This window comes from Pseudoliparis swirei, chromosome 5 (assembly GCF_029220125.1).
Source record: "Pseudoliparis swirei isolate HS2019 ecotype Mariana Trench chromosome 5, NWPU_hadal_v1, whole genome shotgun sequence".
Taxonomy (NCBI): Eukaryota; Metazoa; Chordata; class Actinopteri; order Perciformes; family Liparidae; genus Pseudoliparis; species Pseudoliparis swirei.
Window position 1 is genome coordinate 7,631,535 of NC_079392.1, and position 128,054 is coordinate 7,759,588.

Here is a 128,054-nt window from a genome sequence, read left to right on the forward strand (position 1 = left end):
ATTAAATGTAAGCATTTGTTGGTGCACAAGATCAGTCAACAGGAGATAGAATATCGCAGATATAAGGCAGAGTTTAGAGGCTCAGTCACAACAGTATTTACAGAAAATGTGCAGAAAATAAATGATATTAATTGGCGGAGATCAGTGGACGGCGATGCTAAATTGTGTCGTCGACCAATTCCGAAAAGCTTTGACGGTGCTGACAAACTGGAGCATGTTGGTCAGCTCACTACACCTGCAGACTCTGTTGTGCACATTTCTGGTGAGAATGGTTTGTAACTCACAAATATTGAGTGTTGGAAATTGTCTTGCTTATGGGTTAAGATAAGATAAGAGAATCCTTTATTAGTCCCACAGTTGGGACATTTCAGGATCACAGCAGCGGGTGCACATTAGAGCATTAATACAAATAAAAGATCAAAATAAAACACAAAACACAAAACACAATACTAAATACTAAATAGTAATATTAAAAATATATATATATACAGAGAAAAAAATCCATATTCAAAACATTAAAAAGGTTATAAATTCCTGCTTTATTTAATAGTAATTTACTAATTCAGATAGTGAAACATCTAATTTCTTATATATAAATATGTATATATATATGTATATATACATATATAAATATATATATAAATATATAAATAAATGTGTGTGTATATATATATATATATATATATATATATATATACACACACACACAAGGCAGTGACCAAAGTGAATTTCCAGCAGGTTCAGATCTGCCCTGGCTGTCAGATCCTAAAGAATATATTCACGGCTGGGATCATTTCACGGGTTTCTTATCTGTCTTCATGGTTGGTTTTGGTCTTTTCATGGGATCTGTTGACAAGAAGAAAGATATCAAATCCTCCCACTATAGAGACAAGCATTCTGTATCTGTGACGGATCGTTGACTGGGGATTTAACCGTGAGCCCCATGAACACACGTGTACGTTCTGATGAAGAGCTGGTTTTGACTGATAAGAAAGCATCCTGAAAAATTCCCCACATCGTTTCTCGTTTTTTTCAATTCAATTCAACTTTGTCCTCCAAAGAGTGGTTTGGCAGATTTCCTCGTGAGAATTTATGTGAAAATTCGACATTGAGATGTTTCAGTGCAAAAAAGAAAATGCAAAAGAAAGTATTCAAAACATGATGAATTATTGATAAGTGAGCCATCTGGAGATGCAAATAACCTCCTACTAATTCACCAAGGACATCACCTGAGCGCACAACAGCACTGCATTGCAGAGGAAAATATGCCCACGCATATTATACGTTGACGACATATCTACCGTAAATACAATGTGAGGAGACTTTGTGTTTCTTGTTTCATAAGGCAAACCAACACCTTTGGACAAATTGGATATATAACTCCTTTTTGTAACCCCATCCACCTTTTAATAAATATTTTTGTTTTTAACTTTGAAGCTTAAATATGATATATTATTTCCAAGAAGATGTTGAAATTACCAGAGGAAATCAGAATGAAATATAACACATTTAGTTAAGTAGGCATTTTCAAAAAATATAAACTGAAAAGCCTTTTGGCTGCACATGGGAGTATTTTTAAGAAGAGCAACACATATCCACATTGTAGGAACGGTTTGTGGTCATGGAACATATATTTACACGTTAGACACGGGTACAAAATACATTTTAAAAAGCATCATCTTTAAAGTCCAAACCAAACCGCCCCATGACCCTGTGTTGTGCAACGCGTACGTCAGGGCAGATTTAGTTGCGCGGTGTTGGTGGAGTGCTTCTGTTTTTCAAGAGAAAGAGGTAATTCTAGTCCCCTAAGTAGTTGCTCTGCAATGACACAGACTGACAGAGACGGGGTAAGGGAACAGGAAAGGAAAGGAAAGGAAAGGTAGGATCCCAGACTAGTGAGAATGAAACCACTGAACTATCCGTGATCAGATGGAGATGTTGAATGCTGGAGGTGTTTTTTTTTTTTATCTCTGCAGAGGGAAACGCTTCATTTGCTTCAAATCACCCGTGTGAGACTGGATAAGCTCTACACCTCCTACCATGAGAGTCAATTAAGGTCATAAATGACTTAAAGCCCTTTTGACTTCTCTTGACCGCGACAGATCGGAGGCTTTGGAACGCGACAGTTGTAAACAGCGAACGATGTTTAACCAGAGGCGTCGCGGGGAGGCTTTCTATCTCCTCGCCTCCTCTTCCCTCTTTGTCACCCTCCTCCTGGCTCTGTGCCCTCCTCCTGTTGAATATTTCAGGTTATTCCTAATGAAGGAAGTTATCTGTCTCTCACTGTGGCAGCAGCTTTTTATAGAACTGGAACATCAGTTCACTGCCTGCGATCCCGAAGGTGTGTGTGTGTGTGTGTGTGTGTGTGTGTGTGTGTGTGTGTGTGTGTGTGTGTGTGTGTGTGTGTGTGTGTGTGTGTGTGTGTGTGTGTGTGTGTGTGTGTGTGTATTTGTGTGTGTGTGACACAACATTACCAACTGGCCTGGTGTGATTGTAAAACAAAGAGAAATTAATGACATTATTGAGCATCTGTAACACATTTATGTTTTATTTAATCTGCCCTGCAGTCTGATGATAACAACTATATGATCACAACAACAACAAAGGTCAGTGAAGCTCTGCAGCATTTAAATGGCTCCTGATAAATAAAGCACATATTCAGATCATCAGGGTTCAGATTAAATCCCCACAGATGAATATGTTTTTGATTTGTATCTCCCGGCTCTGTTGCACCCCTGTGCTGCCGTACGGATAATTAAACATATTGTTTGTGGCAAAACACTCATGTGAGGATCAGGTGGAGGACTGTTGAATATTTGATGTCGTAAAAAAAATATGATGTCAATGGCATTATGTTGAGTCAGTGTGCTCTAACACTGATTTGATGAACTTGATGAAGGTTGATTTATGACATATTTGAGAACAGAATGAATCAACGCAGCACTGCTTATAACTGAGGGAGGTTTTTTAAAGTGCATTCTTTTTCCCCCCTGTCAACTCCAGAGGACAACAACGCTCGTGTCGAAAAAAAGGTTTAAAAAAACAACCAAACTTGAAGAAAAAGGTGAAATATATATAATAGATGCATTCCACTCTGAGAGAATTGAAGCCTGTGTGTAAGCTCCCTCAGCTGTGATGGTAAACAAAGCTGTCTCTGTCCTCTCCTCAGAGATCTGTCCCCGGGTTTCATGCTGTGTCGCCGATTGAACGTTATCGAGAAGTGTTGCGATGCAAAAACCTGAAGGCGGGGAAAGCTCTGAATTGTTTTAGGAGGAAGGACATCCATTGCCAAGGTTACACACCTCGCGTGAGAAACACCGACTGCGAACATCACTCCGTAGTCCTTTGTTGTTGTTGTTGTTTTATTGACACTTTGATCACATTCTGCACCACGTTCTCCACCTGAGGCGCACAAATTGATTGTCAAAAACTGAAGACGTGATCAGAAATGGACCTGAGGATGATTGGACCTGATCCAAAGTGGAACATCTGGTGTGTCAGCCAATGAACGAGTGAAATAGTGAACCCCGCAGAAGTGTGCGCTGATTTTAAAATCAAACCGTATACCCTGTTTCTCAGTCCACCACCCCTCCCCCCTCCCCCTCCTAACACTCAGCTACTCTATGTTTCTCTCTCCCTCAAGAGAGAGGGGGAGCGAGTGGGGGGGGGGGGGGGTGAGAGTCTTCAGAAGTGCTCAGTGTCCAACAGAGAGACGAGTTGAAGAGACAGGCAGATGCGCAGATGATTGCCGGCCTACAGAGATAAAGGCATAAAAGATGGCGAGTCATCAACGCACAGATTTCCAAAAGGAAAAGAAAAAGAAATAGAGAGATGGTTAAAAGAGAAGTCTGGCTCAAGTTCAAGTTAAGACGTCCAAGCAAAGTTCAGCGGCGCTGGGTGAGCTGAGATGCCTTCATATCCCCCCCCCCCTTCATACTGCGTCACAACCTCTTCACGACTGCCCCATTTAGAACGCCACTGTCAGTCCAGGTTTCAGACCAGTTGGTGGATGAACTTCGATGTATAATGTATTAATAAGGGCCATCAGAAGGATTAAGTCAAAAACTGCCAAATGTGACGATATTATGATGCACAATCTATTCTCAAGCAGCGTTTTCATGTGCATGTGCATGTGTGTGTGTGTGTGTGTGTGTGTGTGTGTGTGTGTGCGTGTGTGTGTTTTGGGGTGTGGGCTGTGAGCACCCTTGGCTACAGTCCTATTTATATCCGACTTTGGCAGAGTCGCATAAGGACACAGCAGCACACTAGACTGAGGGAGACAGGAAGATAGATGCAGGAGGAGGAGGACGTGGGCAGCGGCCAGTGAACCGTGAATGCCCCGATTCTACTTCAGCTCTGTGTTGTAAAAGGGAAATGTCCAGGACTGATTTCATCCACGACGATCGGGTTTTAATTCAGTGACAAGTTTGTCGCCCCCTAAAAGCTCGACGCTTCCAATATCCGCGTCGAAGCTGACAGCCGAGCAGCGTCTGCTGCAACGGTTCATCGCTGTTATGCAACATGCTGGATATTGAAATGTGTATGGCGGTTGCTGTTAAAGCTCCAACAAATCAATATTTATCACATTAACCATGAATCAAATCAAACAAGCAATGTGACAAGAGGATGCTGCTCCAACCAGTCGGCCTCTTCAGTAGTTTAGAGAAGGTTATCATGTTTTGATTCGTCAATACACAGCACAGTTAGTCTACTGTGTGTCAGAAGGATCAGGAAGGAGTCGGATGGTATCCTCCCTCCCTTCCTCCTCAAAGCGACCTTCCTGGTTCTGACAATCCAGCAGAGAATAAACAGCAAACACTGCAGCTCTGCAAAGCCCCATCAGCTGCTCGCCGCTGGCTCAGTCGTCGCCATGGTGAGAGTCTTTTAGATAGCAATGCTCCCAGTCTCCTATTTAGCACCTTTAACCACAATAAATGTCAAACATTGTGGAAAGGAGTGAACATGGGATTTGATTTCATCAAGTGGACAGTGTCACGGACATTTTTACTACCCTTCTGTTATCAAAATGTGAATAATGCCGCTTTATATTTCCATTGCTTTGCAGAGTAATTGCAGATTATCAGACAGGTTTTGTGGATGATATGAGTTGATGAAGAGGTGCATGATATTGACTCCTTCAAACACTTTTTAAAGAAAAAACAAGGGACTTAAATACATAAATCACTTCTCTGCCTGAACAGTCGCCCCCATTATTCAATGTCACCAAGCAAATGAGGCTATTAGCAGCAGTAGCTTGTATTGTTTCACTCCGACCTGCAATACAAATCAATCCTGAGAGTATCAAAACAGAACAGCTACTTAAAGGAGGTAAGTGGCAAAAATTGATGGATGTGGACGAGTCTTGCAGAGCAGTTGGTGAGGTCTAAAAGGGTCAATAGATTTAAAAATGACATGCATGATGAAGTACAGGAAAATGACACAACAATTACAATCCATTCTTGGTATGAAAAGTAGCTGACCTTAGTCTAACCCAAAGAAGGCGTAAGGTTAATATGGATCCGTCTTCACTCGGTCCCATGAAGGCTTGGCTGTTGTACAAATCAGCACAAACAAGGGACAATAGTGGAAAGCTAATGTGAGGTAATAACCATCCGTCTGGTCTCTGTTGGCATGAAATGAAGTGAGCTGCATCGGGTATTGTTCCATCAACACCTGTCTCTAATGAAGGCCCCGATGGGAGCACACATGAAGGGAGTCAAGTGAGATATCTGCTCTGCATTCAGACAACCACAAGATCATTTGCAGTCAGGAGTCTGGCTGCCGGCGTTGTGGTCGGAGAGGTGTCGGTGCTGCGAGACACAGAACACGCAGACGGGAAATGTTCAATAGAAACGAGTTGATCCCGTCATGTTCGACATCCAGGCCGAAACGTACACTGTATGTAAGAAGAGAAAGTAGTCGTTGCGACTTCACCCATTGGTCAGCCGTTTTAAGTTTTAAGTTCGGTATTTTATCCGTCACCATCTTGGTTTATTGCATACAGTGAAGAAACCATATTTGGACTGCAGAAGACATCGTATACGGCTCTTGTCCATCACAAGGTGGCCACATCCGAAAGAATACTTCGCTTTATGGTATATTTTTACTCTAAATGGACCATAATTTACGAAATAAACATCATGCTCGATTGAAGAAAACTAAATGATTGAAACCCGAAACTCAAGTTTACAATGTTTATGTTGGAGTCAGAGGTCATTTTCTCATTTACTTGAAAACAATAAGACTTATTTCTGCCAGTCGCAAAGTCGCCTCCTGGGAATGGGAGTCGGAGGTACTTCCGGAGCGGCTTCACTTGTCAGAACTTGAGGTCGCCGCCTGGGCAGGACAAAAAATGTATTTCATTCCCTGAAAGAGAAACTTACAAAGCACACTGGCACGACAACGTGAGCGAAGGATCAGACGTTGAAGGTTCAATCGAAGCTCCGTAAAACTCGACTTGTTTTGAGAGTTGAAGAGTTTGGTTGTGACACTCGTGTGTCCAGTATCCAATATTTTTGCTGTGTCTCTTTTTTCTATGGAATATTCAATTCAATTCAATTCAGTTTATTTGTATAGCCCAATTTCACAAATTACAAATTTGTCTCGGAGTGCTTTACAATCTGTACACATAGACATCCCTGTCCCAAAACCTCACATCGGATCAGGAAAAACTCCCAAATAACCCTTCAGGGGAAAAAAAAAAAGGGAAGAAACCTTCAGGAGAGCAACAGAGGAGGATCCCTCTCCAGGACGGACAGATGCAATAGATGTAATGTGTACAGAAGGACAGATTTAGAGTTAAAATACATTCAATGAATATGACAGAGTGTATGAATAGTTCATAGTAGGCATATTCCACGATGGAGGATCCATCAGGCAGATGGCGGTGGGGAGGAGGAGTGGGCGGAGTCTCAACAGTGGGCGGAGTCTCAACAGTGGATGGAGTCTCAACAGGACAGTGGCGTCGTCGGTGCAGAAAATTCCCACCCAGACCTCGATGATCCATCAGCAGATAGGATCTATGCCGTCATAGGGTCCGATGACCCCATGAGACGAAAGGAGTCAAAAAGACGGGAGAAAGCAGAGTTAGTAACGTGAAAATTCATCCCTAAGGAGAGAAAAAAGAGGAGATAGGTGCTCAGTGCATCCTAAAACGTCCCCCGGCAGCTATAAGCCTATAGCAGCATATCAAGGGGCTGGACCAGGTGAACCTGATTCAGCCCTAACTATAAGCTCTGTCAAATTGAGATCGATCTGATAAATAGGATTTAAACCAAATTAGTGCCGTGCCTGAAATGCCAATCGACTGCTCCAGTCTCTGTAATAGGATGTCATGGTCATGCAGCACTAAGGTCTAACAAGACCAGGACAGAGAGGAGTCCTTTATCTGCTGCCATTAAGAGGTCATTAAGAGGTCATTAAGAGGTGGTGTTTTCTAAATCCTGATTGAAACTCCTCAAATAAACTATTATGATGTAGAAAGTCGCACAACTGATTTGCGACCACTTTCTCAAGGATCTTGGAGAGGAAGGGGAGGTTAGAGATCGGTCTGTAGTTAGCCAACACCTCTGGATCCAGAGTGGGCTTCTTCAGGAGAGGTTTAATAACAGCTACTTTGAAGGCTGTTAGCAGAGACACATTGATAATATCTAATAGAGAGCCGCCAATTAAAGGCAAAACGTCTTTAAGCAGCCTTGTCGGGATGGGGTCCAAGAGACAGGTAGACGGGTTAGAAGTAGAAACCGTTGAAGATAATTAGTCACGGTTGATGGGAGAAAAGCCCTCCAAATATACACCAGGGCATACATACTGTATACAATTCAGTGCTAGTGTATTGTTGTTATTCCACTTCTGCAGTGTGGATTTAATCCCCATTTCTCACCAAAGATTGTTTGTAGTTAAAAGTATGTTTAACTTCTAGGGTACCTATTTTTAATTGTTAGACGTTTATGTTGCATGAGAATGAATGTTTTACCACTTGTATTTTACAGTGAAGTTGAAATTAAGAATTGAAATGCCTGTTTTATATTAATTCACAACACTGTTACCGTGTAATGCTGCATTCCTTCTCTGCACAACTTGGAATTTTTGTATTATCTCAGTAAAACATTTAAACGGTTATAATGCAATGTTTTGACCAAATAAATCCCATTGGTCCATTCAAATTCATTGTTGATTGTCTTTCCTTTTCTACAATTTTCTTGAAACAACGCATTCAATCTTAAAATCAAATAGTGTAAACCATTTCATTTCAAGTAAATACATTACTTAAATAAAGTAATGATCTTAAGTAGCAATTAATATTGGTATATTCGTAATTTGTTTATATACGCCCACCCCTCTCTACCTCCTTCTGTTTCGTGGATTGTGGAGGTCTGGATCGTGGTCCATGCCTACTATGAATTATTCATACACTGTCATATTCATTGAATGTGTTTATGTATTTCGTTGATGTAAAAACGCAACCAAGTACTATTCAATATTCCCTCATGGCATTTTTCTCTTCTCTGCACGGACCTAGGTTGGGCTTGGTCTAAACCGTGATGTAGATGCACACCGTGATGTAAGACGAGCTGTCGGAGGTGCAGGGCTGCAGGGGGGAGCTGGACACACACATCCACAGCCTGGAAGAGTTCAGGGAGGGCTTCAGGAGCCTGATGCCGCTCCTGTCCAGCAAGAACCCTTCCATCCGCCACCTGCTCAGGGAGAGGGAGGTGAAGACGGAGGCCGCTGGTGCGAGCGTAGGTAGAAAGAAAGAGGCGGAGGAAATAAAGGGCGTCTCAAGTTCTCCTGGGGGAGTTATCTGACTTTAATGCAACTGCAGTCAGGATGTTGGGACATTACTCTGACAGGCGGTTCACAGATATCTTGATAACATGATGAAGGCTGTACTGAAGTATATACATTCCATTAAATAAAATAGATAGCACCAATTCATGTCATAATTCCCTTCTTATGAAGGCTTTTTAAATATTTTACAATGTAAAGATATCGGTAGTAAAATCACCATCTAACTGTGTCCAATGACTTGTTGAAGGACAATTTGATTTGCGTTTTTTCTTGGTCTTATATGTTAGTAACTTTAATGTTTGGGCTATTAAAATAAAGATAAAACATGTCATGGTCATTTATTGCGGTGTTTTATTGACGAGCTGTCACAGCCCTAATCAATACATTTACTCAATAAACCTGGACAGTTTAGAAGAACTGGTTTCACTTCCATGGTAGTGAGTAGCTTTACCTGAATAAAAAACAAAACTGCACTTTCCTCTTATAATTTAATGAACATTGAATACATTGAAGAATGGTTTGGTGTTGTATTAAAATGTAATCTGACAGAATGTTGTACTTTCTAATAAAAAATCTAAAAATGTCTGCTTTTTACCTTCGCATTGAAAATGCCGGAAGGTTATGTTTTGATCGCCGTGTATTTATTTATTTATTTATTTATTTATTCATTTATTTATTTATTTATTTATTTATTTGTATGCATGTTATTCGCAAATCTCAAAAAGTATTGAACCGAATCGCATGAAATTTGGTGGGATGATTGTTTATTATCCGGGGACCAGTTGATTAGATTTTGGGATCGATCGGGTCAAAGGTCAAAGGTCATGAACAGGTCAAAATCTTTCGCAGAACTCAAAAAGTATTGAACCGAATCGCATGAAATTTGGTGGGATGATTGTTTATTATCCGGGGACCAGTTGATTAGATTTTGGGATCGATCGGGTCAAAGGTCAAAGGTCATGAACAGGTCAAAATCTTTCGCAGAACTCAAAAAGTATTGAACCGAATCGCATGAAATTTGGTGGGATGATTGATTATTATCCGGGGACCAGTTGATTAGATTTTGGGATCGATCGGGTCAAAGGTCAAGGTCAAAGGTCATGAACAGGTCAAAATGTTCTTGAATCGCATGAAATTTGGTGGGATGATTGGTTATTATCCGGGGACCATTTGATTAGATTTTGGGATCAATCCGGTCAAAGGTCAAGGTCATGGAAAGGTCAAACTCTTTTTTTTACCATAGCACGATACATTTTTGTCCAATTGGCATGCAACTAATGCCAAAATGTTCATAATTCAATGCCCAATCTTGTGATATGCGAAGGTATGCGCTCTACCGAGTGCCCATTCTAGTTTATTACATGTTTCTGTAACACCCTGTTCTGTTTCTCCTGTGTTCCGTGTCTCCTATGTCTCCTCTGTGTCTTCTCTGTCTTAATTGTTTAATTCCCTGCACCTGCCCTCAGCCACTCTTGTCTCATTACTGTCTGATGTCGTACACCTGTGTTTCCCCCCCTATATATTGTGTCAGTCTTTCCCTCGTCTCCTGTCGGATTGTCGTCTATAGTTCCGTGTTCCTGGTTATGCCTGTTGACCCTGCCTGCCCTGAACCTGGATTCTCTGCCTGCCCCTTTTGGACCTTGTTTTTGTAAACTGTTTTGCCTCATTAAAGAGTGCCTTTTTTTGTTATTCATATTGCGTCCAGCCTGTCTCTCTGCGCCTGAGCCTCACCCCGTCACTAGAACCTGACAGTTTCAGACAGTAAAGAAATCCCTTCGTACAGGAAACTAATGACAAACAAACCAAAATGAACATAAACACTGGATATTCATCTGCTGTCCAGTTTGTCTTCGGGTTTGAAATCAGACCAGACTGTTGAGACTGCCGCCATCTTGGGAGGAAGAAGGCATGGCTGTGACCCGGACTACCCGTCTCTCTGCTTCAGCACCGGGAAGAAGGAACGATGACAGAGAGAAAAACTATATAGCATATACATATATCTACTGAGAGTAAGAAATCCTAGTTTATAGTACTACAAATGACTAAAAAGACATATTATATAATATGTCAAAAAGTCATGAAACAGTTAAATGTGGAAAAAGATTATTTTAAAAAAGCCATAATGTATTATGTGATTGAAATTTTGATGGAGTCACAAAAACGTACGTGTACATTAAGACAGAGATGCCTCGCTTTATACTCAGCAGCATATTGATGATGAAAAGTCAGACCTTGCAGCAGATACATGTTTATCTGTGTCTCCTTCAGCGGGTCGGAGGTGTTGAATGAAGATTTGATGAGAAAGCTTTATTAATCCCCGGTGGGGAAACTCGTTGTCAGGCTGTCACCTGCTGTGACTCTCTCACTCCTCAAACTCTTCCTCATCAAGAGTGCAGTGAACTTGTCTCAGGTGGTTTCAGCGCCCTCATCACAGGCTCTGCGACCTGGACGCCGTAGCAGGTTGTTGAAGATGAAACCACCACCTTTCACAATCCTAAGGAAAAATAATAATTTGATAGTATCGTACCGTATGTACGGTGTGTGAGTGTTGTTACCTTCGCATTGAAAATGCGGAAGGTTATGTTTTGATCGCCGTGTATTTATTTATTTATTTATTTGTATATGTGTTCCTCGCATAAAAATAAAAGTTTTAAACCGAATCGCATGAAATTTGGTGGGATGATTGGTTTTTATCCGGGACCATTCGATTCGATTTTGGGATCAATTGGGTCAAATGTCAATCAAGGTCATGGAAAGGTCAAAATCTTCTTTTTACCATAGCACGGTCAATTTTTATCCAATTGGCATGCAACTAATGCCAACATGTTCATAATTCAATGCCCAATCTTGTGATATGCGAAGGTATGCGCTCTACCGAGTGCCCATTCTAGTTTTTTGTGCAGTGCAAGCACATGTGCACACCTTTCATCCTGTGTTATACGCCGTGTGTGCAGCTCCACTGTTAATCCCAAAAGCAATAACTGGAGCCACTCTTTCATGATCGCTTCACAGTGGCCTCGATCTGTCACGCGGCATTGTGTCACACACGCACATTTTCTTTATTTTTAGGCTTTTTTTTTTATATCACAGGACATTTTATTTACTATCTGTTTAATTCAGTTCTTGTTTACAGGAGGACTGACCAAGGTCTTGGTCGGCCTCACACCAAGCTTCACTATCGTGCTGTTTTCCTGTGAAGACCACATCTACTATATCTTCCTGTGCTGCAACATCTTTAAAGGCACCTTGACCCAAAGAGAGACGGTTACTCATTCACTTTCTGTGCACACACCTTCTCTGGCAGGCGGATCATTTGCGCTGGCACCGTTGCAGCTTGACAGTTCTCCAGTGCTTACATAAAAAGTATTTTTATATTCTGGTCACATGGCAGAGTAGAGAGAGAAAAGCCACCTGGCAGGCACCCGCACTTTCATTACTTGGCTGACAACAATGCAAAAGAAATAATAAAAGAAACTCCACACATAAAGATTGAGGAACATTAGTGAGGACATTATAACGACTCCAAACAAACCAGCAATTGTTTTGTCATTATAAAACAATTAAAGCGATAGTTCAACAATGTGGGAAGTCGTTCAGTCCTGCCTTGTTAGGCTGCTCTGTAACTCTCCTGTACTCACTACACGATACAGTCACGTGAAGTCTCCACATCGGTGACGTCAGGTCAAACTTTATTTATTTAGCGCATTGCAAACATAAAAACACTCAACACAATGTGCTTCAAGTGTTCAGCGAGGAGGCCTCTCTCAGGTCCTCGGGCAGGACGTTCAATATTTGGGGCGTAAATACAGAAAACAGCCTCTCCTGCTTTAGAGTACGAGGTCTAGCTAGAACGCTGTGGACCAGAGGCTTCCTGCTGGTATGTATCCAACTTGCATGTTTTTATATACTGAGGTGACGGACATTTTTTGGGCAGAATCATAAAAAGCAATTATCGTCTGTTAATATGCTCGTACGCTGTTTAGTTCTGGTGAGAACAGGAGCAGCTGCATTTTAAATGACTGAAGTCGCTCTACTGTTGATTATGTGAGTCTGGTGAAAAGAGCATCATGATAGTCTAGTCTGCGTGTTATAATGGGTTCTCCTTTCAGTCGGACTTAGATAGAGTGCCTCTTAGTTTTTACAATACTATACTGAAAATCAAGACTATTACACCAAGGCTGCGTCCGCTGATTTGGTTAGAGGTCTGTGTGGTTTCCGATGTTTAAGAAACTGTAGAGGTTTTCATCATTGACTAAATGTTATTCAGTCTAATTCAGGCCATGTCCACATTATAAAGTTTCTATTTTAAAACGCATATCCTTTTCTACGATTGCACTCAACGTCCACTCCAGGCCGGAGTTTTAAAGCACGGAAAATATACGTTTAAAAACGCTCCTACGTTTGAATACTCCAGGGGAGTGCGGGGGGCTACTCGATGGGGTCTTCGTAGTCACGGCGTGTCCTTCCCTGATTGGCCAAGTCCTTTTCACTTGACCCTTTTTCTCGAAGAAAACAAACAACGGTTCCGTTTTTCCTGTTTCTCCTCTGTGTCTCCTCTCTGTCTCCTCTGTTTATCCTGTGTCTAATCTGTCTTGATTGGTTAATTCCCTTCACCTGCCCTCGGCCACTCCTCTGTCTCTTTGATTGGTTAATTTCCTTCACCTGCCCTCGGCCACTCCTCTGTCACCTTTGAGCGCAATGGAAACAAAATTACTTTACTTTTCTTATAAATGCTTATTTTATTCTGCACAACTATTGTGAAGTCCACAAAGAAACTGTAAAGGAACAAAAGCATAAATGCTCTCAAGTACAACAATGGCTACGAGTGTGAAAGCAATGACCACATTTGATCTAGTAAACATTCTGTGTGTGTGTGTGTGTGTGTGTGTGTGTGTGTGTGTGTGTGTGTAAGCAAGACCTGCAAACTTGTAACTAAGTTTGAAAAATAAATCCACAAAATGTGTCCGTTTGAGTTCATAGATTTTTAGAGGAAGATCTCAAGTATCAAGCACAACATTTAATTATTAAAGATGACTAAAATACTATGTTGTATTTTCTGTAACTAAACAACCAATCCACTTCTTGTTTACACCGGCAGCCGCATATCCAGTGTGCATGAATAGTCATGTGATATTCGTTTTGAAAGTGTGGATCGAAATATTTTTGGGGAAAACGATGCTAAAAAAAGAAAAAGCCTTCGTGGAAGTAACCTCAGAGGCCTGATGTCACCTGAGCTGCCAAACAGCTGCAGCAGCACTTCTCTTTTTCACCCCCCTCCCTCCCCGCCTCCAGCTTCCTCTCTCAGCGGCTGTTTCTGCATGATGAATTGTTGTCAGAGGGAAATTTTTTACAAAAGAGCTCTGGCTGTAAATTGGTTGTGGCGCTTTTTTGGTCAACAAAAGCCAACAGCTCGCGTGAGCCCCGAGCCTCGTTCGATGCCCTGACATAATACGAGGACACTGCCAGAGCACGACATGAATTTGATTTGATGACAGTTTACGTTAGCTCACATGTTGGCATCAACCTGAGAATAAAGCTTTTCCACCACGAGAAATACTCACTAATCTCCCAGTTCCTGTCCTCCACCCAACCCAGTGTAGTAGAGACACAGACACTGTTGGCACTGAGCCCATCTCAACCTCCTTCACGAGCACAATCTGCTCCACACCAGCTATTTCTGGTTCTCTCTGCTTCTCTCCTTCCTCCATGTGCGTATCTCTTTGTATGTGTGTGTGTGTATGTGTGTGTGTGTTTCACACTCTCTCTCTCTCTCTGGCCGCCTTCCTGTGCAGATTCATCATTAATTCATCCAATTTCTTAATGTTCCTCCTCTTCCTCGCCTTCACATGGCCTCAGTGTCCCCATAGCTCCTCAACCACCCACTGGCTTCTCTCCATCTGCACGACTTTTAGATTGAAGAGCTTCTCGCTACTTTATTGCCTTCCGTGTCATTGAGTTCCTCCATGAAGACGGATGACAGAGCCTCTTGTCCCTTTTGGGGAAATGAGGAAATGATGTCGGGATTTTATTCTTTCTGCACCACATGCCTCGCTGGAACAGTTCCTGAACTGTATATTATGCAACGAGTGGGCAGCTATTCGTCTGCAAATTATGCAGAAGAGAAGTCAAACATTATTCGCACATCACATGTTGATATGTGTATGATACTGACACAATATTTACATGGGATAGGTTTTTTGACGGATATTTATTCTCCCATCAGGGACACCGTCATCTTCTGTTCCGTTTCATCACTCACTGACTGGAAAAAAGCGTGTTCATATTTTTACATTTTCACCTTTCAAACATTGTCAGCCAGCTCACAATCCGGCATAAAAGAGGAACTAACATAAATCCCAGCTTTTACTTTGCTGTCAAATGACCCACTGAGGTAATAGTTCTATGAAAACTATGAATGCAAAGACAGTGAGTTTGCTGTGGGAACTAAGGACAACTCCATTGTCTTGAAGTGATTATAAAATGTGATGGGGAAATCTTATTAAACTGTTTTTAAAAAATTACAAAAAATGATAATGTTGTTTGTTATAGTTCATATGTTAAAATATTTATTATAAATATAATAAAATATAATTCAATCTTGATCAATTTGGTTGACATACTTGTATGTATATGTATATATATATATAATTATATATATATACATATACATATATAGGTGTACATCAGTTGCATATCATTATTTGTATCACTACAAACTAAATTGATTCAGAACACTTTTTTTTTTAAAGCCAAGAGTTTCACTAAATACAGGAATTATTATTCATTTATATAACTTCAGTGCACTTGTACACCTTTTTTTCCGAACGCTTAAATATCTTTATCGGTTTCAGCCTTCAAAGTGCTTCATAAAGGAGACACGCATGCTGAGGACTCAGTCATAAACATTTTAAATTCAAGTGTATGATCCCACCAAAACAGAAAGAAGGTCCGATACCTGAGTTTTGCAACATGTTGCAGATGCTATTAAAAGCGCTGGAGTTGTATTCTTGCTGCTCCGAGTATTTATTTAGTTATAACATTGTTGGAACGAAAGCATGTGCAGAGATCTCACAACAAGGTGTCAGTAATATTATCTTCCCGACTGTTTTTGAGGAGAAAGGATCAGAGCATTAGTTTGATATAATTGATCATGGAATTCTTTTCCTGCGATGTAGCCAAGTGTTACTCATTGTTGTAGTTGTTTCCAATATGTTTGTTTGTTTTGTTGCTTTGTTTTTACATTTTTTGTTTTGTTTCATTTGTCACTGTCTCTTGTCCCCATGTTGAGCGTCTTTGTGTATTTAGAAAAGCGCTATAAAAGTTTGAATTATTATAATTATTATAAAATGAGCTATATTTGTCGGTGTCACTGTTAAATATGTAATCAGTCTAATAATACTAACTAGCACCAGCTAAAAGCCCTGGAGTATTTATTTGTGAGTCAGAGCGTTCAGATTGGATGGAGGGTGAGAATGTAACGTGAGACTTTGTTTTCACACCGCTCAACTGACCTTGACACTGATGATTGAATCTGCTAAGAAACAATGAGAAGAGGATGCAACACAGGAGAGGAAATATGGATCATTGTCTCCCCTAATACAGTATCCCACCCTGTTTATTGAAGTATCGTGTTCTGCCTATAAAAGTAAGCCTATGGAAGATTATTCAAGGCTCACTTGTAAATATGCCCACTGAGAAATCCACCAATGTGTCAAATATTTACAGCTTGGCCAGCGTCCCTTCAATCTATAACGCTGAATAACGTGTCAATATGAGCTCATTACTGTAAATGCATAGTGTCTTTTCAAAACAAACAAGGAGTTAGGTTGAGGCAGCAACATCTCTGAAGAACTGAATACCGTGACGACCTTGTGACTAACAATCACCAATTTTGAGTGTTTTATTTTTTGCCAGGAAGTCTTTGCAAGTCTTGCAGTGCACAGTAATCCTCATGTAATTATATGCACTTACAAGCCTGATTATAGGTGCTGAAGATGTTTATTTTTTATTTTTTATAAATGTAACTATTTCAGTGTCAAATGAATACCCCCAATTCAATCTGGGTTAAAAAGGAGGTCCCTGGTGGCCTTGGGGTTGAGAGTGATGGCCTTAAACTGCAAAGTCGCCAGTCCGCATATGGCCAGCGGGTCTTTGTGACATGCCACTCCACATCCATCTCTCTACGCCCTCACTTCTTGGCAGGTCCCTAGTACTATTGTCTATCAAAATAAAGGCAATAAATGTTTAAAAAAAAAAAAAAACGTTGTCACATAATAACCCTGGCAACATCACGCTGCTTCCAAGAGCAGTGTGACCTGTGAATGTCATTCCTGATACAAACAGCATTACAAAAATAATGGTAGAAATGGGGATCGGTGAACAATCTGGGACTCCTCAAAACCAACGTTACATTCTGATTTACACCCAAAAAAGTGACGCGAGGAGCCGATCCTTCACCTCCCCAAATAATGACTGCACACATCGGGCCTGATTGTCAGATTGTCGGTTGGCACTTGAAGAACGCTGAAGCCTAAAAACTTATTTTCTCCACTGCATGTGGAGATAAAATCTGTACGAGCATGAGAACGAGACAGAAACAACTGAAAAAAATATATATTTTGTGTTTGACTCTCAGACTGCATTCAAAGACGCCCCTCTCTCGATTGAAGCATGTAGCGTGAGGCTCCATTAAAGCTGATAATAGCGCAGGTCTGCGGTAATGCTGGACTTGTCTTCCTTTGCCTGTTTTCACAGATCTATAAATAACAGTGCTGAATATGCAGCACAGCCTGCCATCACCCTGCATGTTCATTGCAGCTCACACCTACACACTTCTCACAACATTTCTTCCCCTTTTCTCTCTTCTCCACAATTTCACACTCATTGATCCGACTCATTTCCCTCATTAAGCCATCCATCTCTCTCTCTCTCTCTCTCTCACTAGCCCTGTGATACTTTCCATCCATCTCTCCACATGTTCCCTTCTCTTTCTCATAAAGCTGTTAACCCAGCCCGTCGCCTCTTTCATCTTCACACGCAGAGTTGGATGCATGATGGGAAACAGGAAGTAGCAGCACTGACTGATTTGATGACAGTGACTGTACTGCAGAGTAAAACCTCCACAGCCTGATTTGTAACGTCTAACGAAACTTTCGAGCGTGATGTGTACAGGTACTATAGGGGCCAATCATTCATGGGTCCCGGAGCTTGCGGGCCCCTGCAGGGAGAGGATGAAATAAAGCTAAATAGAGGTGGTAAGCAGCTCTGCGAGGCTGTAATAGGCACAGTGTTGCTTTCATGCCCTGGCAACAAAACCCACCGGAGCAGAAAACAATCTGTGGGACGGACTGCTAACAAAATGCCTGTAGCTACAACTAAGAGATTAGAATTCAGCATATAATGGCATTTTAGAAGTGGTTGGCAATGGGATTTTTCACCCGAACAAAACGTTAACATCTCTTAAGCTTGTGTTGACCACAGAGCTTATTTCAAAATACCAATTCAAAGAACCCATTGTCTCATTCCTGCAGCAAACAATTCCACTCTGAACACAAGTTAAAACTAGAATGGGCACTCGGTAGAGCGCATACCTTCGCATATCACAAGATTGGGCATTGAATTATGAACATTTTTGCATTAGTTGCATGCCAATTGGTTAGAAATTGACCGTGCTATGGTGAAAAAATGATTTTGACCTATCCATGACCTTGACCTTTGACCCGATTGATCCCAAAATCTAATTAAATGGTTCCCGGATAATAACCAATCATCCCACCAAATTTCATGCGATTCAAGAATATGTTGACCTTTTCATGGCCTTGACCTTGACCTTTGACCCGATCAATCCCAAAATCTAATCAAATGGTCCCCGGATAATAACCAATCATCCCACCAAATTTCATGCGATTCGGTTTAAAACTTTTTTTGTTATGCGAATAACACGCATACAAATAAATAAATAAATACATGGCGATCAAAACGTAACCAGGTCTCATTGCACTTTGTGAAATAGTCACAAAATGTAGTGATTTTTTGTGATTTATGGACACAAAAGTTTTTCCTGATGCGATGTGAGGTCAAAGGTCAGGGATGTCGTAGGTGTACAGATTGTAAAGCCCTCTGAGGCAAACTTGTAATTTGTGATATCGGGCGATACAAAATAAACTGAATTTAAAAAAAAAAGTAATTACACTTTTTTCCTGTTTTTTTAAAAACCATAAATGATGTACCTATATTAAGCCCAACATTGATGTTTTTTGGAATACTTTATGAGCATTTGAGTATTTAGACTCTACATTTCAGAGCATCCTGGACCAAAAATGGTGGACAGACAAAGGACAGATTGTCACTGATGGATTATTTCAAAAGGCTTGCTCTTTCCAAAGTGCCTTGTCCTAGAGTAATACAATTACCTGCTAAGTGTTTTTCTTGATATTAGATTCTGCAGCAATACTGAAAGTCATGTTTGACACACTTGGCCAAGATGCTTCCCAGCAGAGTTCTAATGTGAGCTGCTTCATACTTGACCTTGAGTCATAATATGTGGAGTGTTCTCACGTCGGACTGCTAGACAGTACAGCTTCTTTTTACGCTTTCAATCCATTACGTTCATTGATCTGTCTGGAAACTGTTCTGCTGGTCTCCCTGGCCTCAACACTACACCCGGCAGTTGACAGCTGTTTCCGGGTTTCTGATTGTAAATCAAACTACTTTTAATTTTGTGCACATTCAGATGTCGATTTTTCATATTGATTCATTATGAAACCCCGCCCTGTAAATTGCTCAATCCGGGCAAAGATGTAGTTTGTTACCACTCACTGTACCAGTATCTCAAAATAAATGTACACATATTTTTCATGATGGAAAAAAAACAAGTTACAAGCAACCAAGTCTCCTCAATGTCACCGTTTCTTTTCAGCCAGACAAAGCTGTAACAGTTGTCTTAGCTCATGTGATCTGAATGATGAGTGCACTCCAGATGAATACCAGTCATGTCTTGTTGGAAGTAGTCTCTGGTCCAGGGGGACGTTATCCATTAACCCTGACCCAGCACTCAGCTGTCTGCCTTCCATCCCTCTGCTCACATCGTCCCATCCCCCCATAAGTGCTGGCAAAAAAAATGAACCAACATGTTTTTTTTCCTTCATGTTTGGCATGTACTCGGTCTTCACTGATCTGTACTGCTTCCAGGAAATAGCCACAGCCTGGACCCCTGAGTCCAACATTGACCAAAGCTCTTATCTAGCCCCGTCCACTAACTGCTCAGGATGGGAATGGGAGCATTTAACCTTTGAGCAGTGACTCAGTCAGTCCTGTGCGACAGTGTTTTGCTGTCTCTAAGCGGGTAGTGAGTGACTGACACATCGTCCCCTCAGGCTTTACTGTAGCTGTTTGCGCTCGCTACTGAGGCTGCTCAATTCATCAGGACCCAAACATACCCGCTTCCCTCGAGACTTCCTGTAAATACACAACGTCTGCCAAAGAATACCTGAGATACCGCCTGAAAACGTTGAGGCTTGCGAAATTCGTGCATGTAACAGTGAAGAGATAGTCGACTCTGTGCTCATCGGCCTGCGGGTTCTATTCCTGGAAACCTGTCGAGTTTTGCGAGACTCACCGCTGGAGTTTGGATAATAGTTTGAGTAATTGGAGTGCTTGTATGTTTCACCTGTCGATTTCTATGCTTTTTTAAAGGGGAATTACACACATTTTTGCTGTTCCTCTGCTGAAGGCCAGAGGCTCCAGACTACATCATCCGATACGAGTAAAACATATAGAGCCTGGCTGGCTGCAGCAAAGCCGCACTGACTGTTATCCTGCAGGCTTCGTTATTATTATTCCGCCATTCTTTTGTCTTGCTTCCATATGCGTAAAAATACATTCAAAGCTCTGCCCAGCCGTTTATCGGAAGAATTCATAAAATTCTATTCAAAAATTAAAATAATACTTTGGACCACTAGGGGTCCCACAGCATACCTCGCAAATGCGTCAACATACATCAGAGCCTCGTTGCACTGTTGGTCATTTACAGGCCATGTAGATGATTTCATGAATAATCGGCTTCTGCTGCATCTTTTTGATACTCGTTGTGGTGCCCCCTTGTTTATATTTGCGTATTTGCTATAAACTCTTTCATATGACCTTTTCCTACCCTGGCATACTTATCTTATAGTGATGTACGTGCTCTAGCATATAGGTCCAGTCAGAAAGACTATACCTCGGCCTGTTGTTTATATCTCATACATCTGACATTCACTCCTCTCCCACATGCTCGCTCATAATTCCCTTGCTGTCATTGATCCGGGCCGTCAATCGGACTGACATTTTATTTTATTATTGTTGAATTTAAAATCAAGCAACGGGAAGTACTTCATACCAAATAGGCCGGCTCATTCCTGACGTACACAGAAGTTATTCACCACCAGCTCATCGAGTCTGTCTGCAGGATCACGACGGCCTCATTCGAGTGCTCTGCTTAATTATTTCTGACCTCATCACAAACCACAATGACCATGTTGGCATAACGGACTGGAAACCGTGACGATGAGTCCATCCTTGGGCTTTTGAAGGATATCCGGTGAGTGGCTCTCAGACTGCAGCCTCCCTCCACTCTGGATTCGATATCATCTGCATCGTGTGAGATGTCTGACCACTGAAGCTCTCTCTCTCTCTCGCTCTCTCTCTCTCCACTCCAGTCATCGTCACAACCTTTCACGCTCGCTCTGTGCCTGACTCAGATTCTATTTGCACATGACTGGTGATGGAGTTTCTGCATCACAGCTACGTCCCAGCTCACTGACCACTATTTATCATATTTTAGTAAAGTATTCATGACTGGCCTCCTTAGTGCCCTTTTGCATCATACTCTGGTAAGTGGGTCAATGCATCCAACGCGACCACATACACTGCATCCTGGTCTCATGTCTCCTCTGAAAATGCGGAAGGTAATGTTTTGATCGCCGTGTATTTATTTATTTATTTGTATGCGTGTTATTCGCATAAGTAAAAAAGTTTTAAACCGAATCGCATGAAATTTGGTGGGATGATTGGTTATTATCCGGGGACCATTTGATTAGATTTTGGGATCGATCGGGTCAAAGGTCAAGGTCATGAAAAGGTCAACATCTTCTTTTTACCATAGCGCGGTCAATTTATATCCAATTGGCATGCAACTAATGCCAACATGTTCATAATTCAATGCCCAATCTTGTGATATGCGAAGGTATGCGCTCTACCGAGTGCCCGTTCTAGTTGTCCCTGTGACCTCATGTGCTGGTAACTTTATTCTGTCATGTGGTTTCAATTCATTGCAGCAGCAGCATCGGGGGCTCTGTTAATCATCTTAATTGCTCCGTAATCTTCTCTGCCGACGTTGTGGATATATGCATGTAACTGGTGGTGGTGTTTTGGCTCAATGGCTATTTTGCTGCTCACTGTTTCCCTTTTTTATCGGGTATTTTCATCACTTCTGATTATTATATAATTCAGCTATTTACTGATTTTCATGCATTCAGCTAATTCTTCACATCCAGGTGTTACTATTACTTTATTAATTTTGCCAATTTCTTAAATCTATTCATGTTGCTCATAACTACTTATGTGTTTTGTGCAATTTTTCCATTTTCATCATATTCTACTAATTGCCCTTATTCATTGTTTTTCCAATGTGTGGTCTCATATTGATTATATTAAGCGGTGTTATATCATTGCATCGTTGAGTAGCGTCCTGTGTCCTGTCCATGTTATTTTTACAAGGGGTTCATATTCTTGTATTCTTATAAATGTTGTCATATACCGTCAAATTTTATTTACAATCATCGTTCAGATCCATCGCATTGTTAACTCTAAGGTCACCGCTGACCTCTTTTGATTAAATCAATTCTCTGCGGAATTTCGGGTCCTCAATGTCTCGTGAGTGATGAATGATTCATTAAAAGTGGCAGGTAACGGACACTAAATGTTTATGCCATGTCATTCTAGGAGACTATCCACGTTATTATTAGCTCGAACTGTTCCTATGCAGGTGAATGTTGTCCTTATTGCTGGTTCATTTGTTTCTGCCGGCGCATTCATGGTCAATCCCTGATCCTAATCTCTTAACCTCAAATTAACTTCATGCTTTTTATGCCACATCTCTGAGCAGTTTATGCCATCCTCATCGATCAAATATTAGGAAATATTAAGCTGTGGTGTCTTTATTCCTTTGGGGTGGGGTATATCTTGCGGACCCTCAGTTGCAAATCTCTCAAAGAGTCAAGACTTTATCTTCACGTGTCATCTGCCAATAAACAATGATATTGTCTTCATCCGACTTTATCTCCTCTAAAACTTTGTTCTTTTAAAGCGGATCCTGTTGACCCTGCAGCTGCCATTTCATCATGTCAATGATGGACTTACTCATGTATTCAGAAGCAGCAATTCAATGAAATAATGATGAGTGTTTAGATAATCACTTCTATTACATCTCCCCATGATCATCACTTGCTTTTTATTCACAGCCTTTTTCTTTATTTTTTCTATATCTGCTAAAACCAGCTCTCCCCCAATGGGAACCATTACACATTCATCCAGTCTGATCCAATCCATCGAGTGTCGCTCTCTGACACCCCTCCCCTTCTTCTGTTGCTGTCTTCCATCCTCTTCTTCTTGTCTGCATCCATCCCCTCCACCTTCCATCATTCTTCTGGGATTTGTTGGCCTGTCTTCCCCCTCCCCACCGCGCTGTTCCAGCTCTCCTTATTATTCTTCCCTTCCTCTCTCACACACACCTCCTGTTTTATTAGGCCATGCACTTAAGGGAATCACTTTCTCAGATCATTTATTCCTTCTCACCATTCCCTGAACACTATACCACCACCCTGCCCACCCCCATCTCACACAAACACATACAGATGCTTTTTTAGAAAAAGGCTGCGACAGCACAACAGTATGAGGACATCTGGTTTAAGTTGGTTCATGTGTAAATCCTGGATTTAAATGTAGACGTGATAGTAATAGTTTCAAAGGCCGCTGTCAGCGGAATTTCTACTTTTACTGACATCAAAAGTCCATGTTAGTTTTCTTTATAGACGTTGCAAATAAAGTACATTTAGCTGCATGGAGCCATTCAAAATCGACAATAACTTACCGTCACATTTTTAATTGGGCAATTAATTTGTACATGCTTTTGCAAGTCTAGCATTTCTAACACTCTATTTTAACAAATGTGTCTTTAACGAGCGTTTATTCAATTTTGCTGGCCGGCTACTGACTTTTAGTTTAAGGCTAAATGCAAGCAATGTCCCATTGTTGTGTAATGCTGGCAATAAATAATGTTCCATATATTTTTTAAACCCGGTAAGCTTAAGTTAATATAAGTTACAAAATAATGGAATATTATTAAATATATTATTGTATTTCAATTTCTGGTAGTTGGCAGCTAGCACCAGGCCTTCTGGCAGCTGGCAGTACGCTGCAGGCGAGCAAGATCACCGTGAAGGTGACGGCGTGCAGGAAGAGAAACGTGCAGGCATCCAATGACGAGAAGGGGATGTGGGTTGCGTGATGTTATTCCTTTTTTGTGAACGATTTTGTATGAAGTCACAATATAAGGCACATTTATTATGAATCTTGTCCAGAGCAGTGACGAAAAAACTCTTTCTGTCACTGCTCTTCCATGTCATGGGACTTTATGTTAATGTACAAAACAAATCAGATCTTCGACTGGCATCACGCTAACCACATAGTTTACATCCATTTTTGTCAATTACATTTTTATTATAGTAGACATGTGTGTGAGATTGTCAAAATTAGCATGATAATTCATGAGACATGGTAAAAAAAAAAGGTGAAAATATGAATTTTTCAATTTGAGAGTAAGAGTAATTAACATGTATTTTTATTTAGCAGTCAACTTATTAATATATAAATTATAGAATATATTAAAAGGTTGCACCAGTTGTAGCGTGCTAGTAGGCTGGTTAGTTAAGCTCAATGGACCATTTGTGTAAACATTGTTCAATTGAGGTCTGTGGATGCACTTCAAACTTTTAATTTACTGCGACATCACCCAAATATGCAGCAAATTGCGGAATCAGATCAAACCAGAGTGGACAGCGAGACCTCCCCGCTGCAGGGTCAGACCGGGCCAATAACTAATGTTACCGCGCTCATCACTCCGAATATGCAAGCGTACTCGGACGTAGAAAAAACAGAATTAAAGCATATGGTCAAAAATGTTGTTCCGTAGCGGTATGTACTAGTGGTCATAAATGTCACAGGGCACCTGTGAGCAAGGCATTGGGCAGCTACAAAGTTTAATGAAATGTGGAACCGAAAAGTTTCCTTCAGCATTCCCTCAATAAAGATGTCTCGATATTTCAGTTTCTGTGAGTTGCTATTTGTTTAGTATTGCCGTTTTCATCGACCTAATCCTGCGAGGCAGGATGGCCTAACGTGACCTCAGCCTTCCTCGTCTGCCTCCTTCCCCCGTCTCCAGTCAGCAATTACTTATCTGACCTCACCAAGCACAAAGCCCTGATTCACTTTTCTCCTTCCTGTTAAACCCCCACCCCCTCTTTCATCTCCACACCTGCCTGTCTGTAATTGTTGATCGTTCTTTCTAGTTTATGTCTGCAGCAAACTCACATAGGCACCACACACACACACACACACACACACACTGAATCTTTATCTTTTTATAGCTCTGTCTGGCAGGTAGTGAAAGCAGATTTCTCCCCAGTGAACAGTATAAGCCTCTCTCCTGCAGCCAAACTCCTCTGTGTTCTATAACAAGGGACTTAAAAGTATGCTCGGAAAAAACGTACGTCTTATTATTTATGTTCTCGAAGGAGGAACATGAATGTTAATGCTATGGTTGTTTGTGCTGTTTGTGAAAGATGAAACCACCAAGAGGAAGCTGTGGTGTTTGTCCGCCAGTGTTTATTTATAGCATCTCAAGCCTGAAAGTACATGGCGTATTCTCATCTGCTGGACAGAAATGAATAAGCACATGAGTCCTCCAGACTGAGCAGCAGAGTCCAGTCAGCAAAAGCCAAGAGTGTGGTGGAAATGCTGGAAAGAATTCAGAGCTCTGCATCCTCACTGCTACACTGCTGCCTGCTTTTAGAAATGTTACCCTGTCTTGCATTTAGCTGTTCATACATTTTGAAGTGTTTTCATTTTTTTTTTATGCTCAGAAAATGTTGTGTCCCTCAGTCTCAGCCGGGAGGAATCGTGACCTCAGTGACAGTCAAGCTTGTTTGTCAAGCTTGCTTAGTTTTGGTCTCAGAGCTATTGCTGTCAGCTGACTCATATTGTGTACATGGGTTTTAAAAATGGAGTCAGTCCGTCAGGGAGCAATGGATTTTCTGGATTGTTGATGAACCAGCACAACAGGCTAGAGAAAAATGAAGGTATTCAGGCCAAAGTGAAATGATTTAATGTTTTAACCTGTCCATAAAGATGCCTTAGACTCTGTATTTAGTGCACAGACATAAATAATTATTAGACTATTGTGCTTTTTGGTCTTATAGATGTAAAATGATGTCATCAGCGTGTAGATGTACTTTGTGTTCATTTACAGCAACATTTAAAGCATATACGTTATTATGACGGATGGTTGCACGAATGGTTTCACGTCAAAATCAAGAAGAAGTGCGGAGAGTGGACGTCTTTGGATCCACCTAATCTCTTTTTGTGGCAAATACTAACTCCTCTGAACTGTTGGTGAGTAATGTGACATACAGTGTTGTGTTTGAAACATATTGAGGGTGCAGGTGGACAATATATATATAATTTTTTTTAACCAGCTTTTTTAACCAGCTAAATACCAAACTTCCATATTACATTTCAAATCCTTTTTGGCAAGCGTGGGTTTGAGAATGAGCACATGAATCCAGCTGCTGTTCTTTTTACAAGCCCCATTTTTCAAGGCCCCAAATGTGGTACTTTAAAAAGATGCCATCTTGAGAGTTCAGCAGAAACCGCTGCCTTTACTCGGAAAGTTAATCAAGTGACTTCCGTATCTTTCTCTCACTGCCCTCCCCTCCTCTTCCCACATCGATCCGCCTCTCTACACCACACCCTTGGGAAAGATGGCGGGGGAGTGTAGATTATAGCTTATCCGTGCTCTGCTCGACTCTGCACTGCCTCGCTCTGACAGCAGAGCCCTTTCACCTACATTCACTGAGAGCCTGTCTGCCTGCCGAGTCACACACACTCACACAGGCACTCACACACACACACACACACACACACACACACACAGTCTGCCTGCCTGCCTGATCTTGTCATGCAGTGCAGCAGTGCTCTGCAGTCTGACATGGCTCACTACAGGAGGGAAGTATTTACCATCTGTCTACATTTGCATTCTCTCTCTCTTTCTCTCTCTCTCTCTCGTTCACCCGTTGTGTTCTTTTCTCTCCTTCAGCTCTCCCTCTCTCAATGGATATAGAGGCATGAGGAGTAATAGAAATCAGAGAAGCAGAGAGAGGCGGAGGAAATGCTGTAGGAGAGCGCATGATGAAATAAAAGGAGAGGAGTTGTGTGCATAAGCAAAATGGTGATTATTAACCTAAATGTTTCGGTCCAACATCGTTGAGGGTTATATTTATGTACGGGGCCAGTATTTGCTTTGCCAAAAAGAATCTTTTAAGGAACATTTAATTATATATACAGGACTGTCTCAGAAAATTAGAATATTGTGATAAAGTTCTTTATTTTCTGTAATGCAATTAAAAAAACAAAAATGTCATGCATTCTGGATTCATTACAAATCAACTGAAATATTGCAAGCCTTTTATTCTTTTAATATTGCTGATTATGGCTTACAGCTTAAGAAAACTCAAATATCCTATTTCTAAATATTAGAATATCATGAACAAGTATACTAGTAGGGTATTAAACAAATCACTTGAATCGTCTAATTAACTCGAAACACCTGGAAACACATTTTCAAATGTTTGATTTTGTTTTGCTGTTATAAATCTTTTTTTTTACTTGGTCTGAGGAAATATTCAAATTTTATGAGATAGGATTTTAGAGTTTTCTTAAGCTGTAAGCCATAATCAGCAATATTAAAAGAATAAAAGGCTTGCAATATTTCAGTTGATTTGTAATGAATCCAGAATGCATGACATTTTTGTTTTTTTAATTGCATTACAGAAAATAAAGAACTTTATCACAATATTCTAATTTTCTGAGACAGTCCTGTATATATAACATTTGAATCAATTTGATAACAATGAATTGGGAAAATGTAAAGTCTCAATATATATACACGCAGTTAACTCCACACAAAGAAGAAGGAAATGAGCAGTAGGATGCGCCATCTCTCGAAGATTAATACGCATCATTTATTTGGCAATATTGGACTTTTCAGAAAGAAAATCTGCTCATAATTTCAGAGGTTGAATCGTCTCCGAACAATGTATTTGCAAGGAGAGCTGAATGTGTACGACATCTTTTGTTTCAGTAAAGGTTGAAGCCAACTCAGCTGATGAACTTACTCTGTACTATATTTATAGCATTAATATAGCAGCAAACAACCATCTGCAATGTGAAGTTATCGTGGAGTGACCTGAGCAGAGAATGAAATGCTCTCCCTCTGTGTGTTGTAATCCGAGCCTTGACACTCATTGATCTGTTGTAGCCCTGAGCATTCAAATTAATACCAAACTTCTGCATTTCATAGTTACTATCATCACATGTAAGAATACAAAATAAACCGACCTTAATGAACAACAATACCGTGTCTTTGTAACATCTTGCTTTTGAGTGATAATTTTCAACCCGCGTGAACACGAAGCACTCATTTTTTTTTTCTGGAGGATATGAAAGCTTCTCCGCAGTGCCTCTGCTAATTAGATACTGTGCTCTTCTTTCTTATTTAAGAATGATAAAAGTCAATGTGTAATTTATATCCCAGGGAGCATCGTCTCTGGTATGGACAGGCCTCTGAATTTGATCTGTATTTCTCAGTATTTGGAGTGTTGGAGCTGCAGTAAAGTAGATCCATTGACCCATATAGCGCTGGTTCTCCCCAGGGGCCTGTCACACACACACATATTGCACCAGTTGATTGTATTGATTTAAACTATGTTGACAGAACTGCCTTCAAATTCTAAAAATAAAGAAAGAGAATTCAACAACTAGAACTGGAACTAACAATTTTGCTTTTCATGAAGCGTTCCAGCAGAAGAAAAACACAAAGTTCACCCCTGCTCCAACATAAATAAAAACTTCTTGGCATGGTACCTTTTTAGATTATAGTTTATTTTATGTATAATGTTGACATTTTGAACTCAGACTGGTTCTGAGAAAGGGTTCATCTTCTTTGAAGCATGAATATGGTCAATGGATTTAAAGTCAACCTGCCTTAAAGACATTGTTATGTCATATTTAAGTGGAGCATATCTAGCTCATGAACAACATTGAGATGGCGGTTAACATCAGAATCATTACACATCCTTCGGGAAACAGCAAAGTACTCTGGACAGTTTCCCTGGTTCAAAACTTATTTTGAATCACTGACAAACCCTCTTTCTGATGGCGTGGCTGGGGCTTTACGCAACACCTTTAGTTACGTTCTGGAGAATGAAATCCGACAATCAAATTAGCCATCGTGATTAAAATCCCCAACCTGCTTTCTCTGGATCACAAGTCTGCAATATGTATGTGTACAGGTTGACCAATATGAGTGAATGTCTAAGTGCTGGGAGTTGCTACTTGTTGTACTGTGTCAGGTGTCAGGCCTTTGCACAAGTGTGATGGTGCAATTTGTAAAAATACTCCCCCCCCCCCCCCTCCATGCTCCCCACGCCCAGTGAGACAGCTGATTGTTAGCTCTGTCTTCATGAGGGGGCCTCAGGTTCAGTTGAGACTGAAATTAGACCAAGCTGTTATGGCCATCCTCCACATCTCGCTGGCTCACACACACACACACACACACACACACACACACACACACACACACACACACACACATACTTATTTCATCCTGCTAAAGCTCCCTGTCAGCAACTCAGAATATAGTGTGACTACTTATAGTCGCTTCCAACTCGTGTCTTTTGTCACGCTCATTCACTCTCAAACTTGCGATCGCAAATGTGCAAACTGGCATCTTATCAATATACTAATGACAGCACATTGCATAAATTGAAGACTATAGACGGAAGGATCGCGTTGCGAAGCTCTTCATGCATGCAAATTACATTTTGTAAAAGTTGGTTGCTGAAAAAAATCGATTTGGAAGCAGTTGTCATATAGATACATAAAATAAATTCAAGTCTGGAATAAAGTCTCCTGCAACCATTTCACTTTAAAATGTACACAATGTAACTCCCCTAGAGTGTTTTGTTCTCTGTATGATAATCATCGCATCACTATCGCAGCAAACAATTATTATTGCTCTGTATTATTATTGCCTCGAGGGGCACTGATCAGCTGGACAGCAGAACGCATACAACTTTTCGTGAGTTCATACAAACCTTTGTCTGAGGATAGGTTGCTCTGAGTATTGCTTATAAATGTGATGCTTATTACATGTCAACATAAAATTAAAATGAATTAAAAAAGGAGAGGATGAAGACAGATGTGTAGCGCTGTGGTAAGCCTCTTATTGGCTGACAGCTGTATTCTCCCTCCTTCCTGTCTCCCTTCCGAGTAACAACAGCAAAAGGAGGTTGAACTAAGACCAACATCTAAAGAAGAGGAAGAAAGAAAACTGTTAATTGCGAAATAATGAGTGCTAAATGTGCCTAAATTAAATATTCAAGGTTGGTTTTAGAAATGCAAACCATCTTGAAACATCTGAATGCAAACTGTCACAGCGACCAGAGGTCCACTGACATGACAGATGATTTCATACACGTGTCGTGGCTTCGACGGTAGTGTCATGAACCACGTGTCAGCGCTGTTCATGCAATTATTTTTGGAATTACCCTGGAGCAGAAGAAACTACTGTCCACATGTCTTTCATCCTTTTGATTCTTCTACAAATAGCAGCCTCATTCACACCAAAGGTTGCTCTAGTGTTGCCAAGGAGACTCGGGATGTGTCTGTTATTGGCTCAGCTGTATCCAGGCAGCCTACATTACCAGAGACACACACTTATAAAGAAACATAATAGTGCCCTCCCTCTTGCACAAACACTGGGCATACGCTCTGGGGATGCAGCGAAATCGACAGAAGTCCATTCAATTTGTTCTGCTCGAATCACATATTGAATACATTTTACGTGTTACTTCTTTTTGACAATGGACACAAACCTTTTCTTTCCATTTTCAATCAACAGTTCTTGCCAAAGTATAATGTTTAGGATTTTAAAATGTCTTTTGGTGCTTTTGCCTGATTCTGATGAACAAAAGCAGTAGTTTAGAGCTGAAATCAAATTAAATGTGTATGACAAAGACAGTTACCCACCTCCTCATATTTGGACCTCAGCAAGAGGTGAATACGTCTCTATTGTGTATTGAAAGGAGAGTCATCATAAGAGTCTAATATACCCAAACATGTGCTCTGTGGTGGTGCTTAAATAAAAGAGCACTGGCCGTTTATTGTGTACCCTGCTGTTAGACTCACATCTGTAGCGCTTAAGATTGAGTGTCTTCTATGACATTTAATCCATTTAAATATGGGCTACATCAGACCGACAGTCGTCTACCGCTCGGTGAGTTATTATCAAAACTCCGATAACTGGAGGACACTTTAAAGGTATGAACAGTGAGGATTTGCTTTACCCGCAGAGCTGTAAGGCAGAAGTGCGGCCTTGAAAATCCACTGGTTGATCTCAAGAGAGAGATGGTGTGACATTTGTCTTTCTGTCTCAAGCAAAGGCCAAACAAACTGAGTAAAAGCTGATGAAAGAAAGAGACAATAGTTCCTGCCTTTCCATAGGTTATCTGCTTCTCTTTCCTCAACGCCTCGCATATATTAACGAGAAACATGATAGTATAATTTTTGTGGCCTTTCCTCTGAATTTCCCATCATTTTAAATCCATCCTTGATCCGTGTTTCCTTTTCAGAACTAATCAGAGAAACTATTTTTTATTTCTTTTGATCACAACTTCACTGTGTGTAGTTTTTCCCAGCATGTTGCTGAAAAGCATCTTCAAGCCTGCTCTATAGTTATAGGAATCCTCCACTGTCCATCCCGGATTTGGATCATTGCAGTCGCATTACAGTAATGTTGGGACGCTGCAGAGGGAACGGGGGGCTGGTGAGAGCGACCGCGAGGAAGACGAAGATGAAATGAAAGAGGGCAGGGTGAAAGTGGATGTTAATTTTGTCGAAGCTTAATTCATGCAGAGAGGGAATGTGGGGCATCTTTGTCAGTCACACCTATTCCACCTACACACACACACACACACACACACACAGTACTACAAAGCTGTCAGTGCATACACAAAGGGATTCTCTTGTCAAAGAGAAGGCGTTGTTGAAACACCCGAGGCGATTTCTCCTAATCTGCCCTTACACATTTTCGTGTGTGTGTGTTGGCGTGTATGTATTTGTGTGTGTCTGTATTTGTGTGTGTGTTTTGTGTGTGTATTGACGAAGAGGCGGCAGAAAGTGCCATGGGAAAGACTTTGTCGCTGCCAGTTTGACACTGATATTTCACATCACTCGGTCTATGTGTTTGTGTGTGAGGATGTTTTTTTCCTGTATTTGTGCTTATTCAAAGAGAGAGTGTGTGTGTGTGTGTGTGTGTGTGTGTAAATACTTTGATCTACAGAGCTCCCTGGAGTTAAGCTCTTCTCCGCTTGAAAACAGCCTCTTAACATAGAGCTGAGAAAGAGAGGGGGAGAGAGAGGAACGGGTGGTGTAAGAGAGATTCCCTTCAGAGGGAGGGGGTTGGGGTGGAATTGGATGTCTTCTGTCAAAATCAATTGGACACGTTAAAAAAATTAAAAAAAACCAACAGGGAGGTCACAGGACAGGGTCACACTCATAACTCCCGAGGCTGGTGGCAATTCAGTGTTTTGGACCTCGCCAGAGACCTCTGGTCCACATTCACCGCTGCGGCTGCCGGCAACTGCATTTCCGTAAATAAGTCATGTATACACAACGCGTTGAGTTTTCCGTTTAAACTAAACCAATTGAGAGTAAGTTGCAGACTCACCGAGGATATGTAGTCACGACTAAAACGAGCAGGGGAGAAGGAACGTTAAAAATCCAGAGTAAATGAGTCAAATTGAACATTTTAATGCTTCAAACTTACTTGTATACAAAGAATGCCAAAAGCGACAGCATTGACTTGTCTTATATTAAAATGCTATTGCATTAAGTTATGTAAATCTGGGTTCATAGAGATAATCATAACAAATACATTGACATGTTTTAATGTAACATATGACCCGGATCTAATCACCCACATAATCTGTTGTGCAGTGATACACACATCCACTGCATGCTTTTTTCCCCTTTTTCTCTCTCTTATATTTGAGGATATAAATTCTTTTTTCATGGACAATAGTCATCCAGCTTACACAATGAAAACAAGAAAATAGACTGCTCTTTGTCAGACACGCCTTGGCATTCTGAGTCTCACATTCTTCTCCGGGACTGATTTCGAGACCGAGCCTTTTGACTGAGGGTGTGTTCACACCGAGCATGTTGGAGCAGATCATATGACTGGTGGGAAGTCGGGTGGCACCAAGGACTGCGAGACTGAGAACGAGACGTCTCTGTTCACTTCCGAGTCAGTGTGGTTTGATGAACGTGTGAATTAAACAGACGTACAAGGGTTTAAGGGTAAAAGGAGACAGATGTTGATATCTGATAGTCAGGGGTTTGTCATGCTTGGAAAAGTCTGGAGTTGCGAAACCCACCGAGGGCAGACCGCAGTCTGGACTGGTGCTAATTATCAGCTATTTCTTCATATCTCTCTACTTGATTGGGGAAATCACCTTCTAATTTATGTTTATCAGGGTGTTTGGTTTAAATATAATTGGGAAGTGTGAAACTAACTTAACAGATCAACTCTGCTTTTGGCCTTGGTCTCCGCTCCCGTTGTCTAGGCAGGCAAGTTAAAAAGAGAACAATCCATGCGCAGCAGCCCACAAGAACCACACATCATCATGCCTGAGAAGAATCAGCTGACGTTTGTTTCCCTCAAATGAGCCATTTCTTTTTAAAGCCAGGGTTTTCTTATAATTCCATCCAATCCGGATTCAGAACAAGGTGCTCGCTAAGGAGAACCATCTGCGACGAAAGAATGTGTGGCTTGGATAACAGACCGAGTTTTTTTCTTCCTTTTTCCTTGAGAGGGTTTTATGGTGGTTCGTGTTCTGCCAAACATTCCTGCCTGCGTGATTTCGAGCAAAAACATTTCCCTCGACTCGATGGCATCTAAAGACGGCTCTGTTTCGACCAGTTTCCAACCGGTTTAGCTTTTTTTTCCATTAAAATATGGCAGACATTGCATAACAAACCTGTGGAATAAGTCATCGGCGAGAGACCCACAGCACCTATACTTTCTCCCGAGTATTTAGGCCAACGAGGTCAAGCTTCACTGGTGAACCATGAATAAGGAAAACAAAGAAGTTGAACTGAAATGTTCACGGTGTTTCTTTGTGTGCAACTATGAGGAGGGCATACGCCTATCTGTTTACTTCATTTCATTGTGTACAAACATGTTTGACCTTTTGAGAAATCAGTTAGCAACAACAAGCTAATTTAGTCCGCTAGCATGTGAACTGCCGGCGAGCTGTGTGAGCCGTTATGGGAGTCATCTCGTAGACCACACTGGCAGTGGGTTTGAAGTCTGCACTGGGATTGGGATTGGGATCCCACAGGACCCAACGGAAATCCCACAGGAGCGGGCGGGCTTTAACTTTGCTGCAAACCACATAATAAACAAAATGTGGAACTCCGAGTCCAACTTCTACTGCTTTCCAGAGCTTTCAACCGCACCTCACTCTTTTCATGAAGTGGGGGAGGGCTGGTCAAACAGCGAAGGGGGTCGGGGGATTGGGAACTGAGGCAGAGTTCATCATCGGTCTGGCCGGGACGCAGCGAGACAAGCTGGCTTGGATCCGTTTCTGGAAAGGGACATATGGCTGTCACAAAGCAAAGGGCCAATTTAAAATATTAATCAGAGCAGCTTTGGAAAAATCACATTATCTTGAAATGAACGTAAATGAGGAACATCACCTTTAAGAAGAGGGTGACAAAAATACTTCATCCTTCAGTAAGTACAGCACTCAGCAGGCTGATGATGTTTTGCGGTGCGTCACTCAAACTCACATTTTCTTTTCACAATAAAAATCGATGCTAAATAGGCCACTGAAATAAAGCTTGACCATTTGATAATACGCTCAGAAATGCAGTGTAACTGCTCCCCTATCCCTCCGTCCTCCAGGAAATACACACTTGCACACACTTCCTGTGTGTTACTCAGTTCTTCCAGTGGGCCTTTCTGGGTCTATGTAGGTCACTACTCTAAGCAGGCCATCTGGGCTATCGCTTGCCTGGCTGAGGTATCCGTTACTTGGCACTCTGTAGATGTGAGTGTGTACGTGTGTCTGCAAGATGCGATGCTTGTAAGTAGGTGTAGGCCTACTTCTGTGACAGTGTACATGACTTGATGCTGTTGTGTCTGGAGGTCTCCAGCTATTCTTGAGTTTCTTAAAGGCCATTTTTAGACTGCATGACAACCACCCAAAACAATACGAGGTTGTCCAATTTAAGTTCCTTTTGCTGCAACCAGGCGTCAACGTCCGGTTCCGCCGAGTGAAGCAAATGCGCGTCTTATGCATACTCCCTACTGGCCAGCAGGGGGCGACTCCTCCGATTGAAAAAGTTAGTCTGATTGTAATGAAGTCTATGAGAAAATAAAGAATGAAATGGCTTTTAAACTGGGTGCTTCTGTATGTTTCATGCACACATCTAGAATTTGGAAATGAAATGAATGAACATCTGCAGAGACATTGGTACCCGCAGGCAATCAGGCGACACTCATAAGCACAGGTGAATATTTCGGTTTCGTCACGTTTAATCGGTCTCTCATAAAATAAAACCGTGAAACCGTGAATCAAAATGTATTGAAAAAAGAACAGATGCAAATCATTTCCAAAACTCACAACATGTTTTTAATCTCACAATGTTCTCCTTATCCATATCTATATATATCCTTCACAACACTTTCACTGCGGTCAAGAAACATTTTGCTCTCCCGCACCTGTAATAAACAATCTAACAGCACCATACATTACTTTTAAATAACCACAATAATACAAGATAATAATTTCCCCATTATTTTAGGGTGACAATATCATAACATTAAAAAAACCTCCATCAAAGCTTTGAATGTAAAAAAACTAAATGTACAAAAGAGCCAGAGCCTCCAGTGAGCCGGCCGTCACCTATTGCTGAGACAATGTCAGCATTGTTATGTAGACTTCACTTCGGATGATTAGATAATGATTATGTAACTTGTTGTTGTTGCCGCTAAACCGCAGTCATGAGTGATTGTTGGTGCATTATTGCATGCAAATTAAGCCTGGCTGATGTTTCTGCATATCGGATAGGGTAACAGTTGAATTGTGATGATGCTTGAGGGAGTAGGGGCCCCGGGGCCCTCGCTACTTCAATACGGCCTTGGCGGTTGCGCAGAAAGCTGCCGGAGATGGGAGAAAACAGAGCTGCTGCAAAACGTGTGCTCTCACAAGCTGTTTTTTCTGCTGGGGCTGTACTGATTAAAGGGGCTGATACTGACCTCTTCAAAGATTACATCATCGGTCCAATCGCCGTCCTTATCTTCTGGCAACATATTGTGCAGTTGGACTGATGACATGGTCTATTTATTGTATAATATGGATTATTATTATTTTTTAACATCATAGGTAATGTCAGAGATGCCATAATTCTTATTGAAAAGCCGAATATATGTTGGAGGAGAGCTGAACCCTTCTATTTGTTATCCAGCTGAATAAAATTCAATGGGTCCATTTTGAATAAATAAAAATATATTTCCCAGTATCAACTGTGAGCAGCTTATATATTCGTATTAGACCTTGATATTTGCTACACACACACTGTTGACTGGTTTTCATATTGTGGCTTTTGCAGAAGTCAATGCCATCCCCAACGTCTACATATCACTGCATGTACTGCGACAGGAGAGTCAGCTTCACTTGGCCGTGAAATTACCTTAATTGTGTCCACTGTGCAGCCTACAACACACACACACACACACACACACACACACCGGCATGTCATCATCTTACCAGCCACGGCTGAACTAACACACACTGTCTCAGTGTTTCGTGTGTGAGGGAGGTTGATTGGGATTGTGTTTGCTTTTTATTACTTTACATGTCCGCTGATACATTACTTTTTATGTGTGTTAGCCGTCACACTAGAGGTTGGTGGGAGTGTGTCTGCCATTGTCCCAGTGTTTATGGCGTTTTAAAACCCACAATGCATTTTTATACTTTGTTACGCAAACATCCACTTTGTCAACAAGTGCAGTTTTCACCTTCAGTTTCATGTGAGCAAACAGTTGTCCATGTGTTTCCATCCACTGCTTTTGTATGCACATTTTCAATTTGCGCACAAAAGTGTAAGTGCCAAAACGTTGGGGGTGTGCTAGTGAGTTTTTCGAGTGAGCGTGTGCTCACCTGTGTGCGCGGATGTGTCGGCGCGTATCACGGCAGAGCGATGCGCGTTATGGGAGCGGCGGCGCTGGGCTTAGCCCAGAAGAGTGAAGCAGCGAAATTTGTAGACATAGAAACACTCTCAGACAGCAGCTTGCTGTTACGTGCGCCTGCTGCCAGTCTGACTCCGCTGTTTTGGGTGAATGACGTCACGTGCGAAGCTGGAGGTGTTAACCACTTGTGTACCAAATCTTTTTTTTTTTTTGGTTGAAAACATTCGGGGCTAATGAAAAAACATTCGGGGCTTTAGCCCCGGGTTTTTTAGCCTAGGAACGCCACTGTCACACACACACACCACGTTAAAATAACACACTGTAAAGTTTGCCGGGTTCTCTTTAGACGAAGGGGCACAATCTTCTGCTCATTTACGTTTTTCTCCGTTTTCTCCGTTTTTCTCCGTGGGGTGTTGCAGCCACGGATTAGCAGCGAAGCTCAGGGCAACTGATCTGACAGAGAAAGCCTTTCACTGGGCCCCCCCCCTGCTAAAACAACAGTGAAAGCTTTTTTCACACACACACACACACACACACACACACACACACACACACACACGCACACACACACACTCACACACAGCTTCCTGTGTGCAGTGGGACGAAAGACACACCAGGCTGGAATGCTGAACCCTGTGTGGAAAATTGATTGGAATGTTGTGTCGGCTGCATGTGTGTGTGTGTGTGTGTGTGTGTGTGTGTGTGTGTGTGTGTGTGTGTGTGTGTGTAATGGGGGAGGGCAAGGGAGTTATGGCGGAGACACTGATTGCCTGTGTGTCTGCCTTAAAGTAATTGTTCAACTTGGCTCATTTGCCTTCTTTAGAGAGTGAGATGGGAAGTTAAAGGACTCTCGTGAGCACGGCTGTGGTTCTACTGGTGTAGCGTGAAAGGAGGAGGAAACAGCCGCCTCTTAAAGGGCCGGTGTAACTGAAGCAGTGGATAAGCTACTACCGAACATATTGTGAGTTAACTCTCTTTGCATTTGATTATTGTTTGTTGAAGAGTAGAGCTATTGTACACATGAACATTTCCCTAACATTATAACACACATCCATTTAATTTGAAACCTTCAAAATAAAAGCACAGGATATAAAGGTGATCATGTGTCTTTCAAGCCGTCAGGGGCCTCATAAAATGACGCAGTGGGCCGCATTCGGCCCGCGGGCCTTGTGTTGGACATCTGTGGACTAGAGTAAAAAATAATTGTGGGCCCCATGACATAAGTTGAAATTCCACCGTTTGGCCGCTCGGTGAAATTTGCATTGAAGCGCTCCTCTTTGGGGCTGAATGAACAAAAATGTAGAAACGACGATTTGGCGTTTTTTAAGGTTTTTTGTGAATTCCTCTGTACTAGCCAGGCTTACAGTCTTTTGCCCAAGCTAGCTATCCAAGTGTTGACTCCAGCGTCATGCTGGACACAAAGACATGAGATTGATACCGGCCTTCTCGTCTTACTCGTGGAATGAAAAAGCCAATGAACACATTTCCTAAAAGGTTGGACTAGTGTGCTTTATAGCATTGATGTGTGTATAGCAGCATGTGTGAGCAGGTAGGTGTGTGTGATTGTGTGTGTGTGTGTGTGTGTGTGTGTGTGTGTGTGTGTGTGTGTGTGTGTGTGTGTGTCCATATGCATACCAGGATGTCCCTGTATGTGTGTGTGTTTGTCTTATGTCTTATGCATCTTGGTCTGTGTTACTGATATATCCAGACAAACCAATATTGCTGCTCTTCCCATCCCCCATCCCGCCCTCTCTCTCTCTCTCTCTCTCTCTCTCTCTCTCCCTCTTTGACCTGCCTATCTCTACCTCTGCTCTCTGACCTGCATTCGGTCGCTCGGCCCCTGGCCTCATCAGTGGCGCAAAGAATAGTTCTCTCTCTCTCTCTCTCTCTCTCTCTCTCTCTCTCTCTCTTTCATATGGCTGCTACAATAAAGGCAGCACTGTATCCTACCAAACCAATGATGATGTCAGCTTGTTATTGACTCTCCCAGGTCTGAATGACTGAGCAGAGGATAGGGGGTGGGGTGGAATCTATCTATTGCAGTGAGGTGACCAGCCAGGCACAAATGAGCTCTATGGTGTGTGCGTTTGTGTGTGTGTTCGTGTATGCGTGTGTGTGTGTGGTGTGGGGGATGGGTGGGATCCTGCAGTCCTCGTTTCCGCAGACATAATCTGTCCCAGTTGCTGCACACCTCTTACAGTTTACAATAAGCTCTCTCTCTCCCTCCCTCTCTCATCACCCCTCCCCCACATCTCTCTCTCTCTCTCTCAGTAGCGAATCACTGAAATAAACATTATGTTCAGTAAGACTGAGCAGACCGACAATAATAAAGCAAAGATGCCACGTTTGGTCAAATGGCCTTGCGTCTAAGATCCCACTGCTTACTGTTTGGTGGTGATTTCTAAGTTGCTGTATCTATTTATAAATATGCAGAAATAAGTACTATTGTTTGGATGATGAATGTACTTTTACTATGCTGCTCTAGGAAGTCATCGGTTTGTCTCCATTTCCATTCATAAAACATGAACATGTACCACTGCACTTGGATCATATGTTGTGTTATTATGTATTTATGGTTACATCAAAGGACACAATGTACATTGCATATATACATGTTTGCGCACACATATGCATATCCATACACTGCTATGCATACTTAATTATTCTATTATACAGACAAAACATAACGTTTTCCTTCTTTGACCTTCATTAGCTTCAATAATAACAACAACTTGATGTTCAACTTGATTGATTATGCGACCCGAGCAAGTTTGGAAAGTCTGCTTATTGATACATTATAAGAATGTACGCCCGCCATTGATGACAGTCCGATTGACTTAGTTTGTGTTTGAGTTGATAAAAGTCAAACTCGTTTTCAGGGCGATATTCAGCCTGAATACATTCCATCCATTTGATCTCCACACGGACTACAAATGGACCAGAACCAACGGCCAGTTGCTATAAACGGATATCTGTCAACAGGTGGATGGGTCCAAAACATTGACAATGTCCCACGTTGTATGTTCTTCCTTCGGAATAATATTATATTCCTTAATAATTAAATATTATATTCCTTAATAATAATATTTCCGTAGTTCTCCTGTTGTGTTTGAACGGAGCCAGTATGAAATATTTACGTAGCAGAGAGCTGCGACTGAAAGGCCAAAGCAATTACTTTTTCCAGACAGATAAAGCTAGCAGGGTTACAGAAGTCCCCGTATAACAGGTCTTCAGATAGATGGATTGAGATTCACACATTTGAGCGGCTCCCACCCACTATTAAACTTTTTTTTTTTTTACGGTGTCTTGGTCCTGTCTCCCTGCCTCAAAAAACCCTTTCCGTGTGCTTCTGATTCTAAGGACTTTTCACCTTTTGTGTGTTGAAGCCGAGGCATTGCCTTTACACAAAGAGCACCTTCAGACCTGTTTTGTTTACATCGTCCCTGAGCAAATTCTGCCTTTGGGATTTGAAAAAAAGAAAAGATGTATAGAATCCGGTAAACATTATGGACGCGGTTGTAAATCAAACACAAGACCTTGTATTGGAAACTGTTTCTGAAAGCATTGAAGAGGAACTCACCCACAGTGGGGGATTTTTACGTAAAGAGCGATGTTAAAGGTGCTAAATACGAGATTGGAAGCATATCTATTGCCCGTCAACGTTCCTCATTATGGTGACGGCTGAGCCGGTGGATCGCAGCCAGCGGTGCAAACAGTGCTCAGAGTGCAAACTATGTAAAACATACAGGCAGAGCTAAGTCAGGTATGTCAACAATGAAGCTCGGATAACAACACACACAGCCGTGACTTTATTGTCTGCTCAGGTAGACGTTACTCCACTGTATATTTACATATAAAATGGCCGATTAGATTTTGACTGAATATTTCATTTAGCTCCTTTAACGTTCTGTTGTTAAGTTTCAGTGCTGCAGATTTTTTGTTAGTTTTTACTATATCCACCTCATCAAATTCCATTTCTATTATTGTTTATACTTTTTTTCAGAGAAAGGGGGTTGAGGAGGGGATGTAGGTGGGGACAGATGTCACCATTTAGTTAAACAAAAGCTTTTACGCTATCATTCATTGAGAGTACTGTAATTCTTGTTGTAAATATCGAATATAAGCATTGAATTCATAATTTGCAAGTCAAAACACATTTTCTACCAGATGATATTGAAACTCAATGATAGGCTACGAATGTTAATGTGCTGTTGCCGTGTTTGTTACCTGCATTAGCGCCACTACAACAAAATCCCAAAACATTTCCCCCCATAGATCACCATTATTAAATGTACTGGTTATACTAGACCAAGTGAGGCTGTAATGGCATTAAATTTGAACTGGGTACGTATTGTGTAAGTTCTGACATGAAGAAGCGGAGTCCCGACATACATTCATAAGTCATGCTATAGATTTATATGACATGTACAGTACATCGGTGTCTGAGATGTAAAGGATTATTGTACATTTGCAAATAGGTGGGGTGGTGGTGGGTGGGGGGGGGATTAACTGTGTGATTGATTCAACAATACGATTCTGCAGCTCTGGGACAGAAGTCTTGTTCACATACAGGACTGTCTCAGAAAATTAGAATATTGTGATAAAGTTCTTTATTTTCTGTAATGCAATTAAAAAAACAAAAATGTCATGCATTCTGGATTCATTACAAATCAACTGAAATATTGCAAGCCTTTTATTCTTTTAATATTGCTGATTTTGGCTTACAGCTTAAGAAAACTCTAAAATCCTATCTCATAAAATTTTAATATTTCCTCAGACCAAGTAAAAAAAGATTTATAACAGCTGAGTGTTTGTCAAGGCTCAGGAAACCCTTGCAGGTGTTTCGAGTTAATTAGACAATTCAAGTGATTTGTTTAATACCCTACTAGTATACTTTTTCATGATATTCTAATATTTAGAGATAGGATATTTGAGTTTTCTTAAGCTGTAAGCCATAATCAGCAATAAATCAGAATAAAAGGCTTGCAATATTTCAGTTGATTTGTAATGAATCCAGAATGCATGACATTTTTGTTTTTTTAATTGCATTACAGAAAATAAAGAACTTCATCACAATATTCTAATTTTCTGAGACAGTCCTGTACAGTGTGATGCTGTTTTCGTGTGTGCTTTTGAAGATCTCTTGAAAATCAAAGCGCATAAATGTCAGCCAACATCACTGTTGTTGAGCAAAGTCATAGGACTGCTTTAAATAGCATTGCACTTTATAAAGGGGGAAGGGTTTGTGGGCCCCTTGGCTTCTGAAGAGGAGTTGTTTAGTCAACGGGAGCTAAAACAAAACTGAACTTTGAAACCTTAGGTCACTGACCTGTCAATACACGTCAGTGTTTTTTTTAGTTTTTACTGTGGCCGGTCGCCATCTTTAATCGGCTTGTCATATAATTCCCAAAAACCTGTCCAACAGCTCTAAGCGGAAACCTTCTGACGCCACGCAGGGAGCTCTCGGGAATAGTCAATGTTTATCTAGAGGTCAACATGTTCAGCCACCACAGGGTCATCTGAGCTGCCTTCAGTTATTACTATGTGCTCAAAGCAATAATCGACAAGAGCAACAGCGGCTGCTTGGAGGCCTCTCAGGTGACATACTAGACACTGTTATTTTATGGGTTTATATAACCCTTCATAGATTAATCACTTTAATGTTGCAAGGTGCAGCTAATTTGGTTACTTTATTGCAATAAAAAGGTTCTGATTCTGATTTATATACTGGCTTATCGTAGAATGGTTTCTAAAATACTTTTGATTGCTAATGTGAATCAGTAAAATAATTTTAAAAAAATAAATAGAAGTCAAAAGTATTTTCGCGCTGAAATGGAGCAGAAGTATAAAATAGCATTAATGTGGAAATGTTCGAGTAAAGTACAAGTACCTAAAAAATGTATACTTAGGTACAGTATTTGAATAATACATAGTTACTTCCCACCACTGCTGCTAGGCTAGCTGTTACCCCCTGCTTCCAGTGTTTATGCTAAGCTAATCATCTGCTGGCTTCATACTCTGTAGCCACAATGTAATCGTGTTTGCATACAAGAAAACAAAAAGTGTTCCTCGATTCATGTATTTATTATCTCCAGGGTAAATATTGGGTCACAGTAGAAGCACCTCAACAGCTAAATCAGCGTGAAACTCTCACAGCTGAATAATCAGTGTAAAGGATGAGCAACTGTGTTGGAAAACATCCGGTTATCGAGCTGTCAGACATTGCCACGCCTAAATAATTTCCAGTTTCTTGGTTTGTAATAGTGATAAAACTCGACCTCCAGTGAGCATATCCTCAAGATTTTAGTATCTTTCTTCTCGGTTGTGGGGAATTCTTGTTGTTTCAGTGGCGGCGCTGCTTCTCATTTAAAGCCGCCAAGATGACCAGCGTTGACACTTTGGTCGGCTTTATAACTCAAGTTTTGTTTACACACTCTGGGATTTATTATTGGTGTTTTCCCCTCCTCCGCACTAAGAGCACTCCTTTATCTTTTTCCCCTTCACCCAGGAGAGTCTGTCTGTCTGTCTGAATTGTATTTCTTCGTCGTAAATGTTAATGTGTAACGAGGTGAGCTGGGATCGATGAGGATATTAAACCGACTTCCCTCGCTTTGTCTTATCAGCCTGATGAGGCAGAACCCACTTTGACTCTTTCTCAATCATACGCCTCCACACACACACGCCCACACACACACATGGACAAACATAAATATATATATATACAAAGTAATCCCCCCCACACTCACTTACACTCCCTTACACTCACACACAAACACCCATGCAGTATCTGTTTGTCTCTGTCTGTGTCTCTACCGTGCTAAATAATCGAATCACTTAACGGCAACAGCCAACTATGCTATTCCAGTCGCGACCATGGAGGATAAATTATCGCTCTAAAGGTAGAAAAAAGCCATTACTGTAAGGCCTTATGGAGACATATTATGGAGCCATGCTTTGTTGAGACCTTGTCATTGTCAAAGCACTAAATATGCCAGATGGAGTGAAGTATTATATGTCCTGTGGAGTGGATTAAGTATAATGCTGGTATGCGTTTTTAAAGGCCAAGGCTATTATTGTTGGATGTGCAGTGACTGAAAAAAGTGTCCAAATCACGTGTGTGCATCTGTATTATAACGTGTATCAGCCTCTGGTAACTCTTACAGTCTGTGAATGCCGTTTGTGTGTGTGTGTGTGTGTGTGTGTGTGTGTGTGTGTGTGTGTGTGTGTGTGAGTGTTTCCGTCTGTCCACGGCTAGTCTTGCGTTCGACAGGACCCGCAACGTTCATATTTCTTTTGCCGCTCGTTTATGACTGTATGCCTCTCGTGCTGGCGCTGACGACTATACTTTATCGACGACATGTTTTTTTCACTATTTAATCCCGTCGTTGACTGCCGACTCCTCGCTACTCGTAAACCGGCAGGTATAGAGATCAACAACTGCTTCAGTGTGTGTGTTTACATGTGGACAACACTACAATGGAGGTAAGAGGAGAGAGAACTAGCTGTTAGCAGCCGGTGCCCTTGCGATGTGATTGGCTGAACAACCGACAAGACGACAGTCACATCCTTGCAAGCCACTGTTGCATTTTCTTATTATTATGAAATATGAGTGTTGATGGTTTCGTGATATCTTTCCTCATTTGCATGACTGTGTATTTCGAGGTTTCCTTCTCTGAAGTGCTGTGTCGTCTTCTTTGTCTTTGTATGTGAAGTGTTGCTGAGCCCACGTCTCGCTCAGTCGATTGCAGCTGTGAACAACACATTGCCCAATCTCTTTTCTTATCAGCTCCAGATTGCATGTGCCACATGTAAATGGGGTATAACTGTCCCAGTAAGCCATAACAGCATGAAGGTTATCCCGCACGCACAATACCAGGGCCATAAAACTAAAACAGCTAAATGGAAATCAGCCATCATTCAATTGATTATTCGCTTCCCGCCTGTGCTGTTCCTGCTGTTACATGTCAACACGTCTGCTGTGACAAACGCCTGATCACTGAAGAACTGCTGTGAAGTATCATTTTAGAGGTACTTCACTCGAGTAGTTCCATAAATTTACGTTCTACCAGATTATGCTAACCAAATATATTTCAGAAAATAGAGAAATACCTATTAAAAACACTTTTATCACCATGCGTATGCAAATACAACAGTGCTACTAGTACGCTTATCCTGTGATTGTATGCACAGTATAGCCAACGAGTAATTATTTTGGGATTTTAAAATCCAGTCCCATGTTACAGAATTTAAAATCATATTTCACAAGAAGTGTATCAAAGAAAAAAATCATGAGCAGCAGCGGCGGTGGTGTGCTGCTGCAGCAGAGTGATCAGAGAAGAAGACAACACAGGGGCTGCATATAGATGTTGTGTTGTGGTTTCCCAGAAAGTCATTACCCAGACAGTGGACCGCTTCGCCCTGAGGTGTTTCACTTCACAATTTGCCACACTGGAGCTGTGGCCACACCACTGTGTTTCTCCTCCTTCTTCAGTCAGCAGCGATAGGGCACAAGAGCAGCAATCAGTAGAAATTGTGCAAATAAAAACAACGTAAAAGGATTGTGCCACTATCAAAATCATATACAGGGGCTGTCTTGCACTTACAAGAAAAAATAAACATTGCTAACCAACCCTATAAAAAAGTAATCACCAATCCTCCACTCTCCTGTTCCAGCCACGCTGAAGCACACACCACACACCACCCTCAAGCTTTATGTTATTGTCTCAGCTTGACCTTATGCGTGTGTGTGTGTGTGTGTGTGTTTGTTTGCGAGTGTGTGTGTGTTTGTGGAAGTTGACGATTGAATGCTCTCCGTTAATGCATACGTGCACTCCAGAGTAGATATCAACTTTTCATTGATTATGTCTGCAGAATATACATCTGTATGTGTTAAGCGTCAGTCTGGCAAATCCTCCCACTCTGAGCCACACAATGGAAAAGATGCTGCCACCTCCAACCGATGGCTGCAGCTATTTGTTGTTGTTGTTGTTGTTGTTGACTATAGGTTTTCAAAAAGATAAAGAATGCTACATTGTAAAGGAGATAAATAAATAAAGTAATGAATAAAATCAGCGGTAATATGGTTCAGGTATGTAATTCCTATTTTGAAGACGATTGTTTCAGTCATAGTGCAAAAACAAAATCCTTAAAAGCTGTTCCACTTATGAATGTGAGTGCAGACCTTTGATGTTGAATTTTTATATTTTTTTAAACCAACCCTGAGAGTTGAGTTTGCCTACTTATGGAAATATAATACACCATTTGAACATTTTCAAATTATTGGTGGAGCCTGTAAGGCAACCTCCTTTAAAAGTATTTCTGTTTCCTGCTTGTACTATTTGTTTATGCAATTATGTAAATAAAACACAAAACATACACAACTACATTACATAATGTTTGGTGTAAAATAAATAAAATAAAGACTTAGACCAATCTATACATTTCATTTGCTGTATATTACATTCATAACAGCAAAACTAGCACGTCTACTACATCTCCAATCCCAAAGTAGATACATTACATTAATCATAACACTGAGCTGTAAATAACCATATTGGTCTCAAACTAATTGAAACTTAAAACTTGTATTATTTATTTTTTAAGAGTAACCGCCAACCCCAGCCCGACTACATCATCCTTACTGCGACACCCATTTTTATGTTTATGTGACTGGAGTGTGCTTCCTGCAGCGAGGAGCTCAGGCCTACCTCATTTTCGCCTGGCAGGTCAGCTGCTCTGTGTTTCAGACTGAAGCCGTTGGCTGCTACTGAACCGTTTGGCTCTTTTCTCTACGAGCGAGCAAACCTACAATCTAGACCCAACTGTCCATCCAGCTCATTTTAAGGGGATTTATCATCATATATTCCCGTGTATCCAAAACACATCGGTCATTGGGGATTCCTAGCACCGGTTGGCCGCGTCTGAAGGCCGTTATAACGCTTTTTTCGGGGTTTAATTAGAGCTAGAAAACAACGGTGGTGGAGGAGGAGATTCCATATTAGGAGCACAGAGGAGAAGGCACCCCCCTTGAGTGATTTGGAGCTTTAGGTGAGTGTTTATCGTCATTTTACGTTATTATCGCCCGTATAAATTATACACACGTGTGGCGGAACCACGTACGGCTGTAAATGTGAGGTTTGAGCGGGTTATTGCAATGTTTTGACTGTTTATTTTTATTTTTCCGCTCGGGGTGGGGGATGGGCAGCGTCAGCGCGTGAGTTGGCGCGCGCGCGCGCGAACACACCGTGCATGTGTTCGTAGGGCTGTTCTCGTGGTAGGTTTGTTTGTGAGCGCGCCCTTCCTTCCTGCAACTCCAGCTAGCTTTGAATTAACCCCCTTTCGTGATTTTTAAACATTTCCACCACGAAGACGTGATTCATAACATGGATTCAAGCTGTTATAATCACCACTGGAAATTAATTAATTTTACTCAGGGCTCTAACTTTTTTCCTCACTACTTATTTTTATTTTTATTATTGTTCTTTTAGATACTTTTTCAATGATGGATTCACGCTTTTACTTTGTATTGAAATACAACTGTGTTGGAAGGTACTTTTTTGGATGATACTTAACGTTACATAAGTTATTAGGGTTAAAAAAAAAAATACAGTTATGAATCAAAACTGAAACTGTACTTATAGAAACGTTAGCATTTAGTCCCATAGTTGTACTTACCAGTTCTAGGTGGTGTGCTTTGCAGGCCCATAGTTGCCTCCACGGTTCAGATAATGCTGCTGTTTCACCTGGCTTGTCTGCAGGGTACAGTGGATTCACGTGTGTGCCAGGGTGCATTGTTTATTGTATTTTTTTATTACCTTTTGTGTCAGTCTCATTCAAAGCTTTCGACAGTGCGTTGCAGCTGGTTGTTCCAAGCTGTGGGCGGTGCGGGGGAGGGGTGAACGAACACACACACACACACACACACACACACACACACACGAGGGCCACTTGCCAACCTTGTGAAGCTCAACTCAATGACACAATGTACCAGTCCCAGATAAGCCTTGAGTATCTGTGCTAGCATGGAATAGGCTGCTCAACCAAAGTCAGAGATCACGATATGATGTTAGTTGTAATGTGGAATCTAAATATAAACATTAGTTATTATTTTATGACATAACTTTTATTTTGAGATTTTGAATATTTTCTATTACCCTGCTCTGAGTAAGGCCTGTGTGATTTTTGTTCTGGTCGAAGATAGCAGTTGCTCCTTAAAGTAGGTTCTGTAAATAACAGTGAATGAAGAGGTGTCCCGACGATGGTAAGGCTGCTGAATCCAATATTTGATATGTTGGACAACCTGTGAGTGCCTTATCACACATACACCATGGCCACTTACAAAGGGAAAACGAGGCTTTCTGTAGAGATATATTTTGTTTTGGGCCATTTGTAGTTGTTTATTTATAATACTTACAAATATAAAAATGTAGTATTTATATAATTGTTTTTGTGTTTTTTCTTTTATTCATGCAAAACAACAACGTACACTATCTGTGGACAAAGGTTGCCTCAAGCTGTTGCGGTTTGTCAGACACCGTTGACTTGGCTGGCCCTTATCAGGTGTTCAGCTGGTTGAACTTGTTGAATATATCTACTACATTTGCATTTCTTTCCAACCATACGATAAGGGTATAACGGAATGAGTTGTGGTTTTTTTTTGGGGGGGGGGGTAATATGATCACTGACTGGTTATTTTTCTCTGACACAAGTGCACAACACATGAGCACGTCAGCTTGCTGTCAGTCTTTGTCCTGTCTCCATTGTAGGTGCGCAGCAACACATCCTTCTTTGTTTGTGCATTGAGGTTGGCCTCGTGTGTCAAGCAAGGACAGCTGCCAGACACGCACACACAAAAGCACGTGTTGTCTTTCGTGGTCGATGGCGTGTTTCATCTGTAGCGGTTTAATGCAAACAAAATAATCTTTGCCACATCTTGATGAGTTGGATGTTGAAATTGTCTTAGGGCAGCTGCAGGACCCGTTTAGCTTCCACCGCATCCCAACAGCAGATGATGTTTTTAATATCTGGTGGTTTCTTTATTTTTCCGCTCTGTAGTGATGCTCCGAGGCTGAGAGGAGAAACTCCTAAAACGTCTCAAAGCCGAGCTCTAAATGTCTGCTCGGTGGTCCTTCACAGCACATTAAAGACGGAGTAAAGTAGACTACATCTTGGAACATTTACAGTTTTTGTTTTGTTATCGTAGTGTGTTTACAAAGACGGTTATTGGAATATCCCGTTTCTGTTAAAGCATGTAAACACCACGTCGTGGTTTCAGAAACCCGGATATGCCCTCATTTGAAGTGCACCGATTGAACTTATTTTCCAGACCAAGAACAAGTACTTACTCGTGCTTGCTGACATCGGGACTTAATACCACTACAGGGACAACTAGAATGGGCACTCGGTAGAGCGCATACCTTCGCATATCACAAGATTGGGCATTGAATTCTGAACATGTTGGCATTAGTTGCATGCCAATTGGACACAAATGTATCGTGCTATGGTAAAAAAAAGATTTTGACCTTTCCATGACCTTGACCTTTGACCCGATTGATCCTAAAATCTAATCAAATGGTCCCCGGATAATAACCAATCATCCCACCAAATGTCATGCCATTCAAGAAGATTTGACCTGTTCATGACCTTTGACTTTGACCTTTGACCCAAAATCTAATCAAATGGTCCCCGGATAATAACCAATCATCCCACCAAATTCCATGCGATTCGGTTCAATACTTTTTGAGTTCTGCGAATAACACGCATACAAATAAATAAATAAATACACGGCGATCAAAACATAACCTTCCGCATTTTCAATGCGAAGGTAACGATGGCTTTGAACACTTAAAAAAAAATTGTTATCAGATGTTGCGTAGAGCATTGGAGCAATGAAAAACCTGACGGCGTGAAGCGTAGTTTGTACTCGCCGCAGTGAAGACGGTGTGTAAATGACGTCATCGAGGTTGGTTGGTTGATGGCTTTCTGCCGGTCGCCCCAACTCTATTTAGATTATTCACACTTACTTTTGTTCGTGCTGACTTCCTGCGGTGGCGACCGATGCCCAAAAACATTGCGCCTGCTAACTCTGTACCACGGCTAACAAGGGGCTGCTTGTTTTTCGCATTCACCGAGGCCGGACTTAAATGAAGGATGTAAACAGGGCGGACGCAGTCATGTGGGGTAGTGGTATTTTTACGAGTTCATGTACACAGTCTCGAATATGAGACCGTTATCGCGATCAATACATGGATTATATCACGATTTTAGGAGAGCGGGAGAGATTTATGTAGTGTAGTAATATTTCTCATCGCTCTCATCTCCTGTTGCAGGTGTGTTTTCGTTAGCATCACAACTCCTACACAAATAAATAAAAGGTACCCGCATTAACTGGGTTTTCTTCGCGTCCATGTAAATGCACTCTTTGACATCCCAAAAATTCGTTAAAACGGCAATAAAAAACCCAGTAAATGTAGAACTTTTCTTTTCCAGAAACCGACAGTTGTATCGATGGCTCCGGTTGTCGTAATATAAATGTGAAGAAAAGTTTTCCGTTGGGAATTCATTTTCTGCCAATTTTGGGCTTTTACTTTGATGCCACATAGTTGAAAGAATGGAGTCACGGCCGTTTGCCTTAAATTTGAAAAGAACATTTCTTGATTTTCAGTTATGAACCATAAAATATCGAGAACCTTTGACCGGCTATAATTTACAATTTCCCCAGCTCATTGAAAAGTGGGCAAGGCAGAGATGCCATGACGTCTGTGCGTCCGCTCTCATTGACCATCCTCACATTGGCCCATCTTCTCTGACAGTGGGGCAATAAAGGTTTCTGTCAATGAACGCGCTGTACTTGACCCCAGCATTTGAAGTGGGGTGGTGATGAGCGTTATCAGTCTTTTTTGCAGCTTCACTTTGTTTCTGTAGACTGGGAAAAGAGCAAGATGTGGACATTTAAATATACCTTGGTGCTGCCAGGCTGGAACCAGAAGGATTTTTGAAACCTAAAAAGATGTGATGGTTAATAGTCCTCTGGATGTGCTTAGTTTGTCCTCGACGCTGCTTTCCCACGGCGAATGTTGAGGACACACGCATATGGTTGGCCACAGAGCAGGCAGCTGAGTCATGTTATCTACGCGGGACACATTGATTAGCCGGCCTTATTAAATCACAGCGGTCGAGTTGTACAGTTATGTAACCGCCGCTCGTCACTGTTGTGAATTGAAAAGAGAAAGACAAAATGGAAAAGAGTGCGGTGAACATGTCTGTCTTTTAGTTGGGCAACGGCAAACGTGAAGCAGCTCTGGATGCATCTTTGCTGTATTGTATAATATAAGTGTGTGTGGAGAAATCACTGTCGACATGTATAACTACGTAACCCGACTGTCGTACGACGACACCACAGTGCGACCTCAGAAATGATCCATGAGTTAAAGTCGCAAGCCGCTGACGCACTCGTGTTCATGAGTCATTCAGTGAGCTCATATTGTGTGGTCCTGGCAGGACTTGACAGGAATCACACATTTTAAACAAATGCAATTTTTAGTCCAACAACAATGAGTAAAGAGCACTTTGTTTATACGCTGCAGCTAAAGGATGTTGAGGATCTGCAGTGCCAATTCCAAGCATCGTTATGTTTTATGTAACCGTGACGGGTTTGAAAGAGGTGAAAGCCCCGAGGCCCTTGTGTTGAGATAGTGAAAAGTATTATGCACGTTTGGACTTCTGATTACCATGTGTAGACCTGCTCACCACGCTCGTCAGTTACATTAAGATAACGTGAACAGGGCCGCAAAAAACAAACGGTGACATATATTTTTTGACAAGTGGCTGCAGTGACGCCTCCTCAGGCGGGAACCGCCGGCCAACGCTGCGGCTCGCGTAGTTCAGGCGAGGAATTACAGGAAATTAGGTCTGCCACTCTTTTGATTAATCTCTCACTGATTTTACCAATGAGTCGATTTATTTCGGTGATACATTTTTCTGCAAAAAAAGCCCAAAACTAAATGGATCATTTAATTTAATTTACTTAAAAAAAAAAAACTGAATAAACATTAATTGTTACATTTTCTGATCATGATGATAATCTTAAAATGGTTGAAAAAAAGAGATAGTTGTTGCATATTTACAAAAATGCTGAAATAATATAGTATGTTTGATAAGTCTTCATGTGCAAAAATGTGGATCGATAATGTGGTTCTTTTTTAATGTAAATTTGTGAAGATTTGACTGCTCAAACGGCTTTAAAGGAGTAGATGAAACTAAAGCCACACACACACACACTGCAAACACACTCTGGGCTGCACACACTCACCCTTGACAGCAGTCACATGATGTGTGTGGCAACCTCAGGGGTCAAGTTCAACATTGTGAAGAATGTGTCTGCGGTGTCCCTCCCCCGCTTTATCAAGGCTTTGAAGTTTACAGGCCCCCGCAGAAGGACCGAGGGGGATTATTTGTACTCCAGCTTCCGTCCCAACCTCTGGAAAATCTCAGTTCACATGGCCATATAAATATATATATGATGGAACAAAAATAATAGGACTTGAAGTAGATCGGCATGTTTTTTGAAGTTGATGTGCTTGCACTTTTTCTGCGCCCATATGGTCAAAGGCACTTTTAAGTTTGCTAAATGTTATAAATAATATCTTTATTACAACCCGTACAGGTATGGATGATAACCCAACATAACAACAACAACAAATTGATTTTATTTGCGGGTTGTGATCAACTGATTATCTCTCAACAGATTCTGTGCTCATCAGAGATCTGAAGCTTTGTGGTTAGCAGTGTAGCTTAACTACTGGCTACAAGGGAGTTTAAACTAGTCAATGTTCACATTTAGGCAGCATTTAGCAATAGTGCTGGTTGAATAACTTTTGTTTCACCGTGTTGTGCTGCACCAGATTCCTCTAAACACTAAACAAGATGATTCCGGCTCAACTTAAACCATTGTGCAGTTTAGGGCTGCATCTAACACTTAGGCCCAAGTGTTTAGCCGGAAAACATTATCATTGGGCAGAATCATGAGCAGGCCCGGCTTTCTCAGAATATAAACAATTTCGTTGTGGGGATGGAAATTAGCAAAAGGCTAGTTGTTGGTATTTCTTCAGCACGTCAAGCTTTGCACGGCGCGTAGCTATTTGTTGATAACAATGACGGCGTCGTTGCCATTCAACATCTGCAGTGATTCCTTTGATTTCCCACAGCAGTAGAAGTAGATTTTCCACTTTGACTTTGCTGGTGGAAATCCCAACAGTAGCTTGCAGATTTGATCAGCTGTCTCTCGCTTACTTGCTGATTTAATACCTGGTTATTTTGAAAATGTTTCCAGCTGACTCGTTTAATAAGAAATGGCAAACACATACAGGGTTCTTCTGTATATGCACTTGATGGCCTGACATGCAAAATAATGTCCTAACAGCCTCACATACTTTGTAGCACATGCTTGTCTGCAAGGTCATTTTCTACATATTGAATTGTTTTCAATAATAATAATGCAGTTTTGTTAGGTTATTTTTAGGGCTGCAACTAACGATTATTTTGATAATCGATTAATCGGTTGATTATTTTGTCGATTAATCGGATAAAAAAACAAAAACAAAATAATTTTCAACCCTTTATTCAAAACAGGGTTCGTACGGTCATGGAAAACCTGGAAACGTCATGGAATTTTTAAATGGCTATTAGCAGGCCTAGAAAAGTAATAAAAAAAAAAAAATCCCAAAATAATTGGAAAAGTAATGCAAATGTGTTATATTCAAATGTTAATTTACACAGAATATATACTATATGCGTTGGAATTCTCATTGTTAGTTTAAATACTACATCTTCTCACTTTGTCATGTATAGACAGAGTTTTCACAAAATGTTTAATCATGGAAATTTGGTTTAAAGTCATGGAAAGGTCCTGGAGACCCACTGGTCAGCATGTGGATGAACCTGTTCACTGGTCATGTGGATGAACCCTGTCATAAACAGACTGACAGCGCTTTACTCTCCTGAGTTGGCTATTTATGGGTTAAACGCCTCATACGGTGAGGGGGCGTGGCTTATCTCTGTTGCCTTTCTCCGTGGACAAATATTTTCCGCCATACGCCACGGAATAAATAACCATGTTTTCTACGTGATACTCTTGTGGAAATGCCACACACGTCGTGACATGTAGCGCCCTGGTGTCGGGGTTCATAACGTCACCCGTAGGCGTACTCAGCTCCGTGAATGCCTCCGACGACGTGAATGACTTCCGCTTCCAGCGCCACGTGAGCAGCAGCAGCCAATTAGATTCATCAACAGCGGGGCAGCTCAGCGCTGATTGGCTCTCACAACGCAGCGTTCCGTCTGTGCTCTCTCTCCGCTCTGGTTTCTCCTGCGCGGCTTTGCTCTCAACTCAACTTTTATTATAATCCGCGACTTATTGAGGGCTGTAATAATCGCCCGACACAACGAATCGATAATGAAATTCGTTGCCAACTATTTTAATAATCGATTTTTATCGATTTTATCGATTCGTTGTTGCAGCCCTAGTATGTTTCATTAAGTTAAGAAAACAATGTTTCAGTCAACTCTGATGTTGCCTTCCACATAGATGAATAATCCCAGACACTCTCACACAGTGAGGCATAATTCAACACTGGTGTTTGATTGGTACTCGATATCAGCCCAGACCCCAAACACAGGTATCGGAAAAGTCTGATCAGTGCATCTCGGTTGTTTCCATTTTGACGGGCGGCAGAGTGAAGCAATAAACAGAAAATAGAGATAATCTGTGCGACGTCCAGCTTCTGTGGTCCGCGCAGCGCCGTACGGTCATCGTAATGGATGTGCTCTACTGCGAGCAGGCCGCGGCAGATGTCTGAGCCCCGTGTATTTCTGCTGTCAGGCCAAAGCCGCATGCAGCATCATTTTGATATCATTGCAGGGTACGTTGCTCAGAGCTCACGTCCCACCGACCGATTTCACGATTTACTCGACGGAGTTTCTCCACTCGAGGAGATGAGAAGAATCCAATGTTTTCCACAGGATGTTGTCAGACTGGTGGACACCTTGTTTTAGGCAATGCTCACCATTTTAAAGTTAAAGCTGACCCAGATTAGAGATGTAGCTGATCACAACTCACGATAGGGAGCGCATCATGGTTACCGACTCGGATAAAACAAATGGGAGCAAATCTAACTTATTAGGGAGGCCACGATCACACCTTTCCTTTCTCGTTGATAGTGATTCCCGATCCGCTGGTGTATATGAGGCTCCAGTCTTTTATATTTGACCCCAGTCCCCTAAAAATAATCATGTCATCTGCAACTAGAATGGGCACTCGGTAGAGCGCATACCTTCACATTTCACAAGATTGGGCATTGAATTATGAACATGTTGGCATTAGTTGCATGCCAATTGGATACAAATTGACCGTGCTATGGTAAAAAGAAGATGTTGACCTTTTCATGACCTTGACCTTTGACCCGATCGATCCCAAAATCTAATCAAATGGTCCCCGGATAATAACCAATCATCCCACCGAATTTCATGCGATTCGGTTTAATACTTTTTTAGTAATGCGAGTAACACGCATACAAATAAATAAATAAATACACAGCGATCAAAACATAACCTTCCGCATTTTCAATGCGAAGGTAATGAAGTCAGCGTAAACCACCAACAATCAATAAAATTTAATGGAAGCGGCGCGCCCGTCACTGAAACTTTGATAACTTTGTTGGCTTGATGCAAAATTATTTACTGACATGCTTCTTTCTTTAAAGACGATTTTCATTTTAATAGAGTTATTTCAGGGTTTCTGTAACGATCAGAAAATAGTGTATTGATTTAAGGTGGGCTGAGTTTTTAGTGAGAAAAATAGGTATCAGTGCTGCCGCTACCGTCTTGATTGAATTGCTTTGCTTTCACTTGTGTGTGTGTGTGTGTGTGTGTGTGTGTGTGTGTGTGTGTGTGTAGAGTTTGTGGGTCTGTGTCTGAAATACTTCCACCTTCGAGAGGATCGTGTCTTTTAAAGTGTCGTAATCCCGTGCTTCGACCCGGCTGTTCTTGCAACCCCCCCAGCCTACTGTACTTCGCAGCTGTAACATTACTTCATATTCTCACTTACTTACTGCTAATGTTTCGCAGTGCCACACCCCCTGTTGGTCAGCTAAATTGGGCCGGTGGCGGCAGCCTGGCAGTTGAATATAATCATGTGCCTATAAACTTTGTTTGAAAAAGTCTGAAACCTCAAAAGCCGCTAGGGCTGCAACTAACGATTATTTTGATAATCGATTAATCTGTTGATTATTTTATCGATTAATCGATTAATTGGATTAAAAAAAAAAAAAAACTGTAATTTTCAACCCTTTATTCAAAACAGGGTCCGTACGGTCATGGAAAACCTGGAAAAGTCATGGCATTTTTAAATGGCTATTAGCAGGCCTAGAAAAGTAATTGAAAAAAATAAAATCCCAAAATATTTGGAAAAGTAATGCAAATTTGTTTTATTCAAATGTTAATTTACACGGTATATATACGGTATGCTTTGGAATTCTCATTGTTATTTTAAATACTACATCTTCTCACTTGTTCATGTCTACACAGAGTTTTCATTAAATGTTTAATCATGAAAATTTGGTTTAAAGTCATGGAAAGGTCCTGGAGACCCACTGGTCAGCATGTGGATGAACCTGTTCACTGGTCATGTGGATGAACCCGTCACAAACAGACTGACAGCGGTTTACTCTCCTGAGTTGGCTATTTATGGGTTAAACGCCTCATACGGTGAGGGGGCGTGGCTTATCTCCGTTGCCTTTCTCCATGGAAAAATATTTTCAGCCATCTGCCACGGAATAAATAACCATGTTCTCTACGTTATACTCTTGTGGAAATGCCACACGTGGTGACATGTAGCGCCCTGGTGTCGGGGTTCATAACGTCACCCGGAGGCGCACTTAGCTCCGTGAATGTCTCCGACTACGTGAAGGACTTCCGCTTCCAGCGCCACGTGAGCAGCAGCAGCCAATTAGATTCATCAACAGCGGAGCAGCTCAGCGCTGATTGGCTCTCCAACGCAGCGTTCCGTCTCTCCCTCCACTCTGGTTTCTCCTGCGCCGCTCTGCGCTCAAATCTACTTTGTTTACACTCCGTGACTTATTGAGCGCCGTAATAATCGCGCGACACAACGAATCGATAATGAAATTCGTTGCCAACTATTTTAATAATCGATTTTTATCGATTTTATCGATTCGTTGTTGCAGCCCTAAAAGCCGCCCTCTAAAGATATCTCCGCTCCTCGCGGAAGGCGTCTTTCTGAACTTGCCTGCCGGCTCCAGAAGCCGCCCTCTGGCGGCTGCTTTCACTACGGTGGCACGATAAAGCATCGCATCGACACGGCGTCATGGAAAGCTGAGTCTTGATTTGCGATGTTACTGAAAATCATATCGTTGTGTTTTCAAAACCGCCCGAGCCTAGCTCGTGCGTCTCGTAGCGGGATGGAGCGAGCGCTGCATGACGTCCTGTAAACAAACGTGTACCAGCTTGTCACCAGACTGACGACCTAACAACTTCAAAGAGAAGTCGGTAGTAATCATCCACACACTTTCATAGCAGACAGAAAACATTTATGATTTCGATTTTGACTGGAAATTACATAACGCATAGCCACCGGCAAATTGGGAAACTTCCACTACCCACCCAGCCTGCCGCCACACAGATCCAGAAGAACTTTTCCACTGGTAGCACTGGTGCTATCAACTTTTCCGGTTGGCCATCAGTGATGGAAAGTAACTGAGTACGAGCAACAAAGTCTCATAACTCATGTGGATAAGTATCATGTGGATAACTGTGACTTTACATGTTTCATATTTAAAATGACCACATATGCAACCTTGTTTCGGAGTGGATAACTCATGTGGATAAGTATCATGTGGATAACTTTGACTTTACGCGTTTCCTATTTCACGAAATGGCTTACGGACCTCATTCCTGTCATGCCAGGGCTGTGTCCTCCACGCAGCCCCTGGCACCCCACAACACTTTCAGCATTTCCCCCGAGCCACACCCAACGACTCTCGCGTTCCTCGTGGTAACACTATCTCTCCCTTTGCTCTGCAGTCTCTCACAGACACAGTGAGGCTGTGTGAGAGAGAGAGAGGCAGCCGATGCAGGACGGAGGGAAAGGATGACTAAAAGAAAAGGAATCAAGGGTCAGGGAAAATAAGGGAAGGAAGCAGCGAGGCAAGAGAAGGAGCCAGGAGATGCTCGGTGATTTCCGGGTCCACTTCTTTGCATTATGCAATCCGCCACCCCAGTCTGCAGCCGTCATAATTGCCATAGAAGTGAATCACAGTAGGACTACAAGTGAGGCCCATAACGGGCTCCACAAAGTTAGTGTTGATTGCAAAGCGTCGCTTCACTTCTATCGTGTATTTAACGGCGCCGATGGTGTCGTGGGTGTTTGCGGCGAACGTGTTCGAACGGTGCGCCGCCTCCCTCTGTCCTCTCGCCGAAGAGGTGGACCATTGTTCAGACTTGTGAATGAGCGTGAGTCACACGCTCAGACCACTCGGTGTGCGGCCGGCTGCTCCGTGGAATTAGTCGTGAAGAAAAATTATTTTACGTTTTGATGGTGTTTACCGACGTAGGTGCAGCCGGGGATTAGGGCTCCTGGTTCCTAGTCAGCCACATGCGCATTAAAATCCCAAATGTTGAAGTCGCCCGGTGCAGTAACGTCGTTATGTTAATGTTCGACGTGTTTCCCCGTGAGCTTTTGTTTATGTCATTGAGGCGTAACAAAAATGCATTTCTGTCACCACTTGAGTGTCTAACCAGCATTGTTTACATCCGTTCTCCTGATAGCCTCCCCCCTTTCTTTTCCTGTCCTTTGGTGCCGTTTGGTTATGTTTATTGACTGGTAACTACAAGCAACTGTCAATAATTGAAATAATATGACCGCGTCAGCAGTAATCTGTGTTGCGTTGTTTGCACATGCTTATTAGGGCTGCAACCGTTGCTAACATTTTTGACAAATGTTCACGATTCATTAATTGCCTGCTCTAAAAAAAATATATACACTACCGTTCAAAAGTTTGGGGTCATCCAGACAATTTCGTGTCTTCCATGAAAACTCACTTTTATTTATCAAATGAATTGGAAATTGAATAGAAAATATAGTCAAGACATTGACAAGGTTAGAAATAATGATTAATATTTGAAGTATTAATTTTGCTCTTCAAACTTCAAGCTCAAAGGAAGGCCAGTTGTATACCTTATATCACCAGCATAACTGTTTTCAGCTGTGCTAACATAATTGCACGGGTTTTCATCAGACATTAGTCTTCTAAGGCGATTAGCAAACACAATGTACCATTAGAACACTGGAGTGATCGTTGATGGAAATGGGCCTCTATACACCTATGCAGTGGTGTATAAAGTACCCAAAAGTCATACTTGAGTAAAAGTAAAGATACTTGACTGGAAAATTACTCAAGTAAAAGTAAAAGTCACCTATGAGAATACTACTTGAGTAAAAGTATTAAAGTATCTGATTTTTTTTGTACTTAAGTATCAAAAGTAATTTTCTGATATTAAATGTACTTAAGTATTGAAAGTAAAAGTAAATGCTGTTAATAAAAAAAACAAAGGGTCAGAATTTTGAGAAATCTGAAGTTTATTTGTTTGGGTGCTGTGGCCGCCATGAACAAGGATTATGAGCTAGGATGAACTTAGCAATATATGAATACCGTATTTTCCGCACTAAAAGGCGCACTTAAAAGCCTTTAATTTTCTCAAAAAACAACAGTTCGCTTTATAATCCGGAGCGCCTTGTATATGGATTAATTCTGTTTGTGTTTACTGACCTCGAAGCGATTTTGTGTGGTTCACGGCGCGCTGTCAACATGTTTTAGTACGACTTGTAAACTCCAAAGCCGCACCGCTTGCAGCATCACGGCTACCGCGGTTAGGGGCGTCGCGGAGTAATACTGCAAAAACCAGATCACTGAAAAGAAGATCCGGTCAGAGCACGTCACCAACATGGACACGGTTCCCCTCACCTCTGATACCCCCGTGAACCGCACCGTGGAGGAAACAGGGACCAGAACGATGTCACCCTTCACTGTAGTTCTCGCTTGCGGTTGTGAGTGTATTGTGTTGTATTTTACGTGTTATAACTGAACAATGTTGAGTTATTGTGAACACGTTTCATAAAATTTGACTGGCTGACTGTTTTGTTTCGCTTAATGCGCCTTATAGTCCGGTGCGCTATATACATGAAAAAAGATGGAAAATAGACCATTCATTGACAGTGCGCCTTATAATCCAGTGCGCCCTATAGTGCGGAAAATACGGTACTATGAAATTACTAAAATATAAAAACACGATTAACACAGAAAAAAGCAGAACCAATAGTAACAACCAAAATCATCACTTTAAAGTGAAAAATGTATTGTTCATCTTCAAAAGAAGTTGATTTTCAAAATGGACAGATTTCAGTGTCGCTCTTCTTGGACTGAAGATGAGTCCTGCGATGCTGAAGAGCCGTTCACAGGCCCTGGTGCAGGTAGAGTGTGTCTAGCTTCACAGGCCCTGATGCAGGTAGAGTGTGTCTTGCTTCACAGACCCTGATGGTGCAGGTAGAGTGTGTCTAGCTTCACAGGCCCTGATGCAGGTAGAGTGTGTCTAGCTTCACAGGCCCTGATGATGCAGGTAGAGTGTGTCTAGCTTCACAGGCCCTGATGCAGGTAGAGTGTGTCTAGCTTCACAGGCCCTGGTGCAGGTAGAGTGTGTCTAGCTTCACAGACAGCAGCACACAGTTGGGAAGCATTTCAGCAAGTCAACGTGATCCACGTCTCCATCCAGCTGTTTGCTGCTGTCATGCGCTTGAGATGACGAAGAAGAAGTCCTCTTCATCAGATGAACTGGACCTGGTGGCATCCCCTAGCTGCAGGGAGGGTTCTTCCATGTGCTGCTTGATGTAGTCCATTCCTGAAATAAAGTGAGAGTATTACAGACATGATAGAATTAATAACACTTCCTAACATGTCATGACCCCAACCAACAGTTTTGTACAAAATAGTTTTTTAAATTTGAAGTTTATACATTTAGTTTCATGCACTGTCCGTGCATCCAGAGTTGATTTGTGAATATGTACTTGTATCTCTGTAGTTAAACACAACAACAGTCCCAAATCAATATCGTCGGCATTACTGGACCGTCACTCTTATAATATTAATAGAAATAATTATAATAATGCTGTAATGATTAGCATTATATTATAGCTAAGACGACTCAAATCAACAAATTCTCACAACTGTCAACACTTCTTCAGCTCATTAACTCGCTAGAGATCCGTCTACTCCACTCACGCTAATTGTCTCTTTAATTGACGATAGCTAGCAAACGTTAGCCTAACGTACAACATGCGTAGGACAATCAGACACCTGTCTCCCCCTCTCCTGCCAAAGATATAACTGACTACAATCCTGAGGACAACACTGCTAGATATCTTAACAGGTTTATGATGACTAAACATTAACGTTGCGGCTCATGGGATTAATCTTAATTTACCTCAATGTGTTTCCTGAGGTTGGTGAGTTGTTGAAGGCCATATCTCCGTAGCTTTCGGTCAGCATAAGAGGCACTTCATCCGGTAGGAAGAAACTTTCACTCCGACAAAAGAAAAGAGTTCGCCCAAACATGGCCACGGATGTTGATCTTGGTCCCCGTGGTTGTTGGAGTAGCTTCCATTGCTGCTCCACATGAAATGAGTCGTATCTGTAGCCGCTCGCTCGCTAGCATCCTGGGCATCACTGGGAAGAGAAAACACGCGGCAAGGACCACTGATCCCCAACCTGGTGCTCGTGCTGCGTTCAGGTGCGCTGCGGTGTGTTCCACAACAGTCCCCGATGTTTGTCTAATGATATTTTTTTTCCGTAGTAACGAGTAACGATACTGTTTCAGGGGAAATGTATCGGAGTAAAAGTACAAGTTTTCATTGCAAAATGGAGTGAAGTAAAAGTAAAAGTAAACAGAAATATAAGTAGTAAAATAAAGTACAGATACCCAAAAAAACTACTTAAGTAAAGTAACGAAGTACTTCTACTTCGTTACTATACACCACTGCACCTATGGAGATATTTCATTAGAAACCAGACGTTTCCACCTAGAATTAGGGATGGGTATCGTTTGGGTTTTTTCCGATACCGATGCTAAACCGGTACTTTTAAAACGATACCGGTGCCTAAACGGTGCCTGAACCGATTTTTTTTTTTTTTACGCACAATGAGGACATTAAAAACCTCTTCGGCCATATTCCCTGTAGAAGCCGTTATCATGGAGCACTGACAAACAACGGATATCAGACTGTTAACATACACAATATATGTTCTCCATGATATGATGTGATATGTATTGTCATGTGCAGACCTTATAGGGTTAATCCTGTCACTGTGTTGATGGCCAAAGAGAACAACCAATCAGAGGTACTGAAGATGACACGTGACACATACAGTTTTGCTTCTGACAGCGAGTTACACTGAAACAAAGTGACGCCCCACGGTCTTTATTCCTCCGTCATTATATTCCCGGTAACACCGGGTATACAGCCGGGATCGCTGGACATCAACACATCTGCTAGCAGACTGTCACGCTCGTAGCTAGCGCTAGCTACGAGCTATCTTAAACATGGTTATAATGGCTAATTTATTATTTCTTGGCCTACTTTTATGAATGCAAGACTTGCAATCAACGTTACGGTACTAATCTGAGTTCAGGCTGCTCGTCATAATCGGTCTCCACTAGGGCTGCAACAACGAATCGATAAAAATCGATTATTAAAATAGTTGGCAACGAATTTCATTATCGATTCGTTGTGTCGCGCGATTATTACGGCCCTCAATAAGTCGCGGAGTATAAAAAAAAGTTGATTCGAGCGCAGAGCGGCGCTGGAGAAACAAGAGCGGAGGGAGAGAGACCATAATGTTGCTTTGTGAGAGCTAATCAGCGCTGAGCTGCTCCTCCGTTAGTGAATCTAATTGGCTGCTGCTGCCCTCGTGACGCTGGAAGCGGAAGTCATTTACGTCGTCGGAGTGACATTCACGGAGCTGAGTGCGCCTACGGTGATGTCATGAACCCAGACACCAGGGCGCTAGATGTTACCACGTGTGGCATTTCCACAAGCAGTATAACGAGAAAAGTGGTTATTTTTCCGTGGCGGATGGCGGACAATATTTTTCCACGGAGAAAGGCAACAGAGATAAGCCACGCCCCCTCACCGTATGAGGCGTTTAACCCATAAATAGCCAACTCAGGAGAGTAAACCGCTGTCAGTCTGTTTATGACAGGGTTCATACACATGACCAATGAACAGGGTTCATCCACATGACCAATGAACAGGGTTCATACTGCTGACCAGTGGATCTCCAGGACCTTTCCAGGAATTTAAACCAAATTTCCATGATTAAACATTTTGTGAAAACTCGGTGTATACATGAACAAGTGAGAAGATGTAGTATTTAAACTAACAATGAGAATTCCAAAGCATACCGTATATATTCCGTTTAAATTAATATTTGAATATAACAAATTTGCATTACTTTTCCTAAAATTCCGAATTAATTACTTTTCTAGGCCTAGAAATAGCCATTTAAAAACTCCATGACTTTTCAAGGTTTTCCATGACCATACAAACCCTGTTTTGAGTAAAGGGTTGAAAATTACAGTTTTTATTTTATTTATCCGATTAATCGATTAATCGATAAAATAATCAACCGATTAATCGATTATCAAAATAATCGTTAGTTGCAGCCCTAGTCTCCACGTGTTCAGGGGGACCGGTGACGGTCTCCCCGTCGCGCCCAGCCTGGTGCTGGTGTGCTCGGCTCGGCCTCACGCCGTCACACACGGCGCATGCCTCCGCTGTCAAACTTAAATATGATAGGCTATCGTAACCTGCTGACAGGGCGGAGTCACCAGAGAAGTTCACAACAATAGTTTTTTTCAATTTCAATCGGCTCAGGCACCGGAAAGAAGCACCGGAATGTGCGTTGCGTTTCGGTCCGGGTAATACCGGTTGTATTGGAACCGGTACCATATTGGCACCGGGTTTCGGTACCCAACCCTACCTAGAATAGTCATTTACCACATTAACAATGTATAGAGTGTATTTTTGATTAATGTTATCTTAATTGAAAAAACAGTGCTTTTCTTTGAAAAATAAAGACATTTCTAAGTGACCCCAAACTTTTGAACGGTAGTGTATATATATTTTTTTCTTCACAATTTGTCATCAAATACAGCTTGGTTCATTCAGGCAAATACCAAACATATGAACCTTCCAGTTACCTCTGGAGATCTGTCAGATGTGGTTTGTGTGTTGGATATTCTAGTACGGCGACCATCAAAACTCTTGAGACTTTGGGCTCATGTTTGGGTATAAATCAGATTGTATAATTGCTGACTTTTTAATCATACCATGTGATATTTGAGTTTGGGTGCAATAGTAACGCCGATTGCCAAAGCGTTCACCGGAATTATTCGTTTGTCCCCGTCTCTGGTTGAAAAGCCCCTGACTCTCTCCTTCCTCTTGTTGCTGCAGGTTTTGAGCCCATGGTACACGGCCCTGACTGAACATACTGGTGGGGCATACAGACTTACTACTGTGGTGAGTAGTCGCTTTTGAACCACCTGTCATTAGTTTGTTGTTCATTCTCAGAAAAATCAACCTGTGTCTTTTTCCAAAATAAATACCCGGAATGTCTCTGATTACGTTTTCATTCTTTAATCATCTATATTAGGTTATTTGTGAGCATTGTTTTGTCACTTTAGTTGAGTTACAGGACAGTTGCTTGCTTATAACTATATTGGCTATATATTATGTTCTCGTTGGGAAAGTAGTAGATCTGTTGCAGGACTCAAATAGGATGCACATCGGCTGTTCAGAGTCCCCTCTAAAATCTGATGCAGCTCACTACTGATGTTTTACCAACATCAATAGCGAAAATGAACACGTTTATTCTGGACCTTTTCAAACCCTCTAATTAGTTTGCTCTGGTCCAAATTGGCGAATTAGTTGTTTTCCTTTCAGGCGTTTTCTTTTTGATCTTTTTTTTCTAGGATATGTTGCCTATTGTTTAAAAGTCTACGGCAGGTCGAGAAAGTAAACACAGGAACGAAGTGTCAAGATATGAGCAAAGCAACAAGCTTCACTGCTACTGCTAGGACCTCGATTCGTTCTCTGAGCTAGTCGGCCTGAGAGTTTGGTCCGGTCGAGGTTGGAGTTTCCATAACACAGATGTGTTCAGAATCAGGTTTTATTGGCCAAGTAAGTTTGCACAAACAAGGAATTTGACTTGGTAAAGTGACTCTGTGTGCTTACACAAAATATACATTACAACACAATACAATACAAAACAAACAGTGCAAAACAGTGCAACGGTCTAAGAAGTTTAAGAAAGTGACTTAAGAAAGTATATACAAGGCGGAATGGCTATATACAGAAGCTGTGAAACAGTAGTGCAAGAAGAAGTGGAGAGTGCGAGAAGTGCAGGGATAAATATATAAATATATATGCTGCAGTGGGTTAGTGTTGTTGTTAGTGCCACTGCTCCCCCACCCCTCAACCCCACATTTGGACCACATCTCTCATAAACCCTGATGCTTCCTGTATCGCGTCCTCTCCCTGGTGTCTGGAGGACAACAAACGTGCTGTATGCACGTTTATTTTTTGGTTTTGGAACTCTGTGATCACCAGAAAGTTTGATTTATATTGAGAGAGAAAGCACTTCCTGTTGGGAACTGTTAAAGCATCCAGCCGATTTCCTGCGAGCACGAACTCGGCACCGCACAATGCAGGACAGGATTCATAGAAGCCCTCTGTCCCCACGGTGTTGGTGATGTTTATTTACGCTTGGCTAACCAAGGACCTTCTGACCGACTGACATTGTTCACTTGGTTGGTCCAAACCGAGATGCTTTGCTGTGACGGCTTCCACCCATTTTGGCAACTGGCTGTGGGTGTCAGGTCGGCCTCATTGGAAGGCTTTGTTTCCCTCACTGCAGAGCCGTCGGCCGTGTTTGTTTATTTCACTCATGATGCTATAACGCAGCACTGTAGTACTTAGTCATCCAGTGTGCTATTTACATAACACGCCGACAAGCACGGGTGCATAGTTCTCATCTTCACAGTTTCACAACCAAGAATCTGGTGATTTCTGCAAATGGCACAGGAAGTAATAGTCTGTTGTCATATGTAAGGATATATAATATGTATGGAGGTAGCATATTTTCCAGTTATACAATAAACCTTTTTTGTTGTTGTCCAAATTGACATCAGAGCACTGAAACGGTAAATTAATGAATTCGAAACTAAATCATTGTTCATAACGATGAATTATAACAAATTGCCTGTTGTCAAAAGTCATGCCCTCCAAAAAGAAGAGAGACATGAGCAACCATTTCCTGACCTCTTGTGTGTGTCAAAGTTTGTTTACATACCGTGACCTTGGGTAGATGGCCTCCTGGGCGCTCCCCCCGGATCACGGCTCTGCCGATTCCGCGCTGCTTTTTAAAAAACATCGTACAGCCACGGTCCAGGGTGTTAGATTCAGTTTGTGTATGTTGATGTTGCAACTTACCACGAATACGCCACTTCACATGTTTCCCATCAGGTTTGCTGTGTTGTGTACCAAAATGCAGGTTACTTTTGTTGTTGTCAGTATAAGCAATGTGTCTCTTCATTATACGCTGGCTTATGTTGCAGTTGTGATATTTGTGATGCTTTATGGAGGTGGCTGTTTTCTTGACTCAAGCTGTGTTCTGCTGCTGATATTTAAAGCTCTCCTCTCTTCCCCCCCCCCCCCCCCCCATGTTGAAACTGTGTGTGTGCTGCTTGCCACGTGTGAAATGTGAAATGGTTTACATGACCTCAGGAGCATGACAAAATGACACGAATGACGCCATCGCAAAGTCTTTACTTTATTACTGGTTGTAGCAAAGTCGTCAGGGTGTCGCATTTCTCCAGAATTTCTTAAGAAAACTCACCTTCGGATTTCATGATGCGATGAGTTTGTTTCTGTAGTTGTGTGGTAAAGAGCGACGACGTCTTTGTTTTAAAATAATTGAGCGCACAGTATTGATCAGTGCAGCAGTTTTCTTATGAAATAGCCTCCTCTTCCGCTGGCATCATTCTCAAATACACCACACTTATATCAGACATTTCTCTAGTGTGTCCTAAAGGTAAGTAAATATTCATCCCTGGTTAATAACCCTGATTTATAAAACCAAATTAGCCCGAGTGTAAGGAACAGAGAGGAACGAAGAGGCAGAAAGTGAGACAGTTTAATAGAGACGAGACCGAGATAATAGTGAGATACAGAATTAAACGTCTGAGCATCGTGAGAGACGAAAATTAGCCACATTTCGTTTTTGCTGACTGACTGCTGCATGTTTCGGGGAAAGTTATGAGACAGGATTTGATCGTACAAATTCTAAAAATATATCTGAGTGAACTCGTGATGCACCAGATCTTCCACACCAACTGGAACACGGGGTTTAGTTAGTGAACAGGGAAATTGCCAGTTGGTGATTATTTTTATATCCGTTACATATTCTCTCTCGAACTCTCAAACCAGAGATGATGATTGTTCGGAATAGTGGAAAAAGCAACACAGATTGAGTTTTATTTCGTTTCATTCTATTTGAATGGAGTTTGTTCTACGATGCCCAGCGACGTAAACTGATTGTTTCAGTCGGTGGTGTCTGGTGGCTTTATCTCTGCGGTGGTGAAGGACTTCAGCTCGTGGTGATAATGATTAGCTTAACTTATGCTGTATTATTTACCCCTTTTTTGTGCAAATTATATTCATCCAGATTTTAGTGCGATATAATTTATTTGTGTTTGTTATTGTTAGTGAACGGACCAAGATGACTGTTAATACTAATTAAATACTTGTTTATTATTAAATGCTTAAGTGCAATGAGGTGCAGTGTTTTTTTTCTTCCTTGGATGTGTCCGGTTGATGCGTTACAAAATAAAAAAGAAGTAAAAAGATGAAGGTATGAAGAAAATACTTGATCTGGACAAACTGAAGGCTGAAACGGTTGGTGAGCGAGGACCGAGTCGTGTGTCCTCCTCCGTTGTTGTTTTTTGTTCAGCACCACATGTGGGGCGTGATGGTCGTCCTCTGTGGTATTTGTCCCGCCCCTCTTCCATTGAGATCGGGCGGCTGGGTAAAAAGTGACGAGCATAGCAATTTCCCGCAAAGTTGAACAAGTTCAAACTCTCGCCGTTCCCTGCAGTTGTCTTTTCTATATCGCAGGCTTGGAATATCGCGGTTATTGCGACGGCCCCAGGTAGCTTTTAGGAGCGCATATTAATTGTATGTGAGGTACATTAATAAATAGTATTAATTGTTAAGATATCTCCTCCACGTCGGTGGCAGTTGTGGCAAGAGGTTTTTGTTTTTGTTTTTCAGGGAGTAGATCGCCGTCATGGATGTAAACAGCAACATGACTGGTTAGCAGAGGCGTATTAGGCAGCCGTTCTAGTCTATTATGTTTATGGATTCCGGGAATGACTCGATTGTACCTTTTCCTGCCAAAGGAAGAAAAAAAAGATGTTAGCAGTTTTTTTTATTCCAGTGGCAAAGAATTTGAATATTTAAAATATTTCTAAGCATAACTAATTTTCCATGCATTTTTTTTACATTTTCTCTGGTCCTCTTTTTCCTTTCTTTTAACATCGTATGGATGAGCTCTTCCAAGGGGTGGCTGACAATAATGGGCTATAGGAGCCAATTATCTGTCCAGATCAACACACTGCGAACAGATATTTCTTTGATGGGCAGGAAGGCGTTTGACAGTTGGCGGTGAACGGTAATGACGACAACGGCTTGGAAGACGAGGCCCGAGTTGAACAGCTTTTTATTTTACCCGACAGAACTCGGCAAGGAGCTGAAGCTTCAGTTGCTTAACGTGTGCACACCGTCCACCCAACCGCCAAGTTCTTAAGTGTGACCGACATGACTATTAACATACTATTCAGCCATATTTATTCCCCTCTATATGTGAGTTGTGTGGTGTGCTGGCAGGTCATTGTGTGCTTACACAGGTAGTGGAGTTTGCCACCTCTTCAACCCTGAGTCTCCAGCCTCATTCACACCTACCCAGGTCACCTAATCCCCCCCAGCTGTCAATAAGTGGGCTCATCCGGTCTGCCTGTCATTCTACCTCCGCTTCCTCAGTCTGTTGCTGGAAATAGATGCTCGTCGGGTTGTTAGGTAAAGATACGTGGATTAATGGTTTACTACAATAAAACCACTCTCAACAACTGAAAACACGGCTTTAATCTGAGACCTCATTGTTGTGTAAAGCCTGTAAAAATAATGATAATAAATACATTTACAGTAATAGCGTTATCAACATCTGTTGAGTGGGTGTGATAATATGTTAGGCCCTTACAGATCAATTCGCCAAACCTAAATTAAATTAGTGTGAGGCGGTATTATGACATTGGTCTAGGTCAATTAACGTTTTAATGATTTTTGGCAACGCGTCAAGATTTACGGCCCGATAATTTGGTTCATGCTGAAGTTTTGTAGTTGTCGTTTTCAGTTGTAGTCGTTTAGAATTGTCATTGTGTCGATGTTGTTGTCAATGATTGGAGTGTCGGTGTGACTTTACCATCTAAAGAGATTCTTTAAGCGGTTGGGAATCTGACTTTGGCAATGTCCTTGAAAGAAATTTGAAAAATTGCAGTGGCGCTTCCTGACCCACTGCATTCACGGAGACGAGCTGCCCGGAGCGGGTTTAGCTGCCCACCGAGCGAGGCCGGCTGGCAGCGCCTCCTAGATGCCACCATCTGTCGCCGACAGACAGTCTCGCTGACCTCACACGGGCCTTGTGAGGCAGAGCTGGGCTTGCCAATGCAATCTGTCACTCCGAGAGACCAGTAACCCGAGTGAGGGGGAGGGGAGAGCTGCATGCGGACTGGAGTTCAGGTCTGTTGTCATTGCACCGTACACGTGTGACTCTCACCACGAGACCGGACCAGCCTTCTTGGATGCGTTTTAGTGAGACTGTGAGAATCATCCCATCTTTGATTAGGAACGAGCCCCATTTCCACTTGCAGAGCAGCAGTCACAGTGCAGGTCTTCTTTCCCCATCGATGCAGTCGTCTTCAAAGAACACAACACCTACATGGTGGATATTATTATCACAGACCGGGAGGGACAAAAGCAAGACGCAACGTTGTGGGGCGGCAGTTTTAAAAAGAAAAGTTAGTTTTCTTTTTTACCTCAGCCATTTTTCAGAGTATGCGTCCGTTGACATCACACATGAAGCACGTACGAACACAAAGAGACATGCAGAAACTAAAAGCAACAGTTCCGATTGTGAACATAAATATTTGAGCCATTCTGTCTCAGAATGCTGGGATGTACAAACAGTACTGAAGTGACACCTTTTGTCCATGATATGGCGCCTCGTTGGGTGGACAGGCCTATTTAGAAATGTTGACGCTGATGTTGCCCTTTTTCCAGAAGAAAACAAATGGCCAGATCTACCAGGGATTCATTTCAACATGGATAGTGGATTACAAGCATGACTGGCCTTGTTGTCTACGCGAGCAGCTGTTGTGCAGTAACATTCAGCATTTTATTCTACTCCTCCCGACATGCAAAGGAAGCAGCTGTTATTGGAGCGATTTGCAGCTGTGAGGAGAGCGATGGATACAAAAGGGAGGACTTTCCTTTTCTTATTTCACGGTGGTGGACGGTTTGGACGATGTGATTGGCTCACGCAACTACCAGTCCACACACTGCCGAGTGCAATGTGATCACTCGGCCTCCCTGCAAATATAAGTGAGTCTTTGGCAAGATTGTACGACGTGTCTTTTACACTGTGACCTCGATCGATTGAATGCATGGATCGCAGCTTGTTCTTGAGTTTTGAATCGTGTGTTTGACGAAGCCGTCACATGCCAGTGTCGACGGCAGTGATTGTTGCTGATGCACCTTTTTAGTTGGTGTGTGTAATGCATGAACGGGCAGTAAAAACCAGCGCCCCTCGTCTTGATGTCTGCATCAGTCGTGCATGTTGTCACTCCTGTGAAGATAAATACTCGATATGATATGAAGGGAAATGCATTTTACCACATATTGATAAGGTGTTGCATTTCTTTTTTTTACCACACCTCTTTGAGTGAGCTAAAGCTTGAGTGTTAAAATGTGTTTGAGGTAATACGGTTATGATTATAGTTATATATATATATATATATATATATATATAACTAGCAAGGGCCGTACTTAAAACGACATCACTGTTTTGTTTTGCCTCCTGAATGATGGCGTTTGTGGGTCTCTTCCTCTGCTCTCATTAAGCTGGGACTTGATTTTAGGAGGAGCCTCCTGTACAGACCAGTTTGGTAGCAGTCACAAGGGGATAGGAGGGGGGAGGGTGGAGAGGGAGAAGGAATGCAGGACAGAGATTCCCTTCTCCTCTCCCATCCCCCATTGTTCACTCACACCGTCCACATGGAGGATCCTCGCTGCGGCCGGTGGCTCCACAGCGCCACTGCAGCGAGACGGCGGTGACGGGAACTACGGCGGTGTGTTCACACACCAATGGTCCACCCCAGGCAACGCCGTCACATGGGATTTGAGCAGAGGGTCCTGGTGAGCTGTGGCGCAACAGTCTGCAGGGTTTTTTTTCTTTTCAAACCAAACACAACCGCGGGCGATTTTACTTTTGTACTTTGCCTCCCATCTTGTTTTAGTTGCATTGATCAAAGCTGCTGCTGTTTTAAGAACATACATTCCTGCAAGTACTTCAGCCAATACTCGGCGCCGATTACCATAGACGATGTAATGAAATGCATTGTCTAAATTATCTTGAGAAATGTTATCTTTGTCTTGGATCCAGCCTCCATGACTAATGTATTAAAACAAGAACACATTTGGTCATGAGACCGTTACTCTGTGCGGTGGTTTGAGTTTGAGTGCTCTGACGAGACACCGCAGCAGATTCAATGGAAATACTCTCACTATATTGAACTGTTTGCTGTTTTTAAGAATACAAGATATATAAACCCACTATGTGTGGAATAAGATAAGCACTTCAGTGGCACTTAAATGGCTCTTACTTCTGGTCCTTTTGTAGTTCGACTATCTTGAAGAAATGTTACTTTCTGTATTCTTGTTGTTCTTAGTTTGTACTCTTGGTTGATGCACTCATTGTAAGTCGCGTTGGATAAAAGCGTCTGCTAAATGACACGTGATGTCATGTCATGTAAAAAAATGTGGCGCCGCTTGGTTGTACGGTCCAGAAAAAGACCCGTTAAAAGATTGCAATGCACACTGCTCCTCAAGACGGTACCTGAACGTGTCCAGGCGGACGACTGAAGCTGCTGCTGCGATGCAGGCTGTGCCGACACGGTGTAAATCAGTGGGCTTCATCGTTGCATGTCAGTGTAATGTGGCTGCGGTTGCTTTAAACTACAGTCCACCATAGTACATTTATTGGGTGATTTATGCCCGTTATAAGCTACAGGCACATTGTACGACCATGTTTCAATCTTATCCAGCTTTGAGCTGCTTCACTGGCATCCCAGATAGATAGATATGGGAGCTTGTCTTTTCCCACTTGCAGTAATAGTCAGAGCCATAGTGCGGAGGGAGCTCTCACAATGTCATTTGAATCCAAATGAGTGGAGACTTTCGGCGTAAATGATGCTTTAGAGCTAAAACCGCAGGAAACATTGTATCTGCGGTTGTCGTTTTGGTCACATGTGAGGGAGTTATAGATGGACTTTACGCCAGGTGTGGCATTAAGGCGATGGAGCCGGTGTATTTTGATATGTGGAGTTATTGTTACAGCAGTGGCTGTCGTACATTTATATCCCGAACACGTAGCAACCAGAGTGTTGCCTGGTTAGTCGGGAGCTGTGTTTGCAACATGGAGCTGTTGCCTGAAACAAAAGCAGCCCGTCAGCTGCTTCTGATTTAATAATGGGTCTAATTTGGAGCACAGTTTGTCTGCTATGCCAGTGGTTCATGGGGCGGTCGTAACGGCTCATGTCAACTGGGCGAGGAAATCTCTAGGCACCTCATGCTTGTGATTATAATTTTAGCCTGGCGTCGAACGTAAACAAGACGCCCGTGTATTACGTCTGTTGCATTTCGGGCTGCTGGTCGTGAACGCACAGCTCCGTGTCACAGGATAATGAGACATTTTTAAACGTAATTCTCAATGTTATGATTTCCTGAGTTTTTTTGCACCCAGTTCTAATCGTTCATGTAAAACGGGCAATAAAAGCTGAGGGTGCGAGAGACCGCAGTCGCAAGATGTTCTAGGCGCCCCAAATATTCTGAGGTTTGCTGCAGCGGAATACGAGATGAGTCGTGGAAAAACACTTTCACTCACGGTCCCCTCAGTTCACACAATGCAGCCAGTTAGCGTTGAGCTATCCTTCGAGCCGTTATTAAGTAACTCCTGGGCGGAAATCCTTGTCTCGGAAGATTTGCATAATTTGATCTGCTTGTTGTGTATCTGACTCCAAGGAAAAGGGCTTTAAGTTGGCCCTCATGTGGGATCGGCTCTCAGGGACTCTTCATTAAAGTCGTGGTTTCCAACATTTGTAGTTCATGAAACCGCAGACGACATCAGCGTTGTGTAAAGATCTTCTGGCGTGTGCTTGGATGCACAAACTGAAGAAGGCAAACCACAGGGCGTGTTAATCCTGGTGCCCCCCAATCCCCCCCCCCCCTTGTGTTTTTTTGTTGATGGTTTGTCGTGGATTGGTACTTAAAGTCGGCTATTAAATGATAAAGGCGTAATTGGGTCATAGGTTTGCTGAAATACAAAATACAAATATTTTAAAAGATCTCATTATTGAGATTTTATATTGCAGACTGTCTGATGTTCAAACGCATCCGGTCGTATTCAGATTGTCTTTTATTATGCGGTCGTCACGTGTGCATTCATGTCTGACGTGCACGGAGCAGGAGTGTTGAGTGTTTTACTTCACTTTCATGACTGAATCTCTCTCTGTGTTTTCCAGGCTCGGTGTGTGCGTGCTGACCTCATGGTGTAACAGAAGTAAAGATGAGCATTAGCAGTGATGAAGTCAACTTCCTGGTCTACAGATACCTACAGGAGTCAGGTATCCTCCCAAGTCCTTATAATAGTCATCAATACTGCATTTGTTTCATCTTAAAAATATAATACTGTCACTTTATTTATTTTTTCCTTATTGATCCGAGCCATTATGTTTTTCAATATTTCTAAATGTTGTTTTTTGGTTTAATATCGACAGTCAGACATAATTTGAAATGATGAAAGTTCATACCATAAGCATTTGAGTCATTAACACTGCACGCCTATGGGAGGACTATAAATTTGCCAAAAGCATCACCAATCAAGTGATGATTGACAATCTGTCTTTTTAATCAAGACAACTGATTAAAAGTGTTTTTAAAAGTGAGATGGAACATGATTTTATATGTTTTAAATCCATTGTTCTTTCGGATTGTGAGTCGGTTTAGAGCAGGCGAATATCTGGGCATTGCTTGTTGACTGCAGTGAAGCCGGTTGGGGGGGGGGGGGGGGGGGGGGGGGAGTTGTGACTCCGCAACCCTGCAAACCCAAATGCATTGAACGGATGTATAAATAGCAGTCTGTCTGCAGTGTGTGGGCAATTATTGTAAGAATGAACCATGTAGTGGGATAGAGTGAGGGGCCGATCCACTACTCAATCGATCATGTTTAGTAGGTGTTGACACGTGTGTGTGTGTGTGTGTGTGTGTGTGTGTGTGTGTGTGTGTGTGTGTGTGTGTGTGTGTGTGTGTGTGTGTGTGTGTGTGTGTGTGTGTGTGTGTGTGTGTGTGTGTGTGTGTGTGTGTATAAATAGCACAGATGTAATCTCACCCACACACGCAAACCGTAAGCTGTCATGCAACACACTTTAAACTTGAGATCGGTTTGATGAATAGTGGCGCTTTTCAGGCGGACTCAAATCTTACAGTTGAAATGAGTCTCAGAATATGCCTCAAGGACCATTAATGTACCCAGACGTCCTGCCCCTTTGTGATTGACGATAACCTTTAGCCAGCTATGGCGAGCAGTGTGTAAACCAAAACCCCCGTCTCACTGCAGAGGAGCTGACAGGCCTCCGTTCCGCTGGTACTGGCTACGCGAGAAATACTGATTGAAAGTTGCCTTCCTATGCCTCATATCCTATTTATTGCATCATATATTTTTGAAGGCACAGGTGGCTCATGTAAATCAAAAAAGTAACCTAAAAAAAAAAGCAATCAGGTTGTGAGAGATGTATGTTCCCGTGAAAGATTCCAGAACCGGGTTACGGACCAGCCATGTCGGTGCATCCTGCATTTTCTGATCTCAGTTGGGCTGTTTCTCCTCCTGAGGGCCACGTAGAGACCTTGTTTAGCTACAGAAAACATTGTAATTGTCGCATCAAATAAACGGCACCGCAAGGATTAAAACATTTGACTTGCATAGCAACCAGCACAAAGTCTGATGTTTTATGCATTCAATTCAATTATCTGTAGACTTTGCTTGGGGAGGCGGTTGTAGCCAGAGGTCGCAATACAAGCTTCTTTTTTGTATAACCTGAAAACAAAAGGATACAAAAAGACAATATCAGTGATGTGCAAGGAACACGGTGGCTTTATGGCAGTGGAGAAAAACACAAAATGTTGTTCTTGAATAAATCAAGAGGGGCCTATTATTTACTGTGAGTGTGATTGTTGTTACCTTCCAGCGTTGAAACATATCCTCTCCTCTGCTGCCCTCCTTCTCCCGCTCATCGTCTCACCAGGGTTCTCCCACTCAGCGTTTACATTTGGTATAGAGAGTCACATCAGCCAGTCCAACATCAATGGTGCTCTGGTTCCCCCTGCTGCCCTCATCAGCATCATCCAGAAGGGCCTGCAGTACGTCGAGGCTGAAGTCAGCATCAATGAGGTGGGAAACAAACAATATGACAGAACCTCTCCCTTCTCTCCTCTCCCCTCTCTCCTCTCCCCTCGTCTCTAACTGGGTATTCCTCCCCCGCAACAGGACGGCACATTATTTGACGGGCGGCCCATTGAGTCTCTGTCCTTGATTGACGCTGTGATGCCGGACGTTGTTCAGACGAGGCAGCAGGCCTACCGGGACAAGATGGCCCAGCAACAGGCCACCGCTTCAGCACCGTCATCGGCCACCGGAGGCATCATCGCCGGCAACGCCAAGAACGGAGAGAACACTGCCAACGGGGAGGAGAACGGAGCCCATGCCTTAGCTAGTGAGTGATGCGTTTACAAATGGAACGGGACGTGCATGTGATGGTCGGCTGCCTGCAATGAAAAAGCTGCATTTTTCATTACGGAGGAAATATGATTTAGGACCTTGCCAAGAGTGGTCTGATAAAAATAATGTTTTAATTTTAAGTTAAGATTGTTTTTTTAAAGTATTTTTTGTCATGAAATTCTTCTTGTTTGCTCACACCAAGGTAAAGAATGGCAACTTAAAATCTTGATATCCTGTCTCACTGTGTTCTACCCATTAAATGATATGCCTAGACAACCACGCAGACCTGATGGAGGTGGAGGGAGATGTGGAGATCCCTCAGAACAAGGCCATGGTCTTGAGAGGCCACGAGTCGGAGGTCTTCATCTGTGCCTGGAACCCAGTCAGCGATCTGCTGGCGTCGGGGTTGGTCACCTTTTCCTTTGCGTCACCAATATCCACGGACACTCTGCAATAATCCAGTGTTACTGGTTGACCTTAATTAGAATAAATTTCCTGTTAACCACCGAATGAATTGTTTTATGCATTCCATTTGTCGAAATGAATTTTCTCACGCTCATTTTAATTTAAAACTAATCAAAGGAGTGTTGCTCAAGAGGAACCCGTTGGCTGTGGAAACGCGGTTTTGTCTAAATGCGTCTGTTGGTCTCAGGTCGGGTGATTCGACGGCTCGTATCTGGAACCTGAGTGAAAACAGTACAAGCAGCTCCACACAGCTGGTCCTGAGACACTGCATACGAGAGGGAGGGCAGGACGTCCCTAGCAACAAAGACGTCACCTCGCTGGACTGGAATGTAAGCACACCAACACACCTGCACATCATGTAACATGTGAGTCCGTCTCCCCCCACCCCCAACATGGACCGGGTCAAATTTGTAGGACTGGTAGAAAGCTATGTGTCAACGTGCTGTTTCATGTGATCATGCTCCTTCACGGTAAAAAAAATAATGCTTATTTTAAAGATGATTTGTAAGATCTTCAGAAAAACAACCTTGGTTTGCTAATGCTTACTGTTTCAAACATTTGAACATTCAACCGACATTCATAGAAAGCAAAAGCAACATCAAAACATGCTTTATGCTTGTTGTGCTGCATGTCCAGTCCTGCGTGCGCCAGATTGGCAGATCGCAAAAATAAATGCCTCATCACGGAGGAACTCCCAGAGCGCTCAAACCGTTGATGCTGCCGAACAGTGGGAGATCGTCAGAGAGTGGAATTTTCCTTTAGTTCAGCCAATGGATTGTAAACCCGAGCCAAGGGGCCGAGGCTAAAGAATTCCTGGAAAGAGTCCATGCTGATGGAAAACACAGGCCTCTCCTCTAATCCCAGCTGAATCCCAGCAAACGTCCATTCAGCCCAGACTCCATAATGCAAAGTCTGCAAAAGACAACAGGCGTCTGTAAAGGTGTCCAAACTGGCTTTTCCATGCTCCTCTGTACAGCAAACACACACACACACACACACACACTCTCTAAGCCACTCCTAACACGGCTCGCCCCGTCTCTCTTTCTGTTCGGCAGAGCGAGGGCACGCTGTTAGCAACAGGCTCCTATGACGGCTTTGCCAGAATATGGACGAAGGATGGTGAGATGTCTTTACTTCGTTTAACATGTGTTCGTATTGGAAAGTCAAAGCAATATTATAGACTTGGGGCAAAGTGTGATATTAAGAGTTATTATATATTATAAGAGTGTACTTGTATACAGATATGTGTATATTAGAACGCATTAGGAAGTGAACATAAGTGTTTCTGTGGAAACTCTTATTTGTGATTTTTCTGTGGTGTTTTTGTTTTGTTTTTGTGCTACAACTGTTGTCTCATAGTTTAATAAATCTGTGAACAATGTTGGCCCCTAGAGGCGTGTTTAAGTATTTCCAGTTGGGTGTTGACCCATGTTGTGTTATTCAGGTCCCCTGACCTTTGTACATCAATACAGGCTGCTTTGACTTTGTTAATGCATATTGCATGAATTTTGGCACGGGTTGGAGTTTTTTATTTATTTATTTTTTTTATTTTGAAAGTTCAACCAGCCAAATACAGACACTTTACTACTTGATACTATTATCCTGGTTTCCACTAGTTATTGCTGCTGTTATGGATGTAATGCTTCAAAATCAATGTTGATGCTATCCATTGGAATGTGTGGTGTCCAGAAAGAAATGCATTTTTTTTCTTTTCTCTTCCCCATAACAACAATGTCATTATTAAAATATATTCTGTGAAAGCGGACAATTATTTTAGTAGGTATTAATTTATGAAAGGTAATGGCTTGTTGTTCCAAATGTGATACTTACAGATTCCGTTCCCTCTGTCTGTTCTGCTCCACAGGGAACCTGGCCAGTACTCTTGGCCAGCACAAAGGTCCCATCTTTGCTCTTAAGTGGAATAGAAAAGGCAATTGTATCCTCAGTGCAGGAGTAGACAAGGTACACCAGAATCCGTTCTCTCAACCAGCTCAAAGTCGTCATTTTAAATAACCTCTAGCATGATTCCTCGTGTAACTTTTGAACAAGTTGATCAAATAAATGTACTTTGTAGTCATTGTTAGCTCTAACTATACATGTGCATGTGTCCTGCCAGACAACAATCATATGGGATGCCCATACAGGAGAAGCCAAACAACAGTTTCCCTTCCATTCAGGTACGGGAAGCATCACTTCTTGTCACGTTAAGAAGTTTCAATCTTTGCTTTTGATCCCGCTAACGTCGCCTCTCCGTCGCTCCGCAGCTCCAGCACTAGACGTTGATTGGCAAAGCAACAATACATTTGCCTCCTGTAGTACAGACATGTGCATCCACGTCTGCAAACTGGGACAGGACAGGCCCATTAAGACATTCCAGGGACACACAGTAAGTGGATTGTTTGTGCATGTTTCATAGTCACACGTGTACTTTTATCCCTGAAGTGTAACTCTTTGAAGGGGTTGAATCGGTGTTACTGTCACTGTTCATAGAAATATTTGGTCTAAACTGCTTTTGGATGGCGGGATTTGTTAGAATTGAGCTGGACCCAAGGTGAACAGAAATGAAGATACTGTCTATACATCACAAACAAGGTCTCTTCTCTTTCCAGAATGAAGTAAATGCAATCAAGTGGGATCCCACAGGGAACCTGCTCGCCTCCTGCTCGGACGACATGACGTTGAAGGTGAGAGCCAAACCCGGAAACATCTGACGTCTTGTGTCATTATTATCACTATCGCTGCAACCTGTGATATCAAAGTGCTGAGCCATGAATACAAATAATGAGGTGTTCATGAGGACTGGGGATTTGGAAAAGGGGAAAAGTCCACCTCAATGGTACTTAAAGGGAAAATGTGCCGTCTTTTATGCGGACGTCCAATCGGTGTTGACGGTAGATGTAGTCAATGGAAGCGATTTCAAAACCTCATTGTGTGAACATGTTGATGGAGAAGTCGAGTTCTGCCTCATCCTCCTCTCCGTCATGCGGCCTCGGCGTCTGCATTTCTTCCCACTCTGGCTCAGAAAAACACAGCTGCACGTCTTCGGGAGCCAAAAGGCTGTAAGACTGATCCTCGTCCAAAATATCCTCTGCACTCATATTTTTTGATGCCATTCCCGCTGTTGGAAACGCAACTAGTTTGCAATACAACTGAAGAGAACAAGGAAGTTCTGTTTTTTAGTGGCTTCTACACAATGCACGTGTATCTTATTTGTTTCCCGTGCACAGGCCGTTCCAGATGTTTCCTTTAGTTCCTTTAGCCATTTAGTTGACTGTTGCGTGAGTTGTTTTAGGTAGGAGTATATGTGTGTGTGTCTGTGTGTGTGTGTGTGTGTGGGCTGGAGGCTGCATGTTAAAACACCCGTGATTTAATGATTTACCACAGTGGATACAAGACTAAAAGTTGTGCTTAATGTTTAAATGTTATTCTCTTTCATCTTTAGATTTGGAGTATGAAGCAGGACTCGTGTGTCCATGACCTGCAGGCCCACAGTAAAGAAATCTACACCATCAAATGGAGTCCCACCGGGCCTGGAACCAACAATCCGAGCGCTAACCTCATGCTAGCTAGGTGAGTGTCTGTGTGTTTATATATAAATTATATATATATATATATATTTGTTGGACTCTATTAAGTATGCGTTTTGTTTCTGAGCCGGACTACTTTAATGTATTAGCACATACGATCTGAAAATGTTTGTCTTTTAAGTTTTTAATTGAGCGCAGCAGAGAAGCAGAATGCTTTACTTTGTCCCGGTAATCTAAACTTTGTGCAATCGTTTTTATATGTGCACATTAGCAAGATATAGCAAAAGCCAAAACTCAAGGAGCTGCACCTCTTTAACCCCGGTGTCCTACGTCCACAGTGCATCGTTTGACTCGACGGTTCGTCTTTGGGACGTGGAGAGAGGGATCTGCATCCACACACTGACGAAACACCAGGAGCCCGTCTACAGCGTGGCGTTCAGCCCCGACGGTCGGCATCTAGCCAGTGGCTCCTTTGACAAATGCGTGCACATCTGGAATACACAGGTAGGAGGAGAATGCGAGGCACGGCTTTTGTGACCTGGACACCTTGTTGTGACCTTTTATTGAAAGCCCTGGGAATGGGAATATCGTTTGTTTAGCAATGCCTCGTGACACCGCACAGGTGAACGTAATGAGGAATCTAAACGTAAAGCCGCGAGACACAGGGGTCCAATGTGTGGGGGTAAAGCCAATGATGCTCAGCAGGGGATAAATAAAAAAAATTTAAAATCACCAATCAATATTTTTTTATATCGATGGCTTTAGTGTGTCGCAAATCAACAAAGATTTGAACGTTCTCCCTCACCTCGATTGAGCTCGTTATTATTAAGCTAACTGTCGTTACAATTTAGCTCATTGTTTGTCTTTGTGCTGCAAGCCGTCATCTGCAGCAGCATCTTTCATTGAGAAAGGTGTGCTCCGCTGTCTCTAGCTCTAAGGTGCAGACAGTTGAATGCTGGGCTTATAAGTTCGTCACATGAACAGATGCTTCACTGCTGCCCCCTTGTGGCCAAATAAATACTAACATTACTGCAGTTCTAAAGCTTCTGCTGCGGCTCGTGTTACTTTATGTTCACAGTTGGGTTGAGTCAGTCAAAATACAGCAAACTGTTTTTTCTTCTTCTTTCTGTCTGAAAACAGCCCACAGCCGACCTAATATTGGTTCTATCACTCTCTTTGTGCTCCAGATGGGCGCCTTAGTCCACAGTTACAGAGGGACGGGAGGAATCTTTGAGGTTTGCTGGAACGCAGCAGGGGACAAAGTGGGAGCCAGCGCATCAGACGGATCTGTAAGTATACGCGGGACTGTTTAGAAGGACGTTCTCACGCTATTTCCTGTGGACAATCCTACAGATTGATATCCGTCCTCTTTTGTCCCAGGTGTGTGTACTAGACCTTCGGAAATAGTGCCGCTGTTTGTTGGAAGCCATGGACCGACCATGAATGTGTACATAGCCAAATGACTGTCCCTGCCTGCCCAGCGTACTGCTCTCGCTTACGACTACGGCCCCGCCCACCGACAGACAGGAAGCAGGATACGGGAACAGGAAGCAAGCACTCGACACAGCAGGTCCAGACACGGGGGAGGAACGGATGAACAGACAGACAGGCGGATGGATACACGGGCGGATGGAAGCGCCCCTCTCCATCTGTGCAGACTCTTACAGAGATGCAGAAGGGACGCGGAGAAAAAAAGACAAAAAAACTGATAGACAAAAAAAAAGGTTACAGATCCGTATATGTACCAAAATTTGGAAGCTTTTTTGATCTTTAAACCATGCTCATCGTCATCAAAATGAAAAACAATGAAAAAAGTGTTGATCTTTGTTACTAGTTGGATCTCATTGTGCAGACATCAACTTCTCCACCATAAGATAGGATGGCACTTAGTTTTTTTAAATTTCAGATCTCTTGTTTCAATGTTTTTATATTTTTTATCTTCGGGGGGGAGGGGCGGGCTGGTCAGGTGAGAGTTTCATTGATTGGAGAAGAACATGCATATAAACGCACTCGGACATGCACAGCCAACAGTTCTCAAGAACGGTGTCCTCGTCATGATTTCAAAACAATGTGGCAAATACAAAGGCTTTTCTTCTTCTGTAGTTCAGTCGTGGTTTCCTGCAGTTGTGAGTTGGGTCAAACGGTTAACCCGTAAAATGCTGTCTTCTCCCTGGACTCCCTTTGTGCATCAACGTGGCCGCGTGACACAGTGGATGTACATCTAGATGCTTTAAAAACGGCTCCTCTGTGCACTATTTGATCTAGATGTTTTACCCACAGTTCTCCTCCCTGGACCCGTCGGCCAATAGCAGCTACTTGTGTGATGGGGGGGGGGGGGGGTTCAATTGGCAAGAATCTGACCTCTGCTTATCTAGATGTCCGAGGCTGTTCTGAGTGTGATTAATGCAACATTTGTCAGGTCCCATCTCAGATTACATACTGGCCTCAGCCAGTAAGATTCCAGCAGGTTTTTTTTGGTCTCTTTTTCTTTTCTTTTACTAAACTGAGTGTACACATCATCCAGAAGACTTAAAACATTTCTAATTGTCACGCGCTCAAAGGCCTCGAATCACCAAACGCAAGATGCCTTGAAGGGCGGCGGCTACGCCACTTTTAGTTTACGTAGATGCGTAGAGGTCGATGCTCTGGAGGCAGAAATAATCAATAAATAAAACAACTAATGGGTAGAGTAAAAGAGGTCGACGTTGTCACCGACGTCCTGCTTCCAAGCCGATCCCAGCCGAGCTCTTATCACATTGGTTCCTAAACTATTCAAACTAAATGCACTCACACGGGTTGTAGTTCTTCTTTGATCGGCTGCCTCGTGACGGTTTAGAGTTCACACTTGATTATTTGCGCGTGACTGCCAGCAATTATGTTTCCGTTTGTTTTTGGGTTGTTTTTTACACCAAACTGACTGAAATTCCCGACCCTCGTGCAATGGTCTGAACGCAGCATCCGAGACGTTTCTGAAATCCCCCCCATTCTCCAGTCTACGTAACGTACACTAACTAGTTCACTCGTGAAATCGTGAAAACATTCAATCAAGACTTCCTTTGTGCGCTGTAATGTTGCATCATCCACCTCTCTCTCTCTCTCTCTCAAGTTTGAATGCTTTGGGTTCACAAACGGAAACCGGATGTATTTTATTTTGGTAAATGACTTTGTTGACAACTGGTTGAACGAGAACCACGTGGACGTGGTCCGCCTCTCGCGCGCTCATGTTGATGACACGTGGCCGCGGCGTGGGTCGTGGAAGCCCGATGTTTTACTTCCGGCAATTTCGTCTACGCTTAAAAAAAAAAAATACTAATTCGGTGACGTTCGTCTTGTTGTGGAACAAAAAGTTCATGTGGCAAAAACTCGCGTTTGCTACATGTTTTATGTAATATTAAAAAAACAAACGGAAGCTCTTAGTGGAGGGGAACGGTGCGATGCTAAAAAACAAACCTGTCATCCCTGCACCACTAATAAGTTTTAACAATTTATTTCGACCAATACTAAGTAACAATTTTCCACTAAGGGGGAACTTGTGTTCCTTGGCTCTGCCCTGTTGAATGTTTAAGTCAAACCATAGATGAGTGATTCCAGAGCAGCTCTAAACAAAACTACAACTGAAATTAAATTTAAATTTAAAAAAACATTAATACAACCGCTCACATTTCCCTGGGACGGAAACGAGGGCTTCAGTGAGACTTTTGGCTGCCTTCACATTCTGTATGTTTTATTCTCCTCGTACTTTTTGGAGCCTTTTTGATACCTGTTGAATCTTACTGGCTGACCCCTGGCACGCGGTTGCTATTCAGAATCGAGCTCGAAAGCAAATCCAAACATTAAAGCAATATCTGGACATTTTAATTTTTTGTCTGTTTTTATTACCAGCTCCTCGTCATAATGTGGGGGATAACTCCGCTGCATCGCGACAAGAGGACGTGAACAATGCCGAGATCAGAAAGATCTTTAGAAGCTAAAGGTCCAACGTAAAGTCTTTTATCTACAGCATGACAGTCCTTGTGAATGAAAAACGGAAAATATCATGCTGTGCATTCAATGTATTTAAATTCGTATGCCCCCCCCCCCCACCCATCACCTCCATTCCTGTAGGTTTTTCGCCTTCAAAATTCTGCTCACATTTGACAATGAGGTTCCTTACTGATGAGACATTTTATACTCTTTTAAACACAAATTATAGTTACATTTTTGTAATTTCTTTGTAGATTTGGAAAAAAATGTAAAATGATGACTTGTTGGCAGTGTTGATTTACATGTTCGAGACATTTGAAAGGTTTTGTTTTGTTACTTTGATGCTATTACAAATGGTAAAGGTTGACCCTGTTCTGGAAGGCGAGCCGTCGGTCTGAAGGCGCCTCGCTCCGGACTGAATCACCACTCAATGTGTCTGTTTTAATAAAGAATTTTCTTTTACTAAAAATCTTTTGGGGCATCTTGGTCCCAGATGAAAAGGTTGGTTTACAGAGAAGACGATTTAAAAGAAAGGTTACTGTTTGTATTGAAGAACATTGTATTTTTTATTTTTTTTGAATTAAGCCAGGACTCTTGGGAATCTTTCTGTTTCCTGCTTCTTTTTTTTTCTTCTCCTTTTGCTATTTGGGACTCAGCGTTGCTCTGGAAGCAGATTTAATCTCATTGGTTGAATTGGACCTAAATTTGCAGCTGAATTGCTTGTGCGCAATTGGATATTGTGAGCACAGAAAATGATTATTTTTGCATAATCTATATTTTATAAAGAAACTTTTAGCACCCAAAGGATTTTCTTAGAAAAGACAAAACAATCTATTCTCTGCTCAGTCGATGTGATCGTGTGTTTGCTCTTATCCACAGGAGTCAAATTCCCGGCCTTGTGCTCGCACAACGTCGCCGCTCTGTCCCCAAGCCGAGCGTCGGTACGATCACCGGTCACTTGGGAGGTTAGGAGCACTCTAAGAAATATAAAAGATGCATATTATTTTTCCTGAGAGTTTAAGCTTTAGGTTGGCTTTACTCCGAGGTTAAATTAAACCAAACCTATTACATCTGCCTCCAGAGCGCTGCTTCTGACAAATGTTTGTACAGCTACAAATCCACTTTATTCTCTCTTGTAACCGTCTGTAATAAATTGGGCGTTTTTACTCATGGGCTTACGGAGATTTTATGTGTTCCCATTAAGAGTCCTGTGCACTATTCGTTTTTTTTTTCATCCCTCAATTTAAAGCACTTGAGCAAACGGTTTTGACAATTTCTCACGCGGGCAAATTGATGCCATCCTTTAGGTTTATGCCATCAGTTTGTCTGGGTAAGCGTGGCTGATGTCGCTGAGTCAGCCTTTAGTTGTGCCACCTCAACACAGACCGGTGTGAACAGCATCTCTGCCATGGGGTCGCAAAGCCTTCACATCTTTGTTTATATTTCCTTCTGCATCTCGCATCACATTGGCCTGTTGTCATTGAAGTCAGATCGGTAAAACAAAAGTCCAGAATAAAATATATTTTGATAAGAGTTTTAAGTTTTTATTTGTGTGTGTGTGTGTGTTATATTCAATTCAATTCAGTTTATTTGTATAGCCCAATTTCACAAATTTGTCTCGGAGTGCTTTACAATCTGTACACAGACATCCCTGCCCCAAAACCTCACATCGGACCAGGAAAAACTCCCAAATAACCCTTCAGGGGGGAAAAAGGGAAGAAACCTTCAGGAGAGCAACAGAGGAGGATCCCTCTCCAGGATGGACAGGTGCAATAGATGTAATGTGTACAGAAGGACAGATTTAGAGTTAAAATACATTCAATGAATATGACAGAGTGTATGAATAGTTCATAGTAGGCGTATTCCACGATGGAGACCTCCACGATGATTCTGGCAGATGGAGGTAGAGAGGAGGAGTGGGCGGAGTCTCAACAGGCCAGTGCCTGGCGTAGTTGGTAGCAGTTTTGTGTGTGTGTGTGTGTGTCCAGCATGAGGAGGAGGAGCCAGGCTGTTAAGGCTCCTGACTGGTTGTTACATTTATAAATTGTAAAATTGCCAATATTTCTGGTTCCTTCCTCGTTACCGACACACTTCAATCATCCAATCCACCAAACAAGAGTCAATAGCAACAGCAGAATAACATGTTTGGCATATTGGCAGAGAAGAGTTGGCAAATTGTTCATGGGTGCAGATTTAGTTCAAAGGGCAATAATCACTTTTTATGCAGCTTTTCAATGATATAAAATGTATTAATCTACCAAACATTAATTTCCAAACGTGTTGTTGGATGTTTGACAGTCTTAAGACTCTTTAATAGCTTTGTTGGCATACTTAACATTATTGTGAGAAACCTTTAAGTTGTTATGAATCCATCTCAAGTTAATGCCGATGCCTCATTAAGACCATCCGCGAGGAGATTGGAAATTTTATAAAAAATGATTTCCTTATCCTTCGAGCAGGATTAACGCTAAATTGTGCAGCTTCACCAGAAAATCATTCAGCTCACTCAGGCAGCACCACCCCAAAAACAAAACTCTGAACTCACACATTCAATTACCATAGTTTTATTAGGAATGCAGTTAATTCATTAATTAAAATAATGTTGATGGCGCTGTCCAGTCTCCACAAACTACTGCCCGACAACGAGTGAAAACACAACATTTTTCAGTCACTGGCCACCAGATACAGTTAGTTTATACATTTCTTTCTTTAACATCATCCGTTAAGTATGAACACGTATATGCAAACGCAGAAGAAATAAATAAAAACATACCTGTCGCTTTAACAGCGATAGTGGCTAAAGTGATAATTTTACCCTTTGATCGTTTCAAACCAGAACCCAGAGTCATCGCACAAAGTCGTCCTCGGCTCAAAACAACAATTATCAATCGGACTCGTTTAAATCCGTCAGAAGGCCTCGGTGCGGTTCTGTTCGGCGTCGTCACGGTAACACTGAACAGAAGACGCAACTTTGTCTGAGTTGAACCAGTTTGAATGACTATGGACACCTTTTCATCAGTGGGAAGACATTTCAATTGTTTAAACTGTATTTTGTGATGACCAACTCGGTTCCTTTCTTTGCCGGTATATTTGTTGAGCCTTTACGCGACATTAACAACAACTAAAAAGTTTCCCGTGTATCATTTCAAACCTCATAAAACGTTTGCGCATGATGCTTTAAAAATACATGCCGAGATTTACACTTTGAGAAATGAGAATACAGCGGTTTTATACCGTTTCATTTCTTTTGTTTGGTAGTACATGAAACAAAAGAAACAAAACACGCGTGACATGTCCACCCTTAGGGGCCCTTTTCGAACCAAACATTGACGCTAGCTGTTAAAATGATGACGTAACTGTTAATAATAATAATAACAACGAGTCAAGGCGGTCTCCGGTGCGATCGGCCTAGCTGAGGATCTTGTGGTAGGGGTGCAGCAGGAGGGAGGAGGTGAATGCTCTGATGTCGCCGATGAGCGCCGTGTCCTTGAGCAGCGGCGAGGAGGCCGGCAGGAAGGTCAGCTCGCACACTTCCCCGTAGGCCGAAGAGGGCGGCGGGCTGTCGGGGTCGTCGGAGCTCGGTTCTGGCGGGTCGTTCTCCTCCACCCCGAAACCAACGACCTAACCGAGACGGAGAAAACAAACAGGCTGCCGGTTGTTTATCCGCTCTTCCTCCGATCGGATGCAGTTGGCGTCTTGATGGTTATACTTTTATTAAAAAAGGGGGCGGTTTAGCCTATTGATTACAAATTATGTCTACGTTCAATTCCTTCTGACATCACTTTTCAGTCGACTTCCTTCAAAGCAACGGCCACTGGTTTCAGATTATTATTACTTGTAGAGACCCGAAAAGATTAAACTGAAAATACCGATAATTGACGTTGATAAATGTAGTAAAAGTGACGACGCCTGCATCACGAACATCTCAAGCCATTTCTATTTCCTGTGCTCTTTAATATTTGTAAAAGGCGTTTTGAAAGGACTTGAAGTGATCGCAAACACGCTTACATGGACGCTGAGCTTCCTGCTGTTGGCGTTTCTGTGTTGCAGGAACCAGAAGACCAGCTGCTCCTGAGAGAACTGCTTCAGGGCCTCGATCTGCAGCGGAGACCGACAGGTTAGAGCAGACCGATGGACTCGGTTGGTTTGATTCACGTGCTACGTGACGGAGGGGAGGACCGGTGTGTCTCACCTCCTTGTGGAGCCTCTTGAACACGTACTGCTGCGTGACCACCTCGAACCAGTTGCGGTCCACTTCCTCCCCCAGGTGAGTGTCCTCGCATTCCTTCAGCTTGATGAGCGCCGTCACCTGAGTCCTGAAGGCGTCCTCGCTCAGACCGGACAGCCGCTCCCCGAAGCTGACCAGGAACTCCTCGATCTTCGCCTCCACAAACTCGGTGCTGCAGAGGTACAGGGGGGGGGGGGGGGGGGCATAATTGCAAATGCACACAACAATTCACAAATATATTCAATTTGAAAATGCACACAGGATTTACTAATAAATTAGACTCACAAATGCATTCCAATGCTCACATAAATAAATTACAATTTGTTTGTTTGTCGCACTGCGTTTGTGAATCGCTACACATTTGTGCACGGGGTTTTTGAGACTCCGCTGCCGTGGATCGATTCGTAATTGCAGTTTTTTTTGGCCAATCGGATGTTCCCCTCATTATCAGGAAGTGTTCATTTTGATCAACGTCACACGCGGTCACTTTTGAGACGGTATCCATGGCGGCCCCCGAAAGTCTTTCCACACAAACACTCGCAAGGCAAAAGCGTCACTGATGCAGCTCATGCGGACAAAAGGTCAACTCACCTGAACTTGGTGGCCTGTGTTTCCACGGTGACGGAGAACCCCAGCACCCCTGAGGTGTTTCTGCAGGCCGGGTACACTTGATACCTGGAGATTAGGAGGTTTTGGGGGATTAAAGTCGGGGAGTGCACAGTCCTAGTCTGTCGACTCGGTACTGACGACTGACCCCAGCGTCTCCTTCGTCCGGAGGAAGTCAAAGCAGGGCTCCTCCATGTGCATCTGTGGAGGCGGACACAAGTCAGTCAGGCCAAAGACGCTCAGCCCGATAGTTTCCAACAACAGACTTTGTTTCATTTGAATATTTACACCGAAGCAGCTCAAGCTCTTTTTTTACTGTTTGAAATCAAACCGGTAGAAAGAAAAAGAGCCGAATTCAACCGGCATAAATTATTTGAGAGAATCTTTTATGAATTAAAATAATATCTAGCGTTCTGATAGTGCTATGCTCTGGCGAGTATTCCAATTAAATGAAATAAAAATAAATGTATTATTTTTACATTACATGTCATTTACCTGACACTTTTATCCAAAGTGACTGAAAATAAATGGATTAAACCATTGAGTACAAACTCAGAACTACAAGAATCAAGAAAGTAACATTTCTTCAAGAAAGCCAAACGACCAAAATACCATAGATGCTTTTTCTTTTTGCAGCTGAACTTCCAAATAAAAAGGTCAAAATCAAAAAGGCAAAAGTTGTAATAGTTAAAAAAACATTGTTTTGACTTTATACTCATTTATATTAATTTGACTGTCAATCTGGTTTCCTGTCAATCAAATTATTTGATTTTGAAACAGCAGCCGTATGTTGCTGGTGTCTGGCCCTTCAGAGGTTATAGCTAGGATGCTGCTCCAGGTCGTCTCCATGGTGATATAGTCATGCAAGACGAGCTCAGACCACTTATATAACAGTGTATTCTGTCCCTGGTGTTGCCAGCTGGTCGTGAACACGTCCACACTCACCACCATCAGCTCCATCAGAGCGTGTTCTCTGAGGTTCTTCAGCCCCGACTGCAACAGAACCCAGACAGACACGTCAACAAGAGCAGAGAGGAACACAAACAGCACTTTCTACAGTAACACCGGGGAGGAGGAGAGAGCGGACGAATGCCACACGGTGGAGACACTGCTGCAGTTAAAATGTGACAGAAGTCAACGTATACAAGTTCAAACAGGACAATGTACCTCAAGCATTACAAGTACCAGGGAACCATTAAATGAAAAACCATCACAATAGCTGCCAACTACCTTTCTGTCAATCGACTTATTGATAACGAGACTAATTACTTCAGCTGTTGGCATAAACTGTTGGGTAGTTTAATTTACAACGGAACATCATATTTTAATATTTTTTGAGTGCAAAACAATTAGAAAAGTAACTAAAGTTGTCTGATAAATGTAGGAAAGTAAAAAAGTACATTAGATAAATAGATGCAGTAGAATAGAAGTAAGAAGTGGCATTAATAGAGTAAGTAAAGCACCACATACTTGTACTGTGTAATAGTTTAGATTAAACATCATAAAACAATCATTATTGATACATTTCTAAAACTCTTAATTAATGTCATGTTGCAGTTTACATCCATGTCTGTATAAAACATCACTAATTCATAATGTTATGCGGCAAGGCATATTTGTGTAACTGGCATATGAATTCTTGAATTCTGGCCCAAAGCGTGAGGTCACAGTGACCTTTGACCCCCATAATCCTCATTAAGCATGAAGACATTCCTCTCAGCACATTTTAACTCGACCCGCTTGTGCCGATTTCGACCGGTTTGTGTTTCATAATGTTGCGTTATCGGGGATTTATGAATAGAAATTAACAAACGCGATCGAGCGATCTTTCTGGCGCGGAGACGACGTCTGGGTCACTTCAGGTCAATCTTGAACCATTAAAAGTTCAGTTCACCCAAATAACAAAAGACCTTTTTCTTTCTGCGTTGCCTTCGTTGTATGTGCACGGCTTTGATTTTACTTTCCGGAGTTGGAAGATATCGAATCAAATGGAACTTTTGTTTGTGGCGCTCGAGGAATTGAAAAACTAGGTCTCAGTGACTCAAACACGCATCAGATGTTGATATAATCTCTGAACACTGCCTGCAGCGTTTCCTGTGGATTATCCAGAGGAACAGGGGCCGTCTGAACGAGAGATATTGGCAGGCCGACATCTTGGCTGAAAACGATCTGCCTGAGCAGACCGAACAATAAAATACCCCCCGTTCAAAAACCTGCGTCCTGCTGTTCCGACCTGATAGAAGACCGTGACCTCAGAGTTGGCGTCGCCTTTGTTGAGAGATTTGACTTTACAGAGATGTTGTTTCTGAGGGAGCTCCACCACCCGGAACAACACGGGGACCTCGGCAGACAGAGACTGGAACTGTAGCTTACTGCAGACAGACAGACAGACAGGCAGACAGGCAGACAGGCAGACAGACAGAATGAAGTCACACTCTCACAGCGGTAATGCAACAGATGTGTTTTCTTTACTTTGACAAATAATAAAAACTCCTTTTTAGGTACTTATCACACCTTTAAAAACTGCCGTTGCGCCTTGTTTTCATAAAGTATAAATTACACTTGAACACGAGCAATTTATTAAAGTGTCAACATTTGAGTAACTTCTACTTTAAAACCTCCGACACCAGAACATCTGAAAGTGGAAGAAAAGAAGAGACAGAACACTCACTCGATGAAGTACTGCAGGAACTCTTTGGACTCCTGTTGGAGGAAACAATGTGTGAGAGCCTGAAGTAAACTGTGGGTTTTAAAACTAAACACAGAAGTTTAATGACTTCACATTTTATAGACCCAACAATGAATCAATAGTTGTAGTAGTCACGACAAATTTCCCCTTGGGGATTAATAAAGTATGTATATATCTATCTATCTATCTATCTATCTATCTAGTGCAATATATATATTTTTAACCCTACTTAAGATTTTAATTAGTACATAGCTAGCAATGTATCATAAATATCTGCATAGATGCAATCAACAAGAAGCAGGTTTGAGATATGATCCTGACTATTAACCTTGTTTATATTTGTTGATATCTGTTGTATATTTGTACTCTTTCCTACTTTGTCTTGCACAACGATTTCCCTCCGGATAAATAAAGTTATATCTCCTCCGAGCTTAGAGCAGCAAAAAATAAACTCCATTGACCTCCAGAGTATTCTAGAGGAGGTGTCTGGACACTAAAAACTAAAAATAGAGCGTACATAGTTTATTTTTTGTTATTTGGGGATCTGACTGTTTTTTACTGTATTTCTGTTGTTGTTGTTGTGTCTCACCGAGCTGGTAAAGTTTCCCTGCACCAGCCCCTCAACGTACAGCTCCGCCTTCAGACCAGTGACAAAGGTCATGAGGTCATCGACGGTCAGCCCCTTCATGACGGCCTGATACTTCTGAATGACTGACCAGCGACAGTGCTCCAGGATCTGCAGACGGATGTCCCTAAAGAGAGAGAGAGAGGGGGGGGGTTCAAACAAGCCGACGGTGAACTTCCTTACAGTGTCAGCTGCTTATAGAGAGATAGACATCTATATCGTGAGTGAGAGAGACATACTTGCCCAGTCTCTCCGGTTTAATGAGGATGTTGAAGTAGGTCTTCTTCAGCTGCTCAGAGAACATGTTGAAGACGCCCGGCTCCGCTCGGAAGTCTGCCAGATGATCCACGATCAGTTTCAACAGCAGCTGAAAAACAAGCAAAGAGGGACGTCAATGAGGCGGCAACAAATTAAGTACATTGACTCAAATACAGCAATGGAGCCTGCGATTCTAAATCGAATACACTTCTGTCAAATAGAGCAAATAGCTCCTGACAGTCACCCAGCTATGACATGGGGGCTGGTACTAGAGATACGCAGATTGCAGTTGTATCCACGGTTACTCAGCAGATTGGGGTCATAATTATTACACTTCTGATTTAATACCGGGGGATTGAGATAATACATAATGAATGAGGGAAATGTGACCGAGATTCTCCTCACCGGCAGCTTGTGGTTGAAGCCCTTCAGTCGGACCACCAGCCCGTGCTCTCCGGCCACAAGCTTGTACTCCAGCTGAGCCACGTCGGCCTCGTAGGCCGGCTCGGCCAGGTTGTGAGCCAAGACGTTCACGAAGATGTCAAACAGAACCAGACTGAAAGAGGAACAACGCGGGTCAAACCGGGTCAACGCGGGCCAACGTGTCCCCTGTGGTCGCCACGGGAAGACACGTCCTTAAATTATTGATTTGAAGATGAGTCTCTTACTTCTCGGGACTCTTCTGAATGATTGGGGAGATCAAGTTGATACGAACATAAGCTGAAAGACAGAAGAAATGTGGATCATGTTATATTAGTATTCATTTCCTCCATTTTAAAACCCCAAGTTTAAGTTTCTAGTTATTTATTGTCATATGCACAACAATTGCAGAGAAGCAGCTGTTGGCAAAACAATTCTTGTAGATTTCAGGATGGCTCTAATGATGCTCATTAAATATGTATAAAAAAAGACAACGATGGGAGATCTTTTTATATATAAAATGGTGGAGGAGTTTAAATGTTGGGATAAACTAACGCATGTAAACTCATTTGTGGGAGACCGTTGTACAGAATTGCAGTGAATAAACTGAATGAAAAGCATTTTTTAAAGCATATTATATGTAATGTTAATGCAGAAAATAATAATAATAACAGTTCATTTATTAAACAAAATTAGAAATATTTTTTAAAGAATGAAAAGGTTTTGAGACGTTATTTAAAAGATTGTGCAACCTCGACATCAGCCCATGAATCGGACATTAAAGTGTTCCTGCTTTTACCTTTGGGGATCTTGAACTTGTTGTCCTTCTTGTACCACATACAGCCTCGCTCGTTGTTCATGATTCTGACAGGAAACTCCGTGTCCGGACAGTCTGACTCTTTCAGGGTGAAATCCGACGCTGCAGCACGAAGGAGACGAAGAAGACAAGAAAAAAGGAACAAATAAGGAGGAGGAGGAAGAAGAGGAAGAAGAGGAAGAAGAAGAAGAAGAGCTTCATCGTGACTGATGGATTAGCTGATGGTGTTGGATTCATGTTTTTAAATCTGTTGTGGGATCATGCATAGCTGTGATCGTACTGACCGATGAATTTGTTCTCAGCAGGAAGGTGGAGTTCAGGATGGAGGTCGAAGTCTCCCGACCAGCGCTGAGCCCACTCCTCCAGGATGTCTAACGAGACAAAACAAACGCATCCGAGTTTAACTGAATGACAATTTTCTTACAGCTCTGGAAAAGATTCTCCTTTCAGTTCAACATTAAGCAAGAGGACACATGATTACAAGTGTTACGCAAGTTAATTATTCTCAGTACTCAGAAATGTTCAGGTTGAAATGTACGCTTATTGCCTGCAGCACAGATTTCCCGGAAGCATTCACTTTCCTTGTCTGTAGGTGTTGCACATGTGTGCGTCTACAATATAGGATTAATATGGAATGCAAATAAAGCATCATCCAATATCAAATTCAGGTCAACTGACGTAAGCTGTGTGCAGCAACCATAGCAACAATAAACAGAGTGCATAAAGATATCGGAAAACAAGAGTGTGTGCGTGTGCGCATGTGTGTGTGTCGTACCCTCCGTGTTGTAGCAGGTACCGAACCACTTCTCTTTGATAGGACATTGACCTTCGTTCTCTGGTGACAGCAGCATCAGATTCGCTCTGTCGGGAGTCAGCGTGGAGAGAGCGGCGCTGATCACCTGCACACACACACACACACACACACACACACGCATTAGTTTCATTACCTTTACCGTCTACTTGTATTTCAGCCACATTTACATTCATATTATTCTCAGGACTCGTGTCGATTCTGGATGGGATCTGGGTCCCGCGGCTTCGGTTACCTGCGGGTCAAAGTGGAACATGAGCAGGTCTCCGGTCAGGAAGTCCTCTTTGGGAAACAGCTGCATGTTCTCGCAGATGTTCTCCACAAACTCGATGGGATCCGTCTGCCGGCAGAGACAACAGCACAATATTAATACATACACATATTTAGGTTTAATTCGAGACCCACGCACCGATGTTCTCGTTAACTCTTCAGTTTTCATGTCTTATGCCTTCATCAATGTGTCGGACATTTTAGAGAACATCATGAACCCAATTAATTGACATTACAATTTCTAACTCAAATACATTTAGATGAGAGAAAACATCCATGCTACACTCACGTGATTATTAGTGTCATTGAATTTAAACTATCATTCCGATCATTGCCATTAATATAATTACTATTGTAGCTTTAACAATCACAACGGATTATTGTTTCTTCTGATCGGGCGGAACAAAGATGAGACATTTGCAAACACAACGTCCGATTGGTAAATGACCTGCTGACTGAACAGGGTGTTGTTGTTTGGTTGTAAACACTCATTTACCAACAGAGGGCTGTTTTTGTTTACATCATGTCTGTGCTGCAGTACCTGCTCCTGGTAGTGGAACTCGTTGCCTTCGATTTTCTGAATTTCCTCATAGATCCTGAAAAAGAAGTTTTCTGTTTTACAAAACAAATAGAGCTCCAAGACACAAACATGGACAAATACATGCCTTTGTATTTATATGCACATAATATGGTTATTGTTTGTGCTCTAGAGCTACATGACTACTTAAAAAAGCATTTTTTTATGCTGCTACCCTCAGAACGATACTGTTATTACTTGGAATATATGCAAGGGTTCCCATTTGAAGTGGAAAGGGAGTCCCACATTCTATTGTGCTTTAAGAGTTAATGTGTCATGAATTATCCCAGAAAAACCCTGAAATATTCTGTTGCTCACGTGAGCAAAAATGTCAATGGCTGTTTAATTTGGATTCATTTAAATTTTCAAATTTAAGTCCTGAAAATGAAAGCTAGCTGGATTATTTAATTACTCAGTTCTTTCCAGCACCATGTCATCAATGTTGTCGTTGGTATTTCTATGTCCAGCTCATTCACTCTGGAATTAGTGATATGCACGGCACTCATCAAAATGTAATTTATATAAAAACCTCATATTTACTTTTAAAATCCAAAAATGTTAGTTTCCTTTTTCTGGTTCAGGGATGAACAGCAAACAAAACATCAACATTTACTTGTATGTAGACAGTTATATTTGGGATTTTTACACATGTGCTTGTGTGGCAGAATAAGGGGTATCATAATACCCCAAATAAGTGTGTTTGTGAGGAGCCTGACCTCTGCTGGGGGCCGAGAGTCTGTAGCATTTTCAAATACTGGAACACAAAATGGACCACCTGCAGAGAGACAAATCATCAAGCATTTAGAAATAAAAACAACTCATTCTTCTTATTCATTTTTTTAGTAACTACCTAAGCGGCACAATCAGCATCAGTTTAAGAGTTTCTTATACTAAAAACACAGACATTTAATTTCTGACAGATGTGGTCTCTACATACAAAACGAAGCATTAAAATCACTGTCAAATCCTGTGTGTGTGTGTGTGTGTGTGTGTGTGTGTGTGTGTGTTGACCTCATAGAAGTTCTGGTAGCCCTGGTTAGTGAGGGTGATTGAGATGGAGAAGATCGAGTAGGTGGTGTTCTGATCGAAACCCGTCTCACTGTTTCCTCCAAACAGAGCCAGAGCCCAGCACCTGAAAACGCACACACACACACACACACACATATATATAAGTCCTGTGAACTAGCTCAACATTTATCGTCAGTTTCCAATTAGTTAATTTCTTTATAACTCACTTCTTCCTAAGCAGAGACAGGATGCTGCCGGTACCTTCGTGTCCAATCAGCCAGGAGATGTAATGGAGAGGCTTCACTCTGGCAAACACAAAGAGAAGAAAACAGGCAGATTCTGTCTCATTAAACTGAGAAATGTGTCAGTGAAGGCAACAGTATAACTTCAACTTAGTCCATTAAATGTCCTGTTAGCCAGCTTAAACAAACCCGTTCAGGCTATCTCGGTTCCTCAATCAATCTCGTTAATTCATGAATTCTTTACTTTTTAATATACTGTATCGTAGGCTGACTCACCTGTAGTGTTTCCCCTGCGGCGGTACGGCCCAACTGATGGTCAGCGCATGAACCTTCCTCACAGGGATGACTGCAAGACACATGTTGAAATTAGACCTAGCAATCCTTATTTAATAAAGACCCGCAATACTAATTACATGAACTCATGATTATACGGTTATATTTCTATAATTATTACCATTATTCATGCATGTCGACATTTTATTAGTAGAACTACTACATGAAATAATATAAGACATATATATGTATACAAGTAACCATTAGTGTGTAGCGCACTTCGGTGAAAGATTAGAAGAAAAAATACCCTAGTACTACGACTACTACCAATATTACCGTTACTATCTGACCTCTGTAGAGCTTGTTGAAGGCTGGTGTGTCAAACGGCTGCAGGAGGTGAGCGAAGTCGGCCCTCGGTTCGCCGCTAAACACCAACAAACAATAAAAAAGACGTTACAACACAATGCGGATTTCATTCATTAAATTGACGAGTATTTGTGCGATTTCCATTATTGATCCATTTCATTTTTCATTGTATGACACATGTACTGATGTTGAGAAGGCATGTGAATATTTATCACTATATGTATTTAATAATAGTAATAATAACACTCAAATTATAGTTTTACACTGTTTTCCTGTTGACAGAACCCTAAAGAAAGATTGAGGGTCGATAAACATATGTACAATATCGGCTATTTGCCAACCATTTTTGTAGTTGGAGGTAAATTATATTTTACTTAAATACTTCGAAGTGACTTACTTGTTGGGAACTTTGATGAAGATCTCTTTAACCCACTGCTCCAGAGTGTCCAGAGTCTCTAATCAACAAAAACAAAACGGTAAGATCAGGTCCCCGAGCTCCACAATCATACAAACAGCTGCTCACCAGTTAGCTGCCGATTAATTAAAGAGCATCTCATCTTGTTTTCTGACCTCCAGCGGTGCAGTGATGTAGAAGTGTACTTTAGGGCGTGTCAGTGCATGATGACATCACTGATGTGTGGTTACAGACACAACAGTGATGGCACTGATGTTCAGTTACTCTTTAAGCTGGATGTTGACATTAGCAAGTTGCAGAACTATCCTAAAGGGTTTTTTATAAGTGCCGGCTGTTGGTCTGACATTAAAACATTTCCAGCGACTACTTTTTTACCGATGTTTTTCTTTCTTTCCCCATCACGAGTTGCGTCTCACCTTAATGATGTTAGGAGCTTTACATCCGCTTGGGCGACCCTACATCATGAAACTGAAGCTAAACTGCCGAGAGGCCAATAAAGGATAGATTTGAGCTCCTTTTGTTGAACAGCCTCAGCCAAAATCAAGTGCCCCGACCCCCAAGCACCACGGCCTCACAGACCAGCGAGGGCTTACAATATTTCAAAAACTGCTAAATCAATAAAAAGAAAATGCAGACATCCTCCAAGAGTCATCCCTGGAGAGTTTGTGTCGGTACCTTTGGACTGAATGGTGAGCGTCATGTAATGAGCAGAGTAATATCTCTTCCAGAAGTCTCTGAGCCGCTGGTAGGTGTTGATCTGCTTCTCTTTGGGATCGTGCTTTAGTGTCTGAGCGTTACCTGACAGGAGCAGATGTTCAATAACAGTGAGGTGACATCAGACCACTACTTTTTACCCATCACCTCAGAAATAGGTACATTATTTTGAATAAAATATGTGACATCTACATTTCTGGAAAAAGTGGAAATGTACTTGACTTGTAACACCTGACTTTCAAGTATTTGCATTCAAGACCATTTAAAACAGAGCATCTTGTATTACTTTGTTTTACGTAAAAGCTATTATCGTGATATAAAAAAGGACAAAAAAAGTTGCAGGCATTCAGAGGAAAAGGCTCAACAGTTGTGTGTTGTTCGTACCCCAGCAGAATTTGCCCATAGGGTGTCCTGGTCTAGCCAGACTCCCAAACAGCATCTCCTTACGATGAGAGTCGGACGGCCTCGCTAACTGGTACTCTGAAAAGGAAATCAGAAAAGAGGGAAAGAAAGAAGAAAAAACATATTTAAAGTGTGAGTCGAGCTGATAAGTCAGGTGGTAAAAATGAGGCAAGGGGGGGGGGGGGGGGCTGGTGGAATTTTAAGATGCTATAGAGTATCTTGTGTAATTTGTATCACTCACCACTGTCCACAGCCTCCACCTCTCTATCGATGGCATCCTCTATCATCAAAGGACAGATGAAGAACTGAGCCCACCTGCAACATAAACATGATGGAGAAAGGGGACAAAAGGGTGAAAACGGGATCATACTTATGACTGTATTGAAACTTTATTGATTCACTGGTTTATGTAAAAAAAAAAAATGCAGCTCGTTCTGTTTCCAGCTTCTCCAATGTGAAGACTTCCGTTTTATAGAATGGTAAACTGAACAGCTTTGCAATTTGAATTGTTAGTAAGGCAAAGAAAGCATTTATAGACATTACATTGGACACGTTCCAGTTTCACATTTTATCGAACAAAAGACTAAATATTCAATAAAAAAACGAACAAAGGGATCAATCAATGAGTGAAATAATTAGCTGCAGCCCTGCTTTTAAAACAATGCTTCTCTCTTTGCAAAGGAAGGACCGCACTGGTTACAAATGTTCTCCTCCAGAGGTAGCCTTTCGGCAGCTGCTTTAATCGGATGCCAATGACTCACCCTGAGGAATTCACCTGCAGAACAAACTGCAGGGGTCTCGTCATCCGACGTGCTGCCACACACTGATGGCGGATTCAAAAACAGCGACGATGACCTTCCGTCAGAGAGCCATGTGGCCGAGAAACAGCTGCCATCCACACAAACACACTGGACACCGGCCTTCCCAGCGTGGAGGCGCCAAAGAGCTCATGTTTGGACGGGAAACCCTGCTTACTGGCCTGTGGTTCGCCGGCAGTCACATGCTGGGCCGACTAGAGCGCCGCCACAGCTTCAGAGCTGTTCTGGTTCATGTTTGTTTCTTATGATAAACTTTCAGAAAAGGCGCGGTCACAAAGTTTACGGTCGTCTGCGCCGACGCCGACCTCACCTGTCCAGCGCTTCTCTGAAATACTTCTTCTGCAAGTCGAACTGAAAAATGGTCCTCTCGCAGTCGGTGGAGGCGTTGTCGCTCCCGCCGTGCTTCTTCAGGAAGGCGTCAAAGCCGTTCTCCGCTGGGTATTTCTCACTGCCCATGAACACCACTGGACATCAGAGGAGGAAATAAAAAGCAAAGAAGAAATCAGGAGACGCGACGAATAGCTAAACACACTCCATGGTAAGAAGCTCTGCATGCAAATAACACTACACTATAAGCTAAAATATGCAGCTCTAAAAAGCTCTCGGTCAGAAAGCAGCATTAACAAGGTGGACTCACTGTGTTCCAGGAAGTGGGCGAGGCCGGGCAGGTCGTCCGGGTCACTGAAGCTCCCCACACTGATGCACAGAGCAGCCGCCGCCTGGAAACACACTCAAAACTTTCAGCCTGAATATTTATTCAGCACGCTGAAGAGCAACTACAGACTTTATAGTTGGAAGTTCAGGACACAACACAGCAGTCATCTTCAATGTAAAGCTTTTACTCACTGCTCTCCATGTCAGTGAATCAAACTATACAAACACCATTACTTATTCAGCTTTATCTATAGAAACACTTCAAATACATAGTTTAAATGTAAAAAATAAACAAAAGAAACTCAGGAAACTAAAAACAGCTGGTCAATGTAGTTTCTTGAGAACTGTTTTCAGCGGTGGATTAATCCACATTTGGTGCTCTAGTGAGTGCAGCTGGACATGAGTCAAAATAAACTCCAGTGTTTGTGTGTTGGTGACGAAGGAGCATGTTACCCACCGCTAGTGTGGCTCATTGATGTGTTATCAATAGTTTAGCTTTATGACTCAGAGGAAGAAGATACATCAGGCTTTTGATACACAGGCACAATATTTCATAGTAGATAAAAACATTCAGTTTTGGGATGAGTGTAAAAAATATATATGAATGAAATATGTAAATAAGGAACATTTCAAGAGCTTTATTTTAACATGATTTTGTTGGTCGTTAGGCACAGAAATAAACCAACCCATGTTAAAAATTTAAATAAAGTGAAATTAATTTAAACTTAAAGCTACTACGAGGAACTTAAACACACCCACCTGCTTCTCAGAGCTCCCTTTCTTCTTCTTCTCCAGGTTATCCTCATCCAGCTCATCAAAGTCGCTGTCCTGCTCTTCCTCTTTGTTCTCCTCCTCTTCCTCTTCTGACCCCTCACCGGAATCCCCATCTTCCTCACCTTTCCCCTCTTCCTCCGTCTCCACCTTGTCCTCTCCGTTTTCACTACATCCCTTTCCGTCTGTCCTGCTGAAGTCGGCGATGAGGAGCACTCTGAGGCCGTTGCTCAGCTCAATGTATCTGCAGAGAGCAGGACAGCAATACTCAAACACTGTGGCGTACTCTGTCTTAGTAGCTGTGACAAAAGGGTGTTTCACACATGTAGTTCAGTTACTTCATATTACATTACACTCATTTGGCATTCATGGACACTTTAGCGTACGATCAGAGCTTTTCAAACATGACTGTCCCTCATATTCACAGATAAAAATGCCATTTAACATGCCTAAAGATTTCACACAAAAAAGGCTAATTTGTTTTTAAATGCTTGAGAAACCAGAGGTCTTAAACTCGAAATTTAAGTATTGATTTTTTACATTTTAAACCAGACACCTTTCACTCTCCCACCTGTATTTCTTTGGGTCACTGGGTGATCTGACAATCTCTGGGTCTCCCTGGTCTTCCACAGCGACTGCGCCACCAGCAGCTCCACCAGCAGCTCCACCTGCAGCTCCACCAGCAGCTCCACCTGTAGCTCCACCTGTAGCTCCACCTGCAGCTTCACCTCCACCAGCAGCTCCACCAGCAGCTCCACCTGTAGCTCCACCTGCAGCATCTGCAGCTGCTGAACCTGCAGCAGCTTCACCTCCACCTGCAGCTTCACCAGCCACCTGGGTCCTGACATCCTGTGGTGGTGTTGGCGGTGGCTCACCCTGGTCAGGAGCAGATACCTGCGCTTGAGCGCCGCCACTGCTCACTGACTTGTTGGTCTGAGGCATTTTGAAAGAGACCCTCTGCAGGAAAACACACAGACATATATATGATTAGTATTGTAGGTCACGTTGTCATCATTGTACATTTTCTACCTCACATGTGAGGATTTTTGGAGGTTCTTCTCCGTTTTATATCATTGTAACATGGACAGTTTGGACTATTACAAATCTAGATGATTAAATATATATATTTGTTTGTTTTAAATCGACAGATTAAACGACTACTATCCAAGCATGTGGGTACAGTTAGCTGCAGGTAGAGACAGAGCGTTTGGACTTTTTCTTTAATCAGTATGCAAAGTCATCATTAGCAGGGATCCAGGGATCCAGCGTCAAGAGTAGTTGACAGGAAACACTGGGACGCTAGCAAGCTAGCTACGCGTTTCTGCTAACTTCCTTAAATAACGTCACTTAAAATACTGCTGCTCTGATGACATGAAGTACTTAAATTGGACCATTATATCGAGTGGTACATTAGCTGGCAACGGAACGGCTTCCCTTAATCCCGTTGGTGAGGACGACACAACGCCTGTTAACGGTTATCGTTAATTAGTTTAGCCGCACGAGCTACAACACCACCCGTTGCGTGCAGCCGTTCGCCACAGCGGAACTCCCGGGAACATGACGCCGCACTTCGGTCTGTTCCGCTCAGACACGAGGAGCCACTCACCTTTGTTTCTGTTCGCCGAATGTCGATAGAAGTTGTCGAGAGTTTGGTTTCAGTGCATGGATGAGTAGTTTCAGTTTTGGGATCAGTGCAGCTGCCTCCGCGGGTCAGGTAGCAGTCAGCCAAAACAAAGCCTGTGATTGGCTGCTCGGTCACAGACAAATACGCACAATCTGATTGGTCGAAGAGAAAAAACTGCGTGATGGTCATTGATGGTTATAATAAGTGTTTTTTCCAATTATACTATCAATTGGTAAAACAAACTTTGTTTCTATTCTTATTATTGTACCTTTATCCAACCGAAACAGAATATCTAAATAGTCATTAAAAAAATGCTAATTTATTAGATTGAAATACAGTTTTAGGAACGGAGTCCTTCGCTGCCTTAGCTTTAATTTATATTCAAATGTAAATTTAAATGAAACACACATTAAATACAGATTCAATAAGAAAGTTTTCCAGCAGAGAATAGTGTCAGTAAAACGTAAGCTGCATTTCAAGCCAGTGGAGTCATTTGCTATACGCTTATTGTTCTATATACAGGATGTATTGAGAAAAAAAGATAAAAGATAACTAAGTTAAAAGCTAATAAAGTAGAAACGGTTGTATAGTGCATCAATGATAATAAATGAGCTATCAAGGAACTTCACCACATGTATACAATCTTGTAAAGTATTGAAGTAGACCTCTAGTATATTCATCATTGTATTCAATGTATTCACTATCTTTATTATTAATCAAGTACTAATAGCTAAACTGGTACAAGATTTAGTGTAACAAACTTGTAAACAAATTAAAAAGTGTCCACAATAGCCACATAAACAAAACAAATGTTATGGTTTAAAGATTGTGATTTTTATTATACTAAATTGCATCTATAATATACAAACATTCACAATATATTGTACAATCACTTTGTGCTTCTCCTCCATACAGGAGTGAACTGTAAGACAACAACTTTACACTCTTTATATAATTTGTCCATTTATACACAGCATAAAAAAATTAATTCATACTCAACACCATTATAATTTCTAAATCTATCATTTACAAATTCACTGAAAAAATAATCATATGAAGACAATGACAATATTATTGTATGTTTCTTTTTTACCAATATGAAGACACACGTGGAATTACACACAGAAACGTGCGCTGTTGTAGCCATATAACAATTTGGCAGGATATTGTATTTTTTCTATCTTCAATATTTAATAATAAATGAACAATTATTTTTCTCCTTGTCTTTTTTTTTCTTGAAGTCTTTCGTAAACACACACACACACATGTACTGTATCTCAGCTGACATGACATTATCAAAATATCACACTCTCGTCAAAGATACTGTACACAAACACAAGGAAACATTACAACTCAACACGCAATAAATATGATAACCATATACAACACAATGTTGGCTCTAAAATCACACACTCACGCACGCACGCGCACACACACACACGCACACACATCCAAACACATTCATGTAGGAAACACTGCAAACAGGACAGCTACTTGATTACACCTGCTAAGGGGGAAGGAGAGAACCATGTGCTCTTCCCTCACCGGCTCTGCTCACATGTGTGTGCGAGTATAAAACACCCTCAGTGTGACGCTGGATTGTGTCGGCCAGTGCAAAAGCTGTAAGCCACCATGAAACAGGGCTGCAGCTCTTAGTGGCAGTCTGGGGACGAGTCTCTGGCAGCCTGGAGGGGAGATGGGGGTCGTGGATATTTTTAAGTCACTGTCGTTGTTTCGCCTTTTTTGTTGTTGTCATTTTTGCATCATTATGCAGTCATTTAGTGTCCCTGTGAAAATGTTGCATTAAGTTTCCAACAAGTTTTTTTTTTTTTTGGGTGAGGGGGGGGGAGGTCCTTAACTGAATCAAGGATCAAGATATGAACTTGCCTATAACAGTCAGTGACCCCTCTGACCTTCTGGGCCCTGGGCCGGCCCATTCACTAACCTTCCATGTTTGCAATACCCAACTAAAAATGTTTGTTTCACCACATACTGTACAATGATTTGTCTTATAACTCTACCCAATAACAACACTACTTATCTAAATGAACCCTGTTAGAACCCCAGGAGGCACTCGCTATCTAACTTTATGCTGTGAAAAACACCCACAGAGCAGCATTCAGACTTTAACTTCAGACCTGTTTTTGGACTCGACCCGCTCCTCTAATGATTGTGGCTGCAGCCCTGCCTGGGAGTTGTGCATTGGTGGTGCAGCCCTGAAGCATCTTTCAAGCGACAAACAGCACAAAGTAAGGCCAGTAGCAGTTAGTTAGACTATCGGCATATTGTATTAGAGGGAACTCACTATTACTAGCTACCGGTGAAGCAGCCTAGTCAGATGTTTTTTGGCGGATGAACGACTGTGCCCTGAACATTTGTGAACGTGAGCTGCTCTGGTGTGAGTTTCTCATTGTGCTACACTTTGAGTGGAGAGGCAGTGCTGTGCTTCCCTGTGTGATCCAACGGCCATCTCCGCTCAGCAGTGCCCTCTAGACAAAATCGACTTTGGTGTCCCTTGACGGTTGTGCATCTAAACGGCCTAATCGTCAAATGTGATTCGAAGAGTAGACAACGAGTTGAAGGAACGTTTAGGTCAATGACATTGCAAATATTCACGATGTCGCCAAACCTCTAACACTCAAATTGGCGAGGACGCAGAAAGAACTTTGCTTTGCCACTTTCTGGTGTGACCAGACTTTGAGTTTCCACCGTTATCGCATAACCTCCTTTATTCTAGTCTGGCTCTGCAATTTTTTCAAACAGGCCAAATAAAATGTTGTTCAGAGGTCACTGCCACCCTTACTCCACCACCTACGTAAGGACCAACCTTGGATGCTTGGGCACGGGACGGTTTGGGGAAACTGGCTAATAGGATGCAGTAGGCGTAATGATGATTGACTGCTCACAAACATGGACTAAAGCAGAGAGAGTGTGATGAGGAATGTTGCAATAGTTAATCTGTTTTTTTCTTTTTTTTCTTTTTCTCGAGAGCAATGGGGGAGAAAGGGAGGGGGGGGGGCTGACAGCGCAAGGATGAGCTGAAAGACGGACTGACGATCAGCAGCACTTCTGAGGTAGCTGGGCGGGCTTGTCGGTGAGTCTGGTGGTCTTGGCGCCGGGGGCCGCCGGCACCTCCACGTCCACGCGCTCCGACATCTTGACACAGATGATGTCCACCAGGCGCTCGAAGACCTGCCGGACGTTGATGTTCTCCTTGGCGCTCGCCTCGAAGTACTCGAAGCCTGCAGGAGGAAAGAGGTGCGTGAAACAGTTCAAAGTCAATTAATGCAGACTTGTCCACGTCGTGATGAAGACACAAGCTTCCGCTTGGTTGGAGGACTACTGCCAGCTCGGAAAAGTACTGGTACAGCATTTACAGGGAAAAAAGACAAAGATGATGATAATTTAAACGCAATGATGAAATGCTGTGTAGTGATAGTCATCCAGTGAGGTGGACATACTGGAGTAGTGCAACATTAAATGAAACTCTGCTGTAAAGTTATAGATCAGATAATCATAGAGGAGAGAACTTGTTTGATTGATTAACAAAAAGTGTTATATGAAGCCAGAGAGGAGGGGGTGAGTTATGCTGCCTGTTTCACTAATTCTCATGTAGTTCCAGATCCTGCTTCCCATCTCGTCAGTCCAACTCCCTTCACCTGCCTCTGATCACTCCCTCGTTAGTCCCTCATTACCTTCATCTGGTCTTCATGTCCCGTCTCACCTGTTGCCCATCCCCTCATTAGTCCCTGTCTACTTAGGTCCCCTCACTTGCCTTCTGCCAGATTGTTTTGTGTTCTTCCTGACCAAGCCTTCCAGCGTTACAAATTGTACTTCTCTGTTCCCGTCTGTTTTGTTCCTGCCGGTACTTGGAGTAAAGATAATTATTTTCCAGTTCTGTCTCCTGAGTCGTGCAATTGGGTCCACCATAATACTCCTGTGACAGTTTTAAGGGCCACATGATGACACATTTGGGTGTGGTTCTCATGGTGTGTTTGCTCTTCTCAAAATCTTCTTCCCACTTCACAAATATGTGTAACCTGGGAGGCCGCCATTTAGTGCGATGCTCTTTTTACGGGAACGTGACTTACCGAACATGACTTTGCTGAAGCACACCCACATTACACAATTACCCACAAAACATCTTTGTGTTAGACATTTTGCAGCAGCAAACTGTTTCATTGGTTTCAGCCCGCAGCATTTACATGGCTGGTTTTGGAGATAGCTACCAGCAGTGGCGTTAAAACCAGTATTGTGCAGTCTTACTTCAAATGCCTTAGGCTATAGTGTTATTTAGGCATTCCTCACTACACACACGCCCTAGGGAAGACGTTCACCTTTCCTGGCTCACACCAGTTCAGTAATACCCAACCCAAATGAGTGTTAAAACATTATTAGATCCTATATATATTACTATTTGTTTACATTTAGTCAAATTGTCTTCATTAAAAGTATGCTGAATCAGCTATTATCAGCTCCTGCTGGGGAGCGTCAGTCACAGAAAAACTGTGTTTATGTTTGAAAATATAAAGGATAAAGCATAAATTGTACCTCTGTGTTGCTTGTCAAAGTCACTTATCAACTGCAAACTAGATTTACCATATTTAGCGCAAAGGTCTAAAAATAAAAATATATAAACCCCATAAAAACTAGAACATCTCATTTCTTCAACAGCACTTCCTGCAGAACCAACCAAATACTAAATGGCTCCCCAATTCTGCATCAACCCTTTACGAAAGCAAAGCACAATGTATTTTAAAGGAACTGTACTTTATTCTTACTTTCCACGAGACTGTCCTCTTGGACTAATACTATTTTACATCTATGAATGGATGTTATCTTTTATGGTGGAGGGTGTTATGTACTATGGGTTTCTATTTCTTCATCATGTGTCTTGACTGCTTTTTCTTGTCATGATCACAAATACACACATTGCTTAATAAGTATTTAATCTGGAATCTTAAAATTGTATTATGTATGTCAGTGTATCTTTGTTATGTACATATCTACAGTATTATGTTAGAAAGAAATACCAGTATGGTATAACATTTATTATACCTGGATCAACTCGAGCAATACAGCTTCTTTTTTTTCTGGTGAGGATGCGCACATAAAAAAATATGTTGTCATCATCACTACAAATCACTGAATCACCATGACATCAGTATTACTGTGTACTGTATAACTGACAGCTGTCATTTCAATCGGTGAAATCAATGGTTGGGGACGCCGACAAAAAATAACTTTAAAAATAACTTTAAAAATAATTGTTTATTAAGATTTAACACATTTTGAGTGATAAATCTTAAATTTGTATGTTTATCGACTGCACATGTGAGACAGCAGATGTTATGGGTATTGTAGTATCTAGAGTCAATCCACTAATTCTCACACAAAAAATAGAAGCATAGTTGAAACCATTCAAACCAATAGTCAGACCCTATAGGAGGGTTACCTTACCCTGCAGACTTTCTGTGTTGAGGAAATTGTGAAATAAGAACTCAGAGTGAGGAAATACTTCATGAAGCTCCCTCTGTTAGCCATATAGAGTCATCTTATTACCCTGTTGTATTAAAGTATTCTGTGGCACTCACCTAACTGTTCGGCGAGGTGCTTTCCTTTGTCTACCGGCACGATTCTCTCCTCGTCCATGTCGCACTTGTTGCCCACCATGATTACCTGGGCGTTGTCCCATGAGTATGTCTTAATCTGAGTCGCCCTGAAAGCACATTTGAAATCCTTTACTTTGAGTATCAAACATAAAGAAGCGGCATACACGCTCACAGCTCCCAGGGCAATCTCCTACCAGTCCTGGACGGCGTTGAAGGACTCCTCATTGGTGATGTCATACATGAGAATGAAGCCCATGGCACCACGGTAGTAGGCCGTGGTGATTGTGCGGTAACGCTCCTGTCCTGCCGTGTCCTGAAAAAAACCATAAAAACAGCCAGTCACACACCTGATTTACTCAGAAGAGACATTTTCATTTTGTGTTTCACTTGCTACTTGTAAGTCTCAAGCGCCACAAGAGAACAAACAACATATTGATCCTATATTTATTTTTAGAGGAAAGGAAAGAAACCATCACCAGAACTGGAGCATGATTCTGATTAGCAAATCTGCCCTTTGGAGTTTGATGTTTCTTGTTGGAGGGCAACAGAAAAAGGCATGAAGTATCCTAAATTGCTGATAACTCAAAAAAGTCAATGGAAGATGAGACTATACAGTCGTAAAGATTGTCCCAAAACCTCACATCGGATCAGGAAAAACTCCCAAACAACCCTTCATGGGGAAAAAAAGGGAAGAAACCTTCAGGAGAGCAACAGAGGAGGATCCCTCTGCAGGATGGACAGGTGTAATAGATGTAATGTGTACAGAAGGAATCATTACACACAAATTAAAACACAGTAACAACACAATGAATGAATATGACAGCATGTATGAAGAGTTGGTAGTAGGCATATTCCACGATCGAGACCTCCACGATCCATCAGGCAGATGGAGGTAGAGAGGAGGAGTGGGCGGAGTCTCATCAGGGCCATGGCATAGTTGGGAGTAGGAATATTCCACGATCCAGACCTCGATGATCCATCAGGCAGATAGGATCTATGACGTCTTATGGGGTCCATCTGACCCTATGAGATGTCATAGATGTAGTCAAAAGGACTCCGGGGAGAAAGCAGAGTTAGTCATGTGCAATAGAGAGATGAAAATTCAACCACAAGGAGGGAGAAAAGAGGAGAGAGGAGCTCATTGTATCCTAAACGTCCCCCAGCAGCCTATAAACCGATAGCAGCATATCAAGGGGCTGGACCAGGTGAACCTAATTCAGCCCTAACTATAAGCTCTGTCAAAGAGGAAAGTCTTCAGTCTCTTATATGAGGTGACTGTGTCTGCATCTCGGACTGAAATTGGAAGCTGGTTCCATAAAAGAGGAGCTTGATAACTAAAGGCTCTGGCTCCCATCCTACTATTTAAAACTCTAGGAACTACAAGTAGTCCCGCCTTTAGTGAGCGCAGCTCTCTAGTGGGGCACTAAGGTATGGAGGACTTAAAATGACTTAAGTATAAATAAATAAATGCATGAATAAATACAAGAATAAATAAATGCTGAAATAAATGTATACATAAATAAATACAGGAATGAATAAATAAATGCTAAGGTACTACAAGCTCCTTAAGATATGATGGTGCATCACCAATCAAGGCTTTGTAGGTTAAGAGAAGAATTTTAAAAGTGATTCTTGATTTTACTGGGAGCCAGTGCAGAGCAGCTAGTGCAGGAGTGATGTGATCTCTTTTCTTAGTTTTAGTGAGAATATGAGCTGCAGCATTCTGGATCAACTGGAGGGACCTAAGAGACTTATTAGAGCAGCCTGATAATAAGGAGTTGCAGTAATCCAGTCTCGAAGTAACGAACGCGTGAACCAATTTTTCTGCATCTCTTTGAGACAAGATGTGCCTGATTTTTGAAATATTACGTAGATGAAAGAATGCAGTCCTTGAGATTTGCTTTACGTGGGAGTTAAAGGACAAGTCCCGGTCAAAGTTAACGCCAAGATTCTTTACAGTGGTGTTGGATGCCAGGGCAATGCCGTCTACAGAAACCACATCACCAGATAATTGATCTCTGAGGTGCTCAGGGCCGAGTAAAATTACTTCAGTTTTGTCTGAGTTTAACATCAAGAAGTTGCAGGTCATCCATGTTTTTATGTCTTTAAGACATGCTTGAATTTTACTGAGCTGGTTGTTCTCCTCTGGTTTGATCGATAGATATAATTAAGTATCATCTGCATAACAATGAAAGTTTATGGAGTGTTTCCTGATAATATTGCCCAAAGGAAGCATGTATAAGGTAAATAAAATTGGTCCAAGTATACAAATTAACATATTAAATATATATAAATTAACCATTGTTCTCCCTCTCATGTATAGAAGCAAGAGACAAGCAGCTCCAGCAACTTTAATGGTTATACGGACGACACACCTCGCTGCTGTAGTTTTAGTCGGATCCCTGATCCTTTTAACAAGAGGCTGAAATGTTGAAACCACACTGTGCTCCACCACCTCCTTAAGTACTGGATTTGCGTATCGCTCGGGAAAAGCAAGTATACCAGATTTGTGATCGAGCTACAGTAAAAAACGAAAGTGAATAAAATCACAGCTGGATGTATAAATGGAGCCATTACATTTAAGATTCACAGAAAGTTCCAACTGGTCAAATTGTGATTTTTTTGCAGTAATGGTGGTACTGTGGGAAAGGTCCAAATGATTAGGATTCATCAGCTGTTGTCCATTTCTAACCACAGCCAACCTCACATGCTGTGTATAAACGGTTGAACACTGTGTCCTGCTCACTGTGAATAGAGATAAGCCCATATCTCAAAATGCTAATCTGTGATTATTATCTGTTACAGCCTGGCTTTGAAAACCAGGCTGTTTGATTTTGGCTAATGGTGTTTCCATGGAGACACAAGCTATGATAACAAGTCTCCATCATTTGGACCGCAAGTTGTTATAAACCATACATTTTCCCAATGGAAAGCTGCGGCACAAATAACAAATATATGAATACATAAACACATGTCTAACAGACTTGGAAGAAAATATAATAATCTAGGTACTAATTCTGGAGCAATCATCATCACTCACACACACAATCACACTCACAACAACACATAGCAAGTGTTGAAAATGCAATTTCACACCGACGCTCACAGAAGCTCAGTCTGCACTTTTACCCCGTCATCCGTTTGCCGTCCGTTCATTGGTCGACTCTACAGCTCACTCAGCTTATTCTGCTACTTTGAAAGAAGCTATTATGTTCTAACCAACATCAAGCCACATTCACTCCTTTACTTGTTTGTATATGGTGCCTATATAATTGAAATGTTTATGTAATGGTTACTGGAACCCAACAGCACGACATGTAAACAGGAATGCAGGAGGAGGATCTTTACTTGGTGATTCAGGCCGGGTCAAAACCGGGTGGTCCGTCAAACAGGGCAACAAATTACAAAAAGGGGCAGGCAAAAATCTTAAGTCTGGGAAACAGGCAAACAGGGTCGTAACGGGCAGATCAGAATTAAGATTTTGGGAATTCGCTGAAGAGTTTGGCACTGACACACAAGACAATCTGGCAGAGGGCAAGTAGAAGTGAGGGAGCTAAATAATGAGGGACTAATGAGGGGATGGGCTGCAGGTGAGAAGGGCGTGAGGACCAGGTGAAGGGAATGAGAGCCAATCAGGTGAGGATGACAGGATCTGGAATGACAGGAGAGTTAATTAAGCATGCAGGCAGGGTGAATATAACTATGAAGGTGGGGAAGTCGTGACATGTTTATATAGCTGCAGATATAAACGGTGCCGCATTAACAATGCAAAGGGTGTGTTTGTTCGTTCAGGTCCAAGCTGTTTGCAAAATTCTAATTTATATAGTTGAAGATGTGCAAAGAAAAGTCAAAATGCAGAAAATCCGATTGGAAATGTACTTGATGATGAATTTAAAACATCAGGGATACATGGCTTTGGATTTTGCGCAGCTTGTCGGTGATGAAGACCGTCTCTGGCGTCAGAGTGGGAACACCTCACAGGAACCAATCATCTTCTTCCCTTTTTAAGACTCTTACCCGTCTTATCTGACGCCTCGATCAATACGGGCACTGCTCCACTGCAACAAATCAGCTGATCCGCAATGTGACTTTCACGCCCGTCCAAAACAACTCCCACTTCGTTCAGCCACCGCCATCCACCACCATTTCATCCTTATGCCACTACAGCTGGTCTGGGTGCAGTCACTCTGCTAAATTTAGCTCTTTTGTGCCTCACTTCCTCTGCGCTTATTCAACAATCTCCTGTTTTCTCTTTCTTTGGCTTCTTGTGGGATATGACAACTGCTTCTTTGCATTAAATTAATTCAAATTTGATGCAGAGCGTGAAATATATATATGTGTGTGTCTGAGTGTGTGTGTGTCTGTGTGTGTGTGTGTGGTGCCGACATTCATCATAAGAATGATGATAAGCGTAGCCACAGGAACTGACTGATTCCTCTCAGTTTACTTCAAAGGAAAGCTAAATGTGTTTGATTTTCCTTGAGGAACTATGTGAACAGCTGAACAATGCGACACTATGTGCATCAATGTGCTGCTCGGGCAGCGTCTCTAATCTTCTGTTTGCAGTCTTCCCAGCTGATGTTGAACTTGGGGACAGGTAGCAGTGAGGTCCAACACTGATGTGGGGTAATCAGGTCTGAAGGTCAGCAGGTGAGGCCAACCGCAGAGCGTGGTCTGCTTAGTGTCTTGCCTGTGTGCAGCCTGAGAGGACTATGTGTCTGTTCTATTTACAGAGTGTATTGACCTAGAATATGCTAGAATTGGTCATTAGTCAAACGTCAACATGAGAAAGCACTGTGCACTTTCTTGTAAAGTTTGTCTGAAACATAAAGGTAGAAAGTAGCTATAAATAGGGTTTAAATAAAACAGGTTTAAAATAAAATGCATTCACAATACTTAGACTTACATGAGATTATTTTTTCTTTTTCTACCATTATGAATGCAACATTGGAAAATGCGTCATGTAAACACAGCATAATCTAAAAATACTGCTAATGTTTTAGTTTACATTGTACAGGTAGTTTGGTGCAAATTCCTTCACAATTTTATCATAAAAACACCAAAACCAGTTGACATGCAGTGAACCCGAGACGTTGGTAACCCCACCGCCTCAACTCCAACTATCACAAGGTGAAAGAGTATCATTCATCAAGTAACATCCGGTTCACAAATCCAATCCAAAATAAAACAAATATTTGATTTTTTTAATAAACATTTTTGTCAACATGATAGCATGCCGACGCCAAAGCTGAAGTCAAATCAGTATTCATGTCCGTCAACGCAAATCCGGCTTTTTTGTTGCACTGTTTTGTTTATGCGTGTGCATGTTGTGTGTGTGTGTGTCTATTTTTACTCTTCACTGATGTGCTTTCAGTTTGAATCAATCGGCTCTGATTAGCTCTACTTATGGCACTCTTCCCCCACCTCCCAAATACACACACACACACACACTTCCATCCATCTCCATCCCCCACCTCCAGGCTTCTCTGTCCCCTGGCAGGTCTCAACCTCTTCCCCCCAAGAGGTCTCTTTAATTGCCACTTAAGACAATACTGTGAATGTGTGTACACACGCGTGTGTGTGTGTGTGTGTGTTTGCGCATGCACGTGTGCGAGTCGGTGAGAGAGTGAGTGAGCATGAAGAGCTGCTGCCATGGCAACAACATCACACCAATGATACAAGCTGAGGAGAACCAGAAGTCTGGGTCTTTAAAAAAAATTCTCCTCCCAGCAGCTTGTTGTTGAGAGCAGAAAATCATGTCACATTGCATCACTCTGAATGTGACAGTAATGTTGCTCTATGTTACAGTTTAATATACCATGATGTTACTGTATATTACAGTTTAATATACCTTGATGTTACTGTATGTTACAGTTTAATATACCATGATGTTACTGTATATTACAGTTTAATGTACCATGATGTGACTGTATATTACAGTTTAATATACCATGATGTTACTGTATGTTACAGTTTAATATACCTTGATGTTACTGTATGTTACAGTTTAATGTACCATGATGTTACTGTATATTACAGTTTAATATTCCATGATGTGACTGTATATTACAGTTTAATGTACCATGATGTGACTGTATATTACAGTTTAATATACCATGATGTTACTGTATATTACAGTTTAATGTACCATGATGTGACTGTATATTACAGTTTAATATACCATGATGTTACTGTATGCTACCATTTAATATACCATGATGTTAATGTATTTTACAGTTTAATATACAATGATTTTACTGTATGCTACAGTTTAGGATACCATGATGTTACTGTATGTTACCATTTAATATACCATGATATTACTGTATGTTACCATTTAATATACCATGATGTTACTGAATGTTACAGTTTAATATACCATGATGTTACTGGATGCTACAGTATAATATACCATGATGTTACTGGATGGTTCAATAAATGAAAGCATATGTGACTGTGTGTTACAGTGTGTTACAGTGTATTTTATGATATTATGTTACACATAAATATGTTAGATCAATCTACCAGATTGTCCATGTGTGATCTAAACAGACAGATGTAGGAGACAAACATGAATCCATCCATCCTCACCCAGATCTGCAGCTTGATCCTCTTGTCGTTGCGATACACCGTCTTCACCTTGAAGTCGATGCCCACGGTGCTGACGAAGGAGTTGCTGAAGGAGTCGTCGGCGTAGCGGAACAGGAAGGAGGTTTTCCCAACGCTGCTATTGCCGATGATCAGCAGCTTGAACATGTAGTCAAAGTTCTGGTCGGAGCCGTCGCGCTGGCCGAAACGCTGGTCTGCCTTCGCCATCTGGAGGTTTGTTTGAAGAGAGGGACATAAGAACACGGCATGAAGATCAGACATTATTTAGACTATTATTTATTTTAGGAATGTAAATATATATATTCATCCATCATTTTAGCAATCACACTTAATTCATCAAATGAGGCTTGCTGGGGAGCTCATGCTGCTTTCAGGGGGAGCTAAGCGCCTCATATTTACAACCCCCGGTTAGACTGTTGTTTGTCTTGTGGAAGGCACGGTAAGCGTGAAGTCCTGGCTAGTCAAAATGCAGGAAATAACATGAGGAAAATACATTTCTCTTTTCTCTTTGCAAGTGAAATGCATTTTTCACACGATAAACCGATTGCATCACAGCATAAACATATTTCAGTTGTGGGAAACAAATTATTTGCTGAATACAACCAACAAAACCTATGCTTGGAATCCAATCTTGTGCCGAAGAAGTTACCAGTTTTAATTGCTCACTTCAGATTAAAACTTCCTCAGAGAAAAACACCCGACCATAGCTGTGACGAAACCTGTTGACTTAGCTGAAAAACTGCACAAAGCTGCCCCTCTTTGCTCCTGGAAAGCTGATATTTCAGAAGTCTTTTACTTTACGATATTGATTGTTTTAACTAAATGACAGTAAATTCAAAATTCTTTAGTTTAGGTGTTTATACTGCTGCCAAATGTTATTCAAGCACAAAGAACAAGTAAAACAATTTTAAATACACACGCCGTGTTAAACAAAGACACAGTGCAAACAAACATTTCCTGCTAGACTTCACCTGTCAAGTCAAATAAAAAGCCTGAGCCGCCTCTGAGTTTGACCTTGCAGACTGGTAGAGGTCGGTTAAAAGGACTGAAGGAATGTGAGCAGCAGATGAGTCAGAGCTGAAGCTCCTGCTGGGTCCAATCTAGCATGGACGGCTGTGCCAGTGGAGACTCATCCTCTCTGTAAGCGACCAAGGGAGGGAAAAGAAAAGTAGCACAAAATCCATCTGATACGATGACTCTAGTCGTGGATGAAGTCTCATCATCTCTGCATCGTTTGTCAACTAATCATGTGATTCATTTGATGGAAAATAACTGAATTTCTGCAGCATGTCAAGAGTGATTTGATAAGATTTGTTTGGGACTCAATACAATGACGCCTTCTGTAGCATCTGTCACTCCAGTGCTTCTGCTTTCTATTCATGACTTGTCAAGTTATCAATGATTCATGAGACAGAGTCCCAATTATACTGATATTAGGATTTTAAAAGTTACAGTGAGGAACTTTTAACTGGTTATGAAACCGTCTCAATTTAATATTATAGGACCTACATAATTTAATGAGATCATCCGCGAGACAATTTAATTCTCATGTATAGTTATTTTGAATACTGGTCAGCGGTGCCATTGGGCCAAATACCTACAAAACCATGCAGGTTCACAAGAAACCCCTTCAGCTCATTGCCCAGCGGGGCAGCCAACTGCGCCAGCCCACCCCAGACAGACACCAGATCCGGCATGACTTCATTACCTTCGCATTGAAAATGCGGAAGGTTATGTTTGTATTTATTTATTTGTATGCGTGTTATTCGCATAACACAAAAAGTATTAAACCGAATCGCATGAAATTCGGTGGGATGATTGGTTATTATCCGGGGACCATTTGATTAGATTTTGGGATCAATCGGGTCAAAGGTCAAGGTCATGAAAAGGTCAAAATCTTCTTTTTACCATAGCACGGTCAATTTTTATCCAATTGGCATGCAACTAATGCCAACATGTTCATAATTCAATGCCCAATCTTGTGATATGCGAAGGTATGCGCTCTACCGAGTGCCCATTCGAGTTTGTTCTGCGTTGAGTAATTTCACTTTTTAATAGGCCTACTTGGAGTTGGAGTAAATGTCCCTGGTTGTACTTGTATTGTTTCACTTAAAATGGTGCATATATCTACAGTATTTCCACTCAATGGCTTTCAACATGGCGCCGGCTGAGTGGCCAGAAGCTAGCGGTGTAAATGCGTTGGGTTGGGGTGAGGGTGGGTGCTACGCTTCGACAACGACACCGTGGGTAAGGACGGCGTCATAATGGAAGTATGCGCGCAGTGAAGAGCAGTGGCCATGAGATAACCAGCGGGGCACGCCCACATGCACTAAAAAAACACTTGGTATGCCAAAAGTTAACACGCTCTCAAGGGCTTCAGGGAAAACTTTCAAGTACACGCTTCCATTATGCAAACAGTCGTCAAAGAGAACGTGTCGATGATCTGTCTGACATTCGTGCTCCCCAGAGGAAGAATCAGGCCAAGATGTTCATGTGCCATGCACAAAACTGCAAAACTAATCCGATCCCATCAGCCTCAGCTGTTTACTGCCAAATCATGCATACCAACATGCTAAACTACAATGGTGAACATGGTCAACATCACAGCTGCTAAACATCAGCATGTATATATAGTATTGAACTTGGAGCACTGTTGTGTCACAGTACAGCCTCACGGCTGCTAAACATGACCCACCAGTATACCCCCCACCCCCAACCCTACACAGGTATCAATGAAGATAAAGCTCAACATATCAACAAAGCACCACAAGAACACTATGGGAGCAACCTATTATACATATATGCAATGCTATAATGCTATTTTAATATTATTGAGTATAGCATGTTACATTTTATTGTAAAAACACACAGTGCAATATGACCACTATACATTCCTAAAGGAGGTTAACATAGTATAGACATCCTTCAACAGATTAAGACATCATCATGAGGCCAATAGAGGCTAAACCCCCTCCAGAGAGCCACACACATGCTGCACCTGTGCGATTATTATGGGATATCATGGGAACATGGTATTTTATTGTGTATAGATAGTCTACATTATGATCAATGTTTAGCACCATTTGATCACCGTTACGTGTATGATAAGGATTATTATAGGAGATTGGATTATTTTTACCACTATAAAATGAAACAAACCCGCATTATTTATAGAAGATTAGCCAGCGTGAAAATAATGGAGCTCCATTGATCGACGTTTATTAATTAATATCAGGGCCTGTGTGTGTGTTTGTGAGTGTGTGTGTGTGTGTGTGTGTGTGTGCGTGTGTGTGTGTGTGTGTAAAACGATGTTGTGTCGTCGCGGGTCATATGTGTTTTTTTGAACTGTTTGTCTCTTACCTCTGCTGGATCTGATGCTCTCTCTCTCGCGCGCTCTCTCTCTCTCGGCTCTGCACCTGATGGAGGCAGCTCGATCGCTCCCTCAAAATAATAATAATATAATAATAACAATAAAAACTAACGAATGTATCCTTAACAGCGCGTCCGATCTGATCCACCGACCGTCTGTGCAGGAAATCAGGAACACCCTGCTGCGTCTCTCGCAATCAGCAGAGTGGAATTATTTCTTCCTCCAGAAATGAGGTGAAATCGTCTGTAAAACGTCTCCTTTCCGCGGTGCCGCACGCAGCTTCTTTTACGCACGGCTCTGCGCTGACATCCTGCGTTTAATTAAGCGGTGAGGCAATGTTTGCAAAGGCGTCTGCCGCCTGTCACCTCCTCCCCCTAAAAATAACCGGCTTCTATGTGAATGAAATGTCCCCTTTTCTCCCTAGAGGCTGCTCACAGGCAACTCCTCCGCCCTGTCGCACCGCAGATGTGTGTGCAGACGCGCAAACGGCAGGAGTGCTGTGACTCATAACTGGTGCGGCGATGCGTGTAATTGCTTCGGCATCAATAAACAGAGACATGGGGTGGGGTGCTCAATGCACTACCGCAGCGTCAGTTCATAGTCAACACACCTGTGCGGCTTCATTCAGACATGTTGCAGCACCAACACTGCGATGGATGTGGTTACCAAAACTGAAACCCGAATTGTTCCATAATTAATGGAGAAAAAATTAGTCGATGACAGCTTTAATGATCTATTTACTGTCAGACATATCTAGTAGTGTGTATACATAATGGAAAACAATCAGCTCATAGGCAATAATATTAATAAAATACACCTGCGTCTCATTTATTCTGCCCTCAAAACGTGTCATATCCACCTGAAGATGGCGCTGTGACTCTAGACTTGGTTTGGTAAACCCTGGTTGTTGATTAATTGGTTCATTGCAGGACATTTAGTTTGGTTTTTCATTATCATAATAATAACTCATCTGAACTGTCGTTGGATCTAAGTAACTATGAAGCTGATACTACTTGTGTACTCTTGATACATACTGCTCATACTTGAAGTACTGTTTGATTGCAGAAAGCTGAGTCTATGTGGCTATTAATATGTTCACATAAACAAGTCTGAATGACTGTGTCTCCCACATTTTTTTGTTTCAACACTTATTGCATGAAGTTATTGAGCGGGGAACTCCGAATCTATAAATATGTTTCCTAATTTACCGAACTTGAAAATGGGCGTCAACAAGGCGGAGTTAATTGACATGAGCATGAACACTGACCCAGTAAACCACTGCGGTGAATGATGTATGAATGATGAATAAATTAAATGAAAGAAAGTAATTATTACTTTTTATTTAATTTGTATTCATCATTCATACAATTCATGATTTTTCATCTCTTCATTTAGTTTAATCTATCACTATATCTGTATTTAAAGGCGTGTTTCGTCATATCACGTTCACCGGAAGTTCGCTCTTATTTTGAAGACAGTTTTCACAAGTGGAGGCTGTAGTAAACCGCATAGTTTCAGTTCAGTGTATTTGCTATCAGAAGAAAACCGCACTTGAACGTCCAGACTAACGCCAATATGAACAACACGATGATTTATTGGATGTTTAGGACATTCTTCCTCTTGATCGGTAAGTGGATGTATTCAGACTTCAGAATTAGAGATTTTAAAACCCAACTCCCTCATAATGTATGTTTGATTAGTGTTGATTGAGATTGATTATACCTGTCAAACCGCAAAGTCGAAATAAAACCATAAAAAAGGAGGAAATGAACGTGGTCAAATGGGTTGCAGTGAAAACAAGGAACAATACAGATAATATATGGCAACATGATAATCCAAAAAGAGAGGATAAGTTACTGATCTGATTTGGATTCTCGGAAATGGAAAAAGGAGCGGCTGGTAGTTTAGGGGATTCCCACCAGCAGGACCAGAGGTAGACGTAAGAAAGTCACTTGACATTCCTGAACTGCCATCCATATGACATTTCGTCACAGTTTTCTTTCTTGTGAGACCGCAAGAGGGCTCAGCAAACCTCATCAGAATAAACATCTAGGTCTGAGGAGGTGGAACGAACAGGTGGATGATGCAATTCTTAACCCAGAGGTTTGATGGCTGATTTGGTTTGAGTCCTGTTTGTATAGAACTGAACACACAGTGCTGATGATACATAAACACATTTCAGCCAACATTATACACAAAAGTGTTAATATGTTATATACCTATTATAATGCATCACTCCTGTTGTGGGGACATTAACCTGTTAACACAGTCACATTGTGGGGACTCCTTATGAACGTCCTTATAAGGTATCCTGTATATCATTACATAACACGGGGAAACCTGTCCCCTCTAACAAATTAACAGTGATAACACTTCTTTAGTAATCCACTTTGTTGACACGTGGAGAAAGTGTATGGCATCACCAGATTTCTTCTTGCTTTTGTTTCCCTTTCCACGCACTAACATGGAATGCCTGCTGTTGCTGGGAAATCTTAGTCATCGTGGAAGAACAAAGGGCAATGGAAAAAAACTTCCAAAAGAATTTCCTCTTTCTTATGCAACTCTTTCAAAAGTCAAAAGCCACACATCTTACAAAAAAAATCCTATTTTAATATATGTGGCGTGAAGATTATCATTCATATATACTGCATACATATTTTACATGAGCATTGTTGGAGGATCTAAGATTGTCATTGCCTAAGACTGCTTCTTTGTAATTGTTGTTGACATTATAATCCATAACTTAAAACGTATTTCAACACCGAGGCAGCTCCGTGATGAACGGATCTGAACTCTGACTGTTTATCTTAGAGAAAGCAAAGCTTTTCTCAGTCCTGACTAAACACTTATTCGTACTGTAGCTCTGTTTACCTTTACTGTTCTTTCATTCTGAAAGAGAAGAGGTCTGATCACAATGAGGATCTATATTTGAAACTGTGTAATATGTGCTGTGATAAGCTGCTTGACCTCTTAACCTCTTATTCACTTCACTTCCCTTGTTTCCTTTTTTGCTGCAATTACCCTCTTTCTTGAAATCATTCAGGATTCACGATAACATTTTCGACTGGAAAGTCCACATCCCTTTGTCTTCATGTCTTGACCCCCGTGGTCCTGACCTCTGACCCTGAGACCTGCAGGGACAAATAAAATAAAATAATAAATACTTGATATTCACAGCCCCCTTCATGAAACACGTGTTATCTGCTTAAATGATAAATGTAGCATCATTGGCCCCAGAGAAACTACTTTTCATCCAGACTGTGTTCTTGTACGTGGACGGGTTGAGAATAAGGTTCTCTGATCAAATTGAGAAAAGATCTCAATGAGATGGACCTGATTTATTACAGATTATATCTAATTGCATTTGTTTTGCAGGTAATTGCTTACAAAAGTATTGTGTTGACCTGATGATGGTGCATGCTAGATGAAAAGTCATCACCAGTTATTAAAACGAATCCTGAGGGGAACTTGAATGTGTGTGAAAGCAAATTCCACCACAACCCATCCAACAGCTGCATGGTACCGTAATGCACTGCAGCTGCGTTGTAATACAATATCATAAAAATGGATATGAAGTTTAATATGAAAAATAAAATGATTGCATGTGCACGAGTTTACAAACGGTTTTATTTTTATTTTCTCTTTGTCATTTGCAGTGCTGCTGAATTCCAATTCGGCTGCAGCGCCTGCAGAGTCTTTGCCAAGTCTCACATGCTGCGTCAGCCGGCAGAACGGTGGATTCATCTACCGTCTGTCCCGACCGCCCCGTTCCTCCGAGTGCAGCACATCCTGGGAGTTCAAGAACGTAAGTCCTGCGCTCTGAGCCACAACTGGGTTATCAGAGAGGATCTTTACTTAGCAGAGATCCCACTACAGGGTGTTTTTTGTTTTTTTACACCGGGTCAGATCCGTGAGCCGTACGCACTTGTTGGCACTTTGGTTGCTTTTGTTCTCCTTGTTTTGCTACCCTGTGGTGCTGAAGAGGCTTGTGTGTCTCTCAGACCGCGACAGCTGTGCCCGGTGGGAGTTTCATCTCCCCACAGGTTCAACCTAGCCGGATTGTTGTCAGGTGAGGGGCCTGACCAAAGGCATCACACCCAGGCACTCCAGGCCAGCGGGTTGGTCACAGCTTTAGTGAATCGTTATTGGATGAAGTAAAGGACATTTAAATCGGATTATTTCTTCTTGTACTGGTTTTATTCCCAGTTTACACTTTTGAATGTGAGAAACTGTTCGGTTGCACCTGTTGTGACATAATTCCTTAAACTCTGATGGAAACAAATGCGCTATCGTTCTTTCTCATCAGCAAAGATCAGTGTCGACAACATTCAAGACGCTGACACGAACTGTTGGGAAGAAGGGATAGTGTCAATCACTTTATGACACGCTCGAGACGTTTCACCTTGTGTATCGGGTAAAGAAGAGGAGGGGCAGACTCACACCTAACATGGCGGTAACTCAGTTAGTAGTCCGGCCAACTTGAAGGGAATAGTGTCCCTCACAGGTGTCGGTAAATACCTTCAGCCTTTTAGCTCACCCCGTCGTTAAATCGTTAGAAATGAATGTCTTTCTTTTTCACAAAGTCACTTAAACAATTTCGACTCAATGGAACAGTCACAGCAGTTAAGGATTTCTCAGGTTTATTCTAAAACAGCATTTTGCTGCTTTAACCCTTGTGTTGCCTTCGGGTCAATTTGACCCGATTCAATGTTTCACCCTCCTGTCGGGTCAATATGACCCGATTCAATGTTTAACCCTCCTGTTACCTTTATATTTACTAACATATTTTACCCTTGAGGTCAATATGACCCCAGCTATTAAAATCTCCAGAAAATTATTAGAATTAATATTGTTTTCCAAGTTTAAGTGTGAGGTACTTTATGTTTGTTTGTTGACTCCCGAAAGAACACCGACATTAAACATTGAATCGGGTCAAATTGACCCGAAGGCGACAGGAGGGTTAAATATTGAATCGGGTCAAAATGACCCGAAGGCAACACAAGGGTTAAGCTCAGTCCGCTGATGTCAAAAGTCTGATCAAGTCTCTTAAAGCTGGAAAATCTCAGTTCCATGCGATCATTCCTGATTTCTCAGGTTTTCCTCTGTCTGCTTTCGCTGCTTTAAGCGTATTCTTCTGAGAGCAGGAGTGCGTCTTTTGTCCTCTGTGTTGCTGCTTATATGTCACACAGAGAGCCCAGTTCCTTGTCTAGTTCCATCCGTCAGCCACATGAGCTGCCCTGGATCAAGGTCAATTTACAGGAGGCTTCTCTCTCTCCTTTTTCTCTTTTTCTCTACACGATAACATTAGCTGGCATAATCCTAAAGAGGAAGGATTATTTAATACTTGAGTGACTAACACAGAACTATAACTATCTAGTTCCCGCTATAGCTACACTTGGCCTTTGGGACCACACCTTGCAAGACGACACACACACAGATATTTTTTTTTGCGTTCGCAATAAGGGAGAGGCCTGATAAGGTGTCGGAAACACATCTTTCAGTAGCAGTCGGACAAGTTCCTGGTTTGAGTCTGGTCTGAGCCGGTTGATACGTTTGTCACCAGAGGCTCTGTAATCCAAAGCAACACACCTGCACTCTCGTACAGGAGAGAATCATCTTTCCGTTTAGTTGTTTATTTGTAAGTTACAAAGCAGGAAGTGGTCGAGCATGTCAGCTAACGTAACGCTATTGAAGTGACATTTGTTGCATATTTGATGGCAGCACAAAACTAAATTTGGACGAGTGCCAGGAGCTACTAAGAATATTGTTCATGTTAGTCAGCTGTTGCTATGATGTTTGTACAGGAATGCTGAGTCACGTACAAGAGAAAGTGGGTGGGGTGGTGTGACATAAAGTGTCAGTGTGTGTTAAGCTTTACTCTCTTGTTTGTCCTGTGCTGAGATTGAGAATATGTTATCTGTTAATCTGTTTATGAACACAGACACTGGAAACTCCCTAAATCTCAACAAATGTTCAATCTCCTGTATATTTGTGATTTTTTTTATGAACAGTGTAATGAAATGTGAGTATTGCGATCTCTGAAGATAATTAAATCACCTGACCACTGATGTTCTGATTGAGCAAGTAAAAAAAAAAAAAATTACACTACATTTGTTTGTTTATTTTTCCAGAGAACTGTCATCGCCCGTGACTCTGAATTCCATGAGCCGGTTCAGAGTCTGACAAACCAGTCGGTCACCATGAAGGACTTCCAGCCTGACGTGCGCTACATAAGCGGCTGCGACGTAATGAACAACTTCATATCCAGATACGGTTCCAACATCTAATAATTCAACAAGACACGCCATGACATATGAAATGTTCGAATGTGGAAATACAGGGATTCCACAAGGGGTTCAGAGTTCAGTGTGTTTGGTGCTGGGATGTGACTGGCGTGTTGGCACGCTAACATCTGAGAAGTATCAGGGAACACAGTGTCATAAATTTAGCAGGGTATTTTGGCAGAAACAAAAGTGTTGTTCTGTATTATCTATTGTGTTTTTTTATGAGCGATTCATCTTTAAAAAAAAAATCTTTAGTAAGTACCATAAATAAAGAAAAAAACATTTGAATATCCCAGAATCCAGGCAAGATAAAATATTGAAATTGCTTGTTTTGTTACACCAACAGTCCAAACCCCAAACATATTCAGGTTACTATTATCAAATAGAAGCAGCAATACAATAGTTATCTTGCATTTTGACCACTGTAACAAGGACCACACTGTACATGTTCTTCCTACGATCCAAACCAGGCTGACACATGTCCAGGCATGTTTATTCTAAAAAATTAAAAATAATCCTGAAAACATCTTTACATTTATTTAACCAATAAAGTGGAGCTGATTATTACACCTGCATATCTTTGTGTTAGAATACATTTTTAAATCATTGTAAAAATTGAACTATTGCACTATTCACTCACTCTCACTGATTTATGTGTAACTCCTTCCTCCTTTAGGTCAGGGAGGAAGCCACCTGCAAAAGTAAGTGTATGTTATCTGTCACAGACTTGTGCTGCTCATGATGTGGGAGGTTCGAAAAAAAGACATTTACTGTTGTCTTTTCTGTCCTCTAGTCAACTGCAGCCGTATCTTGGATCACAAGGATAATCCGATTATGGAAATTAGTAGAAAGCTCAAGCAGAGTAAAAAAAAGAGGGTGTGCTCTTTGCTGCTTGCTCTAAGACACACTGAACATCAAACAGCGGGGGAAAAAGCATCGCACAATAGCTCACATTTACTGTAGCTAAATTTAGATTATATAAAAACAGGACGCTCAATGAAGAGACCTGTGTCTTTAAGAGTTGTTCAGTTTGTGGTTCAACCATCAGATAGAAAGTAAATAGAAAGAGGAAGAGCAGTAACAGAGAATACAAAAAGATTAGTTTGTTTTCCTTGACTTTTGTCCCATTGTGAACTATAACAAATAGATTAACGGCTAGTTAACACCAAATGTGAACACACATGTTTAACCTTTTACACCACAGCATTTATCTGATAACTTGAAGTCATTTGCAGATTCAGGTTAATAATACAGAATATAAATCAACAAATAAATGTTTTGGTATTTTCACAAGATAAGACTTCACTGATCACAGGGAAGAAATGCCCGAGCTACCCAGCAGTATATAACACGGTTACAATGAGCTCCAGAGCTGCGACATTAAGGGGACAAACACAAATTTAATCACAATTCATACATCCAAATAGATGTTGAGATATTTCCGTCGAGACCAAAGTGGTCATCCAGAGAGAGCCACGTTGCTAACATGGCTAATAACTCATCGACAATGCTTTTGAAATCCTATACGATATGTAATGACTCCTGTCTCCTTTCAGTGAACTCTACATTGGTCTGCATCACGAAGAGTTGTTATCTGACCGAGCCCAGATTTTCTATTCTGGTGATCGGAGTCGTCGCCGTCGTCGCCGTCGTCGTCGTCGTCGTCGTCGTCGTGGCTCGACTGATCTGGCGTAAATGCAAGAGAGGCGGATCTGCATACACTCCTGCCAATGGGAAGAATGAAATGGAGCTTGAGGAGATAAAAAAGGTCATCATAAAGACATGCAATAGGAGTTGATGAGGTACAAAACAACAGTGGCTGAACAAGGATGAAAACTGACTACCTGTAGTCTAAATGTGGCCATTGTTTTTGAAAGTGCCTTAAAGACTCGTACAATTTTCATAAATAGAAATATGCACCGTAAGTGCGAAACATACAAAACTATTAAATATCAATATCATTAATAATATATATATATATATATTGTGAAGTTATAGTGAGAGGAAGAGGATATAAGTACAACAATTTTCCGTTGAACTTTTTTTTCTTTTTCTGTTTTCCTTCATATGTGAGCTTCAGGGTCAGCCATTCAGACCCATTCAGAGGGTCTAAGGCTCGCTTGAGGTTTTAAGTTCATCAAATGTGTCCAAGAAGCCGTTTTTTGCCGTTTTAATCGGGTTACGAGCAGTCTCAAGCAGATGCGAAGGGCAAAAAAGCATGGTGGTGAAAAGTAATATGAGTTAAAGCAGATAAGAGAGACACACGCAAAGACAGGTGACAGTGACCATGTGTGAAGTTCACTGACAAACACTAAGGTATTGTTAAGAAGCTCTAACTGGCTTCCCCTGTGCTCTCTCTCTCTCTCTCTCTCTCTCTTGAGGTTCTACTCAGGCAAACGCCATCCAAGTTTAAACTGTGATGTGCGCATTGCCAACAGTTCTTAATGTTTCACAACTTGTTTATGAAAGTCACATTTTTCAGAGCAGTTTGAATCATTGAGCTGAATGATCGGACGGCTCGGGTGCGAGTTGTTCACATGTTGAACCCTCCACTCCGTTGGGACCATCAATCGCCTGTCAACACAGTGTCAGTGTTGACTGACAGCGTTGGCGCTGGAAGAACATGGCTGCTGTTCTGGAGCAACCACATTTTCTCCCAATCGATCCAGCGAAACCAGCTTCTGAACAAACAAGAGGCTGGGAGTAGGCTGGGCTGTTGCAGAATCTCATTTCACAGACTCGAATCTCGCAGCACTAACTAATGTTTGCGAGATGTCGTCTGGATGTAAAAGAGCTTAACCTGATAGTCTCTTCACTTGCCCTCACACACCAAGCTGAGCTCAAAGAGCTGTTGAGGAAAGGTCTGAGTGGAGGCGGTCACTCTCTTGCGTCTCTATTAACCTAAAGCTGAGTTTCAAGATTGAGAATCCTA

The 128,054-nt window shown here is 41.9% G+C and overlaps 3 protein-coding genes, 1 long non-coding RNA gene and 1 pseudogene across 11 annotated transcripts; 2 read left to right on the forward strand and 3 right to left on the reverse strand.

Annotated features, from left to right (window-relative positions):
- Positions 1-38,362: 38,362 nt before the first annotated feature.
- On the forward strand, positions 38,363-86,192 carry LOC130194435 (F-box-like/WD repeat-containing protein TBL1XR1). Of its 7 annotated transcripts, none has more exons than XM_056415464.1 (16): positions 38,363-38,381; positions 64,995-65,060; positions 74,453-74,554; positions 76,232-76,377; positions 76,474-76,699; positions 76,977-77,109; positions 77,357-77,498; positions 78,225-78,288; positions 79,034-79,131; positions 79,286-79,346; positions 79,434-79,555; positions 79,779-79,853; positions 80,612-80,739; positions 81,035-81,200; positions 81,884-81,985; positions 82,077-86,192. In XM_056415464.1, the coding sequence occupies exons 3-16, from the start codon at positions 74,497-74,499 to the stop codon at positions 82,101-82,103; spliced, it is 1,548 nt and encodes a 515-aa protein (XP_056271439.1). In that variant the 5' UTR covers positions 38,363-38,381; positions 64,995-65,060; positions 74,453-74,496; the 3' UTR covers positions 82,104-86,192. The 7 variants fall into 7 exon arrangements, with proteins under 7 accessions (XP_056271439.1, XP_056271437.1, XP_056271440.1 ...); XM_056415462.1 differs by lacking the exon at positions 38,363-38,381 and adding an exon at positions 47,208-47,467; XM_056415463.1 differs by lacking the exon at positions 38,363-38,381 and adding an exon at positions 47,704-47,968.
- Positions 61,161-62,781, reverse strand: LOC130194437 (uncharacterized). The gene is made up of 3 exons (XR_008831847.1): positions 61,967-62,781; positions 61,499-61,558; positions 61,161-61,384 (listed from the first exon to the last, which is right to left on the reverse strand). It is a non-coding gene; the product is annotated as an uncharacterized LOC130194437 (long non-coding RNA).
- A 1,015-nt stretch (positions 86,193-87,207) lies between the features above and the next one.
- On the reverse strand, positions 87,208-103,324 carry LOC130193919 (nardilysin-like). 2 transcript variants are annotated; one of them, XM_056414750.1, is made up of 32 exons: positions 103,230-103,324; positions 102,340-102,580; positions 102,195-102,291; positions 101,612-101,867; positions 100,836-100,917; positions 100,509-100,662; positions 99,622-99,695; positions 99,363-99,458; positions 98,940-99,062; positions 98,247-98,304; positions 97,834-97,907; positions 97,487-97,556; positions 97,196-97,273; positions 96,972-97,092; positions 96,677-96,735; positions 95,925-95,979; positions 95,349-95,453; positions 95,078-95,201; positions 94,587-94,673; positions 94,285-94,404; positions 93,734-93,785; positions 93,471-93,621; positions 93,047-93,174; positions 92,772-92,934; positions 92,165-92,196; positions 91,727-91,865; positions 90,439-90,486; positions 89,642-89,694; positions 89,479-89,562; positions 88,852-89,059; positions 88,668-88,757; positions 87,208-88,280 (listed from the first exon to the last, which is right to left on the reverse strand). In XM_056414750.1, exons 2-32 carry the CDS (start codon positions 102,563-102,565, stop codon positions 88,068-88,070), a joined length of 3,420 nt encoding a protein of 1,139 aa, XP_056270725.1. In that variant the 5' UTR covers positions 102,566-102,580; positions 103,230-103,324; the 3' UTR covers positions 87,208-88,067. The 2 variants fall into 2 exon arrangements, with proteins under 2 accessions (XP_056270725.1, XP_056270724.1); XM_056414749.1 differs by having other exon boundaries at positions 102,195-102,580.
- Positions 103,325-104,065: 741 nt separating this feature from the next.
- On the reverse strand, positions 104,066-119,164 carry rab3b (RAB3B, member RAS oncogene family). Its single transcript, XM_056414491.1, has 5 exons — positions 118,829-119,164; positions 115,451-115,675; positions 109,054-109,172; positions 108,842-108,966; positions 104,066-106,489 (listed from the first exon to the last, which is right to left on the reverse strand). The coding sequence occupies exons 2-5, from the start codon at positions 115,673-115,675 to the stop codon at positions 106,305-106,307; spliced, it is 654 nt and encodes a 217-aa protein (XP_056270466.1). The 5' UTR covers positions 118,829-119,164; the 3' UTR covers positions 104,066-106,304.
- An 8,730-nt stretch (positions 119,165-127,894) lies between these two features.
- The window catches only part of LOC130194145 (interferon-induced protein with tetratricopeptide repeats 1-like), a 3,919-nt pseudogene continuing 3,759 nt past the window's right edge, over positions 127,895-128,054 (forward strand).

Bases quoted from the DNA above. Each gene is read 5' to 3' on its own strand.
- rab3b (XM_056414491.1), bottom strand. From the start codon at position 115,675: ATGGCGAAGGCAGACCAGCGTTTCGGCCAGCGCGACGGCTCCGACCAG. The intron at 109,173-115,450 runs GTGAGGATGGAT...GGTTTTTTTCAG, and splicing joins GGATCAAGCTGCAGATCTGG to GACACGGCAGGACAGGAGCG. The intron at 108,967-109,053 runs GTAGGAGATTGC...ATGTGCTTTCAG, and splicing joins TTCAACGCCGTCCAGGACTG to GGCGACTCAGATTAAGACAT.
- LOC130194435 (XM_056415464.1), top strand. From the start codon at position 74,497: ATGAGCATTAGCAGTGATGAAGTCAACTTCCTGGTCTACAGATACCTA. The intron at 76,700-76,976 runs GTGAGTGATGCG...TGATATGCCTAG, and splicing joins CGGAGCCCATGCCTTAGCTA to ACAACCACGCAGACCTGATG. The intron at 79,556-79,778 runs GTAAGTGGATTG...TTCTCTTTCCAG, and splicing joins AGACATTCCAGGGACACACA to AATGAAGTAAATGCAATCAA.
- LOC130193919 (XM_056414749.1), bottom strand. From the start codon at position 102,565: ATGCCTCAGACCAACAAGTCAGTGAGCAGTGGCGGCGCTCAAGCGCAG. The intron at 99,696-100,508 runs GTGAGGTCGGCG...TTTATGTTGCAG, and splicing joins TTCAGAGAAGCGCTGGACAG to GTGGGCTCAGTTCTTCATCT. The intron at 95,980-96,676 runs GTCAGGCTCCTC...CTTCTTTTTCAG, and splicing joins ACTCTCGGCCCCCAGCAGAG to GATCTATGAGGAAATTCAGA.